The 122,369-nt window shown below is 37.5% G+C and overlaps 4 protein-coding genes and 1 long non-coding RNA gene across 5 annotated transcripts; 3 read left to right on the top strand and 2 right to left on the bottom strand.

The window, feature by feature from the left end:
- Positions 1-24,716: 24,716 nt before the first annotated feature.
- On the top strand, positions 24,717-29,642 carry alad (aminolevulinate dehydratase). The gene is made up of 12 exons (XM_032570339.1): positions 24,717-24,829; positions 25,808-25,934; positions 26,033-26,083; positions 27,107-27,203; positions 27,317-27,452; positions 27,526-27,609; positions 27,692-27,780; positions 27,856-27,911; positions 28,438-28,525; positions 28,632-28,718; positions 28,916-29,045; positions 29,316-29,642. Exons 2-12 carry the CDS (start codon positions 25,816-25,818, stop codon positions 29,372-29,374), a joined length of 996 nt encoding a protein of 331 aa, XP_032426230.1. The 5' UTR covers positions 24,717-24,829; positions 25,808-25,815; the 3' UTR covers positions 29,375-29,642.
- A 1,670-nt stretch (positions 29,643-31,312) lies between these two features.
- Positions 31,313-94,618, top strand: npr2 (natriuretic peptide receptor 2). Its single transcript, XM_032570182.1, has 22 exons — positions 31,313-32,226; positions 44,808-44,989; positions 50,076-50,189; positions 50,452-50,587; positions 52,044-52,138; positions 54,281-54,416; positions 55,838-55,922; positions 66,784-66,904; positions 69,473-69,547; positions 71,314-71,391; positions 74,664-74,768; positions 75,810-75,881; positions 77,391-77,550; positions 77,624-77,779; positions 81,336-81,504; positions 87,987-88,133; positions 89,850-89,973; positions 90,901-90,969; positions 91,051-91,225; positions 91,781-91,879; positions 92,895-92,986; positions 94,421-94,618. Exons 1-22 carry the CDS (start codon positions 31,539-31,541, stop codon positions 94,481-94,483), a joined length of 3,141 nt encoding a protein of 1,046 aa, XP_032426073.1. The 5' UTR covers positions 31,313-31,538; the 3' UTR covers positions 94,484-94,618.
- On the bottom strand, positions 62,090-78,946 carry LOC116724648 (uncharacterized). The gene is made up of 3 exons (XR_004340204.1): positions 78,935-78,946; positions 76,591-76,594; positions 62,090-62,173 (listed from the first exon to the last, which is right to left on the bottom strand). It is a non-coding gene; the product is annotated as an uncharacterized LOC116724648 (long non-coding RNA).
- Positions 94,619-96,211: 1,593 nt separating the features above from the next.
- Positions 96,212-99,964, bottom strand: spag8 (sperm associated antigen 8). Its single transcript, XM_032570367.1, has 6 exons — positions 99,830-99,964; positions 98,732-98,891; positions 98,544-98,589; positions 97,618-97,738; positions 97,377-97,439; positions 96,212-96,796 (listed from the first exon to the last, which is right to left on the bottom strand). Exons 1-6 carry the CDS (start codon positions 99,896-99,898, stop codon positions 96,710-96,712), a joined length of 546 nt encoding a protein of 181 aa, XP_032426258.1. The 5' UTR covers positions 99,899-99,964; the 3' UTR covers positions 96,212-96,709.
- A 7,173-nt stretch (positions 99,965-107,137) lies between these two features.
- pmchl (pro-melanin-concentrating hormone, like) lies at positions 107,138-107,738 on the top strand. The gene has a single exon (XM_032570376.1). It carries the CDS (start codon positions 107,218-107,220, stop codon positions 107,614-107,616), a length of 399 nt encoding a protein of 132 aa, XP_032426267.1. The 5' UTR covers positions 107,138-107,217; the 3' UTR covers positions 107,617-107,738.
- Positions 107,739-122,369: the final 14,631 nt, after the last annotated feature.

Genomic DNA, 122,369 nt, shown 5'->3' with positions numbered 1-122,369 from the left:
TTGTTGCTCTTACTTGTGTAGTTTATTGCATAGTTACTTACTAAAAATATATTGAACTATATTTCAACATATTGAAATATATGTGATACGTCATTAGAGAATCACATCTGGGTACTAAACCCACCTATGATGGCAGCTGTTAGTTTATAATAAATATTAGACTTTCCACAAATTTAACATTGGTGTACAAAACATATTTAAAAAAGATTAACCTTTAAAAATAAAAGAAAAACACTAAAAACTGGTAAGTATGTAAAAAAAATATTAATTAATTATTCTTAATTAAATGAGAACATTATTTTAGTTTATTCATCATGTCATAGAGATAAAATGTGAAAATGTATTTTCCAAACTAAACATTTAATTTTCAAATCCAATATTTATTTTCTAAACTTCATATTTAATGATCTATTTTCATGTCTAGTTGTTCAGTCAGACGCTCCATCATGTTGTCATGTTCCAGTTTTTCTCCACTCAGCAACAGTTGGTGAACAGGATTTAATCCAGTTTAGTGTAATTGTCTTTCTTGCTACTAGTAGCAGAAGGTGCAACAATATGTAACATTGATCTTTAGTGAGTAAATCCTTGGTGTTTATGTCCAGCAGAAATAGAAGAGGCTCCATGGGGAGATCTGTCCTTAGAATGTCCTCAATCTCCTGTTTCATTTCCTCCCAGAAGGTCTTTATTTGTGGTCAGTCCCAGAAGACGTGTGTGATGACCGACCATTCCACAAATTCCTCCAACATCTATCTGTGGTTGGAATCCTGGAAATAAAACTTTTTAATGGAGTTCAATTAAATCTGGTTTTTACTTTCCAGTCAAACTCTTTCCAGATTTGGTTTCCAATCCCTTTATGACACAAAAATGCACAGAAGAAAACTCCACTCCGTGTTTTATCAATCTCCAGTTCAGTCCAGTAAATTGATGCTCTCAGTTTTCCCATCAATCCACCAATGGAGACACCAAACTGTGCAGTAAGAGACTGGTGTATTCAGTGTTTCTGTGCTTTGAACCCTCATCCATTTTACTTCTATGTCAACGGTGGAGCAGGAAGTGGAAAATCCCACCTGATTAAATGTATTGACTCTGAAGCAAGCACTGCTCTGGATCATCAGATCCATCAGTAGCCTCTTCTACTGATGGAGAGGAGGCTGACATATCAAATCAAACTGTCATGTTGACTTCATTTACAGGAACAGCAGCTTTTTCTATCAATGGCTGTTTGTTACATTCACTGCTCAAACTACCCAGGAGTCTAAAACCTCCCATTCAAGGACTTGATACTCAACTAGATGAAGTCAGATTTGAGCTTTTAAATGCTGAAATTATTGCTACTGATGATATTTCAGTGCTTTCAAAACCTCTTTCTGCTGATGTGGATGCAAGACTGAAAGAAAAGGAAATCACTGAGATTTTGGAGGAACGTCTGTTTCAGGGTCGTTGACGTATCAGGATTTCCATCAGGGGAAATTAAACATTTAAAAATATGTTTATCCATTGCAATTATTAGAACATTTGAAATGTTGTGCACACAGAAATTATAATTAAAAATTAAAATGAGACGTTTTCAGAGGTTTTTTATCAATACGATTCGGCTGTGGTCTTAAAAAATGTCATGTGGTGCGACCGTGATTTATCTTAAAATAAAGTATTTTCCATCATTTATTAAACATTTTTTATAAGTTTAATTTTACTGAAGGTGTTTAAAAACAAAGTTTTTAATTGTCTTTGTATTTTTCTGACAATTATGACAGTTTTTCCCCAAAAATGAACCAGTTCCATTTATAATTGTCTTATATTTTTCTCCACCATTTCATCAAACTGTGTTAAAAATAAATAAACTCCAGTCACTTGAGGAAACTGTATTAGTGATTAATATTTCTGCTCCAGAAATTAGATATTCCATTTTTAGTTCAATACATTTACTTTTTAATTGGTCACCAAATGATTTATAGAATAAATGTCGGCCAGTAAACGGGTCAAAATCCTTTAAAAAATAAAAATAGTATTACATCCAGTAACAGTACATTACAAAAAACACAAATTAAACACACCAATTTAATTCACATCAAAATTAATGCAGTAATCAACTTTGTAACAAACATTTCAAACAGATCCTCATAAAATCAGAATGTTCAGTAGATTGATTTTATTTTCTGAACTTTTTAAAGTTTTATTTTAAAAACTTAATAAAAACAGAAATGTTCAATCTCCCAAATGTAAGAACAATAATGACAATAGAATAATTCAGTTGAATTGAATTATTTTAAGCAGAACCAAGTATGATAAATAATGTAATCATTCACAAGTTCCCCAAATGTGAGCTTCTTTCAAAACGGAAAAGATTTCAATGAACTTCTAAACCATCATATTACTCCTGGGTAGAGACGCTCCCATCAGGGTTTTTCCTGCCGGTTCTGATCACCATGAGGTCCGATCACTGCCGATCACATGGATTGGCTGTTAATTCAATCTGTCAATTAATCAAATTTTATTTGTATAGCACATTTCAGCAGCAAGGCATTTCAAAGTGCTTTACATCATTACAAACACAGAATCACAATGCAATATAGAATCAATCATTAAGTCAAGTTCCATCAATAAATTTGTAATTGATTACATTTCAAATACAATTCTAAACAGGTGGGTTTTCAGTCGAGAATGAAAGAAAGTCAGTGTTTCAGCTGTTTTACAGTTTTCTGGAAGTTTGTTCCAAATTTGTGGTGCATAGATGCTGAAAGCTGCTTCTCCTCGTTTGGTTCTGGTTCTGGGGATGCAGAGCAGACCAGAACCGGAAGACCTGAGAGGTCTGGAAGGTTGATACAATAAAAGCAGATCTTTAATGTATTGTGGTGCTAAGCCGTTCAGTGATTTATAAACTAACAACAGTATTTTAAAGTCTATTCTTTGAGCTACAGGGAGCCAGTGTAGGGACTTTAAAACTGGTGTTATGTGCTCTATCTTCCTGGTTTTAGTGAGAACGCGAGCAGCAGCATTCTGGATCAGCTGCAGCTGTTTGATTGATTTGTTGGACAGACCTGTGAAGACGCTGTTGCAATAATCAATACGACTGAAGATGAACGCATGGATGAGTTTCTCTAGATCTGGCTGAGACATTAGTCCTTTAATCCTGGAAATGTTCTTCAGGTGATAGAAGGCCGACTTTGTGACTGTCTTTATGTGGCTCTGGAGGTTCAGGTCAGAGTCCATCACTACTCCCAGGTTTCGGGCTGATCGCTGGTTTTCAGTTGTAATAACTGAAGCTGTGCATTGACTCTAGATCTATAGCTCTAGATCTATAACTCTAGATCTATAACTCTAGATCTGTGACTCTAGATCTATAGCTCTAGATCTATAACTCTAGATCGTTCCTCTTTAGGTCCAAAAATAATAACTTCAGTTTTGTTTCTGTTCAGCTGGAGAAAGTTTTGGCACATCCACACATTTATCTGTTCTAAGCATCTGTTCAGTGATTGGATGGGGTCAAAGGTCACCTGGTGACATCGTAATGTAGAGCTGTGTGTCATCTGCATAGTTATGGTAGCTAATATTATTTCCTGTTATAACCTGAGCTAGTGGGAGCATATAAATATTGAATAAAAGGGGTCCTAGGATTGAACCTTGGGGTACCCCACATGTGACCTTTGACCTCTTTGATGAAAAGTTTTCAATTGAAACAAAGAAATCCCTGTTCTTTATGTAGGATTCAAACCAGTTAAGCACTGGACCGGAGAGTCCGACCCAACTCTCCAGTCGATTCAGTAATATGTCGTGGTCAACAGTGTCAAAAGCTGCACTGAGGTCCAACAGAACCAGCACTGTGGTTCTGCCACAGTCTGTATTTATATGGATGTCATTGAACACTTTTACGAGGGCGGTCTCTGTGCTGTGGTGAGCACAAAAACCAGACTGGAAGGAGTAAAAGCGGTTGGTTATAGTTAGGAAGCTAGTTAATTGTTTACACACAGCTTTTTCAATAACTTTGCTGATGAATGGGAGGTCAGAGGTCAGAGATCGGCCTGTAATTCTGCATTAGTGATTTGTCCAGATTGTTCTTTTTTATCAGTGGTTTGATTACTGCTGTTTTCAAAGCCCGGGGGAAAACGCCTGATGAGAGCGATGAGTTTACTATTTGGATCAGATCAGCAGCAATAACAGGCAGGACTTTCTTAAAGAAATTTGTGGGTAAAACATCCAGACAGCAGGAACTGGAGCTTAGTTGACTTATAATTTCCTGTAGGGTTTTATAATTAAGTAGTTGAAATTGGGTCATTTTTCCTGTATTTGTTTTGTTTGGGCACAGCATTGGTACTGGCTTTATAGTGGATGTTCAGATTAATCCTCTGATTTTTTGAATTTTCTCTGAAAAGAAGCCAGAAAACTGGTTGCAGGCGGCAATACATTGGAATTCAGGCGGTAACATCACAGGAGGGTTTGTGATTCTGTCAACTGTTGCAAATAAAGCTCGAGCATTGTTAATGTTTTTGTTTATGACATCTGCAAAGAAAGCCTCTCTGGCATGTTTTAGTGTTAAATGATAGTTACGTAGTCTTTCTTTATAGATGTCATAATGAACGTGGAGTTGAGTTTTACGCCATTTTCGTTCTGCCCTACGGCAGAGTTGTCTTGCAGATCTAACTGTTTGTGTATTTCTCCATGGAGATTTCTTCCTACCAGACACAACCTTCATTTTAATTGGGGCAATGGAATCAATAATATCTGAAACTTTAGACTGAAAATCATTTACCAACTTATCTACATCATTACAGCTTAAGGGTGAGGAAGAAGAGTAGATTTGATTAAAAGTTTCTGCTGTGTTTTCTGTGAGAGAACGTTTTGTGATGGTTGCTGTTTGTCCAAGTGGGTTAAAAGATAAAGAACTTTCAAAGATAACAGGAAGTGATGCGACAGGCGACATCAGTTACAGAGACATTGGAAATATTCACACCCTCACTGATAACCAGGTCCAGTGTGTGTCCTTGAGTGTGTGTTGCTTGTTTGACATGTTGTGTTAGACCAAAAGTCTCTAAAATATTAGCAAGCTTTTTTGCCCCTCTGTCTTGGGGGTTGTCAACATGAATGTTGAAATCACCAACAATTATTAAACAATCATAATTAATACATATAAGAGATAAAAGCTCATTCAAGTCAGTAAAGAAGTTTTCCACAAAAGTTGGAGTTTTGTATAGAGTTACTGTCAAAGTTCGTTTGTGGCCTTTAACCTCAATTCCAAGATACTCAAAAGACGTGAAGTGACCCAAAGAGATTTTACTACAATTTATGGTATTCTTAAATATTGAAGCCACGCCTCCTCCTTTTTTATGTTTTCTGTTCTCACTGGAGAAATTGTAGTTAGGAGGCGCAGATTCAATTAGTACGATTGATTCATTATTATCATTCAACCATGTTTCTGTCAGAAATATAACATCGATATTATGCTCAGTGATTAAATCATTAATTAATAGAGCTTTAGCACAGAGAGATCTTGTATTTAAAAGAGCTAGTTTAAGTGACTTGCAGGCCAAGAAATCTTCAGTCTGACGTTTGAATTAAAACAGCTGTATTTTATGTTTCTGTTTCTTGTAAATTTTCTTGTAGTGATCCGGACAGGTAATGTCCTGTTTTGCAGTGCCGGGGGGCCAGACACATTCTGGAGTAAGAAGGGTATAAAGATAAAGTCTGGACCCCGGCCTCAGACCTCAGAAACGCAGAGTGATGGATCCTCTGGGACGTTAGAGTCAGGTGGCTTAAATGAAGTGAGGTCTGCTACGTGAGCGCTAAGGAGAGACGTTCCAAGTAAAACCTGTTGATTCATTCCATCTGTAAATTTAAGAAACTCCGGTCCAGAAGACATTTCTTCATGTGTATCTTGTGAATCCTGTGAATGAGTGGGTGAGCAGAGAGGGACGGGGGAAGGAGGAAGGGAACCAGTCGCTCCGTCTTCAGTCGATGTTGTATCAGCTTGTTTTGGAACTTGTTGATCCTGATAAGCGGAGGCTTCCATCCTAGTCAGACATCCTTGAGCCTGTTCTTCTGAAGCGATGATCAAATTGCTGTCCTTGTTGATAAAATGAAAAAGATTTGCAGTGAGTAGCTTTATCCCATGTTTATTAAGATTGCGTCCGCTTCTTCCGAAAAGGTGAAAGTGCTGCCAATAGTTAATGTTTGGTTTTAGGCAGAAATGCTACTATGTGATCTGGCAAAATGGAGCCATAAAATCACCTAATTTAGACAAAAACGTGTCCAATACTTGCAGGCTCATGGCTAATTGTTCTGGTTCTGATGGCTTGTTTCTGACCCAGTAGAGTAATTCAGCAGAACACAGGGAGGAGGCAGAGGAACTCCATTTGTTCTCTCAGATTATCTCATGTTAGGACATAGAGAAAGTTACATTAAAACTTTTTTAAAGTTTCCTGCTCAGTACCGCGTAGCGATGGTCCAACAAAGAATTATTGTGATGATTAATCAGGTTAAAAATTGGCTCATTCTGAAGATTTTTAACCATTTTCACCTTTTTTATACAGTTTTATACATTAAAAGATACAAAAGCAGATAATTAAATCACTTGTTAGAATATATTTACAAAGTTTTTCCATCTATTTTTAAACTTTATAACTTCTTTTCTGCAGTTCCAGGGTGAGTCTTTCTTCATGACTCTTTAAGGAATGAGAAGCTCAGCTCAATGTTTTTATCCAACCTTGTTATTAATCAGTGAAATAAGTTGGAGGAGAGACGTTTGGTTCCTGTTGCAGCTCAGTGTTAATCTGGTTAATCTGAGAGATGAGCTCCAGTCTAACACTGCAGTGAGGATTAAAACCGGCCAGACAAGGTGAGGGACGGAGGAGAGGTCACCATCAGGAAGTTTGAACCTCTGCAACAAACTGCATTTTAATCACAACCAGCTGCTGATTTTACTGGGTTTTGCTTTTTCCAGTTAAATCCTTTATTTTCCGGTTTGGGTTGAATCAGGTGTGGCCCACGTTGGCACTGTGGCGGGTCATATCCATGTTGGTTTATTCACTAAAAACAGGTTTACTTTTTGTTATCAGATTTAAATGTAAACTATAGCAGAGATGCAGCGATCAGACCTTTTCTGTCCAACACTGATCTCCAGTTTTCATTCTGCTCTGATCTTCCAGTTCCTGGGATTTTTCCTCCAAAGAGAAAAATGTTCTGCAGGTTCTGAGTTTCAGGTAGAAGTTCTGAATGAAACAGAAAATATGAAGATTTTCCCCACTTTAGGCTTCAAAGCATTGACCTCTGACCTTCATGGGATGGGAATGTTTTACTTTAAATCAGGACTTTCTGAAAAGTTTGACTGGAAACAAACAGAAAAACATGAGGATCCTGCAATAATCCTGGAATAATCCCAGCTTCCATCTTTAAAGGACTGGAAGAAGAAAAAGTTTCCAAGGACTCAATCAGAATTGTTTCACCAAGAAATAGATTGTAGAGACTGAACTATCTGTTCAACAGTGAGAGAGTTTCTCTGACAGGAGGAAAAACTTTAGACTCTTTAGACTCAACTCAGCACAGAAACACTGAAGAGGAACCAGAACTGAACCAGAACCCAAATCCAAGAATCAGAGGTTCAGTGAATGTGGTGTTGAAGGTGTGGAGGAGGATCAGTGAGTCAGAGGAAACTCTGTAGAAGGACAGAATGCCAGCAGGACAGTCCACATACACTGCTACTCTGTTAGAGTCAGAGGAGGAGGAGAGACGAGTTTGTCTGTTATTGTGCCAGACACAGTAACCATAACGATCAGAGCATCTCAGACTCCAGGAATGATCATTCAATCCAAACACACAGTCTGTACTGTCTCCTTTCCTCCTGATTCTTCTGTAACTCACTGATATATCAACATATCCTCTCCACTCGACCTCCCAGTAACAGCGACCAGTCAGACCAGTTCTACACAGCAGCTGAGGCCAGTTATCAAATCTGTCTGGATGATCAGGATATGACTGAAGCTCCTCCTCCCATGTCACCTTCCTGTTGTCTTCAGACAGTTTGAGTTTTCTGCTCACTGTGTTTGTGTCGATGGTGAGTTGACAGGAATCTGATGGAGAGAACAAACACAATCCAGCTGCAGTTATTGATCATTTATTGACACTTTGATGATAACTCCTGAATGAGTGATGTGACAGTTTGAAGATGGTTGAATGTGAGCTGCTTTGTTGTCATGAATCAGATGAAAAACACACTTACACTTCCTCAGACCTGGTGTCAAGAATGGGACTCCAGCAGGCTCCACCCTGAAAGGAGGAGGGGGGTCAGACCATCAGTCTCTTTCAGCAGCAAACATGGACATTACATGTCTCTCAGACACACATTGTCCTCCACTGAGACAGGAACAGTCCAACATTTGGATTGCAAACTGCAGTGGATGTAGGAAGGACAGTTGGTGCTGCTGCAGTACAACTCATTTCTCCAAACACAGGAAAAGCTCCAACAGAGAGGAGAAAGGAAATCCCTCAGTAACAACCTGAAGAAACTCACTGAATCCTAAAAGGACATCAGGAAACTAAGGAAACATTTCTGGAAGCTCAACCTGATTTAATAATCAGCATTAAAATACAATCAATCTAAACTCTGACACAACCCCTGGATACCTGTTCCATCCACACTCCCACACACAGATGAAGGAATGAAACACTAAACAGCCCTGCTGCTGAAAACCTGCTGTGGCCTCACTGTAATATCCAGAAATACAAACATTAAAAAGGAGAAGCTGCATCACATTCAACAAAGAGTTCAACAAGAATCAAAGATTTGATCTCTGAGCTCAGACTCACAAACCAGGGAGAGGCTTCCATCATCACACACCTCTGACAAACACCTCCAACCTTTCAGCACTTCCTCTACCAACCACCACCACCAGGTGGCGCTGCTGCACACATTTACAATGAGACCAAGAAGAAGAAGCAGCATCCTGAATCCAGCAGCTGCAGTAATGGCTTGTGAAAGTGTCCAAGGAGCATCTGGAACCAGAACCAGCAGATCCAACAGTCCAGAGAGTCTTTGTTTGCATCTTTCCTCTCAGATTTCCAAGCTGCTCTGAGAGGGAAATGACATCATCATTCTACTGATGATGTCACGCTCTGATGTCACTGATCAGGAGCTGCTGGACTTGTACATTTCCAGCACGGAGGACAGAGAAGTACAAATAAACAGACTAAAATGTTCTCTAGTAAAAGAACCACATTAACATTTTTACTTGAGTAAAAGTAAGAAAGTACTGACTTTTCTAAATACTTAAAGTATTAAAAGTAAAAGTACTTGCTGAATGTATTACCTAATGGCTAATACAATATCATTAAGTGTACCGATCATATTTAATATTAGTACATCAGTAATGAGCCATTTAATGATCAATGCTGCAGATAAATCATGTTTTATTGTTTTTACTCTCTGTGACAGTTTAGATTTAGTTTTGTGATTCTATGCATCAGAATTTCAGGATGACCTGCGTCTCTCTAGCAGTCCTTAACTACAGTCATTTTCAATAAATTAGAATATTTATGAAAAGTATTTCAGTAACTCGGCTCATAAGTTAAACATATCATACAGATTAATTCCCCACAAACTGTTTTAAAGCTTTTATTTGTTAATGATGATGATTTGTTGCTTACAGTTAATGCTTACATTAACTGTAAGCAACAGTTAATGTAAGCATTAACTGTTGCTTACATTATGATTAAATTACAGACCAATAAAAACAATTAATGCAGAAATGTGGGTCTAATGAAAAATATGTTTAATATCTGCTTAAGTTGTTTTAAAACCTGACAAACGAGCCTCATGGGAACCAATATTCTAATTTATTGAATATGACTGTAAATGTAAATATGAGATGGAGATTATTCACGTTAATTCAGTAACCAGGATGTGGAGGAGTTTAACGTTACTGGGACATTCATGGCAGGAGACGCTGCGCTCCATGCGCCCCGACCGCAGTAATCAATGTTACTGCCAGTTCAGCTGCTTACAGCTATTTAATTGTTTTATTTATTGCAGTCGATTTAAACTAGAAGCTGGTAAGATTACATAAAACTTCTCTAACCTAAATCAGTTTAACACCCAAAACTCAGACAGCATTTAGCAGCTTAACTTTCCTCGATATGTTTTTCAGATTTGATGGTGAATTTTTGAAAGCTAGCAGTTCATGATATCAGGGAGGCAAAGGCGGCACCAGAATCATTGATCACTTTCAAACTAACCAACAAATCAAAAAGCGCAAAGCGACTTGGATGTAACTTGTAACGCAACGCTTTATAGAAATGTAGTGAAGTAGAAAGTACAGATGCTGTAAAATGTAGTGGAGTAAAAGTTCCCACCATTAAATCTACTTACGTACAGAAACATGAAAAATGTCCTTAAGTTCAGTAACAAAGTTCTTGTCCCAACAACCAGGATCAGGTGAAGGACCTCTGCAGTCCCATGATGCTTCCTCTCCCTCTTCTAAACCATCTGATGGGCTGATATCATCCCTCTACTTTATCAATAAAATGTTTTTCTTTCTCTTATTACGATTCCATTATTTATCCTAAATGTGACGTCAGAGCTGTGGACCTGGAATCTGATTGGTCGGATGGATATTTCCCTGGTTTTCCAACATGAAGGGTCTCTGCCTTTTTCCAAGACGTTGGGAATTTTTCCCAAACTTTATTGAACAATCCCAAAAGCTTTCCCAACTACTGAAAACCTAAACACATTAGTCTTTTCTTGGATCTGTCTAAAAGGTCTTATTATTGTTTTTTCATTTCTACCACAGTCAACAGAGCACAATTCTACTTTTTCACCATCATTCACTGCAATTCTTCATTTCCTCTGGAAAACAAGGGATTTCCATTCTCTCCTGATTTCTTTCATTCTTTGGATCATTTTCCAGATGTCGCCCCCTGGTGGAGATCAAACTACTACATGGATGAAACTGTTAAAATTCTCACTTTCTTTCTTTGCCTCATGAATAGTTTTCTTCACTTTTTATGTCATTTATATTTTATTAAATCCTGAAAGTTGTGAGTTTTGTTTAAAATCTAAAGTTCTTTATTTTTCTCTCCCATAACTTTTAAACATCCATCTGACCAACATGGAGTTACTTTTCTTCTCATCTTTGCTTCTTGGGGCTGATTGGTCTGGAGCTCCATCAAATATTGTTTTAAAGTCCTTTCTGTCATCAGTAGATCATCATGGAAATCTAACTGAACTTCTTTTATTAATTTAGTCAGAGTCCCTATTAAACTATTAAACCCATCCCACTCTTTAATTTTCCTTGTGAGCCGTTCTTAGTCTGGAGAATATTCCAGAAACCTGGGTAATGATCTCTGCCTCCAGATGAGGCGTCTAAATATTTAATTATCAAATTAAACATTCAGCTTCAAACTAAATGTTTTCCAGCAGACTGACTAAAGACATTTCTCCCTCTTCCTCCTCTATCAGACCTTCTCTGCTCCTGCAGCAGGTTCCTCCATACCTGAGAGCTTCCAGTCTCCAGTGTGGATCCTTCAGTCCAGCCGACAGCAGCTTCACTCCTGAGTCTCCTGGATGATTGTAGCTCAGGTCCAACTCTTTCAGATGGGAGGGGTTGGAGGTCAGAGCTGAGGCCAGAGAAGCACAGCCTTCCTCTGAGACCAAACAGCCTGATAAGCTGCAGACACACAATTCATCACATGATGAGAAAATGAGAACATTGAGGGGAGGGAGGGAAGGAGGGATGGATGGATGGATGGATGGATGGATGGATGGATGGATGGATGGATGGATGGATGGATGGATGGATGGATGGATGGATGGATGGATGGATGGATGGATGGATGGATGGATGGATGGATGGATGGATGGATGGATGGATGGATGGATGGATTTGTAACATGTGGAATAAATAAGAAAGCCAAGCAACTGCTGGGATCTGTAATAATGTTTCTTTTTGCACCTAAGATGCAGCAATTTGTCAAGTGCCCAGAGTTACCTGAGAGTTTCCAGGTTGCAGTTTGGACTCTTCAGTCCAGCAGAGAGAAGCTTCACTCCTGAATCCTGCAGGTTGTTGTTACTCAGGTCCAGTTCTCTGAGACTGGAGGACTGGGAGCTGAGAACTGAGGACAGAGCTTCACAGCTTCTCTCTGAGAGGTTACAGTAACTCAGTCTGAGGAGACAGAGAGAAAAATCTGTTATTAAACAATTCTTCAAAATGTGTTGTTCCAGTCAACAATGTTCCTCTTTACTGATTTAAGGGACTGTTTTATATATAATTATGTTTCCTTTTGTTGTGAACTGGTTCAGTCTATAGATGGGCCTCCAGCCATGAAGGACTGAACTAAAGGCAACAAGGAGGCTGGCAAGAGAAATATTAAATTCCTCTATGAACTAAATTAATCCCATGTCAGTTTTAACAGAAAGAGTCCAATGAAGCCTGAGAATCAAGGCTGGGCTGAAGATCAGCATCAGGCTTAGTTTGAGGATCAGCATCAGAGTTGGTTTGAGGGAAAACACCAGCTTGAATCAAAGCAGAGCAAACCTGGAATTTCATCTTTCCATTTTTTAACTGTTGGATACAGAGATGGAAAACTGAGCAGCAACTGACAAAAACTATTTTTTGAACAAAAATAACAAAACTAATGTGGGAAAAAACAGATACAAATAGAAACAAATTTGCTCCTAAAACAATCCAAAAACAAGCACTAGCCAAACATTAAATATAGGGAAATTTAACCCAGTATTTAAATTAAAGAGTTCTGAAAACACCCCACCAACCTGACACTAAATGTTACTAAACACATAGAAAACACACTTTCAGAAGTCACCACAATTAAAACTGCATTCATAAATATCACAACATTGAACGGCCCTCCAAATATGTTTTAAACATTTTGTTGGAATAGGATGGGCCACCAATATGTTACGATCCTCATGTCATCACACAGAACTCACAAAATACAAAGTCCAGACCAGATGATGTTTTTAACAAAGAGGTTTTATTAAACCCAAGTCTGGACACAAAGTGGTTCTGGCAGTCTTGGTAAAATAAAAGAGTGAGAGAACGAACAAATAAGGCAGCAGTTGGCCGTCGGATTCAGGCCGCTGTAGGGTTCATACTGATTCTAATCTAACGTTCATAATTAGGCCTGTCACGATAACAAATTTTGCTGAGCAATTAATTGTCTCAAAAAGTATTGCGATAAACGATAATATTGTTTGAAGACCATTTTACACTGATTTATTGGAAATGACATAATAATGCATGTGATTTCCTGCCAAAGATAGATACACTTTATTTTCAAAGGAACACTAAACACTGGAACTGATAAACAAAATAAACAAAACAACCAAAAATAAAATGGATTCTCAGTCTCCATTAACAAAAATGTAGGCTACTTGAATAAAAACTAAACAACATAAAGCCAAAGTGGAAATAAATACTGCATTCAACCAAAAGAGTGCAGATTACGAAGTCTGTATACTATGTTGCCCTATAGTAATAATTAGATTTAAATAGAGAAGATGGGCACATCCAACTACTTAGAACATTGGCCGTTCTAAGATTGTCGCTTACGATTTTGTAACCGATCATCCTGTCCTGTGTGGTGTGTTATGGTAGATCGTCCTGGCCGCTCTGATCTAAATCAGGGGTTTTCCCAAACTGGGAGCTTTAACGCAGCCTGTTGAATGTGACAGGTAGCCAATCAGAAAGCGCAGATTCTCCTCCCCTGGAAATTACGGAGGGGAATCCCAAACAGCTGATACGGCACGAAGTCCAGCGGAATCGGAGACGATATGTGGAAACAGCATTAATGTTTATTCAACATTTCGTGCAAAGAATATAGAAATGACAAGGGGAGGAGTTGGAGCGAAATTGCAGCCGCAGTTGATAAACCTGGTAACTTTTCAGCTGTTCTTCGTTAACGTGACATAAATAGGTTATAATGATTTTCATTCAGTGAGGACTTTATGCTGACACTAGCCACATGCATTGCAGGTAGATTGTAGTAAAGCATTGATTAATGCCTGGTTTTAAAATTAGTTCACTGGACTTGTAGCCATTATTTTGTGCCCATTGTTGGACACCACACAATCGATCGAACCGTTATACCTAGGATTTCTGTCGGCTAATGTGTGGTCTCTCAGGTTTTGAAAATGGGCCGACAATCGGCTGACAGCTCTAAGATGTGTCCTGTGCGCTGGGCTTTACACTAAGGAAATGAGGAAGGGAGGGTCAGTGGAGAGCACTGGAGTTTAGCCTTTTTTCATTGTCATCAACAGAAAGAGAAAAAGGCCGGAAGAGACGATAAAGCCGATAATTAAAATGACGTGGATAGTTTTAATTTATCGTGCGATTAATTGATTTATCGTTTATCGCGACAGGCCTATTCATAATGTTTATCTCTTCTTTAATTTCAAATAATTTATTATTCTTTCTACTGCTATACTTAAATTCAAATTAAAAAACAGCTTATTGATTCCAAAAGGAAATAAAATCTTCTTGTAACTCATATTAATTCACATTCTTCAAAGGGTTATTTTAGATATTAATGACTGTTTAGCTTAAAAGATCTCTTGTGGTCTGTATGACAGTGAATTTCAAGAAGGTTCTGACTTTATATTATATATATTCTAGATAAATTCCTCTACTTGTTTCTCTGAATATAGATGATTATTTTAACATGTTGCTCATCCTCTTCCTGTTACTGAAACATTTCCACTTATTCTAGAATCTATAATTGCTCTCAGCCATATCTCTTCAATGCCAATAATATCTGTTAATGTAATTTATCTGAACAGTCTAACTTCCTGTCCATCAGCCAATCAGCTTCTTGTATTTTCTCAGTAGATCCATCAGTGGAAGCCCCGCCCAGCCCATGATGCTCCTGGTTTGTGAAGACAGAGAGACAAACTGAACTCTGATAGGAAACAGTTTCAAACTGATTTTCTCTCTCCAACCTCTTGGTTCCACATGGAGCTATATTTGGCCCCCTGCTGCTCTGACTACCATGTTATTGTGGTTCCAGTAGATGGGTCGGTTTCCCAGGTTCTTACAGTACCATGTGGAAAATGGTGCTATATGGTAATAGGCTGTTCTTTGCAAAGTTACAGTCAAAATTAACAGAAATAATTTTAGTTATTCAACTGTCATAAGAGACAAAAGGATGTTCAGATTATCAAGTTATATATTGTTATATTGTTATATTGTTTTTACACCCCTCCAGGGGTTCTCTTTGTGGGCTCTTGTGTCCCTTATATTAAAGTAGGCTGACAGGAAAGGGGGGAGGAGAGAGAGGAAGACATACGGTGGACATCGCCGGGTCCGGGAGTCAAACCCGCGATGTCCGTGTCGAGGACTCAAGGCCTCCAAACATGGGTTGTGCTATCCCCTACGCCACTGAAGCACGCCCACACAGTCAAAATTAACAGAAATAATTTTAGTTATTCAACTGTCATAAGAGACAAAAGGATGTTCAAAATATCAAATTACATTTTCGCCATGTTATTCATTCACTTATAAATCCCATCGTTCCAAACTACATATTTAATTGTCAAACTACAAATTTAGCTTCAAACTAAATGTTTCCCAGCAGACTGACTAAAGACATTTCTCCCTCTTCCTCCTCTATCAGACCTTCTCTGCTCCTGCAGCAGGTTCCTCCATACCTGAGAGTTTGCAGTTCTGTAGGTAATAAAAACTCAACAACAGTCACATGAGCAATGGATTAGGAAGTCTAACAACTGCTGGGAGGAAGGATCTGCAATAATGCTCCTTGTGTGCACCAGGATGCAGCAATTAGTCAAGTGTCCAGAGCTACACTATCAATGTTAGCCTGAACCCAACCTTTCCAAATATTTCTCTTCTTGGTTCATTCAGGCTGCAGTAAAGGAAAACCAGCCACGTTTGTTTGTTTAGATTTAGCATGGTTACCCATCTAACAGTAAGACATCTATTATTATTTTATTATTGAAAAAATATTTGCATCATAACTGATAGAATGTAATGGATATAAATCTGGTTTCACCAGGATTGAGAATATTTTACCTGAGAGTTTCCAGGTTGCAGTTTGGACTCTTCAGTCCAGCAGAGAGAAGCTTCACTCCTGAATCCTGCAGGTTGTTGTTACTCAGGTCCAGTTCTCTGAGACTGGAGGACTGGGAGCTGAGAACTGAGGACAGAGCTTCACAGCTTCTCTCTGAGAGGTTACAGCCACTCAGTCTGAGGAGACAGAGAGAAAAATCTGTTATTAAACAATTCTTCAAAATGTATGTTCTTTCAAATCAACAATGTTCTTACTGGGCAGAGAAGGAACTATCTTATTTTACACAACCTTTGCATTTGTTGTGAACTGGTTCATTCTATAGTTGGACCTCCAGCCTGAAAGGACTGAACTACAGGTAACAATGAGGTTGGAAATAGCATTAAAAAACTCCACAATTAACTATTTTAATCCAATTTTAACAGTGGAGGAGTTTTGATGCAGCTGGACATAGTGTTACATATTAAAATATGTAACACTATGTCCAGCTGCTGAAGGAAGTCTGTTTCTTTTTTGTGCAACTCCCCTCAACCAGACACTTTGAAGAGACAATGCGCCAATATATAACCTGAAACATGAATATTTACCTCACAACTAGCAGATTTCTATCTACCAAATAAATACAGTAGTAATCTGTGTCCTTACAGAGCTTTGTTGGAGGCTTTAACCACTGGCAGCAGCCTCAGAAGAACCTCCTCTGAAGCAGAGTATTTCTTCAGGTCAAACACATCCAGATCTTTTCCTGATGACACTAAGATGAAACCCAGAGCTGACCACTGAGCAGGAAACAGTTTATCTGCGGAGAGACGTCCTGAACTCAGAGACTGTTGGATCTCCTCCACTAGAGAACGATCATTCAGTTCATTCAGACAGTGGAACAGATTGATGCTTTTCTCTGCAGACACATTCTCATTGATCTTCTCCTTGATGTACTGAACTGTTTTCTGATTGGTCTGTGAGCTACTTCCTGTCTTTGTCAGCAGACCTTGTAGGAGTCTCTGATTGGTCTGCAGTGAAAGTCCCAGGAGGAAGCGGAGGAACAAGTCCAGGTGTCCATTTGGACTCTGTAAGGCCTGGTCAACAGCTCTCTGATGGAGAGATTTTAGGTCAGATTTATTAGGTAATGAAGATTTCTTAGATATTTGTGTTTCTTTCATCATGTCAGAACCAGATTTGATGAAGGTCAGATGAACATGAAGAGCAGCCAGAAACTCCTGAACACTCAGATGGATGAAGCAGAACACCTTGTCCTGGTACAGACCTCTCTCCTCTTTAAAGATCTGTGTGAACACTCCTGAGTACACTGAGGCTGCTCTGATATCGATGCCACACTCTGTCAAGTCTGATTCATAGAAGATCAGGTTTCCTTTCTGCAGCTGATTAAAAGCCAGTTTTCCCAGAGACTCAATCATCTTCCTGCTCTCTAGACTCCAGTGTGGATCTGTTTCTGCTCCTCCATCATACTTGACCTTCTTCACTTTGGTCTGAACCACCAGGAAGTGGATGTACATCTCAGTCAGGGTGCTGGGCAGCTCTCCTCCCTCTCTGGTCTCCAACACATCCTCCAGAACTGTAGCAGTGATCCAGCAGAAGACTGGGATGTGGCACATGATGTGGAGGCTTCGTGATGTCTTCATGTGGGAGATGATCCTGCTGGCCTGCTCCTCATCTCTGAATCTCTTCCTGAAGTACTCCTCCTTCTGTGGGTCATTGAACCCTCTGACCTCTGTTACCATGCCAACACACTGAGAAGGGATCTGACTAACTGCTGCAGGTCGTGTGGTTATCCAGAGGTGAGCAGAGGGAAGCAGTTTCCCCCTGATGAGGTTTGTCAGCAGAACATCCACTGAGGTGGACTCTGTAGCATCAGTCAGGATCTCCTTGTTGTGGAAGTCCAGAGGAAGTCGACTCTCATCCAGGCCATCAAAGATGAACAGAACCTGGAAGTGTTCAAAGCTGCAGATTTCTTTGGTTTCACTAAAGAAATAATGAACAAGTTCCACCAAACTGAACTTTTTCTCTTTCAGCACATTCAGCTCTCTGAAAGTGAATGGAAATATGAACTGGATGTTCTGGTGGGCTTTGTCTTCAGCCCAGTCCAGAGTGAACTTTTGTGTTAAGACTGTTTTCCCAATGCCAGCCACTCCCTTTGTCATCACTGTTCTGATTGGTTGATCACTTCCAGGTGAGACTTTAAAGATGTTTTCTTGTCTGATTGTTGTTTCTGGTCTGTGTGTTTTCCTGGATGCTGTTTCAATCTGTCTGACCTCATGTTCATCATTGACCTCTCCAGTCCCTCCCTCTGTGATGTAGAGCTCTGAGTAGATCTGGTTCAGAAGGGTTGGACTTCCTGCTTTAGCAATCCCCTCAAACACAGACTGGAACGTCTTCTTCAGACCAGATTTAAGTTGATGTTGACAAACTGCAGCAGGATGTTCTAAATTAACACAAAAAATAATATCATCTTCTGAAGGTGTTTTGCATAAATGTGATTCCATCTCTTCAGACATCAGTAAATGTGTGATTTATCCATCAGGTTAAACCTTTGTAGAAATCCTCTTACTTCTCTCCAGATGGTCAGCCAGCTCCTCCTGCTTCATTCTCCTCAGGAAGTTCAGTGTGATCTTCATCATTGCCTCTCTGCTGCTCCTCCTCTGCTCTTCATCCTCACCTTCCAACACCTCATCATCATCTCTCTGACTGTCTGAGCATTCTGGGTCATCTGGAATCAGAAGTTTATGGATCTTCTTCAGCTCGTTCTTCACATACGTGACTATGTTGTCCTCCAGCAGCTGGAAAAGAATAATAAATAAAGGAAACATCAGACTGAAATTATGAAGCCCAACACCAGATGGATGTTGGACAGACCGACAGTCCTCTGGTCTACAAAGTGCAGCATGGAGATGACTGTGAACAGAACCCGTGGAAAAGATATTCATGTACAGACCAAAAATATTGAGTCCAGCTGTGTTTGATGCTGCTTGGCAGACGAACCACTGTGAACCTCTGAGCTCTGCTGGTCCACTCTGTGGAGGAACCAGGAACAATTAGAAAGTCAAGAAATATTCATCCAGCAGTATTCACAGAGGAAATCACCAAGAGTTTCACATTAAATCCTTAAAGCACAAAAACAGAGCATCACACGAACACAATACAAAGAAGTTAGAAAGAGAAAGAGGAAGATGAACTACAAGGATGAAGACCAGTAAAACCAGAATCACCCAGTAAACATTATAAAAATTTGGTCCTCTACTTGGACTTCAAACAGTCCACATTGTCATTAGATCTGATGCTGGTGGAGACAGTTTCCCAGAGCTTGGGGACAGTGGAAGTGAAGGCTCTGTCCACACAGGTCTTCAGGACAGTGTGGGACATCCATCAGGTTCTGATGACTAGATCTGAGGTGATGTGGACATGGAAGAAGTTTGAAATATGTGGGTTTGTGTCCAAATGGGGTCCTCTCCTGGATGTTGTAATGAAATAGTTTAAAATGACTGAGATCTTAGTGATCTTAGTGTTGAGCTCTAACATGGAGAAGAACCAGGAATCATTTCCACTCTGATCATCCAAGGAGGATCTGATGGAGCTTCAATCAGAACCAGATGGTCCGTTAGAGACACTGAAGCCCACTGCTCAATTAGAACCACAAAATATTTAGTTTAACTGTAGAAATGGTTGATAATCTGCCATGTTGGATGATGTTTGAACTTCAGATGTGGAATCATTAAAATAATTAATAGAATTTTTTTTATTTCAGAATGAATCTGTCTTTTGTCAGATTTTAGAGAAAGATGCAAATATCAACCTAGAAATAAAATTCACTTCTGTCTATTTGTTCTTGTGTTAATATTAATATCGGACAAAATAAATGAGTTTCATTTGGAAAAATTAGGCTTATAGAAAACAGAATAAAACACAGTTAAATGTTTCTGGTTCAAATGTCATGTCAGCATAATAGTTTATAAGAGTGTGTCCTGACTGAGGATTTTTAAGATTCTTTCTGTATGGTGTCAATAGCTGACCAATGAATGATGGTTAAATTGATGTCAGGTAAACATCAGATCAGATTTTGAGATTTCTGTTAACTAATGAAGCTCTGGGTAGAGACTGTGGATCTAAACGGACCTGTTTGATTTTTGTACAAAGGAGCCAGTTGAACTTTATTGTGTTCATAGTAACATGTTCATTATTGGAGTATGTTTCCATGGAGACATCATACGTATTACATCTTTGACATAATACGTATGAAAAGAAAAATAACCTGAAATTCAGTCCAATGTTTTCATGACAACAGAACCCAACAGAACTTGTTATCATCACATGGCCACAATAACAGATATAAACTGAACAGTTACAGCAGTTAGAAACAGCTCACCTCTCTGATGGTGGAGATCCAGGAGATTTAAATTCAATGGGAAGACCCTTTGACCTGTCACTCTTAAAGGACACACAGCTGGGTTCTGGTTCTGGTTCTGGTTTGAGTCTCTGATGGATCCTGACAGAAACATGATGATTAAAACTTAATCAGCAAAGAGGAGCAGCAGCAGCTTCATCACCACGTCTGTTCTGGCCTGATATAGTGAACGCTGTGTGAAAAGGGCTGTGGACAGTTAGAGATGGTGACCTCACCTCTGACCTTTGCTCTGGCTCTCATCTTCCCCACACAGAGTGGTTTTAGAGGGAGGGACTCCCTCCTCTCTGTCCTCACACTGATCCATGCTGCTGAATTCACATCAGCTCACACACACTTTCTACCTTCACCTGCAGAGGAAACACACATCATTCATCTGCACATCAACTCTGATCATCCTTTACATCATTAGAGCTGGAAAAAGATCAGCTGCTCCTCCTCTGATTGGCTCTTCTTCTCTGCTTCATATCAGTGTCAGGTGAATGCAGTCAGACAGCAGAGAGGCAGAGGAAGCTGCCATTAGAGGCTGCACTTCTACTATCAGTCCACTAGATGGAGACATGGAGCAACATTTACATTCACTGATTCAACCTGAACAACAGGAAGTATTTTAGTTAGTTAATTATTAATTTCTACAAGTGGATTATTCGCTCCATTAAAGATTAACTATTTAATCATCTGACTGAATCAAACCATTTTAATAATATTTTTATTTTGAAAGGAAGCAACAGGAAACTGTTGCTGACGTTAATGGTGGAGACTACAGTTCGGTACCAGGAAATAAAAACATGAATCAGTTCGGAGAAGAAAACAGTGAAACATCAGCTGTTCATCATGTTGTTTGATTCCAGTTCATCAATAATCTAATAATCCTGTAGATTAGCCTTCAAACAGCAGAGATATTAAAGTTTCAGCTGAAATCAGAAGTGAAATTTTTCTCCAAACGTCAGAGATTAAAAACAATCAGGAAAAAGTTAAAGTGATAAAAAATTCAAGAAATAAACAAATCAAACTTACAGTTTGTTCAAACGATCCAAAGAGTTAAAGAAGAAAATTTAAACAACAGACTGAGACCCAACAAACAGACTGAAGCCGCACCTGAACAGGTAAATTCAAACCGAAAGTAAATGTGACGGATGTTGCGTACCTGATGGCGTCACAGCTCACCTGGCTTGTAGTTTTTTCCTTCAGAGCAACAGAACCAGGAAGTAGAAGCTCTGAGGTGAAATCAGAGGCAGGTTGATAAAATGTTCATGAGGAAGGAGAGAAGTTCTGATAAAAATGAGGGTGTTGTCAAGAAAATCCGAGCTCATCCCACTTCCCCATGCTGGAGATTTAAGTTTAACAGTAATAATAAATAAAGTTATCTTTAAAATGAATCACTCAAGTGACATCAAGGCCCAACAGTAGACTTAGGTGTCAATAAAATAAATCTGGTTGTGTGTGTTGTTTTTGTGTCCAGCAAACTTTGCTTTAATTCTACTTTTCTCTATTTAATCATAAGAAATCATAGTCAGTCAGAGAGAGTCATTAAACAGGAAAAGCAGGTTTCCTGGAAAAAGAGGAAGTTTCCAGCCTGCAGATTTATAAAAATAGCTGAGACTATTCCTTATTTTAAAGCATGAAAGTTTTAAAGAATGAAATCTAAACATTATTAGTAATTGAATAAGATTCAAAGTAAAATACTTATATTAATATTGGTTTACTTGTAATAATACTTACAGTTACATTTGTGAGAACACTTACAAGAAAAACAAGTAACTGTAACTTTAGTATTAAATAATTAGAATCATGTATTATTCTTGGTTTCTTTTCAGAAAAACATCTGTAATAACTCACATTGAGATTATAATAAGTATAATTAATAAGTTATGGTTATAAAATCATAAATGAATGCTAAATCAGAGAAGCTAAAGAAAATAAATGTTATATAAATGTGATTTTGACATTGAACTTGAAATGGTGTAAAAGGTGTAACTGCAATTAAACATCACTGATATGTTGGAGGTAGATGGTAGGTGAAAGGTGAAAGGAAGGGAAAAAGGGGAACTAACAGGAGAACAGAGATGATCAACGCCTTATTTAGAGAAAAGGTCGTGCAGGCAATGGACATAGGAGGTTGAGCAACTCTGAGACATTAGCACAGACATCAGGAAATGTCTGTAAGACAGTGATGGATATGAGATCATCTGTCTAAGCAGACAGCCAATGAAAACGCACCAAAAGGTGGATAAACCCTATAAAAGGTGGGTGCAAAAGAGGAACCTTTTGTTGGATCCTCCGGGCAGCTTCGAGCCAAGATCGAGATGGACAAAGAACTCTGCAGCTGAAGAAGAGCCGGGGCCACGGAGCCGAAGACTGTCCTGCTCATGGAGACCAACCCGTCAGGCCCACAACCTGTGGCTTCGAATCGCACTTCTCTCATCGGCTGGGTTCAGACCCCAAAGACAAAGATGAAGACAAAGGCAAAGACAAAGAAGAAGAACTGGTGCCTTTTTTCCTGCCAGCACCAAGTCCTGTGTGACCTCACCATCCATGCGGAGAAGAAGCTCATCAGACCTACAGAGATCCCTGCCTTCGCCGATCAACTTCCTCCTCCTGCTGCAACACCTTCTTCATCATCAGGCCAGGTCTGGGGTTCAAAACGTCAAACTCCGTCCGTCTCTCTCAAAGGTTCCCTTTTTTAGTTCTCAGTGTCAGCAGTAGGGAAAGATAGACTAGATGATTGATTTTACTTATTTGATTATTTCTGCTACTGAATTAAGCTGTACTGACCCTTGCAAAAATGCCTTACTAATAAAATATTTAGCATAAAGAAAATCTAAAAGATGTTGTGGACATTCAGTTAATGAGTCACCTTAAAGTTCTTTGATGGTTGTAAAATAGCTCTGATGTTTGATTCTGGAGAGGAAAAAGTGGAAAATGTTTTTAGGTTGCTGGTAGCCCAAATGTAAAACATCATCCTTGGGACTCGCCCGAGTCACTAAAACCTACCTGGTTCAATAACAAATGCAAGTTGTAAAATAGAGAACGAGCGACCGTTAACAGGTGTGCTCTGTGAAACTAGTTGGCTGTAGGCTGCTCAGTCTGGCTAATTCACAGGGGGAAGAAGGTTGGGACACCTGGATGTAGGCCGTCAAAAATCAGGTGAATCGTTTCTCGAAACCAGCTTAAACAGAGTTTACTTCAGTTCTGGACAGGGTAAATCCCAGCAGATTTAGAAAACTCAATTAACCCGTTAGAAGGAGAGCTGGTAGCACATCTCCCCTCTCAGAAGAGGAAGTAGAGAGTGAGAGAGTAGAGAAAGAAAGGGGGGGGGGGGGGGGGGTGTTGCGCAACAACAGTGTACTTACTTTTGATCATGACTGTAGTGATGATTGATAGTAACAAAAAATGAAGAACAGTATTTTAGTTTATTCATCATGTCACAGAGAAAAAATTTGAAAATGCATTTTTCAAACAAATATTTTCACCATGTCATCCATACATTCATTCTAAACTAAATATTTAATTCACAAGCTAAATATTTACTTTGAAAACAACATTTATGGAAATAAAGACTTAGCTGAATATTTAGCTTCAAAATAAATATTTATTTTGCTAACTAAAAATTTATTTTCCAAACTAAACATGTAATTTTCAAATTCAGTATTTATTTTCAAAACTACATATTTAATTATCTTTTTCCATGGCTAGTTGTTCAGTCAGACGCTCCATCATAATATAACATAACATAATATAACATAACAACAGAAAAATCTGTTATTAAACAGTTCTTCAAAATGTATGTCTTTTTTCCCAGTCAACAATGTTTTTCTTAGACAAAGAAGGAACTATCTTATTTTACACAGGCTTATATGTTTGGTGTGAACTGATTCATTTTATAATTGGGTCTTAAATTTTAAAGAACAAAACTACAGGCAACAATGAGGTTGGAAAAAGAATTATAAAATTGCACAATTCACAAAATAATTTTGTTTTTTGTTTTAAAAAAATCTTCTTTTTTTTTTACATAAAAATGAATTTTGCTGCTTTGATACTCAACATTCTGTCCAGCTGCTGAAGGAAGTCTGTTTCTCTTTTGCGCGTCCAGCCACAGTGGGACACTTTGAAGAGACAGTGAACTAATATATGAACTGAAACATGAATGAATATTATGATACAATATGATATAAATCATCATTAGCGGATTTCTATCTATCAAAATAAAACAGTAACAATCTGTGTCCTTACAAAGTTTTGTTGGAGGCAGCAGCCTCAGAAGATTCTCGCCTTCACCGGTAGGGGGCGGAAGTGCTGCTTGAAGTCGCTGCTGAATTTAAGGAGGAGAAGAAGAAGCAGCAGCAGCTTTATCAGACGGAGCTGAAGAGTCAAGAAGTCTCCTGCTTTCTTACTCTGGTGAGTTTCTCTGTTTTTCATACATTAATGTCGGATTTTATCTGTATTTTTAATTCCCTTACAGTTTTACGAAGTTATTGATAACTTTATCTCATTTCCGGGCTCACTTTGGAGGTATTTTATTAGCTAAATGCTAATGTGTAGATAGAGAGTTGACCTACTTATAAACGGTGAAAGAAAGTTTATTTTATGTAAACAGACGCTTATTATTGTACTAAAGTGGCTGGTTTTTAATTTTACTGTTTTATTTTGCACCCATCTAAGGGCGCGTCGTGTTTATGGGAATTATGAGTTTAGATTAAAACACTTTTTATTGCTTTCTGTTAGATATTTTACTTTTATCTCAATGTAATTAACACGTTATTATGCTTTTATCTACTAGAGATAGCTCAAAGTTAATCTCACTGACCTAAAACATTTGCTTTTAACTAGTTTTATATAGAAATTGTCCTAAAACTACATCCAATTCGTTATAAATAATATTTTGCAATATTCCTCCTTTAAAATTAGAGCATTTTTGTTTGTGTATCTCTTCAATAATTTTATATTTTTCTTCTTTTCTCACCAAAGTCAAAAGGAAATTAACTGAAAAATGTAAAATATTTAGTTTTTCTTAAAGCATCTTTTGACAAAACTATATTCTGATGTGTAATAATTTAATAACAATCAAGTTTTTTCTATAAAAATCAACATATTCGGTAAGTTATGATGAAAAAAAGAAACATTTTAGAGCTGATGTGACCTCAGGATTATTATTCTTTCTCGTTCCTCTGGGTTTCCTCTCTTTGTTTCATCCTGGTTCTTTCATGCATGCTTGCCCAGTTTTCCCAGTGAGTGGGCAGCAAAAACTCGACTTCCACTCACTTCCTGCTAGAAGCTGGGCTGATCCAGTTTTGCATTATGGGTAGAAAAATGGATCTAAATGTAGTTTTTATCCTTCCCTTGGTATTCTTCTTCTTCTGCTTTGTTTACTGGTAGTTTTAACGATGCAGACGCCGGCCCAGTCGGTCCTCCACAGCGGGTATTTCCACCCGACGCTGCGCTACTGGCAGAGCTGCGCCGCTGACCTCAGACCAGACAACCTCATCTACCCCATCTTCATCACGTCGGTGGAACTGCTCCTCGTTTTCTGAAACAAACCAGGTTCATCCTGCTGTTCGGAGGAGTTTGACGGTCAGTCTGTTCTGTTTGCTTCTCCTGCAGAGACAGTCCGGACGCGGTGGAGCCGATCGGGAGCCTGCCGGGTCAGGCCAGGTGAGTCGCACCTGGGAGTTCGGCCCCAGAGGAAAGCCAGGGGCCGAGCTGTCGAGGGCCGGCGTGGGTGTTGTCGTCAGATAAACGCTGCTGGGAGGGAAGAGTGAGAATCTGGACTGAGATAAGCAGAGAGGCGGTTAGACGGCCGACCAGCTGATCTCAGAGCTTAAAAACAGTTTTATTTAAAAACGGAGGCTGTTCTCTAGACTGGATGGGTTTATTTCTATTCATCTGATGACATTTTTTAATTTAGCTTTTTTCAGATATGTTTTTAATGAATTTAATTAATTCATTGAGATTTATTTTTTTAGTTTATTCAGCCATTTTTTTTTATTTTATTTACATCATTTTATACATTAAATGTTTTAATTCTTTTTTTGTTTAGCTTTTTAAATTACAATTCTCATAAACTTTTTACTAATTTCATTTGTTTTATTTTTGACTAAGAAAAATAAAATGTTTTAGTTTTTTATTTATTGATTAACTAATTGTATTTAATATATTTTGCAGTGTTTTAGTTTTATACATTTAGATTTATCTGTTTATTTAAAAATCTATAGTTTATTTTATTTATTGATGACTGATTTATTAATTTTACTTAATTTTTAAAACTTATTTTAAATTGATCAAAGTATCTTTAGTAGTTCATTTTATATTTTATATATTTATTTTTTAGTGTTTTTCATTATTATTTTTACATAACGATGTAAAACTATTTTAATTTAGTAATATTTTTGTTGTTTATTTAGTTCTGTGTAATATTTAATATATCTCATAATTTTCAGTTGGTTAATTTTTTTATTTAAAGGTTTTTAAATGTTTTCTTTCAGTGATTTTATTTAATTTATTTATATTTTAATTCTACTTCATATTTTTTAGTTATTTTTATTATGTGGAGTTATTTTAAAAAGTTTAGAAAATTTCACATTTCATAGTTTTATTATATTTAATGTTTTTATTGTTAATTAAACCCACATGTTTATTTATGACGTGAGTAATAATTGAACCGTCTGCGTTCTGCAGGTATGGGGTGAATAAGGTGGAGGAATTGCTGCGGCCGCTTGTTGAAAACGGTTTGAAGTGCGTCCTCATATTTGGCGTCCCGGCAAAAATAGCAAAGGTCAGTCAAAGTAAATCTGAAAACACACATTAACATGTGAATCAGTGAAGTCTGTGTAATCCTTAGTCTGGTTGAATCAGTGTTAATGAGCAGCCGTGTTCTGGTTCCTCCAGGACGAACGCGGTTCTGGCGCCGACTCAGACGACACACCCGCCGTTCTGGCCATCAAAAAGATCCGCAGTTTGTTCCCGGAGCTGCTGGTGGCGTGCGACGTCTGTCTGTGTCCCTACACCTCCCACGGACACTGCGGTCAGCGTCCACTTCCTGCCTCAATGCTTACAGACGATCTGTTCATTTCTGACTTTCTTCTTCTTCTCCTCAGGCATCCTGAACCAGGACGGCTCCCTGAACAACGACGCCAGCTGCCTGCGGCTCGCCGAAGTCGCTCTTTCTTACGCTCAGGCTGGTAAACAGAAACTTCTGACCCAACATGTCTGAACCGAATCTGAACCGGAGTCGTTTTAACCGGAGCTGAACTTCCTGTGCAGGCTGCCACATCATCGCTCCGTCTGACATGATGGACGGACGGATCAGAGCCATCAAACATTCTCTGCTGTCCAACGGTTTGGGGAACAAGGTGAAGCTCTGCAGCAGAAACATTTCCTAGAAACAATAAGATTAGTTTATTTTTGCTCCATTTTTCTGTTTCCAGGTCTCAGTGCTGAGCTACAGCGCAAAGTTTGCTTCCTGTTACTACGGTCCGTTCAGGTACAGTTAGCCGCCGCATCAGAACCAATGAACTTTTTATTTTCATTTTTGTTTTTCCTTCTCATTTTTTTCATTTTTTTGTTATTATAAGACATGGATAAATTTTTCTTTAGTTTTCTTTCCTTTTTTGTTTTTTTTCTTTTGTCCACTTTCTCTTCTTTTTTCCATTTTTTTCCTTTTAAAAGGGGAAACAACAACATGGAGTTTATTTCTATTCTTATTTCTATTCTTTTCCTGTTTTGTTTTGTTTCATTTTTCTTTTTTATCCTTTTTTCACATGGAGTACTTTTTATATTTTCTTTATTCCGTTTTACTTCTTTTTTCTTCTATTTGCTTTTTCTTCTCTTTTTGTTTTTTCTTTTTTCCTTTTAGAAGGAAAAAAAATAAAAACATGGAGTTCTTTTATATTTTTTTTCTCTTTTCCTTCCACATTTTTCTTTTGTCTTTCTTTTCCTTGTATTTGTTTATCCAGCTGTTCGTTCTTTTCTGGCGTTCCTAATTCTGCTTGTTGTTTTGCGTTCTGTAGGGACGCGGCCCAGTCAAAGCCCGCTTTTGGAGACCGGCGCTGCTACCAGCTTCCAGCTGGAGCAAGAGGCCTGGCGCTGCGAGCCGTGGTGGGTTTTCCAGTCCGGTTCTGTTTGAACACAGCCAGCCAGTGAGGCTGACCTCTGGCTGACCTCTGGTTGACCTCTGGTTGACCTCTGGTTTTGTGCTCAACAGGAGCGAGATGTGAGGGAAGGAGCCGACATGCTGATGGTGAAACCGGGCCTGCCGTACCTGGACATCATGAGGGAGGTGAAGGACAAGGTGAGCAGACGAGCTTTTCCACATTTTTGTGTATTTTATTTTTTAGCCATTAATCCCTCCATCCGTTTATCTACACACATATTCATCAACTCACCTGTTCATCCACATTTATCCATACATTCATTTATCCATCTGTCCATTGTCATTATTCCTGTCTTGATTTTCTGACATTGTGTTTTTCTGGATCCTCCCTGCAGTTCCCCTCCCATCCTCTGGCGGTGTATAACGTGTCGGGGGAGTTTGCCATGCTGTGGCACGGAGCGAAGGCCGGAGCGTTTGACCTGCGGGCCGCTGTGATGGAGGCCATGACCGCCTTCCGCAGGGCAGGTGAGGCGGAGGAACCCACCTGCTGACAAACTGAGGGCTAAATTTAGAGGATCCGGTTCAAGGAAAAGGAAACTTTTACATGACCTCAAATAAGTCAGTGGTTTATAAAACCACCAGTCAGGAAAACTGGCAGGTCTTTGGGTTTCTACCAGTTCTAGAGACTGACAAGCATCTACAATCCTTAAGGTTCTAGATTTATCTCTTAACGGCCTTTGAGGTCTAGGTGCGTCTCCTTAATTGTTTGAGTTCAGCTGTTGGTGTCACCTGCAGGCGCTGACATCATCATCACCTACTACACACCTGAGCTGCTCACCTGGCTGAAGCAGTAAGGGAGTCGCTGTGACTGAGGGAAACGTGGTAAAACTGGACCAACTCATTCCTGGACCGTCTGATCTCCAGGCTGGGCTGCAGCTCTGCTTCGTGGCCCGAATCCTGGAAACTAGTTTCTGTTTTTAGCTGCTGATGCTGTGATGCATTGAGAATGTAGAAACATATTTTAGTTTTTTAGCCTGGCGTGTCGCCGCTGCATTAAACTAGATCATGAATCAGATAATTATGACGTGTTTATGTAAGAGAAAATAAAAGTGTTCATTCTGATCTGAGGCTGTTTTATTTATTACAGCTGATTTTTATCAATTATTTTCTTTATCTGTTATAAAGGATAAAATATACCAAACTATGATAATATTTAGTCAAGTTTTTATGGAAACTGATGCCTTTTTAAAAAATATATTTTTCTAATATTTATATTATTTCACTGAACGATTTTTAAATTCCTTTCATTCCAAATCGGATTAATATGACGGCATATCACGGCCATTGCAGATAGAAAGAAAAATAGATTTTTTTTTTTTTTTTAAATCTAAAATTGAAAAGTTTAAAATTTGCTTGAAAAATCTCAGAAACTTTGAAACTCATTTCTCTAAATATTCGATTTTTGTCTAACAGATGTTCGACTTTTCAAACTCAGAAATTTTCACGTTTTCTTAGCATTTTTGCCAGAAATGCATCTCCAATGCTCCGTCTTACTTTCTGATTATTAAGGAGGATTTTTATTTAGTAGATTAAGAAAAAGAGAGTGATTCCGTCTGTCACCACAAGAGGGCAGAGTTGCGTCATGTTCCAGGGAACTGAGGCCATTTTCGCTCCGTTATTTAACACAAAGTGACTGACTGCCGTAAAGTTACTGTCACATTTTTCCTGTATCATCCATCCATCCATCCATCCATCCATCCATCCATCCATCCATCCATCCACAGAAAGGAGAGGAAATGAAAGGAAGGGAAGGTGTCGGACGGTTTTCCAGAAACCAGCGGCTGAAATCCGATGACCCGTTCGGTTCCGTTCAGCCGGAAAGATGAAGAGGCTGCAGGCGGATCTGGAGGAGGAAGGGAGCTTCAGTTTGGGAGCACTGACTCCCAAACTGACCTCTGACCTTCTGCAGGAAAACATTTGACTAGCATAGAGCCCTGTAAAAAAATTAAACTTTTTTCACCTTATTTATTAGTTATCACAACAAAGTTCAGTTTATTTTGGGGGACTTTGTGTCACAGACCAATATTTAGCTGAAGACTAAAAAATGGACAACTGCCAAACTATTTAATTTCTCTAACGTAGAAAATAATCCTAGATCAATTCTCCACAGTTTGTAAAGTTATAAAGTGAAAAATTAACAATAATTTGGCTTAGATAGCCGATCAGAGATGAAAATTAAATTGTGACATTTATAAATATCACAATTTCAAACTAATTATTGAGTTTGGAATTAAATTTATAGTTCAAAACAAAATATAAACACAATATTATGAGAGCAAATCAAAAATTCACTTCGCAAATTTTGCTTGCTAACTAAATATTTAACTCTGAATCAAACAGTTAGTAACCTTAATTTTCAGCTTAAAAGCTAAATATTTCCAGTACCAAACTTAACTCTTTGTGTTGGTCTTTTAACGTAACCAGGCCGCCAGGGGGCGATTTAACTTTACTTTTTTTACTTTAATAAACTGATTTTTCTTTAATTTAGTTATATTTATTTATAAACTTGCGCTCTGTAAAGACAATCGCTGTTTATGAAGCATATTGGATTTCTCCAGGGATAATTGAGATATTAGTGGAAGTTTGTAATCTGATTTAGTAAATACTTGTTATTTCTTGAGCGCAGTAGTTCGGACGGCGCCGCTGTGTATTTTTTACAGTGTGTGACGTGTGCAGGGGGCCGAGCGGAGCCGCGCTCTGATTTAACTTACAGTCATCCGGCTGAGTTATCACTCTGGGAGAGGCCGTCACTGTGAGGACCGCGCTGCGCTGGGGAACTACTACAACTTCATTCACCGTGGATTTACGCAGCGGGGACGCATGGCACAGCCGCGCTCACGCCACCGGGCGACGACTTTACTGAGTTCGTGCCACTTGTGAAGGCGCGCGCGGGGCGAGTTTGGGGTCTTTATGGTGCGGTGTGACTGAGGGAAGCCTCTCCAAGCTGTGCGCACAGAGATGGGGCGCAGAGCCGCGCTGGGCTGCTGCCTGCTGGCCGCGCTCTGCCTCCTCCGCGGCTGCTGGAGCGACATCACGGTGGCGGTGATGCTGCCGGACAACTACAGCATGTACGCGTGGGCTCTGCCGCGCGTGCTGCCGGCCATCCTCATGGCGAAGGAGGATCTGCACGGGAAGCACAACCTGCTGCTCGGCCACGACATCAACATCCTGAACTACAGCACGCAGGACCCCGCCGCGGGCTCGTGCGCAGAGAGCCGCGCGCAGGTGCTGGCCGTGGACGCGAAGCTCTACGTGCGCCCGGACGTCTTCTTCGGACCCGGTTGCGTGTACCCGCTGGCCTCCGTGGCGCGGTTCGCGTCCCACTGGAAGCTGCCGCTGATCACCGCCGGCGGCCCCGCGTACGGGTTCGACGCGCGGGAGGAGTACCGGACCATCGTGCGCAGCGGGCCGACCAGCACCAAGATCGGGGACTTCATCAACGCGCTGCACACGCAGTTCAACTGGACGTCGCGCGCCGTGGTGATCTTCTACGACCAGCGGCAGGACGACCGGCCGCACTACTTCCTGTCCGAGGGGATCTACCTGAACCTGAAGCAGGAGATCAACGTGACGGTGGAGGCGCGACCGTACCAGAAGGAGCAGGACCACAAGGAGCTGGTCGGCTTCATGAAGGAGAGCGGCCGCAGTAAGACATCCATCCATCCAATAATTCATAAACGATTAATCGGATTAATGCTAGTGTCCTCAACTAATTTGGTCATGATTCATCTACAGACTCTTAAAAAGGCATTACACAAAAACTGTACAAAAAAATTAAACATTTTGCATTTAACACAAATAACTTTTAAACGATTAATCTTGATTAATCTATTTTTTAAATAATCATCAACTAATTGAGTAATCAATTAATCGTTAACTCCAATATACAATATACCATACAATATAATATGTCAAAAATGGCAAGTTACTGAAAGAACAACATACAAAGAGCTGTAATTATGGTAAAACTGTACAAAAATGTAAACATTTTGCATTAAGCACAAAAACATCCTTTAATATGTTGTTCCCAGAATTTATTAGTGACAGTTTTAGCTTCACCTGGATAAAATTTGGTAAAAGAAATCCCTTAAGCAACTGTTGCTGTCCAATTATTCATCGATTAGAACAGATATATTTACCATATCAGCCCTGCACTGTATTGATGTTCAGTCAAGCAGAAAAGCTGAGCTGTTCACATGTCGATTTTAAAAGCATTTCTTAGCTGCAGATGCATCCTTTGCTACAAATAATGAAAGTATGAATCTGTCCATCCATTCTAGGGTTGAAATGATTAATAAAATAAAATGATTAATCGTGATTAATCCATTATTCAAATAATATTCAACGAATTTAGCAATTGATTAATCGTCAACTTGAGCATGCAGACTCCAAAAACGGCCAATTGCTCAGAGCATTAATTACACCCTAACTGTATAAAAATATATACATTTTGTATTAAGTTAAGTTTATTTGTATAACGTATTTCAGCAATAATCGTAAAAACATCATAAAGTCATCAATTATGGAACAAGACATGACATAGTCAAAGTCATCAAGCAAATACACGTCAAATATGTTGATTCCAGTTACTACAAACAAATGCAGCTCTAAACATGTCAGCCTTGATTTAAAGGAACTCAGTGTTTCGGCTGATTTGCAGTTCTCTGGTAGTTTGTTCCAGATTAGAGAAGCTGTGAAGACACTGTTCCAGTAATTAATGCGACTAAATATTAACGCATTGATGAGTTTCTCTACATCCTTTAATCCTGGCTTCAGGCTGGCTTTATAACTGTGTTTATGTGGCTCTGAAGGTTCAGATCAGAGTTCATCACTGACTCATCTTTAGGTCCAAAGATAAAAACTTCAGTTTTGTTTCTGTTCAACTGGAGAAATTTATGGCTCCTTCACACATTGAATTAAAAATGTTTTGTGTTTGTAAATCGATTCAACTCAGAACTTTTCCAAACGGCGGTTATAGAAAGAAAATCTCCCATTAAACACCTTTTGCTATCTAACTATTAATTTGTTAATTAAAATGTAACTTTTTGCATTTTAGGCAATAAAATGTTTATTTGAATCTTTTAATGGATTTGTAATATTGTATAAAAAATCTTAAGTGGTTAAATGAAAAATACACAACAATTGATTAATCAGTTATCACCAGAATAATCGATTAATCGATTACTAAAATAATCATTAGTTACAGCCTTATTCCGTCCATCCATCCATCCATCCATCCATCCATCCATCCATCCATCCATCCATCCATCCATCCATCTACTCTAACTTCTCCTTTAGTTCAAAGCAGATAGTTAATTATCCTCTAGTTCTTTCATCTCTGGCTCGTTTCCTAAATGCTGAAATAAATTAATTCAACTTTAACTGTCCAGGTCAGAACCAGGTTTTTCCAGGCGGTCAGCACTCGGTCCGGTGGGACGCCTGTTTTTTCCAGGGTTATTACCCAGGAATGTCTTCAGGCTGTGCTGCTGCTGCGGGTTTAGCTCCTGTGGAGGACCGCCACATGGGAATGAGAAGCTGTCATTAAATCTGTTCCCTGACAGCCAAAAACAAGCCGCATGTTGTTCCCATTCGTACAAAGAACACAGAGACCGTGAGCAGATTTACTGATATTTAATCAATCTGGAAACAAGACAAAACCCCTTCAACTTATTTACAACGGATGTTGTTCCAACTGCAAACTATGGGTTCTTTTTATCAATATTTCATATGACAGACCAACACAAAGTGGGGCTGGAATGATTAATCGTGATTAATCGACTATCAAAAATAATCGTCGCTAATTTAGTAATTGATTAATCATTAACTGGAGTAACAAAAACAACAAAAACATTTTCTCCAAAGCTCACCACTACAAAGAGTGTCAAGTCTCTATAACATCCATTCAACGCTAAGAAATCCAGGTGTGTTAGTGTGGCCTAGTCAAAGTTCAGACTCAAAGCCAGTTGAGAAGAGTTCAAAAGTTGGGTTCGCAGCTGCTCTCCACTTAATGTGACTGAATTTGATCTATTTTGAAAAGAAGGATGGACAAAACACTAAAAATACTAGGATAGAAATGATTAATCAGATTAATTGTGATTAATTGATTATCAAAATAATCATCAGCTAATTTAGTAAACAATTAATCATTAACTAAAGTATACAGAATCAAGAAGGCCATTGGTTGAAACAAAAACAATATTTTTATACAATTAAAAGACGCAAATAAAGAAATAATTCAGTTATTTTTCTAAATAAGAAAATAAACATTTTATTGCCTAAAAGCACTTCTTCAGTGAATCTGAACCAGGTGAAGCTTCAACTATACCACTTGAGGAGTTTTGGATAAAACATATTTACAGACAAATGCAAAATGTAAATATTTTTGTACAGTTTTGGCTTAATTATTCCTGTGAACATGTTGGGTTTTTTTTTTCACCAAATGGGCCTGTTAGAGTGGGAATATTCCAGTTAATGATTAATTGTTTACTAAATTAGTTGACAATTATTTAAATATGATTAATCACATTTAATTTGATTAATCGTTTCAGCCCAATAGAAGAGTTCATGTTTAAGTTAGTGATTGCTCAAAACAAGCCCAAATTCAATATCCAGTTAACGATTAATCGATAACTAAATGAGTTGACGATTATTTCAATCATTGATTAATCGCAATTCATTGCGATTAATCATAGTTAGTCATGATTAATCATCAATTAATCACAATTAGTCATGTTTTTAATCATAGTAGAGTGAATTTAAAAGGATTCATGTCTTATTTTAGCTCAGTTTTTTTGTGTTTTTCCTAACAGAAACCTAAGAGCAACCCTTGCAGGAATATTTATGTTTTTGCAACGATGATTTGTCTTGGAAAGCTTGAGGAACAAAGATGTGCTGCTGACAGCTCAGAAAACACTCGGGCTGTTTTTGGAAAGCTGGCCAGAGATGATCGGTTTGGACTGATTATATCCAGTTTGGATTTAATCCGATAAGAGGAATGTTTGCTCAGTCACCTGTTTATATTAGGAGTTCATCGCTTTTTTTGTGTTGTTTTATAATGTTTTTTTTATATTTTCACTGGTTGTTGTAGTCAGTGATAGTTCGTAGAGGTCTTGGGGGGGAATCTCATGATTCAGGAAACATCTGGAGGGAATCACTGTTCACTTCAGAGCAGAATGTGCTCCCAAATAGTAAATACTGCCGCATTTCGGTAAAGTAATTCCTGGGAGTCTTTATCTGTTGGTTGAACAACGCGAATGTAATCAAAAGGCAATTCTGACCTCCCTCGTTCGGGAATTAGGGGGCAGGGGGTCATGTGAGCTAAAGGTTTTGTCAGGGCTTGTCCCGCCTCGCCACTCGGCGATATTTCTCTTTACACCAGAAATATCCCGCAGGCGGTCGGGTTACTCTGCAAGAAAAGGGAGAAAAAGTGAAAGTTTCAGTGGGAAAACAAATAACAGCGAACATTTAATGACTCTGCTCATATTGTGTTTGTTTCCCTCTTTAAAAAGGCAAATAAAGTATTGTGAGCAGGATTAAAACAAAGGGACTTGTTAACGAAATGGACAACATGGCTCTCCACTCAGGGCGCTCCTCAGTCTGGGGGCAGCACAAGAAATCAAACAGCAAAAGCTGGATATCACTGACTTTTCTATTGGTTGCCCTCTGCACAGTGTTTTTTAGGATTTATGGGTGTTTCAGTTTTTGTGTTCTTTTATTATTGCTCAACAGGGCTTGCCATACTCAGTTCATTGGTATTGCTTTAAATGTCTTTCTGTATCAGTTCATTCATTTATTTTTATGTTTTTCTCCTTGTGCGCCGAAGCTAATGATAATGATACTCAATTACTCTCCCTAAACCTAAAAGAATTGAATTATTTAATTTATAAGTAATATTGTATTTAATAGAGATGCACCACAAAAACATATTTTTACAGAAACTGATGTTTATTAAAATTTACAGTATTTTTTAATCAGAAACGTCTACTTTTGAGTTGAAAGTCCCACAATATAAAACATTAATAAGGCCTTAAATATGTATATATATTTTACATATATAAAGGTTAAATAAATTAGATTAATTAGTTTCATTATTATTATTATTATTATTATTATTATTATTAAAATTTGATACAATTAAGTCAGCAAATTCAATATCCGGATTATAAAAAACTGGATATTAGTAAACAAAATATCTCAAATTCCAACTCTCCTTTGCCCACAGTGATGTTATATATTTGTAAGATATTGTGCTGCCAAAGAAAGGAGTGAGAATAAAATGTCTTTTTTTGAAAGGAGCACCAGTAAGAAAAAACTCAACTCTCTCATCTTGATTCTTCTCAGTCTGTTAACGTGAAGCGAGCTGCAGAATCTCTGCTAGGAGAAGGAAAAACCACAGCAGGCTGCAGATTCCTGCCCTTCTGTCCAGTTTGTTCTGTGCATTAGTGGTTTGCAGCTCACAGTGGGAGACAGAGTCACAGCTCAGGTTTACCTCATTATAATCACTGAAATCCTGCATAACCTGCACGCTGGTTTTACACATCCAGTTTGTAAATGGACGAGTTTCTCATGTTCTCACAGAGAAACCTCCTCAGATTAGTCGGTAAATGTTGGAGGTAATCTGCCTCGTCTGGAGGGGAAAACATGACAGAAAATCTGCAGTAATCCTTGGAACATAAGTCAGTGTTTGACTTGATTCCTTCTAATCTGGATGGTGATTATCTGTGAACAGAGTCTGTTTAGTGTCTCTGTCTGACTAAGAACTGATGAGGGAGCTTTATGTAAATAAATAGACCTTACAACAGGAACAAATGGGTGTTAATTCATTCTGAGGTAAACTCAAGTAACAGGTTTAGCAAATCAAGGCTGAATGGAAACTTGGAGCGGTAACAGTGATGATAGTCATGACCATGATGGGGTCGTTTCCCCGAGTAGGAGCCGAACGGCGCCACGAGGCAGAGCTGCTTCGCTGGTTACTTTTATTTACACTCAGGGTTTTCACTGAGTTTTACACCGGAAGGTTTGAATGAGGCGGAAACGTTCGTCTGTCATTCAGGGAGTTTTCACACCTGATAGTCTGGTAGACTGGGTTCGATTGGCGGCAAAAACTACTGCATTTATTACACTTTCAGCTGCTGTGGTTTGATTTCACACAGCACACGCTCAAAAGAACCAAAACAATTTTTTAAAAACTGTTCCCCTCCCTGCCTGTGGGGGCGCTGCAGCAAGAATCACCAAAGGAAACGACATGAAAACCTCTGAAGAAGACTCTGACCTCAAAAGATTTTAGTAGTTATAGGATTTCCCTTTTGTCTTTGGTAAAAGACCACAACACATTTCTCCTGCTAGCGCTAGACTAGCGTGTTTGTCTTGGTTGTGTTTACCCAGAATGCCCTGCATTGTAGTCCACTTCCTGCCTTTTGAGCGTTTTGCGTTCACATGTGCATTCAAACCGAGGTTGAGACCGAGGTTTGTAGGCGGATCAGAGTTTTCTTTTTTGTTCAGGTTTTGCTTTCAAACAAACTGGACTTTCTTGATTAGAGGAAATCCATGATGCAAAATTTACATTTCCCATGTTTTTCTCTTTCCATTTGGGTCTCAATCGCTTCTAAAAACAACTCAAGTGCTTAAAAAACACCCAGCTGTTTTTTTGTTTGTTTTTTTTGTTAAGACACATCCAATGGGCACGCCGTCGTTACCTAGCAACCGCAGCAGAATTCCGCTTGTTACCTAGCAACACCAGTGGAGCTCCAGCATGTTTGGTCAGCTGGTTTTTCCACTGTATGCTCTGTACAATGGCTGCTGGAAAAGACAAGTGCTTTGTTGTTGACTTACCATCCAGAAACTACTTGCTGTATTCTTGTTGGTTGTGCAGGAGGCTCCCCTTCTGCTTTTCAAATATGTATGGTTGTATAATTGCGCATCTGTTTACAGTCATTTTTACGTGTGAGTGTCAACGTTAAGTTGGGGGCATGGAGAGCAGCAGAGGATATGGATTTAAGGTGACAAGATGCTGTAAAACAGCTAAAATCTTATTGTCTAAGAATAATTTTGTTAAAAAATGCAATGAACAGGTTTTGTATAGGCCGTGGAGCTGTCCTAACCTCCACAAGGAAGTGTATTTGTCTCTGTGGGAATGTGAGAGCACCCTCAGGGACGATGCATGCTGGAGAATTAGCATTCAAACAGGAGAATAACTTAAGTACAGTCTTACCCTGACTGCAAGATTTCCAAATGACTTGAAAAACCTGAAAATTTCTCAGTTTCAAAAATCTAATTTTTAAGTTTTTTCTAGATAATTTCTGAGTTTTTCGGCAGAAATTTACTCCTTTTTTTGTCGGCAATGTCCCAACCTACTGGAGAAGCATCGGTGTTGCAGCATTCTTTTTATTCTAGATAAACTTGAAAAACATCCAGAATAATTCAGGTTTGGTTGATATTTACTGACTAAATGTCCTCTCTCTCTTCCTGCTGCTCTCCATGAAATTCTTCCCCATCAGCAGCTTCCTGTCATCTCTGTATCTTGTTACATGAGGTAACCCAACTCCACACATCTGGGACACTTATTTTCCTCTGACATGATCAATGAAGTATTACGTAATGCGGTATTAATAGAAACAAACAGCAGCGTGTTTATCATTCTAAAAATAAATTGTTATTCAGTTCTCATCGCTTGATTCAGACAAAATCTAAATACTTTCAGAAATTTTCAAGGTCCTTGACAATGTTTGAGAGAGCAGCATCAGTGAAAATGTGAAAGTGTAAAAGGTACATTTTAGAGTTTGTGATCAAAATGTGTCTACAGGCGGTTAAACTTTTTACCGCTAACGTTTAATTAGCAGAAGAAACTCCAAGCCAACCAACGGACAAGCAGCGAAAGAAAAACAATACTTGGTACTGATGACTCCCTGCTGATTCTGAGAATCTTTCTGCATGATTAAAGTCCATTGAGGAAGCTGAGGCCATATAAGTACAGTAAGTTTCACAAATCTTAATGGAAGGACTGTAGGCATTTCTCAGAAAATGAAGGACGTTTTCAGTGGAACAGGGCTGTTTTCAGGGATCCATCTTGATAGTAACCCAGTAGGAAGGTGGGACTCAGACTCCCATGTAATGATTTTGTAATTCTTGGCAATGCGATACTGGGAACCTGTGGGTCTTTTTTTCATTGTGAACCAAAACTTTCCAGTTCTTAGACCTAGTGAGGAGAACGACAGTCCCAGAAGGGGTTAAATAAACTTGATTTTATTGGGATTTTATGTGATGATTATTCAGCCTTTTGTGAATCCATAAATCCCAGGAGAAGCTTTTATTGCAAATATATGAGCAAGTCTTGGAGGTTAAATGTTTACTAGATTCTCATTTGGACTGTAACTTGGCAAAATCCACTTTTTTAGCTCTTAAATACATTTTGTTGGATATTCAGAGTCCCAACAAATACACAAAAGTTGAATTTAGTTTCTCCTGATCAGAGTTGGACAGTAACTAGTTACTTTTACTCAATTACATTTACTTGAGTAAAAATATATATACTTTTCTATTTATATAAAAGTATATATAAAAGTAAATATACTTTAATATTTACTTTGAGTAAGTAAGTAATTACTTAGGGATCCATCCAGAATCACTAAGTAAGTAATTACTTACTCAAGTGGAGTAATTCCACTTGAGTAATTTTATTATGAAGTATTTTTACTCTTACTTGAGTAAATTTTCTGGATTTTCTACAGACAGAATGAAAAACAAACATGTTTTAACCAAAACTTCACCAGACAGACACACACCTGCATGTTTTGTTAAAGTTTATAAGTTTTTTTATTGAAAGAACTAATTTGGAAAAATTTTCTTTTGCCTGATTTCGTTATTTTTTGTTACTTATATGAATTATTGTCATTTTGGTCCTTTAATTACCAAAATTTCCACTTAACTTTGTAATTTCGTCCATCTGATGATGTAATTTTTAATATTAAATGATCAATAATTTGATCAGTTACTCGGTACTTGAGTAGATCTTTTCAGAAATACGTTTTACTCTTATTGGAGTAATTTCTTGGATGTCAACTATTATCACTATTACGTTTTTCTTTTTAGCTGTTATGTCACAGTATTTGCTCCCGAACTACTAAATAAGGTCATGAACTTCCGGCTACCCACTTTTGCGAATCCGCCATATTGTAATTCTCGCAGTGACGTAGCCGTTGCAGTTTAAATTTGCTGAAACTACAAGTGGATACGTCAAAATGTTCCGTTGTTGGGAGTATTAACCCACATAAGTCACTACACCATCCTCCAACATCAGACCCTCTTCAAATTACCTGGTTAAAAGTAATTTTGTCTGGAAAATGTTCCCACATCAGTGGGGAAAATCCCCTTTCAATTAAAGGACTCAGCAACTTCCTCGTTATTAATATATATAACTTCCACTTCTGTCCGTGGAAGTGGAAATGACGGACACAGCAAGGCGGTGAGCTGCAAATAACTAAACTGACGAGAAAATATATTTTAGAGATTAATTTATTAAGTTGACAAGACGTCCTCCTAGCAGTAGCTAGCATCGTGCCGTCTGCTTATGCTAGCTGTTAGCTCCTTGAGGACATGACCGTACTGCGTGTTTAGAACAATATTAAATCATAAATACTTTAGTTTGTAGAATAGTATTATTTCATACATAGTTTAGCTTTGTGTTTGACGTCTTTGCTTTGAGGACCCCACCATTCAAATGCTTTCAATGACGTTCTTGGAGCTAGCGTTAGCTAACTGGCTAACTAGGTTGAGTTTTTTATAAGACATGTTCATTTATATGATGGAAGCATTTTCTGCCTGGAATATGTAAGTCTGGATAGACACTATTAAATATTAAAATAGGCAGTTCTAATTGTTTTTTTTTTTTTGAAGGTTTCATTTTAGTAATCGATTAATCAGTTTTTCTCATAATTAATCGGATGAACAATGTCTCATTCCACAGATTTTCCATTTAGCCACTTGAGCCTTTTTATACAGTTTTATATGTAAAGATACAAGTACAGAAATAATTCAATTCATTTTAAAATAAGAAATTAAACATTTTATAGCCTAAATTGCAATACCAAAGCATTCTTTTAGTAAATCTGAATCAGATGAAGATAAAACTATATCACTTTAGGAACTTTGGCTAAACCATATTTACAGATAAAGATGTTTTTATCTTAAATTCAAAATGTATATATTTCTTGTACAATTTTGGCATATTTACTGCTCTGAATGTTTTTTTCCACAAAAATACTTTTTTGAGTCTGTATACTAAATTAAATTAGCTTAATATTATTTCATTAATGGATTAATCGCGATTAATTTGATTAATTGTTTCAGCCCTACTCAAATATTCATAGATTTTAGCTGGTTGATAACCACGGATGTACCGGGAAATCTGACCTGAACTTTCTTCAACATGTTTTCTTTATGAATTTTGCTGACTTTAAGTGAGATTTTTCTTCTATGAAAGCTAAATTTGTTTGTGGAAACTGACTGGGCTGGATTTTATTTAGTGGTTTTATATAGACCTGCCAGAAACGAGTTCAGTACTTTCCATTAGTGTGATTTGTTATTTTTCTTTTTTCTGTTTTGCTGCCAAAAACTGGATGGTAAAAGTCTTTAGTTTGGTGTTTTGGTTTCGACTAGCCTCTTTTTTTGAAGGACCATTTTGTATTCAGAGACTTCAATATTCATTTTATTTGTTGTTTATTGAAATAATTGTGAATGTTTAAAATGTCTCCCAGTTCCAGTGTTAAATGTTCATTAGAATTTAAAGTTAATTGATATTTTAGAATGAGTTTCTGCATTATTTTACCATTATTTCGAAATGGTCTAAAACAATATTATTGTTTATCGCGATAACTTCTGTGACAATTTATCGTCCAGGAAAATTGGTTAGTATTACAGAAACCCATCAATTAATTTCTCTTCCTCTTTACAGTCATGTGTTCAAGTCTGTAAGTTGACAAGTTGTGCCAAACATCAAAGGAGTTTGAAAAATTTGCGGGAGAAACGCGAATAGGTTAAAATTAGCAACTGATGTTGGATGTTTTACGCAAAGTGAAAGACTGAAACATGGGAGGACATTCCTCCGGCTGGGCTTGGGTGTTGTTTCTGGGACGGATCCAGGCGGCGGCGGCGGGAACACCTGGCATTGGCGAACCGCGCTGGAAGTGCTGAGCGTTAAGAGCAGCGGCAGCTCATGAGGAAACGTCTGCTAACCAGGCAGTCGGGCTTCCAGCTGGCAGCAGCTGAGGCTCCAACATGAGCGGGAAGGAAAGCTGGTTTCTCTCCGTGACTCAGCAGGGCGTGGGCGGAGAGGACAGCTTCCACCGCCGGGATGGAAACACGATTCAGGCTGATTCTCACCGCCGAGAGAGCGAGAGGATGGATGGATGGATGGATGGATGGATGGATGGATGGATGGATGGATGGATGGGAAATGAAAACTAAGACAGAATGAAGAAAGAGAACATCGTGTTTATTAGAGGCTGCTGCATCCACCTATCCACCCATCCATCCATCCATCCATCCATCCATTCATCCATCCGTCCATCCATCCATTAAAACATCCATCCATCCATTCATCCATCCATCCATCCATCCATTAAAACATCCATCCGTCCATCCATCCATTCATCCATACCTTCCATTAAAACATCCATCCATTCATCCATCCATTAAAACATCCATCCGTCCATCCATCCATCCATCCATCCATCCATCCATCCATCCATCCATCCATCCATCCATCCATCCAAACATCCAAACATCCATTCATCCATCGTTCACCCATCCATTAAAGCATCCACCCGTCCCTCCGTCTGTCTGTCCATCCATCCATCATATTCATGTTATTTTATTTAATATTCTGAAGGATTTTTCTCTCCACTTCTGATTCTAAATCTCAGTGACCCTTTTTATAAATTCTTATTTCATCTTTTTATCAGAATCAGACCCAATAAAAATCAGGCCGGCTCTTAAAGCTTGTCATCAAAAGCACAAGCTAATGTCATTATAATAAGTGAACCTGAAAGCTTTTGTCATTCTGCTGTTAAGAGGGAAAATGGCTCCTGGCTTCACAAAAAGAAAAGAAAAACACGGGTCCAGTCAAAGTAAAGGAGCAGATGCTGGACCTCTGCTTCTTCATGGTAGTTTTTATTCCATGTAACTGGGATAAGATAATTTTTAAAGGAATTCACGTTGGGTTTTAATTAGTTATAGTTTAAAAGATCTCTCTGGCTGTGATTATTATTTGTGTGGCTCTCAACCCAGGTTGCCTTTCTATGAAGGAGCAGCTCCTCCACTTCAACCAGAATCTCACTTTGTGTTTTTTCTGACTTACTTGTCCGGTGGGTTTGCTTCAGACTTTAATAAATAAATGAGTAAATAAATCTCTGTTTCTTTTGCAGATGTAGATTTTGGTGACTCTGACTGACCTGAAACTAGAGAAGTTTGGTCTGATTTTACCTCAGACAAACAGATAAAAGTGTTTTTATGCCAACTTCTGGTTTGAATTATTATCAAGGAATCATCTTAAGGCTGATTCACACCAGCTCTGTTTAGTCCGCTTCAATCAAATTCTAGTTAATTTATCTAGAAAGTTTGGTTTGTTTGGGGGAGTTTGAATTCGTAATCGGACCAAAAATACAAACTGGTCCAGCTACAAACCTCGGTCTCGATTTTATTGAAGTGAACTCTGATGCGGTTTGAACACCAAGTGGACTTGAGACCAATTTAAAAACAGGAAGTGGGCTACAGCATAGGGCATTCTGGGTAAATACAACCAAACAAACATGCTAGGCTAGTCCTAGCAGTAGAAATGGTTTGTGGTATTTTACCAAAGATAGGAGAAACTTCTGAAGTCTGACTCCGCTACCTATTTTGTTTAAATTTTGTGAAGTAGAGAGTTGCGCTCAGTGTCTTCCTCAGAGGTTTTCCTGTTGTTTCCTTCAGTGGTTCTTGGTGCAGCGCCCCCACAGGCGAGGAGCGGAACAGCCTTTTCAATTAGTTTTGTTCTTTAACTCAAACTAATTTTGTTACATTTTCAGCAGCTGAAATTGTAACAAATGTAACTTTGGTGCCAGTTGCACCGGATCTACCGGTTTCTTGAGTCCAACTTCAGGACAGTTGTGGAGAAAAGACGATTCATTCACAACCCTCTCTAACTGCCCATTATTCTGTTTTCCTTCCAGCTAATTTTCTCTTTTACTCCTGCAGTTATCTACATCTGCGGGCCGCTGGAGTCCTTCATGAGCATCATGAAGCTGTTCCAGGAAGAAACCCCAGACCCAGAGAACTACTCCATCCTCTACCTGGACGTCTTCGGTGAGAGCTTGTCCGACCGCAAGCCGTGGCAGAAGGCGAACTTTGACTGGGCCGACGCCGTCGAGGTCTTCAAGGTACGGGCAGAAAACGTTTCCTTTCGCTGCCATTTGTTTGGAAGCTTGGAGAATGAGAAACGCTCCTCTGTTCGTGACAGACGCGTTAAAGACGCTCCTTAACGAGCGCCGCGGACGCTGCCAAAAAGTCTCCCAGGCTGAGGACGCCGTCACAATCACTGTCACCGCTTCAGGGAGTTGAATTCCTGCTTGGCATTAATGAAAGAGCAGACGTGTTTTTACAGGAAGCTCTACAAATTAGCGCCGTGTGAAATAAGACACCGCAGTAGCTGCTCCCCTAATTTATCTCCCTGAATGCCACTCAGGCATGTCTTATTAATTCCCTTAATTTTTTCAGACGAGATCGGTTTAGCACATTCACATTCACTCATTTCTGTACGACTTTATGGTGATTTAGTTTTGCAGCTGGTTGGGTAATTTCTCCCATTAAATTATCATTTTTTTCTCATTTTATCACATTAGAACCACAAACTGTAATGCATTTTATTGGGATTTTAGGTGATAAACCAACACATCGTAATGCAAATTGTAAATTAAATGTTTTTCAAACAAATATTTGAAAGTTATAGCATAATTTGTCTTCTAGCTTCTTTATTCTGGTCGCTTCCAGCTAAGTTTTATTCCAACCAATTCTTTCAGAATCAGTGAAGCTCAGCCAGATGAAATGCAAAATTTTTATATCATGTTTCATATTTTCTAGATTTTCGTCTGAGCTTTGACTAGGCCTTTCTAAAGCCACCTAAACCATCCCAACTTTATCTTTTGCTGTATGTTTAGGGTGATTGTCCAGCTGGAGGATGAACCTTCACCCCAGTTTCATATCTTCTTCAGCATCTATTAGGGTCTTTGTCCCCACAGCATGATGCTGCCACCACCTTGTCTCAGATTTTTGTAGTTTTTAGCAATCGGACTTAGTATTGAACTTTAAATAGTAACTAAAATCCACGTTTTTTTGAAGATAAACGGTACAAATTGGTCTTTAAGGGAGCTATCTTTACGTTTTTTTTACAAACTGTAACATGTTTGTGTAAATTTGTATAATTCTGCCTTAAATTGTTTTAGTGCTGCCCTCTTTGGGTTGAACATTGGCTACTGCAGTTAAATTTTCCTATTGGTTACAACTGTACAGCTTGGTTGTATCTGGTTCAGGTATAAAACCATCTCACTCAGACACGCCCCCTAGTGGTGAGTCAGGAGTTGGAATAGCGAACGTGTTGATCATTGATCTATAGCATTTTTTCTTGTTTGCACCAGTGATTTACTTTTTATATGGAAATAATGGGGTGGAATGGGTCTCCTCTGTTTTATCTGCCAAAAAGTCTCAAATTACATAGAAAAACCTGCAAATTTATCATTTAAAAAAGAAATAGTTTAGAAATAGTGTCTGTAGTTTTGTCACTAGTCCATTGAAAAAATTATGCTAAATCTGTTGGTAGTCTTTTTTTTTTTTTTAATTACTAGATTTGTCGCTAGTTGCTTTTTTTTAAGAAAGAAAGTTGCTTGATTTTTCACTAGTCTATTAAATAAATGCTGAATTTGTCGCTAGTTTATTTAAAAATACAAACAATTCTAGATCTGTTGCTAGTCATTTTTTTAAAAAGCTAGATTTTCTGCTAGTTAATGAAAAAAGTCATTAGATTTTTTTAGTTGAGTTAAAAAAACTGAATCAATAGATTTGTGGCAAGTTGCTTCTTTTTTTAAACAAAGAAAGTTGCCAGATTTGTTGCTAGTCTATGAAGAAAATGCTAAATTTGTCGCTAGTCGATTAAAAGGAAGTTTCTAGATTTGTTGCTAAAATAGTTGCAAAATACAAAGACAGTGCCGCTAAACTAGTAACAGTACTTTTTTCATCCTGACCACGCCCCCTTTTGACCGCCCCATTCATCCTCGGCTTGACCACGCCCCTTTGTGTCTTGGCTCCGCCCACTTTATGGAACTTTTTCCAGAGATGCCTGGGGGCGGGGCTTTGCTTTCCCAGTGTTTGTTACGCTTCTACACATAAATATACTTAGTGTCTATTTACTAATTAGGACACCTTTGGTCCAGATTTTATTTCAGTGTAAGAGTTAATATAACTTTAAAAACGGATAATTTACCTTTCATTTCACCACAATGCACTACTTTATGTTGGTTTATAAAGTTTGTGATTTTTACTCCAACAGGTAAACTTTCTAGCAGGTGCCCACCATCTGTTAGCGTTATCGATTTGGAGACAGCTAAACGTCCGGCTAGCTGGACACTGAGGATTATATAATGTTACTGGGCTTCAGTTCTGTTAGTACAAAACTAGTTTTCTGGGCCACAGCAGAGCCAAAGGGTTCACTGAACTAAACAGACAATTAAAATCTCACAATGCCAACTACTGTCTGAGCTAAACAATGCTTCAATTGTGCTGGAACCCTATTAGTGCGTTTTCTGTCAGGCGGGGGTTTCCTGGTGTTTAATTGCTAGCTAACGTGCAGGAGCAGACAGGAGTCAGGGTGTTTCCAGTGTGAAGAATCAGGAGAACAATTTTATTTTTATTTTATTAACAGTCACTGAAATCTGCAGCAATTTATTTATTTTATATTGAAAATATAAACACATTTCTGTAAACTAGTTGCATTATGTTAAAGCGCTATAGCTGACATGCTAACTATTAACGATGTTGATGGGAAGCTTTTCTCTATCAGGGATGCTCAAAGTGTGGCCAGTGGGCCATTTGTGGCCTGTGAAATGATTTTGTCCGGCCCCCAAGTCAAGAATGGTAAAAATTTGGCCAACAAAACCAAAACAATTTTAGACCCAAAAAATGTGGAAATTTGAAATAGTTTTTCTTTTAATAAGGCAACAACCTGAATCCCTTTTTACATTTTGTATTATTTAAAAAACATGGCCGCATCATCACCCCATTATTATGAATTAATATAATGTAATTTTCAATAAAAATATTTCTTCAGTTAATGTTCTAATTGACTTTTATTTCTTGATGCATTCTGTGTACAAAATAATAATCATTGTTTGGAGAGGAAACTGAACTGTTTTCAAAATAAGAGCATGAATATATGAACTGCTTGAAGAGTTCTTAATAGTCGAAAACCAAAACTTTAACACAGAAAATGAACTTTAGTCAACTGAAAGTTTGCAAAACAGCCAAATTTATCTGGAGAGATTAAATTAGAGGAAGCTACGTACACTAAACATTTCAAAAGTTAGCAGAAAATGCTAATTCTTTATATATTTACTTTAATTATTCTGGTGTTAATACACTAATTATTCATTATTTAATTTGTATTTGTGATCAATAACATATTTTTGAATAGAATTTAATTAATGCACTAAATGTTTGCTAAACAGAAAACAATATATATTTATAATTTTTTGGGACGCCCCAGAATCTGAGCCCTGGGCTTCTGCCACATCCCTCCAACCTACAGTTCTTCTTCTGCAATCCTCCCTGTAAAAAAAAACATGCTATTTTACACTTTTGCGTGTTTTTTCTTTCATTTTTATCGTTGTTTTGGGGTTGCCCCGGCAGGATAATGAGTCACCTCTAATTAGTGGAAAGATATGCGATCCCGGGTTGCAGCACGAATGTTTTTCTTTCAGTTGAAGAATCGGTGCCAGTTACCAACTCTGGCTAAAAATATTTACAACAACATTCAGTTGAACTACAAGAAAAGTCTTGTTAAGCAGATTTTACATTAAAAGCCCCAAACGTAACCGTGGAGGAACGGAAAACGGCGCCTCCAGATACTTTCCCTGGGTATCTATGGTGTTGTTTGTCAAACAATAAGCAGGTCTTCCTCTGTATGGATTTGCTGGCGGGTTCCGACGCGGCTTGTTGTGGCAACGCAGAGTTTTTTCGGTGCATTAATTGCTTGTGGAAGTTTGAGGTTTTAATCACTGTTGTGACACGAGAAATGATCCCCAGCTTCTTAAGTAGAAAGCAATGCTGACAGACTTTATTAAAAATGCCCCAGGGTTCGGTTTTTAGACCGCAGGTATTTAATGATTCGCATTTTTTGTCACGTAACAACAGCAAACTTTAATGAGTTTTATATATAATATTATAAACCAGAAAAATAATGATTTTTACATTGTTTTTATAGATAAACGTGTGAACTGTAAGGTACCCATTCAACTATTTTATTGTTTCTTTTTTTTCATTAAATGTTTTTCATAAATTCCTCTCAATTAATGATTCTAATCTTTGTTTGCTGTTATTTTATATTGATTATTTTATTGATTTTGGCACTTTTAGATTTCTGTAAATGTAAAGTGAGATATAAATGTAATTTATTATTGTTATTGGTCTACCTATAAATTTGATAAAAATCTATTGCTGTATTTCTTTTTCTTTCTTACTGCTGCTTTTCAGAAAGTAAACTCTACATTTTATTTTTCTTATTTTGCAACAACTAAGTGTTATAGCAGTAACTCAATTAATCACATTATAGATTAAAATCAGCTCAATAATTATTTTAAAACATTTTTTATTAACATTTATGGTTTCAGTTGTGTGTGTTTTTATTATTTTTGGTCATTTTGTTTACTTATCTTGGATATTTAAGTTACATTTACTTAAGTAACTTCTGGAAAATGTACTTTTAGGAGTCTTTTTACTACGCTGTACTTGTTACTTTTACTTGAGTAATTTTATTATGAAGTATTTTTACTCTTACTTGAGTAAAAGTTCTGGATTTTCTTCCCACTGAATGAAAAACAAACATGTTTTAACCAAAACTTCACCAGACACAGACCTGCAGCATTTGTTAAAGTTTCATAAGTTTTATATTTAAACAAACATTTTCTTTTGTCTGATTTTGTTATTTTTTGTTACTTATATGAATTATTATAATTTTCATCCTTAAAACACCAAAATATCCACATAACTTTCTATTTTGGTCCATCTGATGATGTAATTTTTAAATATTAAATGATTGATCATTTGATCAGTTACTCAGCACTTGAATACTTTTTATGTTGAAGTAGCGCTTCTCTTACTTGACTACAGTTTCTGGGTATTTTTTCCACATCTTGTTTGAAATAAACCTAAATGTTTCTCTTCTAATCCGTCTTTTTCTCCGTTTTGTGCTTCCTCCAGTCCGTTTTCATCATCACGTACCATAACCCAGAGAACCCAGAATACCTGGACTTCCAGAAGAGACTCCATGCCAGAGCTCAGAGGGATTTCGGTGTTCATTTGGAGCCATCATTAGTAAGTATTAAACTACTGTGAGTTCTAGGTTGCACAACAACCTCTGTAATTTTTTATGGGACAATCTAGACGGAGAAAACATCCCACTGTGCAGAGTAATTGCTTGAACTTAATGAGGAATGAGGTTTACAGTTCTGTTTGCAGTCAGTTTATGTGTGAGAGCGTAAAAACAGCATTTTGTTTAGATTCTGCAGAGTAAGTGCAGTTTTGCTGCTGCAGAAACTCTTGTTCTCGTTGGTTTGAGTAACGCCTGTTGTTGCAGATGGACTACATAGCTGGCAGTTTCTATGATGGCTTTCTGCTGTACGCCATGGCGCTGGAGGACACGCTGGCGGAGGGCGGGGTGCAGAACGACGGCATCAACATCACGATGAGGACGCAGAACCGCCGATTCTGGGGTGACACATTTCTACCAAGAACCTGTTCATTTAATCTCAAACAAATGACTGACTAGTAGAGCTGCAGCTGACCATTGCTGTAATAATCGACTTTTCTAATGATTAATCGATTGTTCTGACGATTAATCAAATATAAAAAGGGCACATTCTGCAGATCTCTTTATTTGTCCACTTAAACCTTTTTTATACAATATAAGAAATACAGGATAAGATAGAAAGAAGCAAATAATGAAATTCCTTCTTTAAATAAGAGAAATATTGTATTGTCATAGCAACCCAGTAAATCTGAACTGGGTGAAACTACAATGTTTGAATTTTTTTTTTTTTTTTTTTTAGAATTGTTTTTTCTCAGAATTTTTAATTTCTTTGTCTCCAAATTTAGATTTTTTTTTCAGAAGTTCAAGTTTTTTTCTTCGAATTTTTACTTCTTTTTTTCTGAATTTTGAGATTTTTTTCTCAGAATTTAAAATTTTTTCTCTCCAATTTTTTTTCATCAGAAGTCTGAGTTTTTTTGTCTGAATTTTTACTTTATTTTCTTAGAATTTTGTCTTTTTTCTCAGAATTTTGACTTGTTTTCTTACAATTTTTTATTTTTTCTCAAAATGTTGACTATTTTTTTTAGAATTGTGACTTAGAAAAAAAAATCTTTTCTCTTCTTTCGGTGGACCGAATCGTCTTCCGTACTAAGACAAATTTACAGACAAATACAAAATTTATAGCTATTTTGTACAGTTTCTTTCCTAATAACTGCTCTGAATATGTTTCTTTTCACCAAATATCCATTTTTAAAATCTGTATACTCCTGTTTTATAAACAGGCCCTGAATCATAAATCTTTGCAAACATAGATCACGCCCTCAGTTGTTTGGTTGGAAACAAAAACAAATGTTTACTGTAGTTCTTTGTTCATTTTTGTCTTTCTAAGTATGTTTTAAATGACCAGTTTACAGTTTGTCTAATTTGTTTGATTGGATTTCTTGTTTTTACTTGGTTTGTTTCCTGTTTTCAAATGACTCCATACCAGAACACGTGCTCTGACCTCTGAAACATTAACATGTGTTTTAACTTTCGATGTGCATCTACTGTTAAATAAACAGCAGATGAATGTTCTGTTGTTGAACCAGGCCAAATGTTTGGTTCTACTAAATACCGAAACGAAAAACTGTATCTGAATCTGATTTAAATCTGCAGCTTTCTAACAGTGATTACAGCCTGATTGCACATTTTTACAAATCACCTCAATCCAAAGTGTGTTTTCATGCTTGATGTGTGTTGTGGCATATCGTACTTATAGAGGCAAAACGGTGTAAAGGTCTGAGCTTAAAATGGATAATTATGGTTGTTTTTCCATGGCGTAATTCGCCTGGAAGCCTTTAAAAATATCAAACAGTAATACAGAAAATGGCATTTTGATTGAGCAACAAACCTCATTAATGCTGCTAATTTTTCTGTCTTAGGAATCACCGGACTCGTTACCATAGATGACAAAAATGCGAGAAACATAGACGTGGACCTGTGGTCGATGACCAACCAGGAGACGGGAGAGTTTGGGGTGAGTCCAGGTTCACAGTCTCGGAAAGTTTTAACATATTTTAGCAGCCAGGTGTTTTTACTTTCACATTCTCTGATGTTTGGGAACATTGGGAACAAAACTTTCTTTTAGTAAATTTGAACTGAGAGAACCTAGGACTATGCCAGGAGTTTTGACTACAAAACTGAATTCTGACTTTTTTCTCAGAAATCTGCCCTTTTTTTGAAAATTAGAATCTTTTCTCAGAAATACAATTTTGAAATTTCTCTGTTTTAAAATTTTCCCAGGATTCTGACTAATCTGACAATCCTGTCTTTTTTTCTCAGATTTCTCACATTTTCTCAGAATTCTGACTTTTTTCTCACAATTTTGAAATTTCTCAGAATTTTGACATTTTCTCAAACTTTCATGTCAAAATTCAGAGATTTTTTTCCCAGAATTCTGACTTTTTCTTGACAAGTTTTGGCTAAAATGTACAAAGTTGCTTTTAGCTTAAATGCTAAATGTATATATATATATTTACAGTTTTGGCCTAATTGCTGCTGTGAATATATTGTTTTTTCACCAGATGGCTTTTTTGCCTAATTGATGACTCAAGTAGCTGCTGATTATTTCAGTAATCAATTAATCACGATTAATCGTTTCAGACCTACAGAATAGTTCATGTTTAAATCAGTGGCTGCAAAACAAACCTTTATGCTTGAATCACCGGATCTTTTCGGCAGATATTCTGTCTATTTTGTGCTGCACATCACAGTTAAACATCTCTACTTTGGTCTCTTCTTCCCAAACAACATGAGTCTTGTTTCAGTCTTTTTTATAGCGAAATGTGCTAACATTAATATTGTTTGAGTTTATTTTCTGACTGTCTTGTCATAAACGTTCATATCATTCAGCTTTGCACAATCCGACCTCTGGGTGAACTTCCTTCTTGTTTAAATGCCATAGACAGACACTGTACACCATTACACTGATAATTTATTGTAAAACTGCTGTTAAGAAATAAAAAGACACTTCACAGATGGTGTTTGAAAGATTAAACAGGTCCAAACCCAAACAGAACTGCAAACATTTCTACTTTTGGCTTCCAGAGAACCGTCTTCAAAATGTTCCCTGCTAACCTTACGTAGCGCGTTGCAAACTGTAAACAGCAGTTTTTATGACTTTCCTCTTTATATTAACATGCACAAAACGTCCCTCAACCTCAAAATGAAACAAGATTTTATTATTAAGTTAAATGACAGTTTTATTGATGAAATATGTCTCCTGTGTATGTCGATTATTAATTGTTTCCATTATAAATGTCTGCAAAACTTTGTCAGTGTTCTGCTAATTTTGAAAAAACACAATTTTGCAATTGTGGCGTTTCTATTAAATACGAAACACTATTAAAGTCACATCTGAACAAGTTTGTTCAACAGATAAGTAATTAAAAAACATGGCGCGCCATCATCTTCCAACCACTTCCTGTTGTCATCTTTGTCGTTTCCACCAGTAGTAACATCTGTTATCGCGTTACTCGTGATGAAAAAAAACTGCATTACTCTGCATTGGATCATGTCCATAAAACCATCATGATCCATACTGGAATGGTGCAGTGAGAAATGTTTAATTATTGACATACCTGTATATTAGCACTCATGCTAGGAGGAATTTATTTTCCTATAAATTGACTTAAATTCAGTGTTTTGTGGACTTCAGGTGCCACAAAACACAAACTAGCCTAAATGCAAAATGGCACCTTGAAAATTAATTCTCCAAAAGCAGGAAGTGGACTACAGAGCAGGGCATTCTGGGTAAATACAACCAAAGCATGTTTATTGCCACCGGGAGAAAAGTTTCATAAACTTTTACCAAAGACTAAAGAGAAAACCTTCAAATGCTAAAATCTGACACTGTTCCATTTTTGTTTAAGAAGCTTCTCTCAGTGTCTTCAGAAGTTTTTGTCATTTTCTTCAGTGGTTCTTGTTGCAGCGCCCCCACAGGCGGGGAGGGGAACAGCTTTTTCAAACGGTTTCTTTTGACAGTACAGGGTGAAAGAGAACCTCAGCAGCTGAAAATGTAACAAAGCCACTTTGGTCTCAACAGGAACCGAGTCTTCTCAACTATCAGACGTGAAAACACCCTAATGCTAACGTTAGCTTCCATTCTGTGTGTCGGCAGGTCGTGGCGTACTTCAACGGAAGCAGTAAAGAAATCATTTGGTCGCAGACGGAGAAGATCCACTGGCCCAGCGGTGGACCGCCGCTGGACAATCCGCCATGTGTGTTTTCCACAGACGACCCTTCCTGCAACGATGGTATGGTGTAATGAATGGACTGTTAGGAAATTGATGCACACAACTGACTTTTAATGATTTTTCCCACTTTATTTGTACATAAAACTGAACTGTAGGGAATGCTAATGCTTAATTTTATCTGTAGGAAATTATGGTTTTGATGTTAGAAAAAGTTATTTTATCCAAATATTTTCCTTTCTGTTCACCCAACTGAAGGTATTTAATTGTGTTGAGTAATGAAACAGACCACTAACACAGAAATGGTTTGCTAATAAAACCATATAAAATGTACTAATTGGCTTGTAATTATTGTCTATAACATGGTGTCACAATTCAAAATCTTGAAACCATAAAAAGCTGTGAATATTTACATAAATGTGATTTTGCCATCTTCTGTATTTCATAAATTTGCAAAAACTCTCAAAACATTTTTCCATATTGTCCTTATGGACTATTTGTGTGTATAATTTTGAAAAAAGATTAATTTTGATACAATTTAAGTGACAATAAGGCTGTAAAAAGCAAAACACAGAAAAAATGAAGCCTTCAATTTAGATTTCGAAAACTGAATTATCTCCCAAAAAAATTTAAAGGTTAAAAACTAGAGATTAAATTTGCTCTCTTCTTCTTTTTATTCTCTACATCTTTTAAGAAATTGGCTCTAATCTTCTTCCGTACATAGTTTGGACTCTGGTTTGGTCAGTTGTTTTTCCCCCCACTTACTGGATAAGATTATTTTTTGACAAATGAATTATCTCCAAAAATGTTTTTAAAGATTCAAAGCTCAACATGAAATTTGTTCTATTGTTCCTTTTTATTCTCTGCACCTTTTAAGAAATTGGCTCTAATCTTCTTCCGTACATCATGACTTATGGCCATTGCAGTATTTTCTAATCTCTTCCCAGCATGGACAGGGTTGTTTCAGGTTGTGTGTGTGTGTGTGGGTGTGTGTGTGTGTGTGTGTGTCGCTGTCCTGCACTGCGGCGGCGTGTTGCAGATGGTTTCATGCTGTACAGGCCGTTAAACCGAATCATTGAGGGAAAATTCTCCGTTTTATTGCGGCTCTTCCCACAGTGTGAACTCCACCTAAATTCTGCACATATTTAACCTGCTGAAATATGTAGATCATAATCTAAACTCCACAGTCGGATTCAGATGGCAGTAAATTAAGACAGTCGGATGGGGTGGAAAGAAAAAGAAAAGATTTTCCATAATTACGGCTATCGGGTTGTGCAATGATTTACTGCGGGACTTAATTAGGGTTTTAAATGCGCATCAGGGATGTGAAATGGTTGTGCTGTTTGGTGGTTTGACAGACGGCTGCAGCGGTGCAGCTGTGATTTTTCTCAGCACACATATTTCTCCCTCAGACTTCTAAGAAACCATCATGGCCATCTGCTGCACATATGAGGCCGTGACGCTGTTATCCTGCTTGTTTCCAGGTCAGCTCCCCGTTCTGGGCATCGTCGCCGTCGGTTCTGGATTAGCGCTCATCATCTTCGGGATCTCCAGTTTCCTCATTTACAGGTGAGTTCGACGGAACTAATGCTGGCTTAAAACTTCCTTTCCTGCAACTGATTTAGTGCCGTTTTATTGAAAGTTGGGGGTAAATAGAAGAGTTTGTTTGAGGCTGGTGTGTGTTTATGTAATGCAGCAGCAGCTCAGCAGGTGACTTTGCGAAACGCAGGGATGAGGTTTGCCTGAGCTGCCAGGTGAGCTCATAGGCTGGCCCCCTAAAAGCTGCCACTCTCACTTGATGATCATTAGTGTGTTTTAAAAGCTCATTTTCTTTCCCTCTGGGGTTAAAAAATAAAAAGCTGCTTGTTTGAAAAACATTTTTCATGGAGACTGAAATGCATTTGTTCTTAAATGGGACCTGTTATGCAAAATTCACATTTTGCTCGTTTTTGTACTTCCATTTGGGTTTCTAAACCAGCCCAAGCACTTAAAAAAAACACATAAGTTCATGTTTTTTTGTTATCTGGAAAAAATCATTTCAAATGTAGCAACTGCAGAGAAGCCCAGCCTGTTACCTAGCAACTCCAGTGGAATTCCGCCCGTTACCTAGCAACCCAAGCAGAGCCCCAGCTCATTTGGTCAGCTGGTTTTACCACTGTACAATGGCTGCTGGAAAAATTCAAGAGCTTTGTTGTTGACTTGCCATTCAGAAACCACTGACTGCATTCTTGTTGGTTGTGCAGGAGGCTCCACTTCTGGTTTTCGAAGATGTACTGTTATATAGTTGCACATCTGTTTGCAGCCATTTTCACGTGTGAATATAAATGTTTAGTTGGGGGCGTGGTCAGCAGCAGACTGTTTGGATTTAAAGTGACAAGACGCCCTAAAACAGCTAAATATAGGTAGAGCTGAGCAGACTGAAATGTCATTATTTAAATGAATTTGTGCAAAACGGGATGAACATGTTTTGTAGCCCATAGAGTCATCCTAACCTGCTCAAAGAAGCATAACAGGTATTCTTTAACTAGGACACTTTAAGCATTAGATATATTGTGTTTTAAAACTGAAACAGGCTTTTCAGCTTTGCTATTGGTCGGATTTTAATATATAAAATGTTACCAATGTTATAAATGTTTTGGTTTATGCAAAAAAAAAATCTTTCAAATGAAACCTTATCTTACACATTTTTTCTACATCTTTCAATTGTAGTTAATTTAACTCATTTTCTTTCTTTTTAAATACAGATAGAATTAAAAGCGCAAGTTTTGTAAAAACTTCCAACAGATCTAGAAAGTAGCTTCTCTCTGTACCCGTTCCCGCGGCTAACAGTTAAACGTATAAACTGATGTTATGATTAAAACTTTTATATTTTTTTATTTATATACTTTATTTACATTTTATAAATCAGATTAAGAACATTCCAGAATATCAGGGTTGGGCACCGCTAACTAAAATATTAGCTGCTCTAACCCTAAAGCACTAATCATAAACATTAGTTTTGCTGGTGCTAAACTGCTATGCTAACAAAATAGTTAGCTGAAGCTAATGCTAATGCTCTAACTTCAATTTAAATTACGTCTCCCTGAAAGACTACAATGTTCGAGAACCAATTTGATTTTGACATTTTTATTTACGTTACGTATTTCCCTTAGATGTTGTGTTAATGTTTATGTTGTTTTCTACTGTCTGCTTATTTTGTTCCTGCACGTTTCTGATTTAAATTAAGTTATTTAAGAGAAAGTGAGGAGAGGAAATGGAACTGCCCACTTCAAAATAAAAGCATGAATATAAACGTCTAATTACTTGAATAATTACTAACGGTTAGCCAAAGCTTTGACACATGTCAAACTTTATTCAACTGAAAGTTTACAAAATAACCAAGTAAATTAGCGCTTTAAAATTTCTCTGGAAAATTAATTTATGGGATGCTAAGTGTGCAAAAGGTTTTTAAAGTTCGCTAACGTGCTAAACAAAGAATTAGCTCCGCTATTAGCACAACCGGAGAATATTAAATGAAGGTTAGATGCTAACTGCTCATCACTACTTGACATAACCACATTTTAAAAAACAAAACTGAAAAAGTCCTTCAGCAATGGCAGCATTTAAGCTAGCTGGCTGAATTTAAGCTTTTGTACCCGACTTCGCTGACCTGCAGACTGTGCAGTTAGTTTTACGCAGGTTAAATTTAGAAATGATTGTGTCCTGAATGTTAAGTGATTATGGTGTTTAGCTAAGTGTTTAACTAGCGGCTGACGCCCCCGAGCTGTTCGGTTTTATGTGTGTGTTTAAGGAGAAATAAAAGCTCGTCTAATGGTTTTAACTTTCTGCTGAACATTCAGCTGTAAAAACAACGGAAACAAAATAGTTTCAGTGTCCCAAGTGGCACCGTCTACATCTTTATGTCGTAGCCTTATTTAATTACACCCTCAGTAAATCATGCATGCTCCAAGTAATTAAACTCCTGGAAGGGATTTATAACCCCGAGTTAATGTCATGGGTAATATCTGCAAACAGGGAAGGAAATTAATGTTTTTTTTCTTCTTTTGTTGCTTTTTCTGCACTAGACGGTTTTACTCTGAGCTTATAACTTATGCGCCACTGTACAGCTAACAAATCACACCGGTAATTTGATTACTTATCCAATACTGACCATTAACACAAACAAGTGTTAATCACCAGCCAATCAGAATGGATTTTGATCAGAGGAACGGCGGAGGAAAGATGGAGGAGCAGCTATCCACGCGAGGTAATTCCACTAAACATAAATCTGACTTAATTACCCCCCCGAAAAACAAGTAATGAAATAACTAACATTTAATTTGATCCAGAGAGTGTGTTTAACTCTCAGTCAATTAGCTCTTTCTTCTCTTTTCTCCTCTCTTCAGCTCACAGTTCAGCAAGCGCTTCAAGGTTTCCAAACTAGGTAGTTTTCCTGAATGCTTGTCTGGTAAGTTTTGCTCTCTTGGCGTTCTTTCAGAATCCTTGTAACCGGTGCCAAAAAATGTATTGCCCCCTTTTTAATATCTTCTTTTGTCACTTCTTCTTAGTCACTTTTAAATTTTTTACATCATCTAACGAAGACAGTTATGAGCGTTGATGCAGAAAACTGTTTTCTAACGAGGATTTCATTAATTAATTGGGAGGAAAAAACACAAAGCCACATTTTTTTGCTCCCTAAGCGTTTTACTTTGCTGTGAATTAATTTTTTTTTCTGAAATAAGATTTTTTCTATGCAGAAGTTGTTGTTTTTTTTAAATGTGATGAGTTTTTGTTGCTAAAATGCGATTTTCTTTTCTGTTTTTTGCATGATCCTTCGTTTTACTAATTAAACCCGACCACAGCCAGACTTGTGTGTGAACCGCTTATTACTCCAAAACAACCCAAATGTGCAGAAGAAGAATGTTGACGCCGAACTGCAGCAACAAGTCATAATGGATCCCGCCATTAATGGATCTACTTTAAAGTTTACTCAGCAATGAGAGCCGACGGTATCGTCACAAAATCAGCAAAATCACAAAGGAAGCAAATAAAAGAGTCGGTTTTTAGGGTGACAAAAACTTCTTTCATAATTTCATCATCATAATTTTCAGCTATTGTTTACATCCAGATGTACTGCATCTGATTTATTCTGGTCACGAGTCACGATGCATGTGTAACTTTAAAATGACGTAAAAGTCACCGTTCAGACTGCTGACGCTTTGAAAACAGTCGGATTCGTGTTTTCAAAGCGGCACAAATTGGATATTTTGGTGTGAAACGATCAGATTCTGATCCTGAGATGTTTCATCGGCTTCTTCTCCTGGATGAGTCCTTGATGCGCCTTTGGAGTGATTTTGGTAGGTTGGCCTCTGCTGGGACGCTCCACCCGTCTTCCATAATGTCTCTCTCTGTACTGGAGAGAGGAGTTTCTTCTGCCATCTTTGGTTAGCGTAGCATCATCAGAAACCTCTGGAGACGGCGCTGAAACGAAGGATTCTTTATAAAACGATGAACATTACAGAAAATCCTCTTCAACAAACTGTCTTAAGTCAGAGGCCTCTTCATAACCGCTGTAATACAGACTGCTAGAGCTGTATTGCTGTATGCGAGAGCCATCAGCATCTACAGACACTTGGATAATGAGTTACACACTGCAAAAACACAAAATTTACCAAGTATTTTTGTCTAGTTTCTAGAGAAAATACTGTAATACAGTTGAAATGAGAGAAAAATAACTTAAAAGTAATTTTTTAAATAAGATATAGAAGCTTATTTTAAGTAAATAATTCCTTAATCTTGATGAAAAAGTGCCAATTCCATTGTCAGATTATTTCACTTACAGGAAAAGAAGTTTTGTTAAAAATTAAATAATTTGGTGATTAACTTTTTATTGCCAATATTAAGGAATTATTGACTTAAAACAAGCTTCTATTTCCTGCTGAAAAGTTACTTATAAGTTAGTTTTGTCTTATTTTAAGTGTAATAATATATTTGCTCTAGAAACAAAACAAAAATACTTGGTCAAATTTTGTGCTTTTGCAGTAAAATATTTAATTTCACTTTAGGATCAATGAAGTATCTTTGAATTGTCAATGTTTCACTTTTTACGACTTTTTGTTTTTACAGGAAGTTTAATCTGTTAAATAGATTAATTTTGGTATCTGTAACTGAAATCCTCGTTAGAAAACTGTTATTTTTTTAAACATGACAACAAGAAAAACAACAGAAGAAGAAATCTTTAATACTTTTTTCACATCCCTGCATCTTTAAAGCAACAAGTTTCTATTTGCGTTCTGGAAATTCTGGGACGTATTTGTAGGTCTGACCCACATTTTGGTTCTTTCATCTCAACTGCGACTATTTTTAGACACTTTTCCACAAAACGACCAAAATCTGAACGTCACTCATGTCATTTGAGGGAACTTTCTGCTTCCCGCCTGCATTCAGATGTGAGATTTGTGTCGTTTTTCTGAGCCTGAAACCAGAGACTAACAAATGGCTTCCTGTTTTTGCAGACAGCAGCGCGGGTTTCGCTGATGGACTGAGCGGCGGACAGCAGAGCTTTTAGCAGCTGCCTTTATTTCAGCCAGCTGCTGCTGCTCAGGCCTTTGATTTCCACAACTTGACCCACAAATATGCCACTAAAATGTCAGAAATGTTCTGCAGTTCCCCAGAACACAAGATAAGCTTCTCAAACTCAAGGTGCAATTCATATATCTGGGAGATATACGTGTTTAATTTCTATATTTTTGATAAGAAATTAATTTTTTTGTATAATTAAAAGTGTATTTACTGCTGTTTTGATGCTGTTTTTCTTGAATATATATAATTGTGGTTAAAAAGTAAGTACACCCATGGTTGTTCAAGCAGAACCTCAAATATACAAACTGTCTCTATTTATTGAACTAAAATTAGTTTATTTATAACATTCGCTCCTACTACAGTTCTTCAGTCTGGACTTTGACTAGGTCAGCCATTTTGTTTCAGATTTGCCGTTGTTTGTATTATTGATCCACTGATGACATTTGGTCACATTTAAATCTGCAAATATTTTGCATCATCACAACAGTTGATATCAGGTGTTTTTCTCTTGTTTTTGTCTCATCTATGCAGAAGAATCATAATTAGAGACGTTTTGTTGTTCATTCAGAGGAAAATCAAACTCCATGGGGATTTTTTTTCTAAAAAATAAACAAAAATGAGAAGAAATATTTTTGATTTAATAGCAGGACTCCTGTTCTCTAGAGAATCTCACTTGCTTACAATTATGTGCTTAGAATTTCATCAAATTTATTTTCTGTTTACAGATTTAATTCTTCTGTCAGGCTAGAAGCAACTTTTCCAGGCAATCATAGAAAGTTTGAGATGTTTGAACAAGAGATAAGGGCTGCAAATACCGACTATTTTAGTAATCAAGCTACCGATTATTGTGGCGATTAATTGATTAATCAGATTAAGAAGTAGACACATTCTACACATTCTTCATTTAAAAACATGCACCTTTTTATACAATAAAATATACAAATACACAAATAATTAATTTTCACATAAGAAAATAAAAGTTTATTTTCTAAAATTAAAATTTCTTTATTATTCCTTTGGTAAGTCTGAAATAAATGAAGGTAATGTTATACCGATTGCATTTAAAACACATTTAAATGCAAAATGTTGGTTTATTTACTGCTCTGAATATGTTTTATTTTCACCAAATTGGCATTTTTTGAGTTTGTATACTCCAGTTAATGATTAATCGATTGCTAAATTATTAGTTTACTATTACTTCAGTTATTGATTAATCACGATTAATCATTTCAGCCCAACAAGAGACATTATAAATGTCTCTAGAAACATGGCTTTAGGAAGAAGTAAAGCTTACAAGCAAGCAAGTGAGACTATTTTCTTTATCGCATAGTTTCATCTAAAACTTTTAGAGCAAAATGTAGAAGTTTGTGATGCTGAATATTTTGGTATTGAACCACCAATAGTTACGTTTTACTATTTAAGTTTTAGATATCATCAAACTTCTGACCTTTTAGGTGTTTTGTGCTTTTTTCCTTTGAATTATTTCACTAAAATCTGGGACAGAATTTGGACGTTTGTAGGTGTCTACAAAATACTTTAACTCAAACGTATGTTTTATAGAATTTACACATTTTTGCACGTTTTTATACATACATTTGGGTCATTTGGGTCTACTTCCTCTAAAAACAACCGACATGCTAAAGAAAAACACTCAGCTGGTTTTTGGCAATAAGTTATTGTTTTTTGGTGTCTGGAAATTGAGTCGTTTCAAAAACCGGCCAAATATTGAGTCACATTCCATGGGCACTGTGCCGTTACCTAGCAACCCCAGCCGAGCCCTGCCTGGTTACCTAGCAACCCCAGCCATCTTAGATTCTATGAAAACAGCAGGAACTCAATAAATATAGACAGTTTGAATCTGCTTTGTGCCTTTTTCGCGCATTTGAGGTTAGATTAACAGAATTTCAGGACCTGGCAACAGGGTGTACTTCCTTTCAATCATGATTGCAGCCTATGGTATCCGAAGGAATGCCGGTTTGAATGATTTGTATCTATTTTATGTTAATTTGCTGGTGTATTTCATAAAGGAAAATGGTAGAATGGATGATTTGACAAGATTTTCCTCTGATACACAAACTGATGCTGTTGTAAAATGAGCAACTTTGATAGAACATGGAATGAAATAAAAGGAAATATGTGTATTAAATCATCTGTTTTCCTTTGATTTGTTCAGCATGTTGAGTTGGAAGTATGGCTGAAACGATTAATCGTGATTAATCGATAATTGAAATAATTGTAAACTAATTTAATAATTGATTAATTGTTTACTGGAGTATAAAGATTCTGAAAAAGGTCAGTTTCTGAAAGAACAACACATTCGGTGTAGTAATTAGGCTAAAACTGCACAAAAAAATAAAAACATTTTGCATTTAAGATTAAAAAAAAGAAACCTTTTTGTAAATATGTTTCACCCAGAACTCCTCAAGTGGCAGATTTATCTACACCTGGCTCAAATTCTGAAAATAAATCTCTTATTTAGCACATTTTGCATCTAATTAATCAAAAAAAATAATCACAAAATCAGAACTTTGCTGAATTGATGTTAAGTCAAACAGAAAGAGTTCAGTTTGACACGTTAGAAACATTTTTTGACTGCAGATGCATCCTTTGCTACACTAAAGGATTACAGTGTTGTTGCATTTTAAGCAATAAAATATTTACCTTCTAATGCAAGATGTTGGAACTATTAATGTTTTCTTATATAGAAAAGATTTAAGTGGTTAAATAAAAAATATGTGGAATTTGGCCCTTTTTAAAAATCTGATTAATCGTTTATGAAAATAATAGTTAGTAGAAAGCAAGTAAAAGTTGGGGTTCCTTTTCCAGAGCAATTTTTATGATTTAAAATGTGAAGAAGTCCCTAATAAACACAGATTTACTCTATAGTAAGTCCTGAAATGTGCCTTTATATGACATATGTCATATTTCTAATGCATATTTTTAGGTTTATTGCAACATAACAACCCAATTTCTCAGTCTAAATCTGTACGGAGGGAAGGCTGGTTCTTGGACTTTACATTCAGGCAGCTGGACTGTCTGGTGCTGTGAGTTGATTTTGGAGTCTGCCGGGCAGCAGGAGTGTGAGATGATGTTGAGCAGAGTAGCAGTGACTTTGTTGTTTTAATGGAGGCGGGTTTGGAGGTGGGGGGCTGGGGGGGTCGGTCCCGCAGGAAGGTATTCACAAATGGGAATGGAGAAACAATAGGCCCAGTGTGAAGCACCACACTTCGCCCCTCTGGCTGCCAGAAGTCTCTAAACAAGACCCTTTAAATAGAAAATTGGTGGTGGTGGTGGAGGGGCGCTGGCACTTTAATGTCCTCCAAATGCTCACGTCTCATTTAGTCTGCTGGATTGCACAACAGTAAAATTAATACTAGTGACATAGTGGCAAAAAACTAATAAAGAAGCCACTTCTGGGGCCAAGTTGGCTGGACGGCAACAACAGGGCGACATGCTAACGCTGTAATAATTTCCTGCAGCCATCTGGAAGTGTTTTACACCTTTCGGATCGCCCTGGCATGCCTGCTCTCTGCTCGTTTTTCACGTCTAAGGTTCAAACCATAAATAAAACCCTTACTTTTTCCTTACAACAGCAAAAAAAAAAAACGAAAAGAGGAAAGCAAATAAAAACAAATCAAGAAAATGTGCTTTCTAGCTTTCTGCAGGTTTCATTTCTGATTTTTTTCTCTTCTTGGGTGTGAATCATTAAATGTCAAGCAAGCAGCTGCTCTAGTAAGATTTTTAGCTGTGATGTGTTGATTTGCTGGAATGCATCTTCTCCGGAGAGACTGCCAGTCAGACGGGTGCTCAAAAATAATCCTCAAACATGTCAGAAATATCACTGACAAAGAAAATGAGGAGATGAATTACTCTGGCTAAGCTGTGCAGACATGTGGGCGCGTTTGTTTTGTCATTGTGGAGAAGCTCACATCCCTGAAGTTCAACCACTAAACTTTAAAAACGCATGTCTCAAAACGGATATTTAATTATTTCAGTCAGAAGGATAACACCATTGATTGATTCTAGCACTCATTTAAAAAAATATATTAATATATTATTAAACAAATTAAGGTCTTTACATTTGTTTGATTTATTTATACAAAAGGAAAAATGAACAAAACTAAACACTTAAACTGATCCTAAAATCTACTTCACGGAAAAGTGAACAGTGTCAAAATGTTATCAAAAGTTCTGGTTCCTTTCTGGAGTTTAAAGACTGTAAAACACTGCAAAAACCCAAAATTTTATAAAGGATTTTTGGTCTAGTTCATAGTTCAAATACTTTATTAAACTTGAAGTAAGACAAAACTAACTTACAAGAAACTTTTCAGTAGAATTTCTGCTTGTTTTCAGTAAATAATGCCTTAATATCAATGAAAAGTTCTAGTTCCACTAGCAGATTATTTTACTTTTAAGCTGGGAAAATGTTTTGTTGTGATTTAAATTATCTGCCAGTGCAACTAGAACTTATTTTTTATCAATATTTAGGAATTATTTGCCAAAACAAGCTCCTATATCTTGCAGAAAAGCTGCTTGTTTTGTCTTAATTAAAGTGTGTCAAGATATTCACACTATAAACTAAGCTAAAAATAGTTGGTATGACTTTGTGTTTTTACAGTGAAGAAGATTTAATATTAATTTGAGTTTTATCAAATATCCTTGAAGTGGAACTCTAAATACCTGGACTGGTGAATGTGTTCCAGTAGCAGCGTTTCTATTAACCATAAAATTGGGTGAATTGGATTTACTAAAATAAATTTGATTTCTGGAAACACGGCAGTTTAGGAAAAAACTCACATTTATTAATTTTAACGTTTTGGCGCTAGGATGAAGTGGCTTTTCTGCCGTGTCAAAATTGGTTTATTTCTCAAATCTGCAATGGAAACACTTTTTTTTTTGCATCACAGGAAGTTACTACTGCTGGAAACAACAAAGAAGACGATAACAGGAAGTAGTTGAAGGATGATGATGCAACGTGTTTTTTAATGACTTATTGCGTGAACAAACTTGTTCACATGTGATTTTTATTGCGTTTCTTATTGAATGGAAGCAACACAATTGTGAAATTGTGAAGTAGTTAACTAATTTTTATCAGTAAACGTCTTCTTAAAGTTAGCTAAAGAGCTAGGCAAAGAGTTAGCTCCACTATTAGCGCACCAGCGGAAGTGTACCCTCTAATATAAGCAGTTAGATGTGAGTCAAAGGTCAGAACTGATGTGTCCTGTTAGCTACATGAGTTTTCATCTCTTGGTGCTTTTAACCAGATGCTAAGGTTTTCATTCAGTAAAAACTCCTTTCTTATCTTTTTGCTAGCCTTCAGGTATCGTCTATGTCTTGTTTATGATCTTAATAACATCTGTTAAAGAACAAGCTGAACCATTAGTTATAAACGCTCCATTGTCAAGTGATGAAGACATAAATCTTGACTAAATTATACATTTGTACCGTGAGTTTTTATTTCAAAGAACTCCCTGTTCTGGACCATAAAGCAGAAAACGCAGCTGAAGAACACGAGGATCAGTGAAATTAAAATCTTAGAAAAACACACAAGTGATTGAACACAAAATACTGGATGTGACGAAGGTCACTATCAGATCCAGATGGTTATCTCTGAACATGGGACGGCGATCAAACATAACCAAGCAAATGTAGCAAATCTGGTACCAGTTATCAGATTAAATCCATGTTGCTTTAATTCTCCAAACCCAGAAAATTAAAGCATAAATTCGGATTTTCTTCCATTTAAACGCATCTGGTGCTGTTGCAACCCATTATTATCTCAGAAACTATCCAACTTACCTCCCCCAGATCTGATTCCTGTGAGAAAATACGTCAGTTTAACGATCCTTAATTTCTTTGCTTTCATCAGGAAACTGAAGCTGGAGAAGGAGCTGGCTGGAATGCTGTGGAGGATTCGGTGGGAGGATCTTCAGTTCGAAAGCCCCAATAAATACCACAAACGAGCCGGCAGCAGGTTGACCCTCTCACAGGTAAACAGACTTGCACAGATTAGTGTGCAGCAGTAAAAGCCAATAATGATGCAAAGCACATAAATGAGGTGATACCCACTTGATCTCACATTAAAAGCTTTGTTTTGGTTTTTATTGAGCTGTGCTACCATTTTGAACTGTGTTTGATTTAATCAAACTGGATGTAATTCAAAAAGCAGTTTTAAAGTTTCATTTAATAAGGGGTAAACCATTGTTTAAACCAAGAAAACAGCCCCAGTTAAACCAGGAATTAACCAGATTTGTTTGGAAATTTCTGCAGCCACACCCAGGAATGATTACCATTCATCTCTTAATGACTTTTTGGGTTGTTCTAGTCAAAGGCAAGGCAAGTTTATTGGCAATTCAAAGTAATTAAATATATTATAGTGTGATGAATACTACATAAAAGTAATGGGAACATGAATACAGATTAAATTAACAATGTTCCAGTTATTATTAATCAAAGGCAACTCTAAACCCATAAATGGGGTTTTAGCCTTGGTTTAAAGGAACTCAGTGTTCCGACAATTTTTCAGTTTTCTGGACTTTTGTTCCAGATTAGAGGAGAATAAAAGCTGAATGCCACTACTCCATGTTCGGTTCTGGTTCTTTTTAGCCCTGAGAGGTATGAAAGGTTCATACAAGAGCAGCAGATCCGTTCACAGAGGTGCCTTTAAAGTCAATCAGAAAGCTGCAGCTCATTATAAATCACTGTTGCAATAATCAGTGTGACTGAAGAGGAACGCCTGGATGAGTTTCTCCAGCTCTTTCTGGGATATTTAATTCTGAAAATGTTCTTCAGGTGATAGAAGGCCGAAGGTTCAAGTCAGGGTTCATCATTACACCCAGAACGGGAGTACTGAACAGAGCGACTGAAATTGTTTTCTAAAGTTGTTTTTTCCACTTTATTCATGGCTTCTACTTGTTAGTGTCAAGCTCATTTGTCTGTGAATGTAACTCACCTGGTTGGGCTCATAGACGGCAGGATTTACAGTATTTAACATTAACATTTAAGTATTTATTCAACTGAGAAAAACATTGATTTTTGATTTATTCTAAGCATCTGTTCAGGTCTTGGATGGGTTCAGAGTCACCTGGTGACATCATAATGTAAAGCTGTATATCATCTGCATAGTTATGATCGCATTGCTTGTTATAAACTGTGAACATGTAGATATTAAACATAAGGGACCCCAGGACGGGACCTTGGGGTACACCACATGCAATTTGTGTCGATTCTGATCAAAAGTCAACAGGTTTGAAACATTAATTCATTTAAATTAATTCTGAAAAGAATAGAGGACAGAAATTTCTCAGGTATCAAAAATACTTGATGGGAATTTTTACTTTTCCCCTTAGGACTAGTTTGGTTTGGATCAATTGATTCAAACAAATTAATTTGAAGATTACATTTTGTATTTACCTTGATTAGCTTTGATTAATATCAAAAAATGTTTTAATACTTTTACACATCATATTTTTGGTTTTTGAAGATTTCATTTTTGGAAAATGTGGATTTTTTTTCACCTATTCTCTTTTTGGGTTTCCATAGTTCGGTGATGTCAACACGCCCAGGGCGGCCATCTTGTTTCATCAGCATGTTTTACAGCTTCTCTTTATTAGGACTTTGAATTCAGGTCAACTTTATGACAAAATGTAATGGGTTGGCCAAGAGTTTTAAATTAAGAGAATAAAGTCATCATATTACAAGAATACAGTCATAATAGAACAATATAAAGTCAAAATAATGTGAAAATAAAGCGTTAATATTACCAGAATAAAGTCATAATTTTATGAGAACTCCTACATATAAACTAACAAAAAAATAAAACGAGGGATGTTGATCATCTTTCGGTTTTACAGATAAGATAATACATTAAATAATGTTAACTCTAAGCTTCTTTTCATCATTTTAAGACGTTCTTCTGGTAAAATCGTGTCTTTATTTTGCTAATATTCTCATAGCTTTTCTCTACTACTTCACCAAACAACTCAGAGCAGGGATTATTGAAATAAAATCCACTTTTTGAAAATATTTTCTGTACTTTTTTAGAAAAGAAAGCAACAAAATCTGTAATATTGCATGTAAAATAATGTTTGAACCATTTCTTTTATTTATTTTTTTGCTCCCCTCTGAGCTGCAGCCCTGAGAGAATCCCAAATCCTCTGCGCGTTTACACATTCCTGAAAGCTTTTCCAGCGGTTTGATCCAAGGTGGCTGGGCTTGCAGCGGCAGACGCACATTAAATGGTCGTTAAAGTAAGCCCTGGGTCTGGCCCCGCTCCTCGCATTCAGGGTGCGAAGCCCTAATGCATCTCCTCTCCCACACGTTGAAGCGTTCATGAAAATCACAAGCACACACCTTTTTAACGACTGCCTCTCTGTCTTGTTCTGAGGCCGTGTTTTTCCAAACTTCTCCGGCTTCCTGCTTGATATTGCAATCATTACAAACGAAGACTTAACAGCGGGATTATAGGAATCCAGAAACATAATTCCTGTTGTTTTCTCTGATGTGAAACTCGGTAACAGACCTCTGTTCTTCCTCTCTGCTCCTCTCCGTCTTCCCAGAGAGGATCCAGCTACGGCTCCCTGATAACTGCCCATGGAAAATATCAGCTATTTGCAAAAACCGGCTATTTTAAGGTAAGGCTTAGTGAGTTCTGACATTTTCAACTCCTGCACACTCCTTTCCCACCCACACACATGTGCAGAGAAAGAAAGCCGGAGAGCTGGAGAGAGGCGAGAGAAAGAGAGTGTGTGGGCGAATTTAGGTAGTTGGTTTTAATGCGAGCTGCAGAATGCGTCAGTTTGCTTTTCTGTTTATTTTTTTTATTTGTGTGTGTGTGTGTGTCTGGTTCTGTAACTCCTTCAGTCTGAACACAACCATTAATTTCTTGCTGCTAATTCTTTCTGTGCTATACGGAGGGGGTGACACAAAGAGCTGTATTTAGCAGAAAGATGTTTATTTTTGTTTAAATGGAGACGCAGATGAACTTCTGAAGTTCTCCTTGCTGACCTGAGGTGATTAAAACGCGAAGAGAGAAAACATGGTGATGTAACATCCTTGACAACCTGCAAAACTTCAATACAAGGTGTTTTCTCTGCAGTGAGACACTCTTTGACTGCATGTTTCTCGTTTAACAAAAGTCAAATCTCAATATTAAATCAGACCCAGCGGCTGACCTTGCATTGCTGCTACAGAGGCAGCTTATTTTTTCCTTTCCAGATGGTCGCGTCTTGGCCGCTGGCAAGTTTCATCTCTAGTTTATAGGAAAGTCTGCAGATCTTCAGCAGACTTGGATGTTCTGTCTGCAGAAAACTGGTTTCGCAGCTGCTTTTTATGATTTATATGCCATTTTTTTTAACCGATTAACCGTTTCAGTCCTAATGGCAAACGATTAATTGTGATTAATCAATTGTTGGATTGATCGTCAGCTAATTTATTAATCGATTAATCATTAAGTGGAGTTTCCAGGCCATTTATGTGCCTTTTTTTAACCAATTAATCTTTTCAGCCCTATTGGCAAACGGTTCATTGTGATTAATCGATTGTTGAATTGATCGTCAGCTAATTTAGTAATTAATTAATCGCTAACTGGAGTTTACAGGCCAGTTTCTGCTGCAGTTTTGCATCTAGTCAAACCTTAGGTTTGAGTTTTTTTCAAAATTTCACAACAGTTTGAGTTTCTTTATGTTTAAATAGTTAAAATTACACATACAGGTTCAAATATGTACATACACCCCCACTAATATATAAAAGTTCATGAATATTCAGTTATATTTATGGCTGACACAATTAATCATGATTAATCGATTGTTGAAATTATCGTCCACTCAGTTAGTAATTGATTAATCGTTAACTGGAGAATATAGACTGAAAAAAGGCCATTTGGTGGAAAGAAGTACATTTTCAGAGCAGTATGTAAGTCAAAACTGAACAAAACTGTGTATATTTTGCATTTAAGATAAAAACACCTTTGTCTGTTGTTTTGTTTCTACAGACAGTAATGCACTCTGCCAGTAGACGGGAGATAAGTTAGATGGAGATCTCCACATATCTCATTGCATATAGACTTGCTCCCATTAGGACCTAAACGATTAATGTGACTAATTGACTATTGAAATAATAGTCAACTAATTTAGTAATCAATTAATTGTTAACTAGAGTATACAGACTCAAAATAGATCATTTTGTGAAAAGAAACAACATATTAAGAGCAGCATTTAAGCCAAAGCTGTCAAACTTTAAGCGATATAATGTTTGCTTTCTTAAGTGAAAATGTCTTTTCAAAATGTCTATAAATTTTAGCTCCTTTTTAAGATTATCAAAGGAAATTTCTTTTGAATTTTCTTCTGTTTTTATGCAGAATGTTATTGCTGATTTCACAGGTGTTTTGTGTTGCACACAGGGAAACCTGGTGGCCATTAAACACGTCAACAAGAAGAGGATAGAGCTGACCAGACAAGTATTAATGGAGCTGAAACATGTGAGTATTTATTTTATGTAAACATCCGTTACAGAAGTCAACACTTAGCGTTTCAGGATTCAGCACCAAAAAAACACTCAGACATTTCCCACACAGAGAACAGAACATTCAGTCTGTTATAGTTTTATGTTTTCAGGCTTGACGTTTATTTCTGATTATTATGATCTCTGTGGTAGATTAGCTACTGCTGCTATTAGCTAAGCTAACACTGCGGCGGTTGATTAGCTAATTTAAACACCTGCTCTACTGATGATGTCAGAGTTGGTGTTCTCAGGTTGCCTTTTTTTCGTTTTTAAATAAACCGAAACACACAGAATTCCACATCACATCTACATGTTATGATTGTCATAGTCAAGCTAGCGTAGCTGAACTACTTCCCTCACCCTCACAATTCTTTCTTAATTAAAACTTTTTTTCTGACCTTGTCAGAAGCACTGCATCCCTTTTTCCTTTATATATCACGTGTACATTTAAAATTTAGCGTCACATTAGTAGCTTAACAGCTAAAGCTAATGCTAGTCACGGTTAGCTAGCAGCTTTTTGCCCTCCAGCAGGGAGAAGGGGGCGGGAAGTCACGCTGGGTTTAGGAAAATTCTTTTTCGTTTTGGGAGAAACTGAATCAATCAGAGAAATACGCATTTGTCTTTAGATATTTTATTTAGAAAATCAAAGTATCAGAGATCAGCGTGTGAGAAAAGAAAAGCAAGAGAGAAGAAGGAGAAGTGAAACTTAACACATACAATTCTATTTTTACATCTTATCAGTCACGTACACGGCGCCTTCCACCCGTCTCTCTCCTGTAGGGAGTTTCTCTCAGTTTCTCCCACCTCTGGTTAATTGGCAGCTCTGTCCCTAAATCAAACCTGGTTCAAAGGAGTTTCGGCTGGAAAGAGAAGAAAAAATATCTTCACTCATACCTCCGTTAGCTCCATAAATATAAAACTTGCTCAGAAACCTTTGTTATCAGTTCATTCTTCCCAGAAAACAAGCGAAAGTTTTATTTTACAAGACAGCTGCTTTGGGTTCATATGTCAAATCCGTCCACTCATTTCTGCTTTGCTATTTTTTCAAACTCTAAGAATTTGTTAAAAACAGAGCTAGTGTGGAGTCATTTCACAACATTCAGCCAGATTCACTCCAGAAGACGTTTGTCAGCTCCCTGGTTTTCTGAAATGTCTGTGTGTAAATAAACTGTCTTGACATTCAATTAAAGCAGCTGCAGTCAGAGGAGAAAATGTATCCATCTTCCAATCGATACACCTTTCCAGGAGTTTGAGTCTGTTTCTGACTTAATAAACCTTTTGTTTCCCTCCTACCAACAAATGAAAGTCTGGCTTTTGTCAATATGTTCAAGCATTGCTGAGTGTTGCTGCTAGTTTGTTACCTAGAAACTAATATCTTTAAACCTCTTTTTGACACAAACGGCAGCAGCGGCTGATAGAAATGCCCCTCCGGCTGGGAAATATTTACGAGTAAGCGATAAGGTAGCTAGAGGAAAGACAAAAATCTTACAACTTAATGTGGTTTGGTGATGGAAACTCGCTGTGGCATCGGGGGGAAGCCATAACTTGGAAATTACACTGGCAGACACGAACAAGACGGATGCTTGTGGCTGTTGATCATTCTTGTAGCCTGCAGCTCTCGTAGCTTTAGCTCTGCGGTTCTGCAGTGAATTTTGGGTCATTTTGTGCGAAGCCGTTTTGGAGAGGACGGGTTAGTGGCCATCGGTCTGAGATGCCCCGCGGGCCTGATGGCCTGTCAAACCTCAGCTCAGGGGAAGGAAAGCAAGCCAGCCAGATGGGGGGAGACGGCCGTGCCTGCCAGTGGAAACTTAACCGCTTGTGTTCCAGGGTGCAGCAGAGGAAAATAAATGGGGCAAAGGGTAGGCTAACAGCGTCTCCCGAGCCGTGAAACAGGAGCCGCTAACGCTCGGCGTTTGCCGTGAGAGCGGCTGTCACTCACTGCGGGTTGGAGAAGAAAAGAGCGCTGTTGAAGTGATGTTCTTTTGAAGCTGGTTGCAGGTTTTTCTGACTGCTGCCTCTGTCAGCGCGTTTACCGGTTGGAGTGAAAGCGCCGGGATTGTGCCATTTGCTTCTACAAAAGAGAAATTCACACCTTCGCATGAAAGGAATCTGGCAGCAAATGTTCCCTGTCTTGACCTCAAACATCTGCATTGGACGATTATTATAAAACCAGCGTTTGATTAGTGATTAAATCCAATGTTTCTGGTTAGGGCTGATTAATGATTAATCATGATTAATCGATCATCCAAATATAATATCCTTGTTATCTTAAAGATGTTAAAACAACATCTTTGTCCTGAAATATGTTAAGAAAAAACTCCTCAAATCATGTTGTTCTTGCTTCACCTGGTTCAGATTTACCAAAGGAATGTTACGGTATCACATTTTAGGCAATAAAATGTAAATTTTTTATTGAAAAAAAACTTTAATAATCTATTTGCATCTTCTACTGTACTTCTAATATTTTACAAAAAAGACTTAAGTGGTTAGTTGTACATCTTTTAACAGATTAATCGTCAGAATAATCTATTGTTTCTAGTTGGGCTGAAATGACTACTCGGATTTATTCGCAATTAATTGATTAATAACATATAATAATTGCAGTTAAGATAAAAACACTTTTGTTTGTAAACATATTTTAGCCAAAACTCTTCATTCGGAAAGTTTTAGCTTCACCCTGTTCAGGTTTACTAAAGGAATGCTATCGTATCGCATTTTAGGCAATAAAATGTTTATTTTCTTAATTGAAAAAAGCATTCAATTATCTATTTGTATCTTTTATTGTATTTCTAATATTGTATAAAAAAGGCTTAAGTGGTTAGCTGAAAAATCTGTAGGATTTGACATTTTTATCCATTTAATTGTTAAATGTAACGATTAATCGTTATAATAAGCGATTAATCGATTGCTAAATTAATCGTTAGTTCCTAGTTTCACTCCACTTTGATATTCCTGCCCAACACGACTTTTTAACTTTTTAAATCAAATCCTCCTCAGCACACTGGCCCATTCATAACCTCTTGCAGTACATGCACATGTGTCAACTTGGTTCCCTCAACACATAGAAACAGAGCCGGCACAACCAGGTCCACTGCAAACAGACTATTTTGATGAAAAGCTGGCAGCGTTGTCCTGAGAAGTCGGTGCCTAAAAGAGCCGTCAGTGCTCTGTTTCCGTGGGGTTTGGGAATGTGATGTTTGGAAAGAGTCGGGGCTCACAGCCGCCGCGTGTTTGTGCGGTTATTTTCAGATGAGAGACGTTCAGTTCAACCATCTGACCAGGTTCATCGGGGCCTGCATCGACCCGCCCAACATCTGCATCATCACCGAGTACTGCCCCAGAGGAAGCCTGCAGGTAACTTCCACAGCCGAATGATTATCCACTTTTTGACCTGTTACAACCACAAACTTTAGTTTATTTTATTAGGATTTCATATTAAAGACAGTAAGAAAGTGCTACGAATTGGTAAAATGGAAGGAAAATGTTGAAAAGCTTGAAATTGTTCTTAAAAATTAAAATCTGTTCTGCTTTTTTCTGATACCAAGGGGTAAACACAGTTCTGATAATCCAATAATAGTGGAGCCAATTTTTCATTTAGCTATTTAGCTAACTTTGAAAACATTTGGGTACTTAACTTCCTCTTGTTTTCACACTGGATGTCTGGTTAATAGCAGCAGAGAGATGAATATGATCGTTCACAAACACTTAACTGCTTCTGGTGGTGGACATACTTTGACTAATCCGCTAACAGTGGAGCCAATTTTTCATTTAGCAATTTAGCTAACTTTGATAACATTTAGCACACTTAGTTTTTTTCTCGCATATTTTTGACTTTTGGACGTCAGAAATTTCCTTGTTTTTGCTAGAAACATTTTCTGACTAGTCTCAAAATTTTTGAATTTTTTTCTTGCAAATTTTCAACTTTTGAAGGTCAGAAATTTAATTGTTTCTTCTAGAAAATGTTTTAATGTAAAAATTTCAGAGGATTTTTCCTATCTATCTACAATGTCACTTATACACCATCATACTTTTGTCTTAAATACACCTCTGAAATATTTTTTTAGTTTTTGATAATCCAACTTGCTCTCGGCCAGGACTCCTGACTTTACAGGGAATCTGTGATAAAGCTGAACTTTAACATTTTTAACATTTGGGGAAAAGCCGATGTGATGTAGCTCCAGATTCCAGGAAACGGGTCAACTCGGGTAACTTTCACAGTTATTCATTAATACCCTGCAAAGGCTCCGCACATGTCAGTGAAGATGAACAGAAAAGGAAAAAATGTTGATTCTGTGCTTCATCCTAATGTAAACCTTCAGTCTGCTTTGGCAGATGAAAAGTCTCGGCAAAGTTCAAGTTGTTTTTTTTGTCTTTTATCTGCTCTCCCTCTTCCAGGACATTTTGGAGAACGAGAGCATAAACCTGGACTGGATGTTCCGCTACTCGCTGATCAATGACATCGTGAAGGTGAGTGGCCTTCAGGCTGCGGACACGGTAAACACACGAACCAGACGTCAAAGGCAGCAAATTGATTCATGTGTTTTCGCTTGGGCTCCAGCTAAAGGTTGCTTGTTGTGCCATGCAGATATGCACCAATAATTCTGCGTTGCCATGGCGTCACATGAGCTGAGAAGGAAAATCTGCTTTAAAGTTTGTTGTTGACTTGAAGTGGTTGGGGAATTGTAGGTAACAAATGAAATTTCATCATAAACTCTGATTAAACGTAATCATGGGAACAATTTAGAAGATTGCTTTTAATGACCAGATTCTGGTGGACTGATTGCTTGATGAAGTGCTTCGGCTAAATCAGTTCCACATTTCCACAAAATATGAAACGAGGTAGATTTTTTTTCCCCCCAATGGAAGGATTAAATTATTTTTAAATAATGGCAAAAATGTCCAGTTAAAGAAAATTATAACAGTTCATTAATATAATCATGTTGTTCCAAGATAGGATTTAATTTATGTAAAAACTAAAATAAATTGTATTTGTTAAATTAAAAACATGTTAAATTTACGTGCAGATAAAACTTTGTTTTTTCTTGTAACAAGTAATTTTGTTTTTTTCCTTCCTTAAACCAGTTTCTCTTTAGCTTTTAAACTTTGTTTTTGTCGATCCTAAACTAGCTTAGCTTAAAGCAGCTAAGCTAAGTTAGCTTAGTTTGCTTAGCTCAACTAAACTAAGTTTAGCTAAACTAACTTAGCTTACAACAGCTAAGCTAGTTGATTATTTCCAAGTATAATAAATTTAAAATGCCAGAACATATACTAATCAAATGTAAGAAATTGTAATAATCTATACAGTGTTTTCTACCATAATATTATGTTTAGTAATCAAATAAATCTTTGACAGTGCCTCTCGTCTGCTAACTAAAGTACTAAAGAAAACTTTAAAAATGCAAAATCTTACAAATATTTTTATACATAAGTTTGTTGGTATCTGCTTTGACACTTCTGTAATAAGTCTTTGTTTTTCCTTTCTTAAAAACAATTATTTATTTTAGCTTAGCCCTGATTAGCCTTCCTTTACTAGCAAAGAGAAATATCTGGGCTGTTTCAAAAGATGGCCGACGTTAACCATTAGTATTTCTGACAAAATTACCTTTCCTTGCTTTTTTTTTTTTTTACTTTTTGATGTAAACTTTATTCATATTGTATAAACTTTTTACTCTATTAGTAAATGTGGCTTCTTTGTAATAAGAGGCTAATTGTTTATTTCTCAGTAGCTAGCTTAGCGTAGCTTAGCTTAGAAGGTTTAAATTCCATTAGCTGAAAATGAGACAAAATATCCAGAATGTTGCCGTTAAGTAGTACGTTTCATTCTGAACTTAGGAGTTGTATTTCTGTACTCATTTGCAAACTTGTCAAATTTGTTATTTTCTTATGCCTGGATTTTTTTGCATTTGCTGTTTTGACGTAGAGAAACAAAAGCAGACAGAAAGAGAAGCATGCTAATGCTTGACTTCTGCTCACCAGGGAATGAACTATCTCCAAAACAGCTACTTTGGCTGCCACGGAAATCTGAAGTCATCTAATTGTGTGGTGGACAGCCGATTTGTTTTGAAAATCACAGATTATGGTTTGGCTAGCTTCCGCTCGTCTTTCGAAAACGACGATTCGCATGCCCTCTATGCAAGTAAGTCAGCTCCAAAATGCAGTTTCACAAAAGCCTCTGCCTCTGTTTTATCACATTGTGTGTTTTCTTCCAGAGAAGCTGTGGACAGCTCCAGAGCTGCTCATATACGATCGGCACCCTCCTCAGGGGACTCAGAAGGGTGATGTGTACAGTTTTGGCATCATCCTGCAGGAAATAGCTCTGAGGAACGGACCTTTCTACGTGGAGGGCATGGACCTCAGCCCTAAAGGTAAACACAGCTGTCTTTTACGAGCCTTCAAGTGGCTCAATTAGCAAAATTTGCAAATAAAAGAAGTAACCTAAAAGGAATTCCACCTAATTTAAACAGACACGATCAAGAAAATATTTATTTTTAGCGCAGTGTTGCATGTTTTCCTTTCACTGTAACATAACGTGACAGATGTCATCATGCAGCTGAACATCATATAACTGAGAGGAAAAGACAGTCAGTCCAACTGCAGAAAAGTTATTAATAACATCACAGAACAACGTTTCAGTCAGTCAGTTTACACTTTTTAACCTCAAGACTAATATGAAAACAACAGAAGGAAAGTGAATTATTTCTTAAATGTAATCTAACTTCACTTTTCTAATTCAGAATCGTTTTTGAGTTAAAATGAGGGTAAAATTCTTTTTTTTTCAAAGCCGTGTATCTTTGAGAAATGACAACAATATAGAGAAACCTTGAAAGGATCATTTCTGGCAAGCAAGGTGGAAAAAATTACTTTTCCAAAACCTGTTGCAGAGTTAAAAGGTCAGACTTTTAACTCTGCAACAAAATGTCTGCTTCACTTTACTAGCTTAGGTGAAAACAGGAAGAATTATATATTTTTTTAATAAAATATGACCAATTTATAAATACAATTATGACACAGATGTCTTGCAGTAAAGTATTTTCTTTTTTGACCTAATGTTTTATTTGAACAGTACCTTTAATCCATATTTCATTCTAAGTGAAACATATATAAAGCTGAAATGTTTGATATTCGTAAAGCATATTTAGAATATAATATGGCTTAAGTTTTTACAATATTTATATATTTTCTTTTACCAGAATGATCTGGTAAAAATCTTTCAGTTTTTCCATAAAGAAATGAGTAATGTTAGCTATCTAATGCTAACATGTAGCCTAGCCTTTCTTAGCTTAACTTAAATTAGCTGTATTTGGAAATTAACTGTTTGCAGAAACAGTTTCAGTATTTGGAAACTGTTTCCAAAAATGGCTGCCATAATGTCATAGATGTCGTGAAATGTTAACCTTTTCTCCATCTTTTTGTATTTGTGAGAAAGCTAATTGTTTTCTGTCTTGAAAGGCAGATTTGTTTAAGCTAGTTTACCTTAAATTAGTTTATTTTAGATCAAATTAATCAAGAAACATAATTACTGTCTCCAAAAAGGGAAAATGTTGATATTTTGATGTAAAATTTGTTTTTCATTATTCACATTCATGGGCTCCTTTTATAAAACTTTGTGATTTGAAAATTAGCTGCTATCTCTTGAAGCCTAACCTAGCTAACATAACCTTAGCTAAATATGCTGCTATCATGTAATTTGTTTTATATCATCAAATTCCCAGTTGTCCTTTTTAGTTTTGATAATTGCCCATTTATATTTTGTTTATTAAAAGTTAGCTTCAGTAGCCTAGATTAGCTTGTCTTAGCCTAGCTTAGCCTAGCCTATCTTAGCTAAATTAGCTGAAAACTGAAAACTCTTGATTTCAGTAGTTTAACTTTTTTTAAAAACAGTAAATTGTAAATATTGTGTTCTATTTCACTAAAATTTGCTCTTTTTGTGAAATACTTTCTTTCTGTAACTGAGTCGAACTGATTTCCACATGGATGGATGGTTTTCTCTCCTTGCAATTGTTGAAAAGTAGATTGAAAAACAAGTCGAACTCCTCTCCATAGGGGAATAAACCGTTTCCAGAGCAGCTACTTCAGTTGCCATGGAAACCTGAAGTCCTCTAATTGTGCCTGGTCAGTTGCTGTGTTTTGAAAATGACACATTAAACCCAGAGTTGAGCCTAAAAATATCTGAAAAGTAAAAAATAATAAATGAAAACATGAGAGCAAGATGTTGGATCAAAGTTTTTCCTTTTTAGTCTTAATTTATCAGTTTTTTTTCTTACATCTGGGATGAATCTCACATATTAAAAAGCAAAATATAACAGCAGGACTGAGGATATTATTGAATTTAGCCGAAATGCATGCAGGGAGGATGAAAGGTTTTATCTTGAGTGTAATAAATCGCCTTCCTGTGGCGCTTCCTCAACCTGTTAACCTCGATTAAAACCTTTTATTCAGAGTCACGTTTCCTGCTGCTTATGCATTAACAGCCTGAGGGCAGAAAACTCATGTTCACACCGTAACATTTCCATTTTAACTAGATTCTTTAAAAAGCTTTTATGCGTCTTTTGTCACTGTAGAGGGAAAAATGTAATAAATTGTTATATAGAGCTTTGTTTTGTTTTATTCATCAGAGGGAAAAAGTGTCCTACTAAAGAAGTGGTAAAAACTTGGAGTGCGTTGGGAAATATAATAGAAAAATGAGTGTTTATATTTTTAAATGTTGTGTTTCAGCTTTTATCTGCTGCACTTAACGTCAAAAAGAAAAATGAGAATTTGTTGTAAAAGAAATTAGCAGGAATGTTTTTGCATAATCAACATAGTTGTGGCTTGATTAAAAACAAAATTATGCAGAAAACTGAAAAAGAAAATTTAATCTGGGTACAGATTAGATTTAGCTTTACTTTTGCTTTTAAAAGTTTGTGTTTATTAGCGTAAATTGGCCTAGCTTAACTTCATTTTTACCACAGCTAACACACTTTGACCTTCATATCGTTCCATTATTTCGAGAGACACAACTTATTTTAACAATTATCATTTTTAAAATAAATCCTTAACAAATTTAATAGTGATATTTGCTGATTTATGATAATAAACACGATAATCAATAGAATTCAATAGAATGTTGAAATTACCTTTAATATCTTTAAAAAATAACTTAGTATTTTACACAGCACGTGATTGGCTTTTGCATTGTTTTCTAGTTTTAGGTTATTCTGGTTTTTATTTTGATCCTAAGATGCTAGCATCTGTTAGCATTTAGTGTAACTTAGCTTAGCACAGCCTACTTTAGCCTTGCTAATCTGTGTTTTTTGTCTAGCTTAAAACAACTGCCTGTTATTTTTTATATATCCAGTTTTGTTTGATAATGTGTCGTGTATGTTTGACTTTGTTTTCAACAAACTGGAGTAAAATATTTAAAAAATAAATCCAAAAAAGGGCCTTAATGTCACGAATGAATGCTAATTCAAAAGTACATAACTCAACAAATTAAGAGCTTATTTGTTTATGCAATTCAAAAAAGTTAGATATCAACAAAACTGGACTAAGGAGGTTTTACGTTTTATTGCTATTTTTAGGGTTTTCTTTTTTGTGGAGTTTTTTCCAGGTTAGCTTAACAACTACCATAGCTGGAAGGCTGATTTCAAATGTGATAAGTTTAGATGGTTGTAGTGACATGTTTTGCATTTAAAATTTTCTTTTTGAAAAAAAATTTCAATTTTTTCCAACTAGTGAAGTAAAATCAAGTAATGCTACTACAAAAATGTACACATGAACAAACCAAAGAGCTTATAATGTTATTATAAAACCCTTCAAATCAACAAAACTGAGCAGTTGGTATTTTTATTTAGATGATGAGCTTTTCCATTTTGTTTCTGTGTTTGATATTATTCATCATTTTCCAATCAGACACTAAGGTGTGTTTTCTTCCACCCTTAGAGATCATTCAGAAGGTGAGAAACGGCCAGAAGCCGTATTTTCGGCCAACGACAGACAACAGATGCCACCCGGAGGAGCTGACCATCCTGATGGAGGGCTGCTGGGCCGAAGACCCGACAGAGAGGCCCGACTTCGGTCACATCAAGATCTACATGGCAAAACTCAACAAGTATGTCCAACATGTTTTTTCCTTTAAATGGTTAATTTATTTCCAAAAGCCTTTGGAAACAGCAGAAATCTCATTAATAAATGTAACCACAGTTATGTGTTTGACTTTATTTTAGCTTATGTGGGCTGATTAATTACATCAGAAACTTAAAGGGGACCTATTATGGAAAACTAACCTTTTGTACAGTTTTATATTTCCATTTAGATCTCTGCTGTTTCTGAAAACACCCAGATGTTCTTTGGCGATTAGATCATGTTTTTTGGTATCCTTCCAAATGTAGCAACTTCAGAGAAGCCCAGCCAGTTACCTAGCCACCCTGGCGGAATTCCGCCCGTTACCTAGCAACCCTGGCGGAATTCCGCCCGTTGCCTAGCAACCCAGAGCTTCAGTATGTTTGGTCAGCTGGTTTTACCGCTCCACTTCTGCTTTTCAAAGGTGTACTGTTGTATAATTGTGTATCTGTTTGCAGCCATTTTCCCGTGCGAGTGTAAACGTTGAGTTTGGGGGCATGGCCAGCAGCAGCTTATTTAGATTTAAAGTGACAAGACGCCCTAAAACTGCTAAAATCTCATCATATAAGAATGATTTTGTACAAAAAATGTAATAAACTTGTTTTGTATATACAAACCTATCCTTACCTGTTCAAGGAGGTATAATAGGTCACTTTTAATTTAACATTACATTATATTACTATCTTCCTCTTCAGACCTGACATAAAAAGTTAAATTGAGATTGATAGAAGGATATTTTTTGTAGTTTCTGACGGGTCCAATACGTTGGTGTTGGGATGAAAATGAAAATAAAAACCGAACGACAGTTTCTGATGAACGTTTGTAATTCCTGACAGGCGGTTGTTAGCGGGAAGCGCCCTGTGAGAGCGTCGGTGTGTGTTTGAGTAACAGAAGAGTTGGAGTCCATGTTTCTTGTATTATTTGCGATGATCTTATGAATCATTTATGTGCATATTTTGGTTGGAGTATTATGTCGATGCAGGAAGGGAGGCAAGCATGTTTTCCCCTGAGAGTGGAGCATCTGTCAGAAAGAGTTACTGTAAGGATCTCTGCTGAAACAAAGTGACTCTAAAGCACACACATGCTCAGAAACCAGATACACTGCTGGCAGTTTGGATGTTGGAGAAACTCTGCAACAGTTCCGTCATGGGAAAAAAATGAAGACACCACATGAAATATTCAGTGCTTTCACTAGAAATGCTCACATATTGATATATCATCTGTGTACAAATTTATTTCGACATTAAATATCCACATGCAGTTATGGGCACGATTATGCTAACATTTAGCAAACTTATCTTCTCCTAAATTAATTTTGCCACATAAATTCTAACATGCTAATTTTCGTGGCTGTTTTGTAACTTTTAGCTGAAGAAAGTTGTGTTGAAGTTTTGGTTATTGCCTATAAAGATATCCTGAAGTAGTTAGACATTCATATTCAAGCTCTCATTTTGACGTGAGAAGCCTGTTTGCACGACAGCTATGTTTCCTCTCCTCATGTTTTCTCTCTTTTTTACCCAATAACATTTTTTAAAACAAGAAACATAAAGGAACAAAATAAAACACGGAGCGTAGAGCACAAGATGTAAACATGAATACAATATTTTAGGGTATTATAGAAGATGTAGATTATAATATCAAAATTAAATCGATGTTTTGTAGTATTTCAGGGGAAGATAATTTGAACTGAGGTTAGCACTTTACCATTAGCGGCCAGTAAATACTGCATTGCGATTTAGCATTAGCTTCTGCTAATGACGGTTTTGTTTTATCAAATTAGCATTAACTTCTGCTTAAAACCCTTTTGCTGTAGTGACTCAGCATTAGGTTGTGATAAATACCATGTTGGTGTAACGCTTTAGCATTACCAGAATTAGTGTTTATGATTAGTGCTTTAGCGTTAGCACACTAGGTATTTAGTTAGCGTTGCTCACTCTGTCCTTCTGTCCAAATGTGTAAGAAAACCATATTAGTTGTCATAGGGTGTGTTTTTTCTCTCATGACTTCATATTTGCAGGATCAGAGTGACTTAATCTGGTTTAATAGTTACTAACCACCTGAATGTTATTGAACCTAAACTTATTGTTTTAACATCCGTCTTGCATAGGATTGGAGAGGAGCCGTTTTAGTAACTCAGTATTTAATGCATTCCTCAGTTTGGATGATTGTGTGGGATGTTTGATCAGATCTGACAGTGAGTGAAGAGTCATTGAACTGGTTAGCCCTTTGAATCGTTACCTCATTATGCTTCATTAATAATTGAACTAAATTATTGGTGTTTTTTCCCTTCTGGGAAAAAAAAAACTAAACAAATCTCCTGTGTTTGCAGCACATCACAAGAATCTAATGTTGGAAATATGCTTTAAATTTGTTCCTTTAGCTTTGAGATGTAGCATTCAGCCCATATTTACAATGAGACGGTTTTACTTTCTTTAAGCTCCTCATGAAGACATGGATCATGCTGTACTGCGTGTTGTTTACATGTTTTTGCCCAGAGACGTGATAAAGAAGAGCTTACATTCATCATTGGTTCAGCGGATTGAGCCTTAGTGAATGCAGCGTGAAGCTTTTACAGGTTCTGACTTTCTGCCTGTCAGCTGCAGTCAGTGGTCACGTTCTGCTAGTTGTGGCAGGAATATCAAAATATGGGTCACGGTTCATTAGACTGAAGCCGACTTGGAGATTTCTGACTCTCAGCTGGAAAAACAAACTGTTAGGTTGTGCTGTTTTCATTGCAGCACCTGAACACTGTGAGACACCGTGGGACAACATTCAAACTTTGGAAAGAGAAAAAAGGATCCATACAGCCACATGAACTCAAAAGTACTTTGGAAAATCAATGTCACCCGAGGCAGCCCTCCCTCCGCTGCATCCAGCAGGGTAACTCGATATTGCATAAGGAAGGAGGAAGGCATAAATCTCTGAACAGAGCAAGTTCTCTGGGAACAAGCTGGATAAAAATGCAGGCGACAAGTGTTCTGTTTTAAGATGGGTCCAGATTTAATTAAAAACATGGAGAGCAGTTGATATAAACTAAGGGAGTTAAATCCAGCGTCTGTCATGATCTGGTGGAGATTCATCGTTCTGGGCTTATATGAACAACAGAGATGCTAAAGTTGCTTATGATCCGCTATCATCAAAGGGAAATCTTTCACGGCCGTCCAGGACGAAGCTGGAACAGAATGGCAGCGGTCCAGATGTGTCTCATCTGATAATGTGGGAACAAAGTAAAGCAGAGGAACGATTGGGAACGAGTTTTAAGATGAGCTCAGATGAGATAAAAAGATATTAGAGGAGAAATCCAGGAATCCAAGATGGAGGAGATTGGAGTCTGGAGCAAAACAAGAACGACTTGGAGGGATTGGAAACCATTTCTCATCTCATGGATGGATGGCTGGATGGATGGATGGATGGATGGATGGACGAACGAATGAACAATGGATGGATGGATGGATGACTACATGGTTCACTATTTTCATTCTTTTCCACATCAACCAATCCAGAAGCCCAATTCATTTTGCTTGCTGCTGATTGGCTGACCATCAGACCATGGGTGTTAGCTTCTGTGCTAGTGCTAAGGCAGTTTCCACTGAGCATATTGAAGCATATTAATGTATATTTTGTATTTGAACAGTTAATATATGCAATTAGAAGCATTTCCAGATGATATCTCTAACATTTACAGATATTATATCTTCTGCGGTCCACTGCAGTGCAAACCCATCAGTGATATAAAAACAGCCATATTGGAGGCAATTCTATAACACATTGAGAGTTTTTCCTCTCAGCTCGACCTGTCCTCTATTATCCGTGTTTCTCCACATTGGATGGCTTTGCTCACGTTCAGCTCTGAGTGGTTTTAAGTGGAGAGGTCCTCATGATTGATGACCTCCAAACCACTCAAGGATGCTGTTGACAGGCGCGTCCCTCCACTCCTGTTGGCCTGGGCGGCCCGTGCCTCGGCGCTCCGTCTGCTGGTTACTCTCATTAGGAAAATGCTTGTTGTTGACGTGACGTGATGGATGGGCTGTTATTTTGGGAGCGAGAGTGACAGGGTGTCCGGCGACAAACGGTTTGGTTTGAACCGGCACAGGGAGTCTAAAGCTGGCTGTGAAACGCTGACCTCTCACTGCGAGCATGAAGTCTCTCCATTGTTTGTCTCTGAACACATTCACTCTCATTCACTGGAAGCTTTCATGCAGTGCAGGAGGTTCAGACTGAAAATATAAATCCTTTTTAGTTCTAGTTTAGATGAATTACAGCACATTTGATTTGCTGTTCAACGTTTTTCCCAAAACACTTGCTAACCCCATCATTGATTGGGCGCTTGGCAATCATTCATCCAGCGGCCCTTTGTGTTTTTAAGTTTAAAAATGTATAAAACTAACAGGAAATTTGAAAATATCACTTGATAATTATGTGTTATTAAAAGATTGGGAGATTAATACCTGAACATTAACTATAAAGTCTTAAAAATTACACATATTTAAAAAAAAAACAACTTTAAAAAGTAAGCAATGCTAAGCCTGGTGGGGGCACAAGCCTGGAGGCCCGCCAGGCTTATAATACAGTGGGGGAAACCCTGATGTTTTTCACCAAATGGCCTTTATTGAATCTTTATACTCTAGTTAACGATTAATCGATTACAAATGCCCTTTTTTTGTTTTTCAATCTAATTCTTAGAATAAAACTTAATGGAATCATATTGAATTTAGTTTTATTTAACAATTATTTTAGTTATCGATTAATTGTATTGACGAGTCTTATTTGATTATTAACCTATTAGTTTGACGATTAATCAATTAATCGGATAAAAAGTTGCCAAATTCTGCAGACTCTTCATTTAAGACTTTTTATACAATCTCTGAAATTAATAATTCATTTTTTAAATGTAGAAATTAAAATGCAACAACATAGCGTTCCTTTTGGGATTACTTTTCTGCTTGACTTGGCATCAATACTATGTAGAGCTAATCTGATGGCTATTTTTTGGATTAAGTGAATAATAATTGGAAAGCAGAAGGAACTTAATATAAAATAATAATAGTTTCCCAGTAATTCAAACCAGATGAAATTACATCACATGAGGAGTTTTGGCTAAAACATGTTTACAAACAAATGTTTCTTTTATTATAATTCAAAATGTATTTTTTTTGTACTCTTTTAGGTTATTTTCTTCTTTGAATATGTTTTTTATTTCACCAAATGGCTTTTTTTGAGTCCAGTTAACAATTAATTATTTGACAATTAGTTCTACAATCGATTAATCACGATTAATCATTTCAGTCCTAACTCCCATTTATTTAATTTGTGAGTATTCACATATTTTTTGTATTTTCAATTTTGCATTTGTTGTACTGTACATTTAAATTTGAAATGCTGGGCTCGCTAATCTTCATGTGACCTTTTTCGATTGAACTCAGAGCCTCGTTACTCATTAGTTGTCCATGTCTGATATTTGCTCCTTTAAAGATAAACAGCATGTGGGCGTCTGTAAGCTGCTACGACCCAGTAGCTACTGGGAAGGTGCCAGACATTGACACTTTTAGCCTCCATGCTGGCGTGGATGACTCACCTTCTCGCTCCGTCTGAGTAACTGTGAGCGTTTGGTTGTGTTTATGCCTGAGCGTATGATTGTAGAGCATAAACATTATGCAACACATGTAATTAGAAAACCTACGAGACCCAGGCATCAGCTTTTAGAGCATCAATGTTGTCTTAAAAAGCCACTAAATGCCACAATTTGCAGCTAAAATTTGAGGATAGAAGTCAGTTTTATGTCTGCAGGATTAGTTCTTCATATGGGACACCTGAAGTGACGTAATTATGATACAAAAAAATTTAAATTAACATGATTACAACGCAGATTTTTAACTGATTTTCCAAATCAAAATTTTAAGTATAAAACTAATTCTTACAGTAGATAATATCTGTAATATCTGTTCTTCCAGTGCAAACAAAAGGCGTTAAAATATACAAAAATGCAAACAAATAAATAGAAAATGAAAAGAAATTTAAAAAAAACTTAAATTAAATAATGAAATAAAAATACAAAATATAAAATGAAAAAAAGATTTGATTAAAACTGAACTTAAAAAAATGCAAACTATAAAATAAACAGAAAATTAGAAAAAAATTATGAAATGGAATTACAAATATAAAAAGCTACAAAAAATGAAAAAACATTTAAGTAAAAAATACCAAAAAATTGAAAAACATTAAAAACTGAAATTTAAAAAATGCAAAATAATATAAAATTGAAAAATTTAATTAATACAAAAATACAGAAAATGTAATTTGAAATGACAGAAACGTACAAAAATACAATGAAATAAAAAAAATACAAAATATTAAAAATACAGAAACATTTCATTGAAACATTACAAAAAAACAACACTGATTTTAAACTTATGTTAAAAATATTCTTATTTCTTGCTCTTCAGAGTTGCTACATGTTTGTATTTTCCACAGGGAGGGCAGCACCAGCATCCTAAACAACCTGCTGTCCAGGATGGAGCAATACGCCAACAACCTGGAGAACCTGGTGGAGGAGCGGACGCAGGCCTACCTGGAGGAGAAGCGGAAAGCCGAAAACCTCCTCTACCAAATCCTCCCACAGTAAGGAAGGCAAAAAAACCAAAACCACCAATTAACTGGAGCTCAGCTGATTGGACGATCCACCGCCGGCTCGCAGTGACACTCTGTCAGCGGCGCTAAACCTCTGTATTAATTAAAGACTCAAACGCTTTTCCCAGCAGTGCTATCTCGCTGCAGATAAAAAGGGCAGCAGAGGAAGAACAGGAAGGCGAAACCGCTCATTAAAGAGAGACAGCAGATCGGAGCAAATCCAGCTTTCCTCCATCGTTTATCCTCTTCTTCCTCCTTCGTCATGTTGAAATTAGGCTGACAGAAAAAGGGCCTGAGAGGAACAGAAGATCTGATTTCTCACCGCGCTCCAGATTTAAACAAACTGACCTCTGCCTCCGAGATGTTCCTGCCTTTGGTATCGTTTGATTGAAGGGAAATTAACATGAGTACAGATAAACTGACATCTGGGGATGATTTTAGCGGCCAGGCGTTCAGCCAGAGAACAGGGCTGCCGGATAATAAGGAGAAAACAGCTGAAAAAACATTTTTTCTTTGACTTTAGAGCTTCTGCCTTATTTAATGCACCAGATAATTCAATATTTTTGCAAAATCTATCACATGTGGATACCAGAAGCTTACTTATTCCCACCTTTGTTTGAAAAAAACCCTACTAAAAAATTAAAGATGGCCGCCATCGTCAGCAAAATTGTCAAATTTTACATTGGATCCATAGAAATCATATCTGATAGTTTTTCATTTTTCAAGATGGTTGTCATGGAAAATTAGATAAATCTGTTTGGCATCAAATGACACATTTTGAACCATATAGTTCATATATATTTTCTTGATCTTGTGTATTATTTTCCTGGTGGACATTTTTCAAAATGGCCGCTATGGTTATAATGGAGAATAATATGTTTCCACTAAAATCTGCAGTAGTTATTTTATTCCCCAAAAAAGTTAAGTTCATTCACCACTAATTCACTAAACAAGAATGTTAGCCCTGCTAACACTAAACTGCTAAACACATAAAAATAAGCAAATGCTAAACTGCTACACATATAAAAAGATTAGTACAAGTGAATAGTGAATAGCTGAACACAAAAAGAAGTGGAAGCTAAAGCTAAACTGCGAAACACATAACAAAATTAGAACATAACAAAATCCTAAACAATTTGCATTAGCTAATTAGCTTCAGCTAATTGTTTAGCACCCAACCAATTAGCAGTCGCTAACACTAAACTGATAAGAACATAAATATTAGCAGACACTAATACTAAACTGCTAAACACGTAAACAATTAGCAGAAGCTAAAGCTAACCGCTAAACCTATAAAAATGAGTGAAAGCTAAAGCAAAACCACTAACACAAAAAATTCCTGGATGCTAACACTAAACTGCTAAACACATCAGAAGAGTTATCAGAATCTAACTTTTAAGACGACTGTCTCCCAGTCGGTCACATGTTCATCTCCTTCCTGTTGACAACTGGACTGAAACTAGCAAACATCAAAGTCCTCAGTTTCTGATTTTGCTTCTTATTTTTACTTTAACATTGTATGAACAAGATAACCAAAGTTGAAAACATGGGTAACGTTGTGTGTCAATAATTGATCAAAAAGTTGCAAAAACAGCAGCCATCTTGAGAAAAGGTCATCCCCCTGGAATTAAAGTGGCTAACGGGAAACATTAGCGGTTAGCATGCTCATTTTTACAGTGCTGTTTCTCTGTGTGTGTGTGTGTGCAGCTCGGTGGCGGAGCAGCTAAAGCGCGGCGAGACGGTTCAGGCGGAGGCCTTCGACAGCGTCACCATCTACTTCAGCGACATCGTCGGTTTCACCTCTCTGTCTGCGGAGAGCACGCCGCTGCAGGTACGCTTCCCGCTCCCACCGCTCCGCACCGCGCTGTCGTGATCTCCGGCAGAGAGAGTGTGTTCCCACACACACTCTGTGTGTGACTGGAAATAGATCAGCTGTTAGATGGGAGATGTTGACGCAGAGTTGAGTCACTTTATCTAGACAGATAGAGAATCAGCTCTGTTGTGGTGGAGATAGAAAGTTAGTTTTAAGTGTGCTAAGATATTTACACCAGAAACTAGACAAAAATACTTGTTACCATCAGATGTTTTTGCAGTGTAATTGTTATTTACAATTGTCATTATTAATATTATTATGGGTCTGTATTTTCTTGAACATTTCTTGAATGAGAGGCATTTTGTAATCATTTTGTTTTGTGAATACCATAACATGTTTTAATTACAAATTTCTGATAATTATTGAGTCGGTAAGTGATATATTTAATTAAATTCAGAAAAAGGTCGAATTGATTAAGTGTTTCAAACAGAAGAGAAGCGGTAAACTAATTATTTTGTTCTTCTTACATCGTAGTAAAACAAAATTCTCTAATTTATGGTAAAATACTGGCAGCTGTATTTGCCAGAATTTTACGGTATTTATACAAAAACATTTTACGGTGTTTTATGGCATTCATACTGTAAAATCTTACAGTATTTCTACTGTAAAATGTTATAGTATTTTATGATAAAATGTTATAGTATTTTATGGTATTTATATGCTAAAATTTTATGATATTTATACGGTAAAGTTTTACCATGTTTATATGGTAAAATTTTACAGAATTTCTACGGTAAAATTTTGCGGTATTTTACAGTATCTTGTAAAATTCTTTGGTATTTCTACAGACATTTTTTACAGTGTGGTTATGTATTTTCTTGTCCTACTGGTTACTTTTAACAAACCAGTTTGAATTAAATGAATAAAATGTATTTTTCCCTGCAGGTTGTCACGTTGCTCAACGATCTGTACACCTGCTTCGACGCCATAATCGATAACTTTGACGTCTACAAGGTGGGTTTGGGTCACCAGTGGGTCTAACTGGGACGTGTCGGTGGTGAACTGGTGCTGTACCGGTTTGTGTCCGGTCTGCAGGTAGAGACCATCGGAGACGCCTACATGGTGGTGTCGGGGCTGCCGGTCCGGAACGGGAAGCTCCACGCCAGAGAGGTGGCTAGCATGTCGCTAGCGCTGCTGGAGCAGGTCAGAACCTTCAAGATCCGACACCGACCCAACGACCAGCTCCGGCTGAGGATAGGCATTCACACCGGTGAGTCTGAAGGTCGACCGCCGCTACAAGGTCGCAGCGTTCAGGTGCTGGGTCAGGGGTCAAAGGTCAGAAACGACTTGTAACGCAACAAAACCGTCATCAGTTAGAAACTGGAGCAGGATGAGAAGAAAACCAGAACTCTGCCGAGTAAACATCCGACTGGATCATCCAACAAAACATCCAACAAACCAACCAATCATCCAACCAAACATCCAACAAACCAACCAAACAGCCAACCAACTATCCAATGAAACATCCAACCAAACATCCATTCATCCATCCGTCCATTAAACCGTTTATTTTATTTTATTTATTTGGATCATGATAGAAGTTTAAAATCACACATGAACGTATTTTTGCACCACAATAATCTTAACCTGCTTGAATAGAAGCAGGAAGAAGTAAAAACCATCCAACGTTTCTTTCCACCACAATAACTATCAGTTGTAGACATTGACCACCAGCAGCACCAAGATGTTGCTGGTTGCTGGTTGCTGGTTGCTGGCAGCAGCATGATGTTGTGTGTCCTGCCCTCTGACTGTCTCGGTTCCTCAGGTCCGGTGTGCGCCGGCGTTGTGGGGCTGAAGATGCCGCGGTACTGCCTGTTCGGAGACACCGTCAACACGGCGTCCCGCATGGAGTCCAACGGAGAGGGTGAGAGCTGCTGACATCACTTCCTGTCTGCTTTAACCGGGGAGACGTGTCTGAAACCAGCCTGTGCTCGGGAGATATTTTAATAATATTTGATTTAATTATTATGTTTATATTTTTTTGTCTTGTGAATTTTACGACGCAGTTTTAGAGCCACGCTAAGAAAATGTTTAAAAATTAATGTTATGAGAATAAAGTCATATTGCAACTTTTTTTCTAAATACTCTGAATTTATTCTCAAATTATTTCAACTTTATTCTTATCATTTTATTTTATTTTTTCTTAGCATGACTCTAATACTCTATTGTAATATAACAACAATTCACAGGGCAAAAGATATAAACATAATATTTAAATCAAATAAGAGAAATAATATTTCCACTGGCAGATTATTTCACTTATAAGATATTTTTTTTCTTGTTATAAGTGAAATAATCTGCCTGTGAAAATAGGTATTTCTAATCAATTTTAATGAATTATTTACTTGAAAAAAGCTCATATTTCTTGTTGAAAATTTACTTTTATTTGCACTAAAATTATTAGTGCAAATAATTTTATCTTATTTGCACTAAAACTAGACCAGGAACACTCTGTAATCTTTTGTGTTATTTTCCTGTAAGTAATATTTCTAATGTCAGGAATAAATAAAATAAATTAAAAATGAGACGTTTTCTTTAAATCTTAACAGCAGATTAGTTTCTCAGTTTGCTGCCTCATTGTGAGCTGTGGACATTTTCCGACTGGATCTCCAGATGTATTGATCATCTGCTGAGTGTTTTCCTGTATCGGGTCTCCTCTGGTGAATAATTGATGTTTCTCTCAGAAAAAAGCCGTAAACTGCAGCAGGAGGGAATCGTTTCTGCTTCGTTAACTAATTAAACTAACCAGGTTTTCCTCTGAGCTGCTGGTTTCTGACTCTCTGTTCAAAGTGGGTTTTATTTAAGAGCTGGAGTTATTTAAATTCCACACTGAGAGGGTTTTTATTTCATTTCTGCTGTGCTTTTGGTTTCCCTCTCAGCCTTAAAGATCCACGTTTCCTCCGCCACCAAAGAAGTGCTGGATGAGTTTGGTTACTTTGACCTTCAGCTGCGAGGAGACATAGAAATGAAGGTGAGATCTGATTATTTCAGTCTTTTTTTTCTATTTATTTCTTTAGTTGAATCATTTTATACAAGGTCCTTTCCTCTCCAGAACACAAGAGCTCAGAGTTTCCTGTGAAATTGATTTAATTCTCACTCAGAGAGGTTTTAGAAATGGGAAATAATTGAGGAAGCTCTTAAAATTTCCCAAAATTCACCTCAAATTTGGTTTTTAATCCCAAAACGATAAAAGGTTGAGGGCTGTTGGCAGGAAGCGTTTCCTGTAGCAGTCTGTGTCACAGCATAGCTGATTGGCCTCTGACCAAAGAGTTTGGTTAAATGAAACATGGTGGTGGCAGCATGATGCTGTGGGATGCTTTTCTTGAGCTACGCCAGCTAGAGGCGGATAGAGCAACCAAAACTCAGACTGTAGCAGGAGCAGAAATACTTCAACATGTTTTTACTCCCCTAAAGGTAAAAAGTAGCAATCTAAGAAAATATTCAAGTTAAGAATAATAAAGTTTTTAGTAAAAATGCGGCTCAAGATCAGAAAATATGATTTAAAATGTAAAAAACATTCAAAGTTAAGTTCAAATTCTGGCTTTTAAAAGATTAAAATGAAAATTTAACTGCAAGGATCCAGTTGTGGGAACTCTAACACGCTAACAGAGGAGCTAATCTCTCATTTAGCGCTTTAGCATTTTTGCTTTTTATAAACCTTTAGCTTCCCTGGATAAAATCAATAATTTTCTTATTGTTTTGTTACTTATATGAATTATTGTCAGTTTGGTTCTTAAAACATCAAAATTTCCACTTAATTTGATTTTTTTTTTTTCCGTCTGATGATGTCAGTTTTAAATATTAATATTAAATATTAATATTTTAAATAGTAATTTCTACTCTTACTTGAGTAAATTTTTGAGTACTTTACCCACTACTGGTAATAAGTAGTAACTCGTTACATTTACTTGAGTAACTGATTTGGGGGAAATTAATTTATAGAACTAGTTTTGCTCCACTGTATTGCCCAAAAATTGTTCTCCTAATAAGAGAAACATTACTCAGTATGTTTTTCTCAACAAAAAGTAAAAAGTATCCACACAAGAAGTTACTCAAGTAAAACAGTATTTTTGTACATCGATTTGATTTAATTATGACTGAATATATAATAAATAAAAACACTTTAAGTTCTTCCCATTTATAGGAATTTAAATATATTTTCTGTAGCAGTTCTATCTTGGTTTTTTCAGCATGGTGTATTTTTGTCTTGTTTTTTTTTACCGTCCCTTTAATTGAGCCAATCAGACCTTCTGGGAACAAAATGGCCGCTGCAGTCGAAGCCTCCTTCCTGCTGTGTTGGTGTCATAAGATCCTTGGTGTCGGTCGTTATGGAGGCCCAATCAAACCGCTGATGCGTCTCCATTGACGAACTGATTGATTTGTGTTTTTCTGTTGTTTTTTTCAGGGTAAAGGTAAAATGAGAACATATTGGCTTCTTGGGGAGAAGACCGATGTGTACGTAATCTGAGAGGCCTGCTGACGGCGCGGCTACTTTATTTGTTCTAGAATAAGTCCTTAACTGTGATTTCCAGCGAAAACAGACAGAAACAGAGGGAATCCCAGGTATATTTATTACCTGCTTAACTAAACAAAACTAATAAAACAGAGAGAAAAGTTGTTTTTGTATGAAGAGGGTGCTTTTCACAGATGAATCCTTATTTTTTTGTGCTTTCTATATTCAGATTTGTAATAACGTGTTTGGAAGTCGACGATGTTTTACGTATTTTTGGAACGATTTAAAGGCACAGAAAAGCAATCGTTGCCACTGCAGGGGGTTGATCAACCGTTTAACACAGCTGATGTATATATGTATATCCAAGACACTGTAAAATATTTTGTTCAATAAAATGAGTGAAGCACTCTTTTTTCATTTATAAATTTGGATTTGTTGTGTTTCTTTTGTACTTGTTGACTTTTAGGCAAGAAATAATTCCTAACATGTTTCTCCATGAACATAAATTTCCAATAAATACCATTAATATGGATTAAGGAGCCGATAAACTCAAAGTGTATAAATTGGACCTATAAATTATGTTATTGTACACATTTTGTGTAAACATGTTTAATATTTGGGCTCAGTGCTGCCCTCTTTGGGTGGAACGGTGGCTACTGCAGTTGAATTTTCCCATCGGGTTTTATAATTGGGTTTCCATGGTAACACCCGGAGACTTTTACTGAAAAGTTGAATTTGCTGCAAAACAAAATGTATTAATCCTGGCTAAATATAGGAAATGTTTTGGCTCGAATCCTGAGAATAAATTTCTTCAGTCGAGTCCAAAAGAATCTGGAAACTTGATTTTCTTTTAAAACAGCAAATATGGAAAATACTTTTTAAGTTTTTAATCTTCTCTGGATAGTAATAACTCTAATTACTTGATTTTATTTTATTTTTTATTATTATTTTACTCTTGACTCGATAAATTTGGCCTTTATGACAAAAAGGTTCAGACACCAAGACTCAGATAACACTGATAACCATCAAGTACGGTGATGGCAGTATTATGCTGTGGGGTACAAACTTAAATCAAAGGTAAAAACTTTGCAGCTTAAAGATAAAATCAAAATATTTTACTTGTGAATAACGGAGGTTTTAGTGTGTAAATGTTCTGACAGATTGGATAAAGAGCAGCGTGTGTGTGTGTGGGGTGTGTGTGTGTGTGTGTGTGTGTGCGCCGCTCAGCGGAGACAAACCCGAAATTAAAAAGCAGAAACAGAAAATTTCTGCATCTCATTTCATTTGAGATGTTGGGTGCAGATCCGCTGCGGGGCCGCGGCGCGTTTCAGCAACAAATTGGTTTTTCCTGTGAGATAATGAAATGTTTGGAGAGAAAAGCTGCATAAATAGCAGCTAAAATTACTCGTCTCCATAGCGACCGCCTACTAATCCCCTCTGAAGGCTGAGGACGGATCAGGAATCGTCCTCTGACTGACTCCACGTGTGTGGATCTGCAGCCGGCTGCAGGGACGCAGCTCCGTCTTTTCTTCAAGGACAAAGACGAGATATTGACCCGGCGTGGGAGGGACGTTCTGTTGCTCAACATCGGTTGCAGTAATTACAGGTTGCTGCAGAGGAGAGATAATGATCCAGGAAGTATCGATGCTGTCAGGAACATTTGATTCTCCAGCAGGAAAAACATCTACAGCTGCTTCTGAGTCCAACTTTGTTTCTATTTAAGCTGAATTAAATGTAACGGAGTCTAAACTAAAACTTTATTAAACCTGACAAGATCTGCGCAGTAGAAAGGCCTTTTCATAACATCATCAGAATCACCAAGCCGCTGATCTACAGCCTAAATTATGAAGTTTTCTCAAGTAAAATGTAATAATTGACTTGAAATAATTGATTCTACGGTGGCTGACGAGTTCAAACGGCTAAACGCAGAAAAATACTGGAAACAAAAAATACAGCAATCACAGAAATAGAAACAAAAAACAACTGACAAAAATATTGCTACCTAAAAAAAATTATATTTGTTTGTTTTGTTTTTGTTCTGGTTTGTAACAAAATAAAATGGAAAAAGTCAAAGTTCTGCTGCGATCCTGTGTTTTTTTTTTAGTCGTGTGTATTTTCCAGTTTTTGTTCGAGTTTAATGAGGCTGCAGCTGATAGGAAAAATAAACCAAAACCAGACGGGCTTTATTGGCTCTTGGAGCACCTGGTGGACAGGTGAGGAACTGCAGCAGGAGCTCAGGCCTCAGGGCTCCTCGTCATCCAGCCGGTCCGGGATCCTGGTGCTGAACAGAGACGACCTCTTGAAAGGAACGTTTGGGTTCGACACACGCTGCCGACCAAAACAGAACAAAGGTCAAATATGATGAGACGATTTTAATCATATTCAACACTGAAAACCTTAAGAAATTTAAATTCTGATTATATTCACATATAATCTGTTTATCAGCCACTTTCACCAGTTTTAAATATGGAGCCATGAATATCACTATATGCCTTTTAGAGAATGGAATAGAAATTAAAATAAAAAAATTAAATTGTTTTCTGTGTAATACCTTATTTCATACTTTCCTACACATTATAATATCCTGCAACTGTGCAGGAATCACATTTTGTAACTTTTGAAACTCCAAAATTAATCAAAAAACTTTTCTTGCAAATTTTCAACTTTTGGAGCTGAAAAATTTCTGAGTTTTTTCTGTGAAATTTCTGAAATTAATCTCAACATTTATAATTTTTTGAGCAAATTTCTGACTCTTCGCCAGGAAACTTTGGGGCCGATGAGGCTGACCGTGATCTTAATGTGACCCAAAACGGAAAACGGTTTGACCCCCGGCGGAGGTGAGTCGCTCTCAGTTCGTGATTATTTATTATTGACGTATAAAAACATGTAAAGGTGATAAAATCCACACCTGGATCCTCTGGTAGTTGTCGCTCCAGAACGTGATGGCCTCCTCGTTTCTGTAATCATGATCCTGAACGCGACGGAAGAGATGAGAGACGTTAAAACGTTAAAAACGTTAAAAATGTTAAAAACGTTAAAACGTTAAAAACGTTAAAAATGTTCCGGTTCCTCTGATTTTATGAGAGCTAACTGGTGTTAGCATGCAGCCCAGCAGAGGTCAGGCAGTTCGGAGCAGAAGCTACACGCACCGTCGACGGTTTCGGTCTGCTGGGGACGAATCCTGGAGCGCAGAAATGCCTCTGATGTGTGGTCCTGTAGTCCGGTACCAGGTCCACCGGTTCCGGCTTTATCTCGGCCAGAACCTTCTCTCTGTGGAGGCAGGAAGCGAGCCGGTCAGAGGGAAGCTGCCGGTCCACGTTTACAATGAAGAAAGCTCAACTGAAATGAACCGGGTTCACCTTTAAAAACAATAAATAATATTTTTTATCTGATTTCAGTTTTGTGTTTTCTTTGGTTGAGTTTACTGGAAAGATTTGCTCAAGTTTTCTTACTTAATTTGGATCAAATCTGGATCAGACTGAAGTTTTATTACTGTCTCTGGTGTTTTCCTAACAGGTTCTGGTTCTGACCTTTGAAGCCCCAGAATCTCTTATGAAAATGAACAAAAACATGTTTATTTATGCTCAGCAGTAACACGCAGCAGCAGTTACTCTTTTGCATCTTTTTTATATATACTGGAAAACTGCATTCTGTTTACTCTGTTCTGTTTATTAAAAACATGTTTTATAACCTAAAACATCCAGACAAACAGTCAAAATAATGTATTTAAATGAGTAGATAAATATTCCTCTCTGCATGTGTTTAGCTCAACATCCAGAAACCCTGAGATGAACCAGCAGCACTTAGAAAAGAAAGGAAATTGAATATACGGCTTCAGAAGCTCTTCTGCGTTTTCATAAAATTCGTGCAGCTTTTTATTCCCTCTAAGCTCTGACATGCAGCAGGACGTTACTTTCTATGGGGGAGCCCTTCATCAAAATGACTGGCCTGCATGTAAAATAACACCATAAAGTCTGATTTAACCCAGACGGGTAAATATTACCCCATTTTCTCCTGCAACACTTTCCAGAAATGACAATTTCCTCCCCAGGATCAAAAGCGTTGTGTGACTCACCGCATCATCTGGGATAAATGTTTCTCCAGCAGCTCCTTCCTGACGCCTGCGCCACCAAATAAAACACAAACCAACTCAGAGAGCACAGAAAACAGGACTTTTCACAGTAAATCAATAGACGACAGTCATCAGCGTATGTGTGAACGCTGGAATGTGATTCTCTGATGAAGGAACATGGAGGCGCTGACCTTTGACCCTCACTCCTGAACCCCGCAGAGGGATGTAAGAAGCAGTGAACAGAGATAAAGTATCCATTTTACACCCTCGATTTATGGTGATGAGCCCCTCGTGCCCTTCCAACCGGACGCTCTTCTTCTTGTCGTCGATGTTGAGAGCAGCCACTGCTCTCTGGCAGGAAGTCACAGAGACAAAAACTGAAATTTTCATGTAAATACCAACCAGACACACCTTCACTTTGAAACGTTTTGTGTGTTAATGTCATTGATTCACACAAATTCAATGAAGTAGCAGCGGAAAAATTATCCAAACTGTGAAAAACAAAAGTTATTTGCTGAAAGTAGGGCTGGACGATATGTTTCATATAAAATCAATATCAATAATTATTGTCCATGGCGACCAGGTATTGTTTATATAATCAGGAACAGCTGATTAGTATCAAATAACACCTGAAGAAATCCCAGCTATAAAACATACATTTTATTAAATCCTGTCAGAAGTGTTTTTATTGCTCTGGTATAATATTCTAGTCCTAAATATTGAGTTTTAATTTGCTGTAAACTGATAATTATGACACTTAACAGAAATAAGCCTTTGTGTTATAAGTTTATAAAATGTGTTTAATTAAAGGCTGGAGTTACTGAAATGTATAAATTTATAATTTTTATTAAATGGGGTCTATTGGTTTATTAGATTATAAAAATGCCTGTAAAGCCAATTCAGTAAATTAGAAATGTAATTTAATTTATTTCAGTAACTCAGTACATAATGTACAGACTAATTACACATGTTTGATGTTTTCAAGCCTTTATTTCTGTTAATTAAGATGATTTTCTAAGAAAAGCCAATGAAAACACGCTGTCTAAGATAAGAATATTACATCAGACCAATATATTTAATAAGAAAGATGTGGGATTAATAAAAAAACAAATACCTCGTTTAATGTATATATTTTCAAAAGTTACTTCTAAAATAGTCGGTTTTGATCAACTTTTAAAGTCCATTTTCTACTTCCTGTTTGTTTCGCTTTTGTTTACATCAGCAGTTAGCAGCTCATTATTCTCATTGTTATTATAATTATTCTCTCAGCCAGCGGTAACTCGGCTCACCTCCTCCACCCAGTTGTCCTTAAGGATTCCTCCAGTGTGGCTTTTCTCAGCGACCGGCTCCTCGGCCATGGTGACATAAAAACTGCTGCTAACTCGGTAGCGAAACCACTCAGAAATGTCCTCGGACTGCCGTTTCTCCGCTTATGAGTCTCCCGTAGCAACGGGCAGCGCTTCGCGGAAGTGTTGTCATAGAAACCGTGGTGGACGTATGCTAGGCTGTGTTAGCCCGTTGTTTGTGAATATAACTACGGAAATACTGTAAAGAACAACGCGTTTCCATCTAAGAGGACTCAACAGAACATTACTGAGCGATATGTTTACCTGATAAAGTTTACAGAATGAGAGAGAAACACTGCAGAAAGTCTAAAGAAGGACTTTGAAATACTTCCAAAAATGATTGAGAACACTTCAATATTTCAGGAAAGTTTAGCTGTTTTAAAGGGACAGAATCGGTGCATCTCTTAAGGGCATTAAAGTTGTTCGTTACGTATGTAAAAATAAAGAGAGAGAGAAAGACATTAAATCCCTGAAAAAATATCATAATCCTTTCAGACCAGATTATTTTCTAGTAAAAAGCTTTGTGAACATTTTATATAAAGACTTCTTCATGTTCTACATGAACATGAAGAAGTCTTTATGAATGTTTGACATGTCATTTTTAATGCAAAGCTGCGTTGAAAGTTACATTAAAATTTGCATTAAAACTTTGCACTGTTTGGTAAATACTGACACTTAAAGCAAAGTTGTGCTAAACTTGCATTAAAAGTCCATTAAAAGTGTCATAATTTACCAAATGACACTTCATGACAACAAATTTATGACTACTGTCATAAATGTTAAATACAATGCAGTTAATGCTAAATAATACACAGTGCTTTAGCATTAGCTTCTGCTAAATACTGTGTTAGTGTAGCACTTTAGTATTAGCTTTTGCCAAGTATAATGTTGGTATAGCGCATTAGTATTTAGCTAAATACCATATTGGTGTAGCGCTTTAGAATTAGCTTCTGCAAAATACTATTTTGGTATAGCACTTTAGCATTCTGCTAATTACCATGTTGGTGTAGCTCATTCATATTAGCGTCTGCGAAATACCACGTTGGTGTAGCGCTTTAGCATTTACCAATGGCCATAGCATGCTAAATACCATAGCATTTAGCTATGGCTAAATAGCTAAATGCATTTAGTTATGGCTAAATGCTATGGTATTTAGCATATCTGCTAAATACCATGTTGGTGTAGTACCGCCTTAGCATTAGTTTCCACTAAATACTGTGTTGTTTGTGTATCACTTTAGCGTTGGTGGAGCTAATGTTTATGATTAGTGGTTCAGGTTTAGCATGGCTAACATTGAATTAGTGGCACCATATTGCCATATCACTACAAAATCCAGAATTTCTTCAAAAATAATACATATAGTTCAAATGTATACCAGTATATTTAATTCGTGTCATACTGTATGTGGGAAGATGTTGGGATAATGTTGCGTTAGCTTAAAGTTGCATTAGCTAAAATTGCATATTGATAAACCAAAGTTGTGTTTGTTGATTTATTTGTGATTTTATATGTCCTATCATACATTAGTAAAGATTATTAGCTTTCTTAATAAAACAAAAACAACCTAAATAATCTCATTTTTGCCTGATTATAATATAAAACACTGCTCTCTGAAATCCACTGACGGTTTTTAGGTTTGTTTTCTACCACCTACAATTGAGACGCCTGAAGCAAAACATCACTGTTGTTTTCTAAAAGGTAAATTCATTTTACATCCAAGTCAAGAAACGTCACCACCTTACAGCCTCCTTCCTATTTTTCAGGCAACCTCTCTGAATCACTGTATTTATTTATTTATTCATATCAGTGCAAACCCGGCTAAATATAACACTGTGCTTGTTACTGTGGAAATAAAGCACAGAAACAAACCTCTGTTGCTGAGAAACAGCGAGCAGACCTTTCCCTGTAGCGGTCACCAGCAGCTCAGCAGGCAGCGCGGCTGAAACAGAGTCAGGCTGTGTGGATGTCAGGAGCTGGACTGAAACACGGCCGTCACTTTCACAGCGACGTGGGATTATTCCAGCTGGAAGTGACAACATATCCTGGAATTAAAGCAGCAAAACGGAGCCAAATGTAGCAACACGTTGGAGCTTTAGGAGGTTTTAAAAGCTGCAGTATGTAACTTCTATAAAAATTATTATTTTGCATGTTTGTTGAATAATCTGTGAAAAAATTGATCTCTTTTGCCTTTTCCCTTTTAACTAGAAACAACCAATCAGAGCCAGGGGTCTGGTCTTAGCGCTGTCAGTCACTACCCCATCCTCTCTGTTACTGCATGTTGTGAATGCTAAGGCTAGTTAGCATAACCCCTGATGACAGCGCTTTAACAGTTGTCCTGTATCTGTAAGTTGTTTAGTAGCCAGTATAGTGTTGATTGACAGCGCTAAGACCCTCCTCCTCCTGGCTCTGATTGGGTGTTTTGTCTGACTGGGCCAACCAATCAGAGACAAGCTTACCAGTGACACAAGGAAGAAGAGAGAAGTAGAAATTTCATAACTTGATATTTTTAGTGGACAAAAGAAGAAGAAAGAGGGCGGAGCTAAAAGACCAAATCCAGAATAATTAAGACACAGGAACAGTCAGGTATGAGCAGACGCATGCTTTAAACACATTTTGTCTAATATAAATATTTATAAAAGAGGATTAAAGACACTGGAAACAAAATATTTGACTTTAGTCTCAGAGTTCAAATATTTTTTAGATTAAAGTTAGAATTTTGAGAAAACGTCAGAGTTTTGAAAAAAAACAGAATTCTGAGGTTAAAATTGAAAATTTGAGATTATTGTCAGAATATTGCATTCTTGATTTTGATGTGTTGGATTAAGAAACGATCCGCAGTGCAGCGGCTCAGAGGCGCCAGTTTCTCCTTCTCAAAATATACCTGACATTAAACTTTGTCCTAGGTTCTGGTTGACCTTTATTTTGCCGTTCTGTTTCTTTATTTTTCAAACCAAAGAGCCATTTAAATTGAAATAATTACATGTTTCCAACAACAGGGCCCGGCTCGTTTTGCAGCCAAATGTTCCAGTGAAATGTCCAGTGAGGCGTTCAGGGTCGCCGAGCTGTGAGGCGTTCAGGGTCGCCGAGCTGTGAGGTGTTCAGGGTCGCGGAGCTGTGAGGCGTTCAGGGTCGCTGAGCGTTTTGGGTTCATCTTAACAGCACCAGCGCCGCCATCAGACACATCCTCTATCATCGTCTCCTTCAGACCCCCACAGCTGTTACTTCTGAACCACTTGGATGTTGACTGGCCGTCGCCATGGCGACCGGCCTCCCTGCAGATGTATTGATGAGGGATAAATCTTTGCATTCAGCGCCACCACTTTGGCCACGAGTCACTTCCTCTTGGGCCAAATTACTGAGAGGTTTCAGCTTTCATCTTCTTCACTTTCATCTTCCCCCGAAGTCACAAACCGACCCGAAACAACCAGAACCGACCCGAACCGAACTCCCCCACCTGGAGCCGGACCACCGCGATGCTGCAACAACAAACTGCAGCATCCGCCTTTCATCTCTGTCACTTCATTATTGGGTTCAAGGTGACGGAGAGGTCAACCGGATCAGCTTCTCCTTCTCAAGTAAACAAGTAACAGGCAGCGACATTCTGAGCTCTGCTCACAGGTTTACGCCTCAATTTAAAACTACAAACCGAAAAGATTCTCCAGGAACTGAAAGTAGAGAAGCTGCAGCTGCAAGAGCCAGAATAGAAAAGGTAAAGACTGTCCCCTAATGGCGCCTCTCTGTCTGGAACCAGCAGGAGACAAAATCACAGATCAAACTGTCATAAGCACATGGAAATGAAATATTTTTTATTTCTGTATAAATGGAAACTCAGCACGATGGAGGCTTTCCAACAGATAGAAAAAAAAGAAAGTAAGTTTCTGACAAAAGTCTCCAAAATTTTTGTGTTTTTTTCTAGGAAATTTCTCAGATTGATCTCAAAGTTTCAGTTTCAAAAGTCAAAAATTTGCTTAAAAGACAGTAAAAAATGTAGAGATTAATCTAGGAAATGTTCTTTGAAAAAAAAGACGTTTGTGAGTTTAAAAAGTTGAAAATTTGCTTGAAAAATCTTGGAAATTTTGAGATTAATCTCAGAAATTTGGAAGAAAAAACGCGGAAATTTCTGATGTTCAAAAGTTGAAAATTTCCACTGAAAAAACTATGTAGAACAAAACATTTTTAAAAAAAATGCTTTTAAACTTTTACATTCATGTCAAAAAAAGTTCTGGAAAAAACTTTGACTTTTTTTTGAAAAATCAAAAATGTGCTAGAAAAAAATCTCAGAAATTTTGAGAATAATCTCAGAAATATTTTAGATTTTTCTTTTTATTTCTGAGTTTGAAAAACTTTTTTTTTTTTACTTTCCTTGTTTTTTTTAGAATATTTTGTTATTTTTTGTAAACATTTTACTGATTCCTTCCATCTACACGGCCCTAACTCGCCGTTGTAAATGTTTATTTTAATTTTGAGTCACATAAAGACGTCATTCTGCCAGAATCTGTAAATAAATGATCCTCTGGATGAAAACTGCAGGTTTGCTGTAACAGGATTAAGATGTTTATATAAAACTGTTCATTTAATGACGATTATTGACACATAAATGTGATAAATTACAGTCATCAGCTGCAACAAGACACATTAAAGTTTTTTCTTATTGTCTTGAAGCTCATAATGTGATCGACCCAAACAGCCAAACTGTCCGGTTTGATCCCGACCAGAACCAGAACGTCTCGTTCCTCTTGGGTGACCATTTATTTCACGCTGCGCCAGGAAAATCCTCAACCTGTCTGTGTGATTTCAGCCACAGGAACACGTTCTCCAATCCAACATAATTTAATTTGCTGCTGGATTTTCCTTCCAGGTGGAATTACGCCGGAGTGTCGGCCTTGTGGCGTTCAGGTTGGCACCCAAACTCAGAGATTTTGAGCTTCGGCTGCAGTTTGGGGCGCATTAACATGTTGCCTTTAGAAAAACCTCAGTCTCCAGTAACTAATTGCCTGAGAAACACGTCGACCTTTTGCTGACAGCCGAGGGCAAACATGGAGGAACGTTTCAGCAAGAATGAGGGGAAAGTTATTGGTTCGCTTATTAGCACAGATGGAGAAACAGATTCACATTTATTTCTGCTACACAAATAATCCAAGCTAAAATGAAATATATATAAGTATATACAGTACAGACCAAATGTTTGGACACACCTTTTAATTCAATGAGTTTCCTTTATTTTCATGACTATTGACATTGTAGATTCACACTGAAGGCATCAAAACTATGAATAACACATGTGGAAATATGCACTAAACAAAAAAGTGTAAAACAACAGAAAATAGCCCTTATATTCTAGTTTCTTCAAAGTAGCAACCTTTTGCTGTGATTACTGCTTTGCACACACTCTGCATTTTCTTGATGAGCTTCAAGAGGTAGTCACCTGAAATGGTTTTCACTTCATAGGTCAACCTGCCCTGTCAGGTTAATAAGTGGGATTTCTTGCCTTATAAATAGTCATGAAAATAAAGAAAACCCATTGAATTAGAAGGTGTGTCCAAACCTTTGGTCTGTACTGTATATATATATATATATATTTGCAGCGTTGTAAAGTACTTTGTTACTGTACTTCAGGTATCTGATTACTTTATACTTTTACATTTTAAGATAAATATCTGTAGTATCTACTCTATGTCTTCTAATATTCCTTCACTGTAAAACATTTGAGCCACATTTAGTTGTGTTTATCTTCTACGCCACATGTGTCAAACTTGAGGCCCGGGGGCCAAATCTGGCCCACCGTATCTTTTTATGTGGCCCTCTAGACTCCAAATTACATCAAGGATTTTCTCCAGTTTTTCACAAATAAGCAGAATTAACACAAAATCAACAAATCTCCACATTTTGTTCTGATTTTACTGCAGATTTTCTCAAAACTGGTCAATAATCATTGAGTTTAATTGTCTGCTGCTTCAGCCTCACGTGATGTTAAGTTATAGCCTGTAGTTGATACGGCGAGTAATAAAGTCAGATTTAACATCATACATTAGCACAAATATTGTAAACATTCTTTACAAACATTCCTAAAAAAAACCCCCACTAAAATAATCTCAAGATTCTGGAACAGGAACTCATTAAACTCATTGAATTAACAGGAACAGCTATTTACTGATATTTTAACAGTTTAATTGGTTTTATCAGTACTTTCTGGCACAACCGGCCCTTTAAGAACCTTTAGATATTTGACATGAAAATCAGTTTGCCACTGCTGTTCTACTCTTTGAGTCAAATAAATTCGGCGAGTTTTAGATTTTAATGTTTAAGTTTGTGAAAGATAAACTTACAGTAGTGAGCTGTGTTTACGTTTTATTCATTTTTAAAGAGTTGAATAAACTAGAGTTTTTACTTTAAAAAGCTGAAAGGAGAAAGAGAGGAGTTGGAAATATTTCCCAGAAAATAGGACAACATTATACAACATGTTGTATTTTTTTGGATAAATAATATTCCTAATCCCTAAATATTGATTTTTCTTGCTGCTGATGAAACTAAAACATTTTTTAGACCAGAAAATAGAAAATAATTCAACATATCGGCCTTTCTTTTAATATTTTATATAATAAATGACAATTTATAGCCAATGTTTGACAACAAACAATAAAATAATGCATGTTTGGTTAATTAATTGTATTTGAACATTTTTCTGTTTTATCCTCTGATGATTTTGACCAGCATTAAAAAACGTTTGGACTTCCAACAGACGCTGGAGGACAAACAGAAATCAGAGGATTATAATCACTTTTATTTGACTATCAAAGCTTTTTTAAAGTACATTTTCTCTATGAACCATAATTAGATGGATCTAGAAACAGATTCCCGTTTCCTTGACTCTTTGACACGTCAGCAGATCTGCTGCTGAAGGACTCGAACACGTCAACAGACGTTTGTTTGCTCTTCCTGTCATTAAGCTTTGGGTCTAAATCCCCTCTTGACAGTTTCTGCAACAAAGCTTTGGGGAAACTGGTTTCTTGGTGAAGCATCGACCACCACAAGCACATCAGGCGGTTCATCCGTCCTCGTTGTTTTAAAGGACGGCCATTTTGGATTAAGACCTTCCACTTTTTCATTTTGAAGTGTCTAGAAGGAGCCAACACACCAGAGGTTTTAATCAACTCCCCTCCACTTCATCTCCGCCCAACTGTTCTCTTCATCCTGACAGACAAAGGACGACGACGTGGTCAGTTCTCTGAAGCGGTATAAAAGGCGATGGATGTCCAAAGTCCAAACCAGAGCAGAGACACTTCCGAAGAAAATCCATCTCCTCCAATAAAACGCCGTCGACCGCTCAGAAGATGAGGCGATCCCTTTTGTCCGTCACTTTTGCTGCCGCTCTCTTCCTCAACTGCAACGCGATACCCATGGGAAAGACTGAAGACGGGTCGTTGGAGCAAGAGGTCTTCGCCTCCATCCTAAACGACGAGGCGATGGAGGGCGTCCTGGGCGACGCGGACCTGGCCTCGGCGGCCAGAGCGCGGGCGTCCAAGGTCATCGTCATCGCCGCCGACCCGATGATCTGGAGGGACCTGAAGGTTCTGCAGAACGGGATGTCCGTCTACAAACGGAGGGCCGATGACAGCAACCAGGGGGGCGAGCACGGAGACGGCGGTCAGCAGCTGAGCATCCCGATTCTGAGGAGGGACAACATGAGGTGCATGGTGGGACGGGTGTACCGGCCCTGCTGGGAGGTCTAGGACTCTTCGTTCTGCTGCGTGAGGCGACCAGAAAGCAAAGAAAGAAGTCCCTTCCTGTCTCAAACAATGTGTCTTTGAAATCACTGCAGATCTGTGAATAAATATTATTCAGTTCTGCTTAATGTCTGCTGTTTTCTTAAAGGAGGCATTTTATGCCGGTTAGGATCGGATTCTGTACGATACAAAACATGTTTGCTGCATTTTTTGAACAAAATCATTCTTGTATAATGAGATTTAGGTGCCTATTGTGAGATGCTTTAGAGCCTCTGTCACTTTAAATCCCAAAGCAGCTTCTGGCCTCACTCCCCAACTCAGCATTTACTACTCAAATGTGAAAATGGCTGCAAACAGATGCTCAACTATACAACTGTACATCTTTAAAAAGCAGACGTGGAGCCTCCTGCACAGTCAACAAGAATACAGCAAGAGGTTTATGGATGGTAAGTCAACAACAAAACACTTTGTCTTTTCCAGCAGCCATTATAGAGAAAACCAGCTCACCAAACCTGCTGGAACTCTGCTTGGGTTGCTAGGTAACAGGCGGAACTCTGCTTGGGTTGCTAGGTAATGCGCAGAAGTCTGTTGGGGTTGCTAGGTAACGGCACGCTAGCTGCGTTTCCATGTTTGTAAAGCTTTGGCGATATGCCACACATGTTGAAAAACACAATTTTGCAATTGCGCTGTTTTGATTAAATAAAAACAATTAAAATCACATAAGCTTGTTAGAACTACAAATCATTAAAAAAAACGCGCCGCACCGTCATCCTCCAACTACTTCCTGTCGTCATATTTGTTGTTTCCGTCAGTAGTAACATCCAGTTGTCGATCACATGATCACAAGGTCTTTTCAAACTTGTCATGTTTCCACTGAGCAAATTTATTTTCGTAATTCCAATTTGTGCCATTTTATGGTCAATGGAAACATGGCTACTCCCTGTTACATTTACCCACCATTCATATCATTTTTAAATCTGAATGTAAAAACAGATTTAGAGAAGAAATTTGTCCCGAAGACCAAAACCAACAAACGGCTAAGAAAAGAAACCCAAAAATAAAGTGTTTAAGGATCTCATTGTTGTCGTTCTGGAGTTGCTCCATTGTTCTGACAGTTCTGACTAATACAGATCAGCATTTTTAAATCCGATCGGGTTCAAGTTGTTTCTGCAGCAGCAGCTGCTCCATCTTGGCCGGCTCCCTGGGTTTCTCCCTGGAGGTTTTACTGGCTCTGATTCAACCAAACATCTGGGAACAGAAGCTTTGATTTCGCCGAGTTTCTGCTTCGCCGACTTCTAAAATCACAGACAGATTTTCTCAAAGGTTTGCTACGTCAGATCCTGCCTACTGGTAAATTTCAATTTCTCTTCATTTCTTGACGGTTCGCTGTTTCGGGAAAGTCTAAAGGAATCAATTAGGTATTAGTTTACTAAAAGCGAGAAGTCTAATGTGATAATGGTTTCCCGTTGTTATTCACATGTTTTCAATTCACATCTGTATGACGGAGCATTTGGGTCAATGAGCCAGAAAAGAAAGACAGAAAAAACTGAGTAAATTTACACCAAAGAAAATCGCAGAATTTTTTTTAGATTAATCTCAGATATTTTCAAGACAATCTTGGAAATTCAAAATTATAAAAGTTAAGAATTTGGGAAATTTGGGAAATTTTCAGAGTTTCAAAAATTGAAATTTTTCAAATTTTCAAATTTTGGAGCTCAAACTTTTCCTTTTATTTCTTTTGGAAAATTTCTAAGATTAATCTAAAAATTTCTGTGTTTTTGTTGCAAATTTTCAACTTTAGAAGCTCAGAAAATTTCTAAATGTCTTTTTTTTTTACTTTAGAAACTCAGAATAAACATTTTTTCCTAGAAACGTTTTCAGATTTATCTCAAAATTTTAGATTTTTTTTCTTAAAAATTTTCAAATTTTGAAGCTCATAAATTTTTCAAAAGTTAAACATTTTCTTCAAAGTTTTGGGTTCGAAATTTACTATATAAATCCATATAAATAATTTCTTATATATGAAAGCAGATTTTTTCCTTTTATTTAGTTGAACTGTAAATTATATATGTCATAAATAAAGAGAAAATAAGTAGGAAATGATTTATTATAGTCTTGACTTTTATTAGAGGTGTTTAAACTTTTGAGAGACAAATTATTTTTTGATTTAATCATGTCCTCAAGTGAACAAGTTAAACCTAAAATAGGAATATAGAAAGACAGATTGTGTTTAAATTTATATCTTTGGACTTTATTAGTGAAAACATATTTCCTTTAGTTGGTTAAAGTTTGTAGGAATGGAAAAACTGCTGAACATTTAGGCTGAGCCAGTAGAAATGCTTCCTCTGGAAATTTCGGCACCTTTTCACTATTTACTATGAGCTTCTGGTTGGAAAAACAACTAAAACGGTGGCAGATATCCACAATGTGAAAAATTCAATTCTGGGCCATAATTACCAACACTGTGGTCCTTTAATGCTGCCTGACAACATGAGAAAAGATTTTATGAGGTAAAACTCCTGCAGCTCAGGACCAGCGTAATGACAGCCTTTTGGTTTTCAGGTTGTGGGAACAAGTTTAAATGGACAGAAGTTGTGCTGTTTGTCTGAAAGTCACAACGCCGTGATGCGATTGGTGGATTTCTGTCCGAGATTGAAATATTTCCACAGGATTTTGAAGCATTTTCATATAACTCTGATCCCAGGAGGATCAGCTGTAATAACTCTCAGGTCCCTTCAGGTTGTTTCTGCTCCACCTGAAGGTCACTTATTAAAATCAGACTCTCCTTTGATGGGCTAACAGCATCCTAAAGTTGTTACCATTTAAACTAGTTAATTCACCTTTTTAATTGACCTGAACATGGCTCTAGACCTGTTTTACTTGGAGTAAAAGGTTTATTTCTAACAGATCGTAACAGTTTTATGACACGGTGAACACAATCACTGACACTTTGTGTCCACAGGTTGAAATGCCAAATCTTTTTGCCCTTTTAAAACCTCAAATTACATTGGAAGCCTTTCGGCATTTTCACACCTCTTAACACAATTCAGATAAAAGGTTTATGGGAAGGTGTTTTGTTTTCATTGATGTCAGTGAGGAATAACATCACGGAAACGTTAAACAAAAGGCTTTGAGACAAAATATTAATGTCTGCGGATTAAAATTTGGGTCAATATTGATATCTGACACTATGAAACAAACATATTGTTTCTAACTGTTATTCAAAGTCTAACCGATTCGGTTCAATTCGGGACCAAAACTGCAACATTTGTTACATTTTCAGCTGCTGTGATTTTCTTTCACTCTGCAGAGTCAAACAAACCAAACTAATTTAAAGGCCTGTTCCCCTCCTCGCCTGTGGGGGCGCTGCACCAAGAACCACTGAATGAAACGAGACAAGAAACCTCCTTAGAAGACGCTGAACGCAACGTCCTTCTTAAAATGTAGGTCAGGACCGACGATATGATTGAAAAACGTAAAACAATAACAGTTTCATATTAGCCAATATCGATAATTATTGATTAGTTTTTGTTTTAAATGTTTGAAATACTGCCAAACCCGGTGGTGTGACCTTTTCCTATTTTATCCACAGTTTTCACTGTGGCGAAACATGAGGCGAAACCCGAATTTGCAGCTGCGCAAGCTACTAAACAGGTTGTTGCTAGGCAACCAAAGAGTTACCTAGCAACTCTTGAGGCTTACTTAGCTAAAAGTGAGAGATAAAACCTTTCCTTTGCCTTCATCTCCCAGAATGCTGTGCGGTTCTGGATCGGAGTTCAGGTAATATTTTATATATTGATTATTGAATATTCTATCAGCTGTATAGTTTATCGATATTGATCATGTGTCTATAACAGAATATATATTGTTTTGATTTGTTGTCCAGCTCTAAGAAAGTGTAAACAAAAATGAAGTAGCGACAGATTTTAGTGGTTGTAGGATTTGGTAAAATATCACCAATCATTTCTTCTTGCTAGCGCTAGAAAATGAAGTTTGTTTTGGTGGCATTTACCCAGAATGCCCTGTGTTGTAGTCCACTTCCTGCTTTTGGAGCGGCCTCTGGTGCATTTGGCGTTCACTTATGTATTTGAATCTCACTCTGTCTTTGTTCGACCAAACATAGACCGAGTTCAAATTTTGATTTGGCTTGTACATCTCTCCAAATAAATCTGATTTTCTCCAAACAAATTGGACTTGGATTAAACAGGACTGGTTAAAATGCACCACTAATGTGCTGTGAAAAAATATTACAATATTTTTAGAGAAGAAAGTACTGAGATCTGTTATATCTAGGTTTTTTGGACATATCTTCCTTTAGTAAGCTAAAAAATGTTTGACGCCCTAATTGACCTAAAATGCAGACTCTGGGTTTTAATTGGAAGATAAAATTTTAGCGTCCCAGAGTAAAAAAAAACCTTCAGTATTTCTCAGGAGAAACGAAAGTCTAAGGGTTGATAGTCCAAATATTTCTACAAACTACACAGAGACAATAACTTTATCCCCTTATTTCTGCACATGGGATGGAAATTCATTCCTTTTGTAATAATAAAAAAGGTATAAATAAGTAAAAAAGTTCAAGTTTTTCATGCATTCATTGTCCACAACTGTTAAGAACATATTGCAGTTTAAATATTGTTATATCCCATGTTTTACACCTTCATTACACGCCTTCCTTACATGGCAGGAATGTTTTAAAACATGCCAACTCACAATGTGACAGCGAGTTCCCTGTTAATGTCTGGAGAGACAAAAACGGCTGAGTCAGAGAAAAGGAAGCGAACAGATGACGTCTAATTATAGCAAAAAAAAGAAAAAAATCTGTCCTCCGTGTGTGGTTTCTTCACGTTTATGTTTGCTCAACACGTCTCGTTTTGCACGGCTTACAATAAATGAGTTTGCCCTCAGTGGGGCAGATTGAGGGGGAAAAAAACCAACATATGGAAGCCATTTTTGACAGAGTGATTACTCTGTCTGCCCTGTCAAGATAACCGTCTCTGCAGAGGTTTTGCACACTGCAGCAACTTTATTTTGTTATTCTGCTAAAATATCTCACCCAGCTAAGTTAAATAGTTCCCTATTTTAAAAAATAATACGACAGAAATGCTTAAAAGCTTGGATTTATTTAGTTAACTTGTACAGCATGAGTTCACCGCTGACCAACGTATTTTCTGGATGTTATTTCACCATGGAAACAGAAAACAACTACTTGCATCTCCTCACAGAAACAAATGAAATCAGAGAGCGTTGCACAGTGCTGGAGGGTCTGCTTTTATGAACAACTAGTCGAAAATATTTCCAATCCTGAGCCGTTCCCTGTTTGGTTTTCATACCAGAAAGCATAACAACAAAGACCCTCATTATGCCTTAATCTCTATGATCTCAGATAAAAAAATACATTTCTGGAAATAATTAAGATCCTCTTCAAGTGTGTGATTTTCTGTGATGTAGTTGGTTGGTGATGCAGCCAAGTCCCGGTCCTCAACAATGGGCCATTTGAGCCGGGCACGGTGGAAAACTGCAGTCATGGTTGGGCTTATTGATCCCTGAAGACGAGGTTAACTTCCTTCGTTCTGGATGTGAGCGGGGAGGACGGGAAGGGGTCAGACATTTGCCGGAAAACCGCGGTCCAGGAAGGTCCCCTGGGTCCGGCAGGAAGTGACTCACGGATCAAACCTTGGAGGTTTCTGCTTGGATTGTTCCAAATGTCAGGACCTCCACTCATGATTTCTCAATAAATGTCAAAAAAATCTGACTTTTATGAAGGAAACTAACCAAAAATGTTCTTTATTATGAAAAAATACCCACTCCTGAGCAGAGTTTCTAAATGAATGCCTTTCTCTGATGTGTTTAGTAGAGCGGCTCAAACTGATTGACAAACTGATAAAACATGAATAAACAGCTGCCTCTGCTTCTGACAGTTAGAAATATTCTTTTCACTGCTTTCGGTGTCTGGAAAGTGAGTCGTTTCGAAAAGCTACGTTTCATTCCACTGGCACTGCGCCGTTACCTAGCAACTCCCGCCAAGCCCGGCCCGTCGCCTAGCAACCCAGGCAGAGCTCCGAGTTGAGGGGGCGTGGCTAAACACTCAAACTCACTAGAAAACTGTTAAAATATCAATAAGTAGTTCCTTCTGCATTGTTTGAGTACCTCTTAAAGTTAAATAATGTTGAACATCTTTTCATATTAATGTAATTTGGCATTATGCCATTAAAAATGACTTTGATTTGATTGATAAAATATTATTTAATCATTATTCATGCATCCCTCTTGAGGCTAGAGCCATTTTGACTCTCAGTCCAGATAAATAAAACGTATTGCATGACATGCAAGTGTTGCATGACATTTTTAAGAAAGACAATTTATAGCTGTAATTTCAGATAATTATGTAGAAGATTTGTCATTTCTAAAGAACAACTATTCTATTTCTATTTTGCGGTTGTAAAATAAAGAAAAACTAAACTTTTGCTAAAAGTACATAAACAATTCTGAATATTTGTGGATAACTACATAAAAAAAACTTAATGACAAAAAATAGATCTAAAAATACTTTTGGTACTTTTTGTGTCATTATTTAGTTCATTGAAAAACAGATAAAACTGCATTTGTTATGGCTATATTTCAAAACATTAGTTGATTTTTAATCATTTCTAGCCAAAGTTATTAAGATAAATTGTAAAAGGTCTAAAGAGCCACAGACGCCAAACTATATATTCAAATTAAAATATTTGAATATTTGAATTATGCCTATTTAAAATGTATCTTAATCTTAATAAGTAACCTTATTACTTGTTATAACCTGAGCTAGTGGTGGCATGTAGATATTAAATAGGACAGACCCTTGGATCGAACCTTGAGGAACCCCACACAGCAGAATGCCTAAAAGAGCTGAAAACAGCATCTCCACAACAAAAAACCAAAACATCTCCGGTTTATATGTAATGAGGTTTAACAGGTTCATCTTCACAGCCAGGGCTCTTCATGTTGCCCAGTTTAAAACAGTGTTGGTTCTGTCAGTATCAGCTGAACGTGTCTGGAAGCATGTTGCTAACTGGTGCGTAAAGCTGCACACAAAGAGCTGTTAGACGGTTTGATTGGACATTGTTGTTGCTTCCCCTTTGATACGGCTCCAACTCACTACCCCAGTTTTTGCATAAAGAGCGTCTTTGCTCTGTCTGCGCTTGTTTACGTCTAACTGCAGCATACCAATGAGTTTCCAGGGAATAAAGTTTTAATCAGAATCAGATTCCTGTAATTCCTTTTTAGTGTAACAACAATAAAAAAATGTCTCCATTCTTTGGTGATTGCATAGTATTAGATGTCTACAGCTAATTCAAAAAGTCTTAGTACAATAAAAACCTCCTGTAGAACTTCACAATGAGAATCACTGCTCTAATAGACAATAGTTAGTGATAGTAAGGAGAAATGTGGATAATGGTAAAGAAACATTTTCTTTGTACTGATTTGTTGTTATGGCAGCCAGAATGAGAAATGAACTGGTTTGTGTCTCCAACACCTTTTAATGTGTTTTGCTGATGGAAGTGAAACCTGGTCATTCAGTGAAAGGTTACTGTGATCTGCTGCCTTATTCTGTTTTAACTGAAGTCAAGATGTTTTCAGACCATGAACCTCCAAACATTTCATGTCAAACAACATGAAACAGCAACTAAAACCAGAAGTGATGCTGCAGACGAGTTGCAATCAATTCATAGCTTGAATTTTATGTAACGTCTTAGTATTTTTTGAATGTTGTATGGCAGAGCAGCTCTTTTTATACAATCAAAAGGCTATATTGTTTACTATTCTCTAAAATGAAGGTAAATTAGCATACAGAAAAATGTCTAATTTATAATGTACCTAATGCTAGGTAAAAACCTTCAGGGATACTAGCATGCTACCGAATTTAGCCATAAGTTATTCTGATGTCAGTATTATTGCAAACTAGCTATATTTGGTTCATTTAACAAGGAAAAACTTTTCACAAAATAACTGTTTAAAAGTTAACATACGTTTCCTCGTGCCATTAAACAGGACCTTTTATACAAAATGTACATTTTGAATGTTTTTATACTTACATTTGGGTCTAAACTGCTTCTGAAAAAACACACGGCGGTGAGCAAGTTAATGTTCTTTGGCTTCTGGAAAATTTGCTATTTCAAAAAACTCCTGATTGTTAAGTCACATTCGACCGGCACAGTGCCGTTACCTAGCAACTCCAGGAGAGTTATTCCCGTTACCTAGCAACCTAAATAGAGCTCCAGGAAGTTTGATCAGCTGAATGCTCTGTATAATGGCTACTGGAAAAGACAAGTGTTTCGTTGTTGACGTAGCGTCCAGAAAACACATAGTGCGTTCGTGTTGGTTGTGCAGGAGGCTCCATTTCTGCTTTTCAAAGATGTACAGTTGCTTGATGATGCATCTGTTTGCAGCCATTTTCATCTGTGAGTTGGGGAGTGTGGCCAGGAGCAAATTATTTGGCTTTAAAGTGACAAGAGACTCTAAAAGAGCTCGAAATATGATAGGCAAGACTGAGCAGACAGCAATCTAACACATTCTAAAAATGATTTTGTGCAAAAAAATGTAATTAACATGTTTTGTTCCTTACATTTAGATCTATCCTGACCTGTTGAAGGAAACATGATAGGTCATATTTAAAAACCTGGTGACATATTGTCCTGGAAAATATTAATATATTACCAAATTGAGCTAATTTGGTCAAATTACAAGCTTATTCTTTTCCCTCAGTACTATTTGTTTGGCATCTCTCAATTGTTCCCAATGAAGAACAAACAAAGCTAGACTACAAACCTCAAAATGTAATTTGGGCTCGCAGTAAAACCTAAAAAAGGAAATATCTTCAATGCAACGCCTGAACTGGATGATGAGATGGAAACTAAAGAATGTTGCACTTAAGCTGTCAGCACTATCAAGTGTGACAAAGCATCTACTCTAACAGACTCTGTAGTGCCAGACAGTCCTGGGGTCGGCCTCCATTCTGGAACGTGTTTGAGTCATGGCGCTCACGATAATCCAACATATTCCACATTCATTTCAGGCTCCTAAACGTTCAGCCCTCCTGTGTTTGGGGCCAAGCACTTTATCCATCCCAAATCCCTGCTTTAGTATTCCACACACATCCTTGTGGTGGCTTGCCACATGTTCACATGTGCGAGCGATCTGTAGACCTTTCCAGCCCTCATGAAGCCGACTTTCCCAGATGGCGGGAGTCGGCGAGAGACGGATGATTCTTGGCGTCAGGGATCCTTTGGCCTCTCGTGTCTCTTGTTGCCGGCCGTGTTGATTTACCAAAGCGTTTCAGTGTTTTTGCTGCGTAAACTACAATCTGAGCTTCCCAGAAATGAGACTGAAAAACAGCAGGAGAGCAGAAATACCTCACACTACTGTCAAAACAGTCATAGCTTTTGTTTTTATGCACTTTTAAGATTTTGATTAGCAGCAGGAATTTCCTCCTGCTTTTCCATTTGCATAACTTCCCATAAGAGCAGAAACATGTTGGAAGTCAAGTGGTCATCCTTAACCTTTGTTGGAAGAAGACAATAAGCTGTCAACTCCCGAGAGAAAAGCTTTTTTTACTATCCTGTGTGAAAAATTACACCTTCATTTTACCATCTTATCTAATAATGTGAATTATTACATCTTGCTAACAGGACATTCAACCCTCTGCTGGATTTACAGAAATAAATATCGGTGAAAGTCTTTTGAGATGTACGATAAGTTTATCTCTCCTAAACGCTGGTCAGCAGCTCTTCCCTCTTATTGCGAGTTCATTCACCATCAATGCTGTTATATTTGGTTCGTTCATATTTACAGTTTCCTCTTGACCAATCTGTTGGTAAAGACTTCCGGCAGACCTGTGGTCTTCCACGTCTGATTCTATCATCCACTCCCATGATGTCTGGCTCCACTGGGCCTGGTGAAATCATCGTTAAAGTCTCCTCCTCCTCGTTCCCATCTCCCTCTCTGTATCTAATGGAGGCGTGGATCTGCTGAGGGGCCTTCTGAATAATTTAGGAGCTCTGGAGCACTTTATAACCCCGGCCTGCGAGGCAAGCCAGGCCATCCAACCATGAGTGCATTAGTATAATATTCAGAGAGAAAACTGGCCATTATTGACTAATATAATCAATAACTATACCTCTGTGAGCTGTTGAGTCCCCAAAGGATTCTGTCTGTCTCAAATGATTGAGCGCACTGACAGAAAATAGTAACCTAATCATGCTTTCAGCTAAGTTTACCAAATCCAAAGGGATACAATGAGCTGAAATAGTATTGGAACAAAAAAGTTATAAACATTTTCCCATTGTGTTTAGAGTTTGGTCTCAAACAGTTGGACATTTCTATAATCTCTGAAAGTGGTCTCTGGACTTTTCTGATTAATCAGTTAATTGTCAGGATTATTGATCACCAAAACAGTCGTTAGTTTCGGCTGCAGAGTTTCATTGCTGGATGCTTTCTGTCAGCCCCAGGCTAGTTTCGGGGACAACAAAGTGACCCCAGAGGTTGATTTCCATTGTGTCAGCAGCACGTCCCGTCCCGTCCCGTCCCTTCCTCCCACCACTCTGTTGGGATTTATCCGACGGCTGCCAGGCGTCTGACTCACCACACCGGTCAGATTACAACACCCTGCAGATATCAAACGAGTTCGCTACAGATCAGCGTGCTGAGTGTTTACATCACCTGAGATTACAGGGTGCCTCAGCTCATGCCATGACAGGTAAACTCACCTTTTTGCTCAAGATGGTGGTTTATTCTTTCCTGGATTTCAAGCAAAAACTCCAAAAACACCGATACAAACAAAACTGCAGCGTTTGAGAAAAAGTACGTCATAAGTGTTATCAGTAAAATAAATAATGCATTTCAGAAAAAGAGACCCTAATCACAGGAAAACAAAGGTGCCAGACTCCATCTTGTTGTCATTATTGCTTAATCAAAATGTAAACACTGCCATGTTTCCCTCCAAGTAAAACTGTGATATAACCTCCGATAATCAGCTTTCCATGGCAACATCAGCTTAACAGTGACGTTAAGGTAAATTCAGCAGTAAACTGTAGCAGCCCAATCAGCTTAAAGTATAAAGTTCAGCTTTATGGGTGGTAATAAGGTTAAACACAGGAGCCAGAAAATGAAATTTCAAGAGTTTTAGTCTTGAAAGAGACGTTTGAGAGAACTGCAGCTCTTTTTAGAAAACAATATGAAGTGAGCTGAATTATCTCACGAGTTTCCACTTTAAATGGTTTTCCTTAGGGACGAAGAACCTTCAGGGAAGCTTGTTTACTTTACTGGCGTTCCAGAGAAGAAGCCAAGAGGTTAATTAGCTTCAGCTACTAAATTCCTTCATCATGAGATGCTCTACCTTTCAGCTTCTGGCTCCATGAAAACTGGAAACAGAAACGGGAGGAACGATGATTTCATGGATGCAGAGACTCCACTGGTGGACAAACAAATCACTGGGGTTGTTACCGTGGTTACCACAGATATGGTGGATTCTGGTCTGTCCGTCCATTCAACCATTCATTCAGTACATCTGTAATAAAATATTCTTTTGATAATTAGTGAAACAGAGTCAATCAGAGAAATGCGCATTTATCTTTATATATATATATATATTTTTTTTTTAATCAGAGTAAAAAGAAAAGCCTTGAAGAAAAGGAAGAAGATATCAATTCTGTACGAAAAACATCTGCTCAGAAACCTTTATCAGTTCATTCTTCCCAGAAAGTTTCTACTTTGTCATTACATGTCCGTCCGTCCGTCCATCCATCCATCCATCCATCCATCCATCCCTCCATCCATCCCTCCATCCATCCAGACTCTAGTCTTCCTTTGTTCAGGCTGTGATATCCGTCTTTCTTTCTAATGAAACAGTTCAGTCGAGTTCAAAATCGTTATTTAAAGTTGCCTCTGGTTTATTCGTGTGCTGCCGGTTCCCGTTGCCAGCTGCCGACCTGTTAGCGCCCCAGAGCTGTGGCTCAGGCCCGCTGTTTGTTTGACTTTGTCATTATTGAATTGAAGTCTGCAGACTTGGTGAATGCAAGGTGAGAAAGGCCAGCCACTCATTTCAAGGGTGCACTTGTTAAACGTCGGGCCCTCGTGGACAATGTTTAGACTAGGACACGCTTCCAAGTGTTGGACTTGAGGCAAGGAAGATTTGTTTGCGGGTTCGGGCCGCATTGCTGGAATATCAGGAGGTCTGAAGACAAGCGTGGCATTCTTTCTGGACCTCAGTGCTGACTGGGGAGTTTTTTAGTGCTGAGCGTTTGGATGAACATGAGCAGAAACATTTGGACTCCAAGTTTGTTCAAAGATAAATGAGAATCTTTCATCTGACGTTGATCATGTGTTTAACGTTCCTTTGGGTTTATAAAGTCTGGTTTATGTATCATAGCTGTCATTTATGTTACCGTCTGACTTATAAGCAGATATAAATACAAAAGGTATTTAACTCTGTTTAGCTTTGGTTTGACTTTCGTTTATGAATTTGAAGATTTCATGAGGAGACGAGAATAACCAGTTTATAGATGCTTCTGTTTAAATAACCAGCAACTCTAGAAACATCCGTCCAGACATCCATCCAGACATGCATCCATCCAGACATCCGTCCGTGCGTCCGTCCATCCATCCATCCATCCATCCATCCATCCATCCATCCATACATACATACATACATACAGACATCCATCCATCCAGACATCCATCCAGACATGCATCCATCCAGACATCCGTCCGTCCGTCCGTCCGTCCGTCCATCCAGACATCCATCCATCCATCCATCCATCCATCCATCCATCCATCCAGACATCCATCCATCCAGACACCCTGAACCATCTCAGCTGACTGTTTCTATGTAGATGATCGAATCCACAGTGCTACTTGCTAGCACTAGCTCTTTATTGTTGTGGTGTACGTTCATCTGGCCTCGCCTGGTGACATGTGATTCCTGTGATGGGGATGTGAAGGATATTTGGTTGCACCGGTTCCAGCTGCACGGCTACTGTATTAGAAATGTTCCCTCCTAATAAATATCAGCCCACGGTTTCTGTCAGAAAGACCCAGCGCTGCTCCAGAAGAGTGTTTGCTTTGTAGCTTGGTGTTGTAAACTGATACCCCTGCCCAGTCATGACCTCAGCCTCCAACTATGAAGTATTCTGGGTTTAAAAGCCCAGCTTTTACTGGATAACTGAGATTAATGATCATTTGTCCCTGAGGAGAAGGAAAACAGAAGGCTCTGAAAGGGATATGTGGCATGGCAGTCTCCAAATTATATCAGATAACAGATGTTCAGGTTGGGGGTTTCAGACCAATATAGCCCTGTACATGACTCACTGATGTTTTCTGCAACGGCAGAAAGTAAAATACTTGTTTTGCCGCTAAATTTCTGACGCTTTAGATCACATCTTTGTCGCCCTTTTCAACAGCAGATGACTTTTCAGCCTCTGCCTTTTCAGCAACAGATGTTCTCAAGCTGTTCGCCAAGGACTTCTGGCCTTACGAAGCCGACTCACGTCACCCGGATGGCAGGTGGCCTGAACAACAAACATCCCCAGATCCCCCTTGAGGGATTGGAAGGGTGGTACAAGCCCCCTCCCCAGGGTCTCAGCTGTCAGCCGGTCACTAATAATGACGACCCCCCATCATGCTGTGTCCATTAGCTTTAACTACTTGAGGCCTAATGTTGGAGCTGCTGTAAAAACTTAAAGAATGTCAGTTTGAAGGTTTCAACTGTAAAAAATGTAAGAGTAGCACGAGTTTTACATATTTGTACTCAAGTAAAAGTAAAAAGTATTTGGTAAAAATGTGCCTCAAGTACTTTGTAAATGATCAAAGAATTAATCATTTAATATTTAAAAAATGACAAACAGACCAAAATTTAAACTCCTGAGGAAATTATATCTCCCGTTAGGGCCAAAATGGCAACATTTGTTACATTTTCTGCTGCTTGGTTCTCTTTCACACTGCTTTGAGTCATATTAACCAATTTGAAAAAGCTGTTCCCCTCCTCGCCTGTGGGGGCGCTGCACCAAGAACCACTATAGGAAACGACACGAAAACCTCCAAAGACGACACTGAGCACAACATCCTTCTTCACTAAATGTAAATAAAGATGGAGCAGCGTCACATTTTTGCGGTTGTAGGATTTCTCCTGCTAGCGGTAGCTGTAGTGTTTGTTTTGGTTGTGTTTACCCAGAATGCCCTGCACCGTAGTCCACTTCCTGCTTTTGGAGCGATCTCCAGTCACATAATCAAACCGCACCAGAGTTTAATTCAACCGAAACTGAAGTTTTTAGACAAGAGACCGCTCCGAAAGCAGGAAGCGGACTACGACACAGGGCATCCTGGGTAAATGTAAAAAACGCTATAGCTAGCGCTAGCGGGAGAAATGTATTGTGGTCTTTAGCCAAAGACGAGAAATCATACAACTGCTTTTGGTTTCCATTTTGTGATAAAGGTAGTTGCACTCATGTCTTAAGAGGTTTTCACGTCTTTTCTTTTAGTAGTTCTTTGTGCAGCGCAGAAAATACTGTAAATGTAGACCAAAACACAATCTAGTCTTTAATACCCGCCATCTTGTCCCTCCTATGCTGTTAAGCACACTACACTTGAGGCCTGCACACTAAAGGTTTAGGTAGAACAGATGCTTCAGTGGATTTATACCTAGGTAGCTTCTAAACAGGTGTTTTGCTTGGTTACCATAGAAACATGAGACTGAGTTACATCTGTCAGAGCCATTTTGCAAAAGGAGG

Source organism: Xiphophorus hellerii, chromosome 8 (genome assembly GCF_003331165.1).
Source record: "Xiphophorus hellerii strain 12219 chromosome 8, Xiphophorus_hellerii-4.1, whole genome shotgun sequence".
NCBI lineage: Eukaryota > Metazoa > Chordata > Actinopteri > Cyprinodontiformes > Poeciliidae > Xiphophorus > Xiphophorus hellerii.
This window is presented reverse-complemented; position numbering and strand designations above follow the sequence as displayed.

Coding starts and splice junctions, on each gene's coding strand:
- npr2 (XM_032570182.1), top strand. CDS start 31,539: ATGGGGCGCAGAGCCGCGCTGGGCTGCTGCCTGCTGGCCGCGCTCTGC. Junction 66,905..69,472: donor GCAGGTTGACCCTCTCACAG/GTAAACAGACTT, acceptor CCGTCTTCCCAG/AGAGGATCCAGCTACGGCTC. Junction 69,548..71,313: donor CAAAAACCGGCTATTTTAAG/GTAAGGCTTAGT, acceptor TGTTGCACACAG/GGAAACCTGGTGGCCATTAA.
- pmchl (XM_032570376.1), top strand. CDS start 107,218: ATGAGGCGATCCCTTTTGTCCGTCACTTTTGCTGCCGCTCTCTTCCTC.
- alad (XM_032570339.1), top strand. CDS start 25,816: ATGCAGACGCCGGCCCAGTCGGTCCTCCACAGCGGGTATTTCCACCCG. Junction 27,204..27,316: donor TCCCGGCAAAAATAGCAAAG/GTCAGTCAAAGT, acceptor TGGTTCCTCCAG/GACGAACGCGGTTCTGGCGC. Junction 27,781..27,855: donor CCAACGGTTTGGGGAACAAG/GTGAAGCTCTGC, acceptor TTCTGTTTCCAG/GTCTCAGTGCTGAGCTACAG.
- spag8 (XM_032570367.1), bottom strand. CDS start 99,898: ATGGCCGAGGAGCCGGTCGCTGAGAAAAGCCACACTGGAGGAATCCTT. Junction 98,892..99,829: donor AGGACAACTGGGTGGAGGAG/GTGAGCCGAGTT, acceptor ACTTCCTGCCAG/AGAGCAGTGGCTGCTCTCAA. Junction 97,440..97,617: donor GCAGACCGAAACCGTCGACG/GTGCGTGTAGCT, acceptor CGTCGCGTTCAG/GATCATGATTACAGAAACGA.